This window comes from Canis aureus, chromosome 2, assembly GCF_053574225.1.
Source record: "Canis aureus isolate CA01 chromosome 2, VMU_Caureus_v.1.0, whole genome shotgun sequence".
In the NCBI taxonomy this organism is placed as follows: domain Eukaryota; kingdom Metazoa; phylum Chordata; class Mammalia; order Carnivora; family Canidae; genus Canis; species Canis aureus.
In genome coordinates, this window is record NC_135612.1 from 75,477,112 (window position 1) to 75,579,495 (window position 102,384).

The following is a 102,384-nucleotide window of genomic DNA, read 5'->3' on the forward strand; positions in this document are numbered from 1 at the left end:
TCTGAATGTATACAGACCAATGATCAAAGCTAAGATGGGAACACAGGTACGATATGACTAAGCATGCACAGCTTTGTTCGGATCCCACCAGTCATTCCAGTAACGTCCGAGGATCACCCATTGCAGTTAGTTGTCTGGTCGCTGATCGGTGATGGGCATCTCATCTTTTTCTTGGGATCCGTGATCCCGTGATTTCCACCGTGCCCTTCTGAAATTTTGTAGAATTCCCTTCCACGTCGGTCTGCCCGCTAGTTCTCGTGATGAGACTGAGGACTAGTGTCATGGAAAGGACCCACGGGGGCGATGCGCCCTCCCCATTGCGTCACAGCAGGGGAACGTGACGATGTCCGTGCATATTACTAGTGATGTCAACCTTGATCGTCTGGTGGAGGCCGTGGCCACCAGCCTTCACTTTGGTCTTTCCTTTTGCAGTTAACATTTGAGAGGAGATCCTTTGAGATTGGGCAAATATCCTATTTCCTCTTAAGCTTTCTACCTATTGATTTTACCATCCATATCAGTTTCTGGGGCCTCGTGTAGCAAATCCCCACCAACGGAGTGGCCTAAAACCATCGAAATTTATTTCACCGTTTAGGAGGCCAGCAGGCTGCAACTGAGGTGTCTGCAGGCTGGTTCTGAAGTCCCTGAGGGAGAATCTGTTCTGTGCCTCTCTCCCAGCTGCTGCTGGTTGCTGGCCATCCTGGCTCCCTTGCTTTGTGGCCGCTTCACTCCCATCTGTGCCTTTCCTGCGCGTGTGCCTTGGTCTGCTCTTCCCATGAGGACACCAGTCATTGAATTCAGGGCCCACCACATTCCAGCCGGCTTCATTTTAACTGGGTTGCATTCGCACAGACCCTAATTTCAAATAAGATCCTATTTGCAGAAACCAGGAGTCAGGGCTTCAGTACCTCTTTTTAGGGAACACGATTCAACCCGTGGCACCATCCACTGGTGGATCTTACCTGCAACAGTTATGACTGGGGTGTGGCTCTTTCAGGTTGGTACCTGTGTCTTTTTGATGGGGCTCCGTGTTCTCTTTCTCCCCCTTCCTTCTCTTTCTCCCTCCTCCTTCCTTTCTCCATCCCTTCCTTTCTCTTTTACCCCTTGGCTCATTCTCACTTCGTGGAACCACAAGATGTTCCAGGCTCACCTTGTCACCTTGTATCTTCCTTGCCTTAGCCCTGGCACTGACCACTAACCAAGGAGCCCTGGTTCCTTTTTACTGTAGAATTGGGTTCATGATGGTAGGTGTGCTCATGGAAGCAGGACCTCACTGCTTCTAGGTTTCTACGTGTATACACACACACACACACACACACACACACACACACACACACACACTACCAGCCCATGTATACACACACATAGGTTCCTTTATCTTTAGAACAAGCATGACCTGGGATTGGTTCTCTGACTGGAGTCCAGCTCTACAGAGCTCATGCCAAACGTCCTGCTTCCCTCGTTTATAACTTTTGTCTCCCACAAGGAGAAAACTTGGTTCCTACTGCCTAAAATATTTTTACGTTCAATTTACGTTTCAATTTACGTTTTAGTTCAATTCTAACATACATATAAAGTCGTTTGAATATATAGCCCTGGGAGAAGCCAGTTTACCATCTAGAGCACAGCGTGTGTATACAGTTGGTTTAGTTTTCTTTAGCCTTACGGTAGGCAGTCTGTGCGCTGGTGACTTAGATCAGCTCCTTGGTTCCCCACCCCTCAGTGTGGTTATGTGATTCAGTTTTAACACAGAGTCATTTGTCATCATCTATACGCCATCCTTCCTTTATGTTCTGGTTAGAATTTAAAAAATTAAAGATTTTATTTATATGAGAGAGAGGGAGAGTGAGAGATCATGAGCAGGGGGAAGGGCAAGGGGGAAGCACACTCCCTGGTGAGCAGAGAGCCCAATGCAGGACTCCATCCCAGGACCCTAGGGTCATGCACCAGAGCCCAAGGCAGATGCCTAACCGACTGAGCCACCCAGGTGCCTGAATTTTTAAAAATTTATATGCAGCAAAGTTCACTCTGGTGCCTCACTGGATTTTGATTTTTCTTCTTTTAAAGATTTTATTTATTTATTCAGAGAGACATACAGAGAGAGGCAGAGCCATAGACAGAGGGAGAAGCAGGCTCCCCTCAGAGAGCCCGATATGGGACTCGATCCCTGAACTCCAGGATCAGGCCCTGAGCTGAAAGCAGAGCTCAACCTCTGAGCCATATAGGCATCCCCTGGATTTTGATTTTGAATTTGTGTGGGATTTTGTGGTTGTTGCCTTGAAAATAAGATGGTTGATAGTGGCTTATGTTAAGGAAATGGAAAAGCTGACTTGATGATTTCGGTTCATGAAAACCAAGAAATCCAGAATGTATGCGGTAGGGAGAATGTTAGACATTCCCCCCAAATTCCTCATTTTATTTATTTTTATTTTATTTTTAAAAACATTTTATTTATTTATTCATATACACACACAGAGAGAGGCAGAGACACAGGCAGAGGGAGAAGCAGGCTCCATGCAGGGAGCCCGATGTGGGACTCGATCCCGGGTCCCCAGGATCACACCCCAGGCTGCAGGCGGCGCCAAACCGCTGCGCCACCGGGGCTGCCCAAATTCCTCATTTTATAGTCAGAAGGTGTCACTTGGGGTTGCGGGGTTTGTTCTTAGTTGGTCAGCTTTTGTTTTTTTAAAAAAATTATTTGAGAGAAGGAGGTGGGGGGAGAGAGAGAGGGAGTGAGTGTGCTTGGTGAGGGAGAGGCAGCAAAGAGGGAAAGGGAATCTGAAGTAGAAGCCGTGCTGAGCGTGGAGCCAGATGCAGGGCTTGAAACTATGACCCTGAGATCATGGCCAGAGCCAAAATTAAGAGTCCAATGCTTAACCGACTGAGCCACCCAGGCCCCCCTCCCTATTGGTCAGCCTTTTGATCCTCTGGCACCAGTGTGATGCAGAATGGGTGAGGCGGAGGCGCTCGGCTTTCATGTCTAGCTCTAGCTCAGCTCTTAGGGGAGCAATGGGCAGCTGGGAGCGTAGGGCCCGTGGCCATTCTGTTCCACGTGGAGACAGACGCCAACCTTGCAACGCCAACTTGAACAATGAGTTCAGCTCTCTCCCCGGACCAACAGGTCCCGAGTGACTTTGCCAACTGTCCGAGGCCTTGCTTGCTCCTGCACTTCCTTCTCAAATCATTTTTGATATCTTAGGCATCTTCCATCCTAATCTGTGTAAAAGGAAGGTGAGGAACCCTTCCTTTTCTCCCGCTGAGGACAGCAGAATGTTAAAGGCTACAAAGTAGGGGTCCCATGAGTCCGTCCTGGTCACTGAGGGCTTGGCTGTGGTCAAGGGGGACTGTTCTGCACCTGACGTCCTTGCCAGTTTCTGGATCCTCTGACCCTTTTGTCTGTGGAATAGGTTGTTTCTACCTAGGGCTTCCCGTGCACATTCCTCAACTTCCCAGGCCCGGTCTTTAGGTCTGGTCTTCGATCTTCCCTGGGGGCCCCTAACTGTCACTCCAGAGACCTGAAAGGACACCTGAGACTTCTCTGCCTCTTGCGTTCTGCGGCAGCTGGGCCACCGGGATCAGCAGAGGTTGCACCTGCTGCTTTTCTGTGGTCACAGAGCTGGCACTCGCCCCCTCTGCTGGTCAAACGGGGGACCTACGGGGAGCATGGCTTTTTTTGTTTTGTTTTTAAAGATATATTTTATTTATTTATTTATTTATTTATTTATTTATTTATTTATTTATTTATTATTTATTTACTTATTTACTTATTTACTTATTTATTTATTTATTTATTTATGATAGACACACACAGAGAGAGAGAGAGGGCAGAGACACAGGCAGAGGGAGAAGCAGGCTCCATGCAGGGATCCCGACGTGGGGCTCGATCCCGGGACTCCAGGATCACGCCCTGGGCTGAAGGCAGATGCCAAACCGCTGAGCCACCCAGGGATCCCCGGGAGCATGGCTTCTAAGGCCATTTGTTGGTCTGTCCTTTCAGGGCCTGGCGCACAGAAGGCATTCGTGGTTATTTGCTCAATGAATAAATAAACAAAGTCTACCTCTAAACATGTAAGGCCATCATTAAGTCTTTGATGGGAATAAAAATTCAAGTTTGGTTTTTTCCTAACTCCTTTTCTGGCTGCCCGATTCGTCTTCCTTTTCTTTCTCCTTGGAAACCGGTTTGGTCCCCGGGAGCTTGTGTTACTGCAAGGGTTAGCTTGAGTGCTGGTGGGAACGGCTGGGTCCCAGGGTGGAGGACACCCCACGCCCTGCGTCCTGCCATGGAAGTGGTGTGCCTGGAAGCAGGGTGGTCACGGAGGAGTAGCCGGGCTTCGCTGTTGAGTTCGAACCCTGGCCCCGCCACTGCCTGCTGTGCCATAGCGGGAAAGCCACCTGACCTTTCTGAGCCGCAGTGTCCTCGTCTATAAAATGACCTATCTCACAGGGCTGCTCCAGGGGCAGGGAAAGCACGCAAGGTCAGGGCGCCTGCTGTGGTCTGCGCGTCTAGTGAACCGAGGCACTGCCGTTGTTAGGGGCCATCCGTGGTGACCTGCCAAAGGGTCTGTGGGCATCTGTCCCACCACAGCTGATCGACGTGGCCCGTGAAGGGGCCGGGCACGCAGCTTTGTCCGAGAGTGGCGCTCAGCCAGGAGTGTCTTGCTCTGAGGGCGAACCACAGTCAGCGTCCAAAGCCTCCCAGAAGAGCCACAGGGTGGGGAAGGGTCTGGGTTTGCGGGGGAGGACGCACGGGGTAGGAGAAGGAGCTGAGGCAGCACGTGCAGGGGCCTCTCCTCTCCCTCCTGGGAGTGACGCCTCCTGCTTTGGAGAATTCCTCACCGCCTCCTTGGAGCCTTGGCATGTGGGCCCGGATCCCCTGACCTCAGCCGGACTTGACCCAAGTGGACCCAGGACACCTACCTGTGACCTGGCCAAATGGAGCCCCTTGGGATGTTTGCCAACTGGCCCTGGAGTACATGGCTCCTTTTCTTGGGGGCTAAGGCAGTGGGCCCAGGGGCCGGCGGAGGCCATGGTCCCTGCCGGGTGGAAACTGAGGAAAGGAAGAGACATTGGTGCCACATTCGCACGCACAGAGGGGAGAGGGGCCGTTCTGTTGCCTTCAAGCCCCAGGCTCTGTTGCCCCCCCAGGACCCGCTGGCCTTCTGAGCTCTGCGAACATTCCAAGGACGGTTCTCTTTTGTGTCTCACCTAGCTTGGGCTGAGTTTCTATCGCAACAGCAATGACAACAAAGCCCCATGACTAATGCACTTATTCACCGAAAACTGGCCATGGGAGGAGTTCTAGAGCCACGCGAGCAGTGAGGCCCTGGCGTCCAGCCCCGCAGCGTCCGAGCCAGGCGGCCTGGCCCACTGCGTGGTGGCCTCCGTCCTGAGAGATCTTGCGAACCTTTGTTGCTTTAGGGTAACCTCCCAGAAGAGCACATATTTGGGCTTTGGGTGCCTCTGGCCATCTGTGACCTTACATTCTTGGGACTTCAGTCTTCTCGCTTGAGAGTGAAGAGAATGTGTCGCTTAGGGTGGCGGTGAGGATTACCTGGAGGTGGGGGTGTCATGCACGCAGCCCGGGGCCGGTACAGCCAGCGGGGGGCTTCAGACGTGCCAAGTGCAGATCCTCTTCAGTGAAATAAGTGCTAGAAGGAGGAAAGTGGGCTTTTGAGAGTTGGTTCTTGATGTTTCTGCCATAATCGCTTTGCTTAGCATTTGAAGATGAACTTGGGGTGGAGGAGTGGGTGGGATTGGGGGGGAGGAGGAGGACCCAGGTAGAAGAGGGAGCTATAATAGCTACTAGTCCCAACAGTCCCTGGGCACCAGGTTGGATACTTAGGTTAAATACCAGTCTCTCTGCTGTTATTGGATGGCCGCAGATCTACAAGGGGCTTTTTCTTTCTGTGTTTATTCCAGCTGCCATTTAACCTTATCACCCTCATGGTAAGACATGAATGTAGTAGAGTCATCTCAGTGAGTTTCAAAATAATTTGATTTCAGGGTGCCTGGGTGTGGCTCAGTCCATTAAGCATCCGGCTCTTGGTTTGGGCTCAGGTTGGGTTCTCAGGGTGGTGGGATGGGCCCTACGTGGGGCACCACCCTCGGCAGGGAGTCTGCTTAGCTCCTCTCTCTCTCCCTCTGCCCCTCCCTCTGCTTGCATGAGTACCTACATACCCAACTCTCTCTAAAAAATTAATCTTAAAAAAAAAAAAAAACTTGAGGAATCTAGCTGAGAAATTATAGGTTAAAATGTCCTTAGAATCGAGGTGCCTGAGTGGCACAGTGGGTTAAAAGTCCTGATTTTAGGTCATGGGCACATGGGTCATGGAATCGAGTCCTGAGTGGGATTCTTTGCTCAGTACAGAGTCTGCTTGGGTTTCTCTCTCTCCCTCTCCTTCTGCTCCCCTCTGTTGTGCTCTCTTTCTCTCTCTCAAATAAATATATCTTTAAAAAAATGTTCTTGGAATCATAACATTATACCCAACCCACAAAATTTATGGGTTTCCTTATTATGGATACCTTAATGTTGACCAAATCAAACAAAAACCAACCCAAACAAATCCTCTGAAATAACAAGCCAACGCTGCTAAACCTCCCAAGTTTTCTGTCTTGCATTAAATGCATTTTATTTTATAAACACTTCCTTGGGGCAATGAAACATAAAAGAAATAGACCAATTTTAATGCCATAACTATTCGCATCAAACACGGTACGACTTAAATTTGTAACTGAGCATAAATTACTGTGTCCTAATAACGATGAAAATAATGAAAATAAAGAATAATCATAAGAGTAAAAAATAGACTGTTTGAAGCACCCCCAAGATGCATTTTTGAGATGATTGTTAATAAGGTAGGTAGAAAAGGATTTACTTAGTTGAGAAATTATTTAAAATTATTAGAAGTGGTTGGGGCAGCTCGCTGGCTCAGGTGGTAGAGCGTGCAACTCTTGATGTTGGCGTTGTAAGTTTGAGCTCCACTTCAGGTGTAAAGATTACCTAAAAAAAAAAAAAAAAAAAAAAAAAAAAAAAAGGAAGTGGTTCAGGAACTTTAGTGGTCATAGCAATCGAAGTGTTGAGTGTTACTCATAAAGAAAAGGTGGTCCAGTGTGAGATATTCTTTGGGTAGTAAAATCACGTTTAACATTTAGTATTCATCTAGTGCTGGTAGGTGCAAGGCACTTTTTCTCATGTAAGCCTCATCAGGGCCCAGAGGGAGGCATAGCCATGGCTTCCGCTGTCCTGGACCCAATCTGGGGAAAGGAATCTCTGCATATATTGTAATGGCTGTTCCTGTGGCAAGCATCATGTATGGTCATGGGGCCACCTCATTCTTTGTAGGATGAGAAATTTATAGTCCTGTGATCATTTAAAAACACAAGTATCATTGATAATAGTCTGAGAGACTTTATAGATAAAAGCCGAGACTAATTTTTCAATATTTTGTTAAAATCTTCGGAACCCGAAGATAACCTTTCTTTCTCAATTGACAATACATATAATTTTACTTTTCTGAAATTGAATTGTCTTTCTCGCCACCATCTTGTTTTAAAGTTTCCTCACCTTTCAGATCTCAGATTCACTTTATTGCTGTGATTGATGTGTTGCTTGAAATAATGGAGACCCAAGGCTTTCTTTTCTCAGAAATTTCACATTTTGATTCAGCCATTTTTCTGTTTGATGGGAACATGGCTGTTTCCATAGGGAGGCTGTATTATGTTGTCCTTACAAGGACCAGTTTGTTGTTCAATCTGTATGACCGTGGATGAATTATATAGCTTTTTTTAAATTGATTTTTAAAAGATTTTATTTATTTACTCATGAGAGACACGGAGAGAGGCAGAGACACAGACAGAGGGAGAAGCAGGCCCCATGCAGGGAGCCCGACGTGGGACTTGATCCCAGGACTCCAGGATCACGCCCTGGGCTGAAGGCAGACGCTCAACCGCTGAGCCACCCAGGCGTCCCGAATTATATAGCTTTTTGAGCCTCCATTTCCCCATCTCTGAAACAGGGATAATCCTATCTCCAACTCATGGGATCATGGTGGACTTAAATGAGATGATGCATATGCACAACTTAGGTTGTATGAATGCATAACAAATTGTCATTCTAAAAAATGTTAAGCTGTATTTGTACCTATAAAAAACCTAAACCCATAATTGGATGGCTCCCATAATTATTACTGGAGAAGATTTCTATATCAATAGTTGCATTATTTAGCAAATTATTTTTTTAAAGATTTTTATGCATTTATACATGAGAGACACAGAAAGAGAGAGGCAGACACAGGTGGAGGGAGAAGCAGGCTCCATGCAGGGAGCCTGATGTGGACTTGATCCCGGGTCTCCAGGATCACACCCTGGGCTGAAGGCGGTGCTAAATGGCTGAGCCACCTGGGCTGCCCCAATCTGGCAAATTATTTTGAAGTGGTGTCTTTGCTGATACATTTTTCTGGTTAGGAATTTTTTCTCTATAAAATTTTAAATGCCATAGCAGTTCTTGATTTATCTGCTGGCTAATGGCTGATATCATGAAAATCTGGGGGCCTATGATCTTATGGCTTCGTAAATGGGTAATTTGAAATTTCTGATTCCTTTCTAAACATCAATATTTAAAACAGGGAAAGCACATTTGTTAATGGGAAGACACTATTAACCCTCCTTGGCCTGTGAATTTTTTTTTTTTTATATGAGTACCAAGGTTTACATGCACCATTCTCCATAGCTTTTTACCTATTTTGGAGAATGGAAAAGGATGAGTAGGATCTGGAAATGAAATTATTTTTGTGATTTTTTTTTAAAGTTGGTAACTACTATCAAGAGAAAATGTTATGGTTTTGCTTTCAAAATAGCAAGATCCCAACCAAATAAATATTCTGATTGGTCTGTCCCCCAACTGTCTTGCTTATACTGGTTCAGAACGTGCAGTTTTGATAAGGGAGATGAGTAAAATTCTTTGTCTACCTTCTGATCTCTAGGTCATATTTTACTCTAGCTTTATATTAGCTACTCCAAAATGCTTAAAAGCAGAAAATACACGTGTTTCCTAAAAATCAGGCTCAAAGGGTGAGGCTGAATGGTAGCAGATGAGTGGTATGGGAGTGTGTTTTCACATTTGCTTGTGTACGGCTAAGTGTGTGCTCACATGTATGTGTATGCCATATGTGTTGTCAAAAACATTACCTCAGGGGCACCTGGGTGGCTCAGTAGGTTAAGGTCTGCCTTTGGCTCAGGTCATGATCCAGGGTCCTGGGACTGAGTCCCACACTGGGCTCTCTGCTCAGGGTAGAGTCTGCTTGTCCCTCTGCCCCTCCTCCCTGCTCGTGTTCTCTCTCACGCCCTTTCTTTCACTCAAATAAATAAAATCTTAAAAAAATTAAAAAAATTTAACTTCAGTTTTGTCTATTTACAAACTGCTTTTATAGATAGTTCATCTGAGCTTCTTCTAAATCAGTGGTTTCCAAAGTTAGGTTTCACATAACAAGGGGCATGGGAAGAAAATATTAAAACTTTGATATGTAATTGTTAACCCATCTTACTATTGCTTTGTCAGGTATATGACACATAGTACAAGAGGACGGTACGTTGAATTCTAAGTGTACTTCTATTAGGGGTAAAAGCACAAACTTTTTTTATCGGTAACTGCTGCAAGATCAGGAAGCTGTGGCAATTCCTAGTATATAGTTTTAGGGTATCTCCACGTGTGGCTGGAGAATTACCCACATCAACTATGCAGATGCCAGGTCCCCACTCAAGACCTGCGGAATCTGAATCTCTAGGAGGTGAGGCCCATAAATCTGCTGTTTGGAAACAAGCACACTGAGATTTGAGAACATCTGCTTTCAACCTGGGAGGTAGGAATGATCCCCATTTTATGGGGCGGGGGGCAGCGAGGGTCAGCAAAGTTAAGAAGTTTAAACTCAAGGGTCACCTGGGTGGCTCAGTGGTTGAGCGTCTGCCTTCAGCTCAGGCTGTGGTCCCAGGTCCTGGGATCGAGTCCCGCATCAGGCTCCCTGCATGGAGCCTCCTTCTCCCTCTGCTTGTGTCTCTGCCTGTCTCTCTCTCTCTGTCTCTCATGGATAAATAAATAGAATATTTAAAAAAGAAATTTAAAATCAAGGTCACACAGTGAGCTAGAGGCACAGACTGATTCAAGCCCCACTTACTAGGATTGCAGAGGGCTTGGCACGTGCCACGTGGTCACCACCTCAGAGACCTGGAGGTCATGACACATGGCTGCAGGCAGTCACTGAAGAGCCAACCCTGAGGGACAAATGAGTCTTGTTATACAAACATGCAGCCTTTTTCCTTTCTCCCTTGGGATTTTAAAGATTGAGTTCAAAATGAGTGAAAAATGTGGTCAGCCACGTTTCCCATTGCGGGCAGGGGTTTCAAACCCCTGAAGTTTATGTCTTATTTGGGGATTAAGGTCCTCAGAGTAACGTAGCCTCAGTCTAGAGACCAAACCTTCACCACATGCTACTTCACCAGCTTGCCACAGGCCACTATAAAGCCCCGCTGTTCAGAGCAGGGCAGTCTGAGAGGGAAAAGCATGAATAATAAATGCAATTTCTTTCCTCTCAAATTCACATAGACTTGTGCTTCTGTGGCCCTGCATTCATACTACCATGTTCTCCCAATAAGCACCCCAAATCTCAGCGGCAGGAGGTCTCCTAAACTATCTGGAGGGGAGCTGTGACTCATCTGCTCATTGAGTTCTCATCTTCCGTCATATGCTGTCCTTGATCTAGGCAAAGGCACTGGTCTGTTACAGTTGGTTTTGTTGCTAGTAGTCAACTCCAGCCGACTGATTTCATGTGGCAGGTAAGAATCATCTGTAACCAGCATATTTTTTTTTATTTATTTATTTATTTATTTATTTATTTATTTATTTATTTATTTATTTATTCATGAGAGACAGAGAGGCAGAGGGAGAAGCAGACTTCCCATAGGGGTCCTGATGTGGGACTCGATCCCAGGACCCCAGGATCATGCCCTCTGCCCAAGGCAGACACTCAACTAGAGCCACCCAGGCATCCCTCTAACCTGCATATTTAATAGGTGTCTCTGAAGTGTTGTTTCATCAAGTGGCCGGTGGTCACTTGAAGGTTAGGCTGCTCACAGATGTCTCCTATAACCTCTTGCGTTGGAGGAACTTACCAATTTAGTAAAGAAATGTCCAACTTATTTTCCCATACGTTAACAGTGAAAGCATCTACCATGAGAAACAAATGTCAGCTTGTCTCTGTTTAATTATCGCCAGTTCCAAAATAGAGGGTTTCCAAAATAGCCGAGGTTTACTCTGAAGTTAAAAATAAACAAGCAGAAGGCAAGAATTTCCACGTTTTCATCCTAAGGTCCCCATCCCAGACTGGAGGCCTCATTCCTGTGCCCCGTGGGACACAAAATAAAGGAAGTCAGGTCTTTGGTCACGTTCTCGGATTCTGAGCCTTCTTCACTGTTTGGAGGGTCCTCCTGCTTGGAGACACTGATGGAAGACTTAGGAAGAGAGTCTGATGCTTTGGGTCACAGGGAGAAGGAGAAAGGGAGAAAGAGTGACTGGCCAGCAGTTACTAAGCATGGACAAATGGGTGTGTGCTAAGTGGCCTCAAACTCTCTTCGTGCCTTTAAAATTCTGCTTTGACAGCTCTAACAATTGGCTATTACTTGCCTTGGAAACCAGGGAAAAACTATTTTCTTTCCTATTTATATGGTAGTTCATATGGTAGTTATATGTATTTATATGGTAGTTCAACTTCCCCCAGCAAAAAAAAAAAATGTATATACACACGTTGCACACACACAATATATAGAAATAATCTTAAATTAAAATCAAGATTTAAAGTGGTAAATAGCCACAATACAATTTGCTTCGATCATGAAAGATCAGGATGTCCCCTCCTGATCACAGCGGGTGCCTTACATCCAGACTGCATCCGTGCTTTCAAGTCGTCCAGAATATTAGAAAAGTTGACTATTGCCAATCATCACTTTCCTGATATCGGGTGGCAGCAGGCTGCAGAAAGTCACTACACAGAGTAGGATGCTTAGCCAGTTGCTAGACAACCTGGTGGACAGGGCTAAAATCTGGAATTTCTTTTCAACCTGAAGATTCTGATTATCCTCTGACATCCTTTGGTAGAACCTGGATATGGGGGTAGACAAAAGGAGCCACGATAGCTTAAAAAAATAAAAATAAAAAAACATTAAACAAAAAAGACTTGAAAATCTTGGTCATCAGTTAACCTTTCTGAAGCAGTTTTTTGCAGAAAAAGAATCTTTAAAATTCAGGGGAATTGTTAATCATGGTGAAGTATCTGCAATAGTCTCAAAATGTGAAGTTACGTACATATGCCAGGCGCAGAAGTGTGTTTCCACGCAAGACAAAGAGACCTGTCTGCACGAATTCCTCACCTTACCCCTTTCCTGTCTGAATTTTCTTCTCTCATCCTTCTGTTGTAGAGACAGCAGCAGGAAGTCAGGACTGGACCAAAGGCTGAATTCCCATCTGTGTTTTATCAAATGTAAATACAACCTTTCAACCTCTTGCAAACTGGCTGTATCCTGGGCTTTTGGGTTCTGAGGGCCTGGGGTGGGAGAGACTGCAAGCTGACCACCTCAACACTCAATGTCTATTCTCCTTCTCAGTAAGCAAATACTGAATTTATTTTGAAAATTTAGACCAAAAAAAAAAAAAATCCTGACAGACAGAAAGATAAGTCTCCTTAGCCTTTCTTGCATCTCAGGGTGACCAAGTGACTAGATGCTGACCCAGGAGGTATAAGTGGAAGGATCAAATTATACTTTCAGGAGGTCCTTAATGGGGAGGGAATGAGATTCCTTTATTCATTTTCCTGCGTGGAAAGCAAATGTAATGATTGGATGGAACACTATCGCCCTGGACTGCTAACTCTGGATTTTCTTCTACATAAGAGGTAAATAGATCTCTATTTTTATAAGCCATTTATCACATGCAGCTGAACCTAATCCCCAGCAGCTACACTTTGGGAAACTGTAGAAGGAATCGCTCTCAAATATGAAGCATGCGGTGTGCTAAGTACGGTAGCAAATACACCCACAATGCAATGAACGATGACAACAGTTTACATGTTAAGGGCTCTGCGTGACCTTAGAAGTAGAGATGGCGTGTCACCAGACACACTCAGGGTCATGTATGTCTCTTAAGCATTTGTGAGGGCGCCTTCCTCAAAGATGCCGGAAAGCTCAGAAATCACATTTCATTTCAATGATCACCAAAGTGCAGTGATGCCATTATTGACACTTGACAGTATGAGAGTTTTCCGTTGTGAGGACATGCAACCATTTTTAAAGGATTTGTTTTCAACTGGTAAGACTTATCATTTTATTGAGCGCCTACGGGGTGCGAGGCACCGTGATAAATACTTGCGTGACCTCATTTCATCTGTCCCAATACATACTATTATTGTCCCTTCACGGAGGGGCAAATAGAAGGGATGCAGTACTTGCCCGAGGTCATGTGGCAGAGCTGGAAATCGAACCAGGGTCAGGCAGATTTCAGAGCCTGTGTTATGAAATGTCATCCTATGGCATCTTCCACGTTCATATTTCTCTAGATAGACTTGACCGTCCTCTAAAATTTCCACGGAGTCTTGTGGGAACGGCAGTTCTTGTTTTTTTTAGAAATTAGAAGGCTGGAATCCAGGGAGGGCTGTTGTTCATCCTTAGGTAAGATGGGCCCACGTGGTCATGGTGTCCCGAGTTTGAAGGGCAGGGACAGACAGCCAAGGCCCTTCTCAGCAAACCTCCCCTGTACCTTAGTAGCACAGCTCTTGAAATGGAGAAAGAAACCTCAGGGCTTACCTGACGCTCCGTCTGGGAAACGAGAACCACCTTTGAGTCAGCACAGACAGACACATGTGTTGTTATATTTTAATCAGAATCAGACATTAAGTGGCATAAAACATCCATCTCTTCGCTCTTCCCAACCTCATGAGCTTAAGACTCAAATACAATGCAATTCTCCGTTTTAAGAATCATTCTGACCGGCTCCCCAGTCCCAAAGGAGGTTACAAAGTGACGGCGTAGAAAAAGTTAAGGTCGAGGTGTCTTAGTGTCGCGGCTGACGACTGACCGTTTGTCAACCGCGGGCTCCTGTCCCATCCTGAGAGCTGCTGAGCTTAGCTCGACGCCGACCAAGTGGTTGGTCAGTGGTCAGTTCCCTGGGCGACCGTCCCTGCAGGTGAGCCAAGCTCTGGGACACACACTAGGCACTTTCAGTGGGGGGTGGTTACCTTTCCCGGGTTGGGTACACAACCGTCGGGCCCTGCAAAGCGAGACAAAGGATGCGCACCCAGGGCGCTCCGTGGCTCCGCACCCCTGGGGTTAGGCGCTGGGGTTTCGGGGCATCTGAGCCTCTGGGACAGGTGTGCGGGGAGCCGCCGGCTGGGCGGCCGCTGCCTGCGCCCTGGGCCCGTGTCCCGGGCGCGCGAGGGGCACCCCGGGGTGCGCGGCCGTCGGGGGGCGCGGGGGCCCTAGTCGGCCTCGTCCACGTCCTCTCCCGCCGTGGCCGCCTCGAGGGCCGCCAGCGCCTCGGCCACCGCCGCGTCCTCGGGCGCGTCCTCCCCGCCGCCTCCGGACCCCGCGGCCGGGGCCCCCGGAGCCGCCCCCGGAGCCGCCCCCGGAGCGGCGCCCGCATCCCGCAGGTAGAGCCTGAGGACGTCCGTGGCCACGGGCTCGTCCGCCGCGTCCCAGCCGGTCTCGGGGGCCGAGGGCGTGCGGAGGCCGCGCCCCCCGGCCGGTGGGTGCCCCCGCCCCGCGCCCCCGGGGCGCACCGCGCAGCCCTGCGGGGCCGGGTAGTCCGGGGGCGGCAGCCGCGGCGCGGGCTCGGGCTCCTCCGCCGCAGGCCCCTCGGCCCTGGGGTCCGCGTCGCCCGCGACCTGGGGCTCCGGCGAGGCCCGCGACGCGCTGCGCTGTTTCCGGGGCCCGCGCTGCGGGGCGGGGGCCGGGGCCGGGGCCGAGGCGGGGCCGACGCCGTTGAGGGCGCTGCCCGCCCCCGGGGCCTCGGCCCGCAGCGCCTCCTTGTGCACCGGCGCGTCGCCGCCCTGCTTGCCTTGCGCCTTGGCCTTGCCGGGGGCCCCGTCGTCCGCCTTGCAGCTGTTCACCTCGTTGACGTAGCCGGGGGAGGCCACTTGCACCGGATCAAAGAGATAGCTGGGGGTGACAGGAGGGAGGGCCAGGTTAACCTCTCCCTGACTCCATGCACTGAAGCCCTTGCCAACGACTGGCTGCCATCGCCAAGCCTTCCCACTCCGGCCCTGCTCCCTTCTACGGCTCCCGTCCATTTCTGCGATCATTCGTGGAGCCTCTGTGCGTGGCTAAACCAACTGTAGTTGGTGTAAACGGGTTTTGAACCAAATGTGCGACAACAAGGGCCAAAGTGGCCAAGCGCTGATAGCCTCTCCCCTTAATGGAGCATTATGCAGTCGTTGGAACGACAAATACCAAGTCTGGACTAACAGGAACGATACTTATTATTATTATTATTATTATTATTATTATTATCATCATCTTTAGGAACCATACTTATAATTCATGTTTATTCTAATGTTTTTTGAATAATGCCTACCATCACATTGCATTTACAACGGCATAAAACTTACACACACGCACACATGAATGAATGGATGTAGGTATATAGCTATAAATGTAGAACTAGAAATATTAAAAAGTGTTATTTGTGAAGGAAGCAGATTAGTTAATTTCCCCCCTCCCCCTTTATTCTGCATAAAATTCTATTGAGGTGATCCAAATTATTCTGAAATAGAATCTGGACAAAATTAAAAACACATATGTGACTGGGGTGAATTCTTTTCAGGGACGCCGTGTCAGGCACCATCTCTGAAACCCAAGCTTCTCTTTGCACTGGAGCTCCCTGGGGAATTGTAAATTCAACCTAAACCAAATTCAGGCTCCGAGTGTGATGTTGTTTCCAGCACGCTCTGAGCGGTGGGCAAAACCGGGTTTAAAAATCCAGGCCACATGTCCTCTTACATGATATCAAAGCAGTTCCTAACTCATAATTTCTTGGCAAGGCTGGTCATGCCCCAAGCTGGATAAATGCACTAAATCCACGCAGGGTCTTTACAAGGGCCTCCACGGTAACCACAGATCCCTCCGCTCAGAGGTCATGGTTGCAACTTTACCTTTGTATCATTTTACAGCATCTGCACCCCATCTGGATTATTTTTTGTTACCGTCTGGAAAAGAAAGTTAAAAAGGAGAGAACATAGTGAATAGGAATTACGTTTGCTTTTTCCTTTCTAGATATTCCAAGTGCGTTGAGTCACAGTGTTTGGCAAAAGGATACCACGTGCGTCAGGGAGGCCACGGTTCCTGGGGACATCTTCATTGACCCAGCATCGCCCATTCAGAGTTCTCAAGCATCTACTGACACTGGCCTCTGTGCCAGGCCCTTCCGCCCATCCTGGGGGTTCCACGTGGCACCTCCACTTGGCAAAGGAGGAAATGCAGGCTGAAGAATGCCAGGGAGAGAAAGGCGAGATCGAGAAACATCCAGGCCACTTTCTATCTCACTGCCTTGTGCGGGGGGCCTGGGGAACCGACTCGGGCGCCGCCACTGTGCCGCAGCGGGGAGGTGACGGGGAAGAGCGGATTCCTTACCCTCACCAGTCCTTAGCTCCTCAAGCATTTAGGGACCTCTGGGTAAGGTGGCTGCCCTGCGTGTTCCACTACAGACACCCAGGAGGTTACAGCTGCGGTCATCATCCAAGCTTACTGGGACTAAGCTGCACCTGCTCTGCCTCTCCCGCGACTGGGCCAGCCCTGGCCTCAGTCCAAGGGCTCCACTCTCTCTCGCAGCCCGAGGAGGTGCCCCGGGGGGCCTCCTGGCAGCAGGTGGGCTCGGCTCTGGGCCACTTTTATCTCCCACCTGTGCCTTTCCAGGCTTTGAGTTTCCAGATGCTTGCCCCCTGACTAAAATCTTCCCTCCGTGTAGAACCCACCGAGTTGTTCTGATCTCCCCATGAAGATCCTAAAAATGGGCGTAGAAGAGTCTCTAAATCAGTTCCCTTGTCTGGTTTCTACAACTTTTAAAAAAGCCGAGCCAATAACAGAATCTACAGCCCCGGTCTCTGGAAGATGGGAACCCGAGGAAGAGGCAGAGGGCATTTGTCGTTGGCTGTGTGGCTGCCCCCGCGGCCCCTCGTCTGTCTTCTTCCACCTGAATTCCCAGGGCACTGCTTCACGGCCACTTCATGAGGCTTTACCCACATGGAAAATGACCAGCGCTCTCTTCTTTCTTTTAAAGTTTACTTATTTTTTTCTTTAGTCATCCCTACATCCAATGTGGGGCTTGAACTCACAACCACAAGATCAAGAGTTGAGCGCTCTTCTGAGTGAGTCAGCCAGGCACCCCAATGATGGGCAGGTTATGGGACCTAGGTAATCCACAAAGAACCTGGAAAACAGCCCCCAAAAGATATCCCCATCCTAATCTCTGGAACTTGTCACTGTTCCTTCTTATGACAATCAATCAATCAATCAATCAATCAATGTCTTTGTAGGTGTGATCATAGGTTGGAGATGGGGAGATTTTACTTGGATTATATGGTTTGGGGCCCAGCTGTACGACTCTGGGCCTCAGCTATTTTTCCACCTGTAAACGGGGATAGTGCTATGTCTATCAGATGCCATCATCCGGGATTATGCGAGTTAACATCCACAAGAAGCATATACTTTAGGGCTCAGACCTGTTTGGACACAGCATGTTAAAAAAACAAAAAAAGAGGATGGAGGCCTTGCACCTAAGAAAGATACAAGTTAGTTGCCACAACACACACATGAACAAAAGCCTTCACAATACCAAGTAATCGTTGTTTTCTGGCATAAGGGCCAAATGGTGTATTTCTATCAACTGTGGCACCAAGTGAAAGATATAAGCCCCAAGTGCCACAGAAGTTCCTCAGAGGGAGAGATCATTGGGAACTTAGCCAGTGGTTTGTGTGTCCAACCATTTCCTTCTTCAAAGCACTCTCAATTAAATGACCCCGTTTCCAGAGCCCGGGATTTTGTTCCCAGCCTCTGCTCCCATTTATGCCTATTTTCTGCTAATAATTCACAAATCAGCTGGACAAACAGGATAGATAAATACTGCATGCTCCTCCTCACCCCCATCAGCCCCTGTCTTCCCCTCCCCTCCTCCCCTCCTCCTGCTCTAAAACCATGCCCCTTGGCCTGCTTGCGGTACTTTTATTTATCTTGGACTCTATTTAAAAACACAGTCGGGAGGATTGGTGGCAAAGGCAAAAAAAAAAAAAAAAAAAAAAAAAGTCAAAGAAAAGGAAAAACCTGGCTTTGAGGTTTTTGAGAGAGGGCAGATTGTGGGTCGTCACCACATAATTGAAGCCACCCTGAAATATGACCCATTGTAAAATATCTGGTGGGTCAGTCTTAGGATGGGGAGTCCAAGAGGTGTGGGAGGGGAAGGTTTGCAGGAAGGAAGAGAGAGGAAAGAAGGGGGGAGGTGAGGAAGGGGCCTGCAGCCCCACTTTGGGTTCCCAGGTCCCAGAGGTGGACCATTGTCGACCGACAGTGGGGAACCCTGGCTGGGCTGCAGGCCCCCACCCTCTCCTGCCCTGGCCAGGGGCCCCCAAATGCAGTGACTGCTGAGATTTCACAGGCCAGCTGGAGAGCCACCACTTCCCCGTTTCCTACAGAATTTACAAGTCACCTGTGGCTTTCAGCTCCCCACCTCCTCCCCCAGGAAAAGCAGAGGATCCATAGTTTTCTTCAAAGCCATGAGATGTGAAGGATGTTTCAGGCTCCTGTTTCTGGCTTGGCTCCCCCCCCCACCCCTTCCCCCCCACCACGTTGCCTGGGTTTCCTCCAGGTGGGGTCCCCTACCTGAGGGCCATGCTCCGGGCCTCTCCTCCTGGGCAGAGGCCCTGCCTTCTCGCAAAGCCCTGGGTTTTCCCTCCCCGGCGGTGGCATTCCTTCCCTCACTGAGGCAACTCCTGGGTCCCGGGCTGTGTGACCATGACAAAAAGGGTGGGGACTAATGTATTTACACTAGAGGCCTGCTGCCCGCATCCACAGTTTCCTTCCTTATATGAAGAGCCCTCATGGCACATCCAATCTCTCTCCACATGTCACTGCCACGTCCACGTCTTGCTCTGAGCCGCCGAGCTCTCCCATTTCCAGGAGGGGAAGGGACTCTTCTGTGGCTGGTGTGACACAGGGGAATGGGGGGCCGGTGGGGGAAGGCGGAAGGCTTGCTCGTTTGAAATTGAGACTTGGCTTCAACATGGGCTGTCCACCTGCTATCTCTCTGTGCCCCCGACCGCCCCCCCAACTTTGACAAGGGCTAGCTTGAAGGCCAGCTCTCAGTTGTCAGGTGCCTTTTATTACGTAGCAGAATCAAAATCTGCTTTCTCTTTGGAGTCTGAAAAAGCAACAGAGAAGCAAAGGGCAAATCCTTTGCAACCACCGGCTGGTTTACACAGGGGAAAAGCAAACACCATTAGGATGGTAGGTCCATCCACCCCCGGCGCCCGCCCACTTCTGCGTTGGGGGGTGGCCCTGCCCTGAGATCAGTGTTGAAGTTAAACAGTCCTGTGTTTGAGGATGGACACGCTGACGCTCTGTCAGTTACTAGTCTAGTCTTCTTGCTAGAAAGTCCTGTTCCACAAGGGGGGGTCGTGGTGGCAGTGAGGGGAGGCCAGAAGATCACAGGAGTTTTCAAACCAGGCAGAGACACTGAATATTCATCAGGAAGTCCAGAGGTAATAGAAAAAATCTCCATCCGGTTGCCAAGGGCTGCCTTTGAATAGTGACAGTCTGAGAGAGTGACAGGGGCAGGTCAAAGGACACAGGAACCAGATGGCAAAGGTTCTACTGGCCAAGTTTGGAACAACTGGAGCATCAAAATAAATACGACTGGCATAAAGGATTGTAACCTGCTGCATAAAACGAGGACCTATGAATCTATGCTGATCGAAATTTAAATGTCTACCTTATAAGCAGAAAGCCAGTTAACACACACACACACACACACACACACAAGGGATAATGGGACTAGAAAAATCACCATCATAACAGTAACTGATTCCAGCAAAAGGCATCAGTGGATGCTGAGACTAATGGGCAAGAGTCTGGGAAGAACAGGATGGTTAGTCTGCAAGCATCTCCCCGCCACATGAGTAAGGGTAAAACTGGATCTGGGCAGTGGAGAAATAGGCACACAGCACCTGCATCCGATAACACTGCCTGCAATCATCGAGACTAACCAGCTTCAGGTGCCCCGGATGGGTTATGCTGAGAATTCAGCATCACGTTTCTGGTCTTCCTGGCAAAAGAACGTAAGCTGGGTGGGAGTGTGAAGTGACATCTGTCACCCCACATGGAGGGATGTTCTGCAAAACAGCTGGCCTGTACTCTTGAAAAAAAGTGCTAGTCGGAAAAATAAAGACAGACTGAGGAGCTGTTCCAGAATTGAAGAAGACAGGATGTACGATGGCCAGATGACACGCATAAGTTTTTGGCTAAAAGGTCATCATCGATACAACTGCTGGTCTGAGTAAGGCCTATTGATTAGGTAACATTATCAAGTCAGTGTTAATTTCCTGATTTTGATCAATGCACTGGGGTATGTAAGAGAACAGCCTTGTTTTTAGGAAATACCCAGGGACGTATTAAGGAGGAAGGGGCATGGTATCTGTGATTCATGAAAATGATTCAGCAAAAAAAAAATTGCATGAGTGAGCATATCAAGAAAGAGAAGGATAAAGCAAATGTGGTAAACGGTAACTTCTGGGAGCTGTGCGTGGAGCATATATGAAGATTCTTCGTACCTTTCTGAGAACTACTTTTCATTAACCTGATGTAATGTCAAATGAAAAATTAAAAGAAAAAAAACAGGAAATTAAAAAAAAAAGCGCCAATCTAACATCAGTTCTTGTTCTCTTTATCCCTAGAGTAGGACCTAACACCTATGGGAAGTCACGGATATTAAGATATCCTCCCCCCCCCCCCAAAAAAAGATATTCCTATAAAGAAGCACAGGGAAAAAGGCTTTGGAAAAGAGCTCACCAAAAGCCCACCATTTTTTTTTTTTCTGGATTTAGTTATTCTGAGTACGTCCTGAAGACCTTTCCTCAAGAGCCAGTCCTAGGCACTGGGACTCTGAAGGCAAAGAAGGTATGGTTCCTGTCCTCAGCTGCCTCCTCTCCTAGGGGGACTTCCAGGCTAGTGCTTCGGTATCCTCAGCTGTCTGCCTCCCCTTCCACTCCCAAGCTCCTCGCAGGCAGCGCCCAACACCGGGCAGCGTCCGGCAGGGCCCTTTGTGCTTGGTATTCAAACAAAGGAATGACTGGTGAGTGATGGCTGTGAGTGAATAAAGGATGCGCAGGAGATTTTCTAAGTTATCCCAACAGAGGGCCTGCCTCTTCACGTGATCACACTACCCAGTGGTCCAAGTCAAGGAGCCAAGAGCAGCTGCTGGGAGAGATGGGTGGGACTCCGTTCTTCCCTCCCGGCTTGGGAAACAGCAAAACCTCCCTTGGGCAGTTCCCAGGGTCAAGGGTGTTCTGCTTCCAGGGTTCTAGTCCATGAGCTGTCTGTAGAGGCAGCTGCTGGGAAGTGGTCTGAGTTTATCGAAGCTGGAATGTTTGAGAGACAGACAGAGAGAGAGAGAGACCAAATGAAACCCTTAAAATTTCAGCTCCGTTTTTGAAAAAACCAACTTGCCAGTGTTTGCAAAGCAGCGGGGATTCCACGTTTCACCTGGGCAGCAGGTGAAGTTGATGAATATTTAGTGAATCATGTCTGGGTACTGAGCTCCTGGGCTCGGGAGGAATGAATGAACGTAATTGCCAGGTGCTGAAGAAATTGCCAGGCGCTTTATAGGATAAGTAAGGGATGGCCTGCCCAACTTCAGTGGCTGTGCTGAATTCACAACGGGAAAGGGACAAGATAAATGCCTAGACTACTCAATCCATTTCCTCCTTTTGGACAGCCCTTGAAAACTCCTGGTGTGTTTCCTTTTCTCCTGAAGAGGCTGAGCTTGGGTGATTTTGGACAACCTGCAAGACTATGAGGGTCTTTATTATTGGCGCCATCACCTAGTATTTTATGCATTCTCAACAGCTGGTGGGTGGGGTGCCTGGGTGGCTCAGTCAGTTTAAGCATCTGGCTCTTGGTTTCGGCTCAGGTCATGATCTCAGGGTCATGAGAGCAAGCCCCACATCAGGCTCTGCTCTCAGCTGGAGTCTGCTTGAGATTCTTTTTCTCTCTTCTCCACCACCCAACCCCGCTTGCTCCCTCTTAAATAAATAAATAAATAAATAAATAAATAAATAAATAAATAAATAAATAAAATATAATCTTTGATAGTTGATGTGCTATGATATATGTGTCACCCAGAGCTGGGTCTGATGGGATATTTATGTGCAGAGATGTGTTTGTAGGTTTTTTCCTTCAGAAAGGGGTTCTCGGTCAGATATGTTTGGGAACAGCAGAGATTAAAGACGAACACATTTGTGGTTACGAAAAAGAACTATTTCATCTTGTTTATCTCAGTGTTTCCCAAAGTTATTTGACCACAGAGCTTTTTTTTTTCCCCTATAAAAGACTTATTAACAACCAACAAAAACTTGTGTTTTGTGAAACATTTTGGGAAGAATGACTGTTGAAGTGACAATCCTAGCTATCAGGGTGTGTTCTGTGACACTGAAAGTGTTATATGGTGTCTGGGGGAACCCAGGCAGAGAGAGTCCCATGGTAGCAACAGCTCCATTGCCTGCCCCACAAATGTGGGAAACTCTGTGATCTCTTGATGCCTCAGTTTCTTTATCTGCAAAAGGAGTCTTTGATGTCAAAGCTCTCATCCAAATCTGATGACCTAAGAGGTGAATTGGTGACGAAAAGGGGACTTCCTTCATGACCCCCTTTTCAATTTGGTTTACACCTGGTTAACTCTTTGAATACTGAGGCAAGGCGGCCACCTATAGGACGCTGGCACAGGCCAGGTTTCTCTCAATGGTTTGTGAACTACTTGATGGCTACACCACTGAGGTGTATTTGGGTCTCAACTCCACACTTGCCCCAGCCCGAGATCCCTACTGAATGCACAAAGCTTCTCCTCGTCCTCTCATCAGGCCTTGGGTTCTCCAGCTCTTTCCCTCATGTGTGTGGCTCTTTCTTGGCGGTCTCCTCAGCCTCTCTCCAGAGAGTACTGGGGGAGAGAGAGTAACAGCAAAGCCCCTGGGAGGGGTGAGGACTCGGGTCCTGGGGACCCTGTGAGGCTGGAGGAGGTGCGCTGCTGGATTCCCTTGTCCACTGGAGTGGGTGATGGGGAGGCGTGGGCTACCGGCCAGGAGGTCAAGTTCTCAGGAGCCAAGGAATCGGTCTCTGGGGATGAAATGGCAGGGCTGAAATAGGTGCTTCTCGATGAAAGGCTGCCCTGGGCTCACTCAAATCATAATATTTAAAAGGGCTGCCTCCCTGGCCTCTCCCCAGGCTGTCCTTGCTGGTATGTTCACCCGAGGAGGGTGTCTACGCTGGTCCTGGGGTGCTTCCATTGCAGGAACCTGCAGAACAAGCCAGGTCCTGGTCCCAACACTTTACTGCGGCTGGGGTCACAGGATCCTTGGTGTCTGGGTTAAATGTGGAAAGACAAGACTTTTACAACAGTTAGAATGTCACTCCATTTTTCTCTTCTTGTGGACCATATGCTGGCATGTTGTAATCTTTCTGAAGGATCTTAAAAACTTTTCCATGGCCCCTTCTTCTATTCAAAAATCATTTTCTCTTTGCTGACGTGGTCTTCAGTCTGCTGTCCCTAAGCCAGATGTTTCGCGAATGGTCACAGTCATTACACAGTGTCTCCACTGATTCTTTGGCTCTTCAGTGAATCCCTGGTGTGCACCAGGCACTATACCAGGTTCTGGGGAAACAGAAGAATCCAGGTGCTCCCTGAGAGAACTTACAGTCTTGAATGTGTGTGGTGGTGGTGGTGGTGGTGGTGGTGGTGGTGTATATGTGTGGGGTGGGATGGGATTTATATAAACATTTGGGAAGATTCATCACACCACAATGGCATTTCAGCATAGTCAAGGGAGTAGTCTAGGGCCAGCATTGTGGGTTTCAATATTCCCTCCACCACCTTTTTTTTTTTTTTTTTTTTTCGTGATTGAACACAGTAAGTCCTTCATTTATGAAGAGGCTATGCAGGATTCAGGAGTGTGTCATTTCAGTTTCACGTACAATAGAAAAACTAAAAACTCAGCTTATAGGGAAAGAGATTTCCGGATCCTTTGGGACGAAGTGACATTTTGAAGCGAACTCACCCCAGTACCATACTAGATGAACACAGTGAAGTGTGAAAATGTGATAAATATTACTGTGATTAATAGCTCAGTTTATTAGCTGTTTTAATAAAGTACAGCTTTATAGTGAAAATAATGTACTAGAAGTAGCTTTGTGACCTCTACACAAATTTCTTAGCTTCTTCGAGCTTCAGCTGGCTAATCTGCAGAATGGGAAGGATAACTGTTCCAGCTTGTCAGGATCATTTTGAAAATTAAATGAGATAGAAGTTTGTAGGGTATTTACTATGGTGTCTGGCCTACTGCCGGTACTTATTAATACTTAATAAGCAGTTAACATTTGAGTGTTTCCTATGCATCGAGGACTGGTTTGGGAACTTTCACGTACTCATTCATTTTGACTTTACAACAATCCTGTAAAGTGAGTACCACTATTTTGTAGACAAGTAAATGGATGTAAGTTAGAAAGGGGCACAGTGGAGCTATTATTAATGCTGTTCTAATTTTCATTATTATTAACATTTCCTGGCGTCTGTCTTGGTAGGTTCTGTTGATTTCTGAGTCCACTGAATTACACAACAAACAGCAGTAGTTTTTGCAAAAGGGAGCCGGATCCTCTGAATTTGGGCTTTGATGGAGTTTTACAGGCGTGCTTGCTCTATGACCACCAGATGGCAGTACACGGCGGTTAGTTAATTGAACACTAACCAGAATATTTTGTGTTAGAAAAAGGCATATAGAAGTTCCAAGTCTGTTAGTAGCTTGGGGCCAGCCCTCTAGATAGCTCACCAGTACCCCCATCCTCCTGTTCCCTTGGTGGGAACTGTTTTAGGGAAAAAGTTTGAGTAGCTCTGCCTTTATTCTCTGGAATGTAAATTCCTAAGAGTAGGCTTCTGGTTGGGGCAGGTGCAATGTAATGAATTACTGAATAAAGGCTGGGGTGTGTGGGTGGATCCTAGGGGACACAGGAGCAGGGGGCACGGGGTCCACCTGGGTCTGGGTGGGGCCTGATAGCTTGAGTTTCTAACAAGCCCCAGCTAGTGCTGATGGAGCTTCCTGGGGACCACACTTTGACAACTGCTGCTTTACTGCTGTGAGGGTAGCAAGGCAGTCCAGGCATCTGAATTTTGGTTGGAAACTATTATCTGTCATCACTGATCCAATCCCGTCCCTAATTGGAGCAGTTTTCCAATCTTTAGAAAGATAGAGTCTAAGTTAGAAACTTAGAAGTTTCTAAAAACTGTTTTTCAGAATTTGCATTTCTTTTTTTATTTTTTTAAAAAGATTTTATTTATTCATGAGAGACACAGAGAGAGAGAGGCAGAGACTCTCAGAGGCAGAGGGAGAAGTAGGCTCCATGCAGGGAGCCCAATGTGGGACTCGATCCTGGGACCCTGGGATCATGCCCTGAGCCAAAGGCAGATGCTCAATCACTGAGCCACCCAGGCATCCCCAGAATTTGCTTTTAAACACTTTGTAAATTATATTTGTTGTTTTTATAATCCTTCTCTAGGAGGGTTGTAACAGTTGGAAAAGTTAAAATAACCTAATGTCTAGAAATATGGGATCAATTTGAAGAACTTAATATTTACTAACTGGGAAATAACTGGAACAAATCCATGACCCCGGGCTGATCCGCTGCCTGTCCGCTCTGAGATCTGCGCCTGCCTCCTCTTGCTGGCTCAGTTTCCCAGGGCAACGCAAGGCTGAGGAGCCCCTGCCCTCTGGATGTGGGTGAGCCCCCCCAATGGGAGGTGCTGGTGGAAGACCAGGGAAAAGATGGAAGAAGCCAGGGTATTTTCCCCTTTCTCTCTCTCTTTCTCTCTACTTGGGCAGTATCTGATCCATCCTGGCCGACCTCCTTCACAGCCCTTGAGGCAAACAGCTCTGAGCTCCATGGTTCCAGCTACTGCCCCAGCATCCGGTTCTGCATCTCTCCCTAAGGTGGAAATGTCTTCCTGCCTTGACCATATCAGTGTTGCCTCACCAGCTGGTTTCCTAGCTCTGCCAATATCTGCATAAGCCACTGACTCTAATCTCCCACTGTCTGAAAGGAGGGCTTCCTGTCTTTGACCAGATCTAGCCTAATAGCAACAGTATCCTGGTCAAAGGCTTTCTAGCTAACCTACTAAAGAATATATGGCAACAGTATTGGACTCTGCAAAAACTGGTATTCTCGGGCACCTGGGTGGCTCAGTGGTTGAGCATCTACCTTTGGCTCAGGTCGTGATCCCAGGGTCCTGAGATCCAGTCCCATATCAGGCTCCCTGTGGGGAGCCTGCTTCTCCCTCTGCCTCTCTCTCTCTCTCTCTCTCTGTGTGTCTCTCACGAATCAATAAATAAAATCTTAAAAAAAAAACCCCTGATATTCTCTAATGCACATGTTGTTGCTTGTTGCATGTCTGACACAGGGTGGGCACTGGGGACGTCAATGGTGGTTGGGGAAGGGACTTAAGCTCCTCCATCATCTCCATCAAGTTCTCTTTCCTTTCTCACCACAAATCAGTCTGTCTCCTGTACAATGTAATGTCCTTACAAGTCTCCTATCTTCCCCTCAAAGCTCTTAAACGCTGCCTATATCTATTTACAGGTATTCTTTTTATTTTATTTTATTTACAGGTATTCTAAAACTGCCACTGCAGATGCTATAGGGCCATAAAAACCTTCATACTATATTTAGTAATCTCATGAAAATACTCAACATCATTGATGAGTGTGGGTGACGGCGGTTAATAAATAAGCTTATAGATGCTCCTTATGGCTGGGAAAATAAGGAAGTTGTTCCCTATTATTAGTATAGGCATGGGGCATATTGATCCTTTTCCCCATTGTTACTATGGTGTCAGGAGGCTCGTTTTTAATATGCCCCTAAAAGCTTCAGTGAGGCTCCACATCAACAGCTTAATACAAATATCTAAAACTCCTAGCGTTGGTAATCCAGATATCCCCATGTGCTTATCAACATGCTTTTGAAATATATGTTGAAGAAGTCATGCAGATTTTCCCAGACAGCTCTGAGGAGAAAGTGACTGAGACCATATATACATCTCAACTGATCTTCATCAGTCACGTGGAATTAGATGTTTCCCCCCAATTCTGCTACTTGAGTAGAATCTTGTTTGCTGATGAGCCAAGAGAAGGTGCCATTGAAAACCAAACCAAGCATGCTGTTCATGGATAATCGCCATGGCACCAAGACTCAGACCCAACTGAAGATGCGGGGGGGTGGGGAGTGGTAAACCATGATCTTCTGAATGGCTTTCACTTTCCAAGAATTTGAACAAGTGCATTCTGGAGCATCCTCACACAATAGAGATATAGTTCATTTGAGAATATTTTAAAGACCTGAAGATGGTATGTTTTTATTTAACACGTGCAGTTCTCCTTTTCGTGTGTGATTAGTGGGCCCCCTTCTTCATACTCTTGACCAACTTGGTAACAGTATCATCTGACAAAACCCAACTCAGTTTGTTGGCTGATAGAGTGACTTTGGTTCAAGCCATATAGGAAGCTTGGCATCACCCACCCGTTAGCAGGTATCTGCTTAGAAACATAAGAAACATCCTTGGCATTAGCACATGACCACTTTCATTTTTCTGGCCACGTTACCAGAAGGATGGGTCAAAGAACATGTACAAAATCACATAGGGGGTCTAGGAGAAGAGGAGGAGGAACTTGAAAATCCAGTGCATCGAAGACGGTCCAGTGTTGTAATTATGGGAATGGGCTCTGGAGTCAAACTCTGGATTGGCCTCTTCAAAGCCGGTGATCTCCAGTGAGCCAGTGAGCCATTTACCTTCTGTTTTGCCAATCACCAGATGGGGAGCATAGTAACACGCAATCCTGCGGGGTTCCCAGTGAGATCACATGATTTAAACATGTGATAGGCCTGGCAGAGTGAATCTGGCAAGTAGGAGGGTCTTAAAAGTTGACTGCTCTCAAGTTCATGGTCATTGTCCCTGAGAATATTCTTGAACCATGGGTGCTATTTGTTTTTAGACACTGAATAGAAATAATTGATGTTCTGACCGAATCCTCCCTGGAACCGCATAGGAATCAGGGTGCATCTCCAACACACAGTACGCCTCCTGTTTGGTAAATAGCTTTCTTTATCTGGGAGTGGAGAGAAGTCTGGAAGAAACCTGAAGTATTTAGAAAAAGCTAAGTTCTGGAATGATGAGGAAGCCCCAAAGGAGGTGATGTGGATTGAAGTTTATACCACAGGGCCTTAAAAGGCTACAAATAATGATAGCTTTAAAAGTAAGAAGAGCTCAGAGCTAGAGGCTTGGAGTCAACGAGTTCTGGGTAAGTCCCAGTATCCTAGAGTGCCCAAACCATAGAGAATCTTCGAGAACATTCCACTCCATAACTTCATTTTATAAACGTGCTCAGGACTCGAGGCTGGAAGCATGAACTGCTCAGGGAACAACAACAACAAAAAAAACCCAGATGGTCTCACACTTCAGATGACCACTACATATGCAGAATCGGATCCCCAGTGTTTCTCTGAAGTATAGGAAAAACAGTTTGTGCACTTGAAAAGACTGAACATGATTCTAAGGCTTTAGTTACTCCTCATCACACAACTGGGGGCAACACACTCTGCTAGTTATCAGGACACAAAGAGACAGAAGAAAGGGCTCGCCACCCACTCATGCAACATACATTCTCTGAGCACATGTTACGTGCCAAGGACTGAATTCGATTCTAGGGATCCAGCAAGAGTTTACAGTCTAGCAAGGGAAAAATGTATAAACAACTACGAGCTGATGACTAGTCTAGTGTTAACATGATTGCAATGCGTCACCTACACTGGAGGCGGGTTGGGGGATGGGGCAACTGGGTGATGGGCATTATGGAGGGCAAGTGATGTAATGAACACTGGGTGTTATATAAGGCTGATGAATCAATGACCTCTACCTCTGAAACTAATAATATACTATATGCTAATTAATTGAATTTAAATTTAAAAAAGAAAAAAAAAAGATGCGTCACCCAGTGTTACATAAGGAGCTCCTGAGTAATCTTGGGAAGATTAAGAAGGCTTGTGGGCAAAGGTGAGCAGATAATAGTGCTGGTGGAGTTCTGAACCACATTCCAGGGGGAATGCAACATGAAGGCAGAAATGCTACCTCTTACACGGTCTCTCTTAGCGCCACCCTTCTTTTCTCCATGTCCACTGCCACTGCCCCGTCCCACGACATCATCCTCCCGTCACCTGCATCCACCTGATACCTTTGCCACACGGAAGTCATGTGATCTTTTCAGGACACAAATCTGAATCATAGCACTCTCCCTGCCTATAAAACTTTTCAAAGGTGCCCAATGCCCTCAGGATATTTAATAACATATAATAATGATGATGATGATGATGATGATGATAAAAGTATCAAACTCACACAAAGCTTCCTAGGTACCTGGTGTTAATCTACTTGCTTTATGAGTCTAATTGATCCCTGTTATTTGTGGATTCCATCTTTGTTTTAATTCATCTAACTTGCTAAAATGTATTTGCAATCCCCAAATAAATACTCACTGTGCTTCTGCAGCCACAGTGGCAGTGGGCCGAGTGGCAAAAAATTTGAGTCATCTGATGTGTGTGTTTCTAGCTAAGCTCACACAAGGCAACGTTCCGCCATCTTGTTTCAGTTCCTCATACTGTAAATCTTTCAGTGTGAAGACTTGGTTGGGTCATGCTCATCTCACATGTCCTACAATTGTATCCTGAAACAACACAAGTAAAAAGGAAACAACGAAATTCTACTCAAACCTGAACGAAGCCTGAAAGACAGACTTTGGGGATTGCTTGGTTTACTGGTTTTAATGTTTCTGGTAATAAAAACTGTAGTGAAAGACCAAGTAATAGAAGATGAAATGGAAAATGGGAAGAATAGACTTTTTCCCCAAGACATAAAGAAGAGAAGAAAATTGCTTACCTGTTGTGGAGATTGTCCATTAGGTCTCTCTCGAAGTTTAACTTCTCTTCCTGCAACAACAAAAAAGTTGCAAGATGAATCTGCAAGTTGCCTCCTGTTCACAGCCAAGTTGCCTCTTGAAACTGACAGCAGACAGCATGTCCCGAGGGGGTGCTAAGCACTGATGTAGGGGAATGGAGTTCCAGGCCCAGGAAGACCAGTGCCTTAAAACTTGCCAGGCCCAAGTCTGCAGCCTAGGTGCTGACAATCAGCAATAAACTAACAATCCACCCAAACTTCAGTGTTTTCCTCTGTAAAGTAAGGTTGTAGTGAGATTTAAATGGCACAACATGCAAGCAGTCTATCATGTGCTGTGCATGCTGGACTCATTCAATTACCAAAAGCCACTGTTGTTATTTACTACTGTTGATAAACATCACACGACAACACAACTCTTCTCTGATGGGTGACGTTTCAACTAAATAGAAAAAAATTCAAGGAATTTGCTTCCTGGAGGCATATCAGTCAGAGTTTCAATGAATACATGTACAATATTTTAATAAAATACATAATTTAGAAAATAGCTTTGCTCTGTGAAAATAATGATGCATGAGATTTGAGGAAGTAAAGCTAACGTTCAGATTTTTACCAACTACTCTGTGATTATTAGAATCTGAAATCTGAGAAAAACAGTGGCAGATAGAAACATAATGATGGTCAGATGTGGTGGGAGGGCCTTTCGGGTAGAGGAAACATGACAAAGAAGAGACAGGAAGGGATGGAGTATTATTTAGTGAACAAATAACTAAATTCCTACTGTGTGCCAGGCACCAGGAAACTGCAGTGAATGGGAGACCATGCTGTGTGCCTTATGAAATAACAGTCCTATGTGCAAAAGAGGGAATATTCCAGATTGCTTGGTGTTTAAAGAACTTGGAACTTGCCATGTGGTTGGTAGACTTGCCATGTGCCAAGTACCTTGTAGGAAACCCACTGGATGTGGCAATTTGGAGTTACAGATAAGAACCTATTTAAGAGTAGGGAATGAGGGAGCACGTACGTGGCTCAGTCGGTTAAGCATCTGCCTTCAGCTCAGGTCATGATTCCAGGGTCCTGGGATCAAGCCCCACATCAGGCTCCCTGCTCAGCCAGAGTCTGTTTCTTCCTCTCCCTTTGCCCCTCCCCTACTCGCACACATGCACACGTGCACATGTGCGTGCACACTTTCTCAAACAAATAAAGAAAAATCTAAAAAAAAAAAGTGAGGAATCCAACTTGAAGAGGGAGCATTTAAACTGAGTAAACTGAGATGCACAAAATGAGGTGGAGCCAGCCATGCACTCAGTAAGCCATCCCTTTAACAAGCCATCCCTTTGTTAAGAAGCCTCAAGTGATGGGCCATCTGGGGGGCTCAGTGGCATGATCCCACATCTGGGGATCGAGTCCTGCATCAGGCTCCCTGCAAGGAGCCTGCTTCTCCCTCTGCCTATGTCTCTGCCTCTCTCTGTGTCTCTCATGAATAAATAAATAAAACCTTAAAAGAAAAAAGAAAAGAAGCTGTAAGTGGTTCTGCATTGCCTACCAAGTCTTTAACATTCTCAGCTCAGCATCCAGGGCCTTCCACAATATGACACCAGTGGCTCTGTCAGATTATCTCTGGAACTTCTCTAGCTAATCCTATTTCCAGTCCATCTGGATTTTTTGCTCTTTTCTAAACACGCTTATATTTTCCTATTTCTGTGCCTTCGTACATATTATTTTTCCCAGTCAGTATGCCTCCGTGCCCATTGATATTTTGCAAAATTATTTTTTTTAAAAAAGATTTCATTCATTTATTCATGAGAGACACAGAGAGAGAGAGAGAGAGAAAGGCAAAGACACAGGCAGAAGAAGAAGCAGGCTCTATGCAGGGAGCCCGATGTGGGACTCGATCCCAGGACCCCAGGATCATACCCTGGGCTGAAGGCAGGCGCTAAACCACTGAGCCACCCGGGGATCCCCTATTTTGCAAAATTCTGATCCTTCAAGCCTATTGCCCATATCACCTCCCCCATAAAGTTTTTTTTTTTTTTTTTTAAATCCATTAAACGTAATCACTCCATTCTTTTCTATAGAATCCTTAACTTCTTGTATGGTTCTGATGACTTTTTGCCTTGCATTATAGTGATTCACTTATATAATGTTCCCTCTGTTAGACAGTAAACTTTTAATAGGGAGGGGTCATGGCTTCATCATTTTATCCACATGTGGTGTCCTCTGACACAGTGACATGCATATAGATGGTACATGGCATATCTTTTAGAAATGTGTTATAAATATCATTGAAAATGTTAAGGTGCTTAATACCAATGTATTATAAAATAATAGTGTACATATTTAGCCAAATCTAAGATGCATAAGTATTCAATTGCCTTTTAATACTTTTTTAAAAAGATTGATTTATTTATTTGAGAGAGAGCAAGCAGGGGGCAGGAAAGGAGAGAGAATCCTGAGGCAGACTCCCTACTGAGCAAGGAACCCAATGTGGGGCTCCATCCCAGGACCATGACACCATGACTTGAGCCAAAATCAAGAGTTAGCTGCTTTACTGACTGAGCCACCCAGGAGCCCTTGCCTTTTAACACTTCTAAAACTGAAACACGTCTTACAATCACTGGAACATCATAGTTAAGTTGGTGACATTATTTTCTAGTTTTGTGATGTATATAAGTACATGTTATAACCTCTGACATCTAATATTCAATGAAATACGGTATTTTAATTCTATACTATTGTTTGTCATCTCAGGAGCATGTTATGCATACACTTTACTAAATATATCCTATGTTAAATGAGTGTCTGTCTTGGACCCAATTATATGAATGTTATATGAGTGTAAGACATGGCCCATTTACCAAGAATTTCTAAGATGAAAACTAACACTATCCAGAGATGCAGTAAGGATTTTACCACCTGTAAGCACTATATAAAGACTATGTATCAAAACAAAAATAATAACCACAAATAAGACACTTCAAAGAAATTCTATTTTTCCCCCAGGAAAGAGTTTTTGAAATAAATTCTTTCAAAAGAAAGTTTTTGTGCATCTGCTTTGCTGGCGCCTTAGGTACATGACTAATTTATTTGTTGGGCAAGATAGCATTGGCATTACATTGGGTTGTACATGGTGAGGACCCAGTGATTAGTAAAGCCAATCAGTTCTAGCCAATCATGGAAGTTTAGGAGAAGTAGCAGTCCCAGTGTAGATGAGATGCCAGGAAGGCTTTATGGAAAAATAGGGACATGAGAGGTGTTAGACATTAGCAGAGACAGTTTCAGTAAAAGGAAAAGGCTACAGAAGAATATGACTTGTACAAAAGACAATGGAGAGGCCCATGCTGTGGAATGGCATGTGCGATGGAAATGGCATGTGCGATGATGTTACTGGGGCTCTTGAAAGTAGGCACAGAGGACCACATGTGACGTGATGGGTGATGGGAGTAGGTTCTCAAGCAGCAAATGGCAGGATGGTAGCAATATATCAGAAAGCCCCACCTGCTAGCAGCAAACAGGGGAAATAACAAGAGTCGTGTACAGAGAGACTTGCTAAGAGTTGATCCTTAGAATTAAGTGATGAGATGAAGAAGCCTGGTGTGTGGTGGTATCAAAGAGAAATCCAAAGGAAAGAGCAAATTTGGAAAACATTTTTTTTCAAGCTTTCCTTGGTTTTTGAGTTAAGCATTGATTTCTACCATCCCTGGTTTCTCTTAGCACTTTGGCTTATACACTTATTATATATAGTGCCTTGGGAAAGTTGTGTTGCCCCACTACCTGTTTTCTTATGCGTAAAATAACAATTATGGTAGTACATTTTTCAGACAGTAGTTGGGGTTAAGTGAACACAGTAGAATATTGAGCACAGTGGTTTGTGCAAACTATAATCTTAACGTTAGCTCTGATTTGTCATTCATTGTCACTGTCACTATCACCCTCATTACCACCACTACTACCACCACCATCGTCATCATCTACCAGTCACTTTCTGTTTTTCTACCCAACACTCACTGGAAGTTCTTTGAGTCTAATGATCACATCTCATCTTTGCTTCTTCAAAAAAGAATACAAAGTAGGACTTTCACAAATATGTACTGGGTTTTGTGAAAAGTAAACAGCCAGATCTCCATGAAATAAGAAAGTAGTGTGACAAAAGAAGGAATTCTTGAAATTATCCCTATACTTGGAGGCTGACAAGTGGGGAAAATGGTGGTTTCACAAATAGGGCAAGTGGAAGGAGAACCACGTGCAGTATTTGAGAGAGCCTGAGTTCGGCATTTACCGTCCTGTGTTGAAGTGACGGGTGGGGAGATGGTAAGAGAAAGGTGCAGACTGAACAAATGCAGCCAGCCACCTTCCATTACAAAATAAGAAGAGGCATCCATATGCTTACAGAGAGAGCAAGAGTCAATAAAAACAGAAGGCCCATGGATGTGAAGTCAGCAAGTCAGCAGTGTAGAAAGCCAAGAACCAGCCCAATTTAGCAGAATCCTTAATGGCTTTAGGACACTAGGGACAAAGAGGGGAGGGCTAGAATCAGGATGATTTGGAAGGTGTTTAAGAAGCAGGTTCCTAAATCTCTTTCTGCACACTCAGCTTTTGGGGTAGTTTCCACTCTCTATCTCATCTGAAGAAGGTAAGTTAAGTTTCTGGAAAGGGTAAAAGCAGGGTTTCTGTACTAGGAACATAGTAGAGAACATATAGCAGAGGGTGGGGGATCTGAATGCAAAACAGGATTAAGTGAATGTGTGCACATGGAGTGCTGAGAGCCTCAGCCTGCTTCTCTCCTTGGCTCTGGGAATGCTGGCACTCACCCTTTAGTTGTCCTCCAGACATCTGAGGCAAGTCTCTAACAGGAAAGAGAGTTTGAAAGCAACCAACCAACCAATGAACCAACAAAAAAGTACTTAACACAAAAAGTAGAGTGAAGAAAACTAAGTTGGAAATTAAAACAAGACAACGGGAGCCCCTGGGTGGCTCAGTCAGTTTAATTATCCAACTCTTGATTTCCGCTCAAGTCACGATTTCAGGGTGGTGAGATCAAGCCCCTCATCAGGCTCTGCACTCACTGGCAAATCTGCTCCAGATTCTCTCTCTCCCTCTGCCCCTCTTCTCTGTTCTCTCTCTTTCTCTCTCTCTCTCACTCTCTCTCAAATAAATAAATAAATCCTAAAAAAATAAAAGCCAAGACAACAAAAATGAATATTTCATTGGAAAGTCTGGAAGAAAAAGATGAGGAAATCTTATATAAAATAGCAAAAGAGACAAGACATAGAAAACCAAACAGGAAAAAAAAAAAAAAAACAAAGAAAATCAAATAGACAAGATTAAAAAAAAATTAGAGGACCAGTCCAAGAGGTCCAACGTCTAAATAACAGGAGTTCCAAAAAGAAAGAACAAATAAAAGAGGGGAGGAATTCATCAACAAAGTGATTTGAGAAAACTTTACATAACTGAAAGACATGAGTTTCTAGATGAAAGCACTCAGCAAGTGTCCAACAAATAAAAACAGACTCAACACCAAGACATACCATTGTGATATTTCAGAACTGGGATCCTACATAGACATCTAGAAAGAGAAAACCAGATAATATCCAAAGAGGGATCAGAATGGTTTTGGATTCCTTAAGCACACACTCATCATCATCATCATCATCATCATCATCATTCTAAATCAGGACAAACGACCCATTAAGTGAGAGAGTAGGATAGAGACACTTTCAGATATGAAAGTTCTCAAAAAATTTACTATGCACATTTCTTCCCCTCCTGGGAAGGAAGCTATTGGAAAATGTCACAAACAAATGAAGGACTAAACCAAGAGGGGAAGGCAAGGATATAGGAAACAGGATATTAAACACAGCAGAGAGACAAAAGTGTCCCCAGGATGATAGTGGCTGAGATCCCAGAATGCCAGCAGTGGCCACAGCTCGTTCAGGCTGGACAAGGCAAGAAGGCCCGAGGCAGTTTTCTTTTAAGAGATGAAATCGATAGAATCATTTAAGGATCCTAAGGAGAAAGATACATACAATCAGAAAAGAATTTGGGGTTGAATCAGTGTAAGTATGCAGAATATTGAACAAAAAATGAAACAATGAGCCATTTGGGACCCCAGAGAAAAAGCCGTGTGGGAAGGGAATTATAATTCTCCACCTGGATTGGCTGTGAACAGCATTTACAGAGTTATAATAGACACTAGATATTCACCAAACTAAAACTGGAGATGCTCAGTGGGGATTGGGAACATTTCTTATGTGTGGTGGAACAGGGGTGTGAGCTGAATGAATTTCCATAGTGGAAGATGATGTCTACAACTGAAAAAAACATCAAGAAACGGTAATAGAAATATTTAGAGAAAGAGAGGCAAATAACCCAAATAATTAGCCTAAAAATGTGATTTTCCCAAAAAAAGGGGGTGTTTTCCTTGGAGGAAAGAAAAATGAAAAATGTGCAAACAAGGGAGCAGTCTGGGCTTCATCTGAAGATGTGAGAATCAATCTAGTCATAAGGGCAAAATCTCGAGAAAGGGTAAGCCAGACGATAGCAAGCACTGACAATGACGTTTTTGAAAAAGTCAAGTTATGGGGCCACTTAGGTGGCTCAGTGGTTGAGCATCTGACTTTGGCTCAGGGCGTGATCCCGGGGTCCTGGGATCGAATCCCTGTCGGGCTCCCTGCATGAAGCCTGCTTCTCCCTCTGCCTGGGTCTCTGCCTCTCTCTCTGTGTCTCTCATGAATAAATAAATAAAATCTTAAAAAAAAAAAAAAGAAAATGCCAAGTCACATCCATTTACTTAACCTACATTAATTATTCAGCATCTAGTACTGCGGGGCTGGCCATGTGCTAGTAGATGATCACAGCCGACTGCATAGAGCATAAAACTTATGACCTAGCGAGGTGGACAAATCATAAATAATTATGATCCAGTGATATAATAGGGCTTATTAAGCAAAGTCTTATGAAACTGTGGGGACCAGCAATCAACCTTTCAGAATATTCTAGAGCTGTGTGTCCAATATGGTAACTACTGGCCACATGTGGCTAATTAAGTTACTTAAAATTAACTACATCAAAAGTTCAACCTCAGTTACACCAGCCAGCCATGTTTCAAGTGCTCAAAAGCCACATGTGGCTAGTGGTTACCATACTGGGCAATGTAGACATAAAACGTGTTCCTCACGCCAGAAAGTCCTATTGGATGGTGCTGGTCTAGAGGTTCTTAAATGGTGCTTTTTACAGTGTTTTCAAGTACATTAAAGCCCTGAAGGGATCACATTCCAGGGGTCTATTAGTAAATAGAGCTTTGCAGAGCTTGATAATTAACCAGCTAAGTTATCTGAACATAGAAAGGAATTTTTACTCTGGTAGAAGTTTAGTTTTCCACTGGAGCCACTCAGGGAGCCAGGAAAGGGTATTTCTTACATCTCCTGATACTGTTTGACCACGCACAGGGGTTGGGAGCAAATGCTGCTGCTGACCAGACTCTGTTGAGTCTCTGGGAGAACGATTTTGCCTAGTGGAAGGAGGGAAAAGTTCTGGAGAATGCAGAGACTCCTGAGTTTGAATTTTGACACCACTACTTGGTAGCTCCGTGGCCCTGAGCAAATCTCTCAACCTCTCTGGGCCTTTGTTTTTACAGATGTGAGGAGCACAGAAAAGCACGGATCAGGATAGGCAGGTGGCTGAAGCACACAAATGGCAGCTGCCATCCTCCTCCCTGCTCTTAATCTCCAGCAGGCCAGAAGCAGGCTGGGGAAGGGGGGGGGGGTCCACGCTGGGAGGGCTGGCTCTCCTCATTTCATCACATCACTACCCTGTTTTCTGGCTTTGGTTAAAGGATCTGTCATTGGCCAGGAATGGGAGTACCTCTAACAGGAAGAGGAATTTCTGTTCCAAGCAGGGCAAGAGAAGAAGGAGGGGAGGGCGCTGGCATTTCCCGGAAGCCCAGGACAGGCCAGACCCAGTGACAGGTACTGTATGTCCTCCTGTAAATCCTCCCAGGGCCTGGAAGAGGGACGATGTGAGGAAGGTGGCTGGAGGGGGAGATCTGTGGGTGCTGGAAGGACAGCATGGTGGGCCATAACCCCACCAGGGATGGGCCATGCAGTTCCATGCATGTCCTGCGAAGGGCCCAACTCGATGGCAGCAGCGTGTTGGACTCACTGGTGGGCCCAGAGCAGAGGGAGTGAGGAGAGGCAGCCGAGGTGAGCTGGGCCAGCCCCGTCTCTCATCCGCAGACGGGTTGTTTTGCTCAGAGTTTATCCTACGTGGTGGACAGTCCATCTCTGTTATCTTCTTTAACTTCCAGGAGAAGAAAAACAAAGCTTCCTTCCAAGTGGAGTGAAATTCTAAATATGATAAGCCCGAGTTGGCACCAGGGCGGGTTGCAAGAATGAACTTTTCCTTGTAATTTGTAAGTGCATTCAGGCTTGTTGGTGGTGGTGGTGGGGGGGTTCTTTTAAGGGTTTCCCCCACCCCCACCCCCAGGCAGGGCCAATATCTGAACAGAAAGAAAAGATCTCCAGCTGGGCTCCTTTCTTCGAACAAGCTTTGCAAGCTTTGCAACATCTTCCTTGGATACGATTCAGCTGGGGGCCTTCCCTGTACTCCAGAGGAATTCGGGCGTCCTCACACAGGGGCCCCTTTGTTGTCTGAGGTTATGAGAAGTGAACCAGGGCTTTGCACGAGGAAATATCTTTTCATTGTGTGAAGCGGTGATCAAAGAGGAATGTCATTTAAACCAAAAAAAAAAAAAAAAAAAAAAAGCCAACAACCCCCCCCAAAAAAAACCCCCAACACAAAACTACCCTTCCAAAAAACCAACAAAACAAAACAAAACAAAACAAAAATCCCACACCAAAACCATGATTTATATCTAGAATCTCTACAGAAAAAAGAGGGCTGAGTTACTTCACTTAAGCACAATCATTTGCAGTATATAGTGTAAAATGAACTCATCTATTGGTGGATTTTAAAGTTTGGTCCTTGGTACAAATTCTAAGTACTCCTTTTAAGTATAGAAACTTCTTTTTTTTTTTTCTTTTGCATCTGTTCTGCTCACAAGTATCTCCAATCTTTTCCAAATGGTTAAAGAAGTTTTCCATTAAAAAAATGACATGTGGGATCTCTGGGTGGCGCAGCGGTTTGGCGCCTGCCTTTGGCCCAGGGCGCGATCCTGGAGACCCGGGATCGAGTCCCACGTCGGGCTCCCGGTGCATGGAGCCTGCTTCTCCCTCTGCCTGTGTCTCTGCGCCTCTCTCTCTCTCTGTGACTATCATAAATAAATAAAAAAATAAAAAAAAATGACATGTGCTTTTGTATGTATACGTCTTCATACAATGTACATATATATAAACAGATACAATGATACACGTGCCTATAAGCACACAAAGTTTGGGAGGAGAGTGCAAAAAACGTCAGCCGTAATCATAGCAACCTAACCCTGTGCTACGTGCTCATCTTCTCTCCCAGGATTTGTTTTCGGTTACGTCCATCGAGCTGCTGATTTTACACAATACGTAAATAACTTCACGCCCTGCTATTTTTGCACTGAAGATTTTGTTTCTGGCCTTTCCCATGACAGTACATAAGGTCCATAATGATCTTTTGAAATGGTGCAAATCATTCCAAGAGTGACCCTCAGCCAGTTGATTAACCATTCTCCTCCAACACTTAGCATTTCTGGAACCTTCCATCTTTGGTAAAGTCACTCTACTTATAGTTTCCAAGTTTCAAGTCTACAGCGCTATCAACATCACAAAATCATAATCTGGGAGATGATTTGGATTTTTCTTGCCTTTCCTTCTACAAATTTTCTTCTGATACGATGTAAAGATGGTCCCCTAGGACCCAGCAGTGAGAGGCCAGCCAGGAAGCTGTGTCTCCATCATGGACCAGGAAATGCTGGCCCCAAGAAGCATCACTACTATTCAGATTCAGAAGTCCAGGAAAGGAGCAAGGAGAATCAGCTCAGCAACGACCTGTGCCAGGTACAAATCCTCCTTTGCCCGACAGTTCAAGACACTGCACACATCAGACCCCAGGGATCAGACCCGGAGACTAACTCCAACAGTTAATCTGTTCTCTGTCTGCACACAAGCTCTTCCCGGAGGAGGCAGGAAGGTTTGGCTCTCTTAGCCCCAGAATGGCTCACAGTCATCCTGTAAGTCTGTAGGTAGGCACCCCGATGCCCTTTGGAGATTGTTTTCTATTTATAAAGTCCTATTCCGTCTCAATTTTCTCACATTTGTGGTAATAAGAGATTTGTCTCAGATGTGCAAACTGCCTGGCCCATGTTCACTTACCAGGGGCAGGTGAGGGAAGTAGGAGAGGATGGAGGGAGGCAGATCCCCGGGGGCCAAGTCACCGAGGCTGCAGTGTTGTGGTCAGCTTATGTGTGAAATGTGTGAATGGGAGCTCAGGGCAGTGGTCACCACAAGACTCTTCCTTGGGCCCTGGCACGCAGTGTTGGAAATCAACTGATTTTTCCAAACCCAGACTTGGGGCTCTGGATGGCTCTGGTGCATGAAAGTGTGTGTGTGCGCGTGTGCACACGGTGGTACTGATGCTGACACGTGAGCGTCCTTTATGTGCTTGATACTATATACTCACTACCTCATTTTCTCCCTGGCAACTCTGTGAAATAGGTATTACTAGCTCCATTGTGGGACGAGCAAACTTAACTCCCCAAGTTTCACAGCTAGCAAATGATGAGGCAAGGATCTCAGAGTTTAAGCTTTTTTCATTGACACCATGGAGTCTTTAACATGATGGGATGTATGCAGCCAAGCCCACTACAGTGGGCGTGGGCAGGGAAGATGGGAATATGGGATACAGGAGGCCCATTTACTTGGGCCTCCCATTCATGCGGGGCCTCAAATGTAGACTCTTGACAAGTATCTCCCAAGTACACGCCCAGAACTACACTGACAGGATTGATAGAAGACAATATTCATCACATAGCTTTGAACTTCAGCCTTATTTTTCCATAATAGATCACTTCTAGTGCCCTATGAACCAGTAGTTTATCTTAAGAATAGGAAAACTTTATCACCTTTAAGCATGTGTGCAATACGGCACATTTCTATATGTAAACATTTAAAATATTAATTTTTACAATCCTTTTTTGTCATTATTTTAGTACTTTAATACCTGAGAGCTTCCAAAACAACAAAAAAGTATTTGAGGCCTCTTTCAATGTCTGAGAGACCTAGATCAGATGCCATAGTTCAAGAAAAACCCGGGTGTATGCTCACCATTAAGTATAATGCAAAAGTAGATATTAGGGACAGATTTCTGAGCAATTACTTTAAGAGAAATTCTAGGGGGTGGGGGGCACCTCTCACCTCTGGTATAGACTGCAGTATTCGTGATTCCTTAAGTATTTGAATATTAAAAACCTTAAGAGCTGATATCTTATAAATTATGTACTTTAAATGGGCACGGGTAGGCAGCCAATCACCAGTAGCCATTATTATGATGCTACCGGGCCTCCAGCTTCTGGGCCTTTTCTTTCTCATCTAGGTCAGCAAGAGTCCTGCTGCCCAGAGTCTGACTCTCTGCCCCAAAGCTGGCCTGTCACACCATGAGTCACTGAGACTACATGCATTCATAGGAGGAACTTGAACGTGTTAAATCCCTTAAATTTCTTCCATTCTAAAGTGACATTTGTAAAGCATTTTGAAACTCTGGTTAAGCCTATTAGTTTTAGCAGACAGAGAGAAAGAAAGTGTGCAAATAAATGGCTATCAAAAAAAAAAATAAATGGCTGTTAAGTGGCTGTGAATAAAGATTAAAGTCAAAATCACAGCATTTGCGGGGTGAGAAGTCCCCAAGAACATACTAATCTAACCCACATATGTTACAGATTGGGAGCTGTAGCCCTGAGAAACTAAGTGGACACCAGTGTTAGTTTTGCTAAACCAAGCTGCTGCCCTTATAGAGAGATCTGGAGCAGGGACAGGCCACTTTTTGCTGGTCAATAAAATTCTACTGGAATGCAGCTATGCCTATTCATTTACGAGTTGTCTGTGACTGCCTCTGTGCTACCCAGCAGACAGCTGGTATTTGCAACAGACGTTGTTTTTACCTGCAAAGCCTAACATATTTACTATCTGGCCCTCCACAGAAAAAGCACTGACTGCAGCTCTCCTGGATAAACAAAGTCCGTGAGGCAGAACCAAAGGATGCCAGCAACCATGTGAGTGAACTTGGAAGTGGATCTTTGGAGGCCTGCCAACAGGCACCTAAGTGAAACGGATTCTCCAGCTCCACTCCGGCCCGGAGATAGATGACCGCAGTCCTGGCCGACAGCTTGCCTACAACCTCATGACAGACCTTGAGCCAGAAGTGCCCCATTAAGTGGTGCCTAGGTCCTGACCCACAGACACTGTGAGGTAACAAATATTTCTTGTTTGAAGGTGCTAATTTTGGGATCATTTGTTATGCAGCAGTAGATAACTAATACACCTGCATCTTTTTTTAGTTGGGCTCCTCCTTTCAAGGTGAGTGAAATTCTCTCTCCAAGGTCAAAGTCTCATTGTGATCTGCTGCGTGGGGACTTTTGGATCCTCTGTCCCCAACTCCAAATGGAACCATGTCAATGCACTGTGCCAACTGCTCACGCCAAGTCTATCCCGTAGCCGTGTGGTCAGTTATGCAGATGTCTGTCTGCCTGGCTGGTGCTGTGTCTTATTCAGTTTTGTAATCACAGGAACTGATTTAGTGCTTAGGAATTACAACAGAATGATAATAATCCATATTTTCTGAGCGCTTACTATGAGTCAAGCACTTTATGTACATTATCTCATTCTACCCTTATAACAACCCTCAGGAGGTAGTACTATTTTAAAGCCCATTTAATAAGGGAAAAAGCACAAGTTAAAGAGGTTAAGGAACTTGCCTGTTCTGACTGGCAAGTGATAGCCAGGATTTGAGCTCTAACAGACCCTGAAGCTGTGACACTCCTGCCTGCGACCCAGAGTTCCAGGATATGTGGCTCCAGTCTTGGCCCTGCCATGTCTAACCATGGTCCCAGCAGAGTCACTCATGGAGAGGAAACCAATTTCCTCATCCATAAAGTGGTGATGACAATGATGATGATGATGACGATGATGCTCTTTTCCTATCTCTCAGGGCTATTGTGAGGAAAAGCACATGCCCCAAAATAGTGATTTTTCAGTTTACAGTAAATGTGGAATCAAAACAAAGTGATTTACTGATCTTTGGACCAAACATCCCTTAGCTGTGGCAGACCTAAAAGATCAGGAAGGCAAGCAGAGGTGCGCAGAGGTGCACAGAGGTAAGAGAGTATTTAAGGGCAGAGCCCGAGGGAAGGGATAAAGGACACTGAAATCCATTTCCTGTCCCTTGTCCCTTTCCTGTTCTTCCCTGTTTTGCTCTTGGCATCACTGTGGCTCTGCACCTTATCTGCAGAAATCCTTGTAAATGATGGTGGTAGAGGTATCAGGTCAATGAGAAGAAAGCCTCAATTATTTAAAAAACATGTCATACTTTCACACTGTGGGAATTTTTACTAAGACTGCATATGAGCTTTCTCTTTCCTGGAAAGCCCTCTTTATATTGCCAGACTCTAACTTCTCACTCCATCTCAGCCTCTTCCAGCAAGGAAAGCGTCCTGGATCCCTCCAGGCTGGATTAGATAGATGCTCTGGTTTTTAACTCCCACTGTAGGCTCTGCACCTCTCATAGAAGACTCTGAATTTTTCACAGTTGAATCGTTGGTGTGTGGAAGAGTGCCTGACACACAACAGGCATTCCATCAATTTTAAGTGAATAAAGGAACGGATTTTCACTGGCTTCTCAGCTGTTCCATGTAAGAATGCAAATTCCATAAGGTAGGAGGTACACAATATTTGTTAAGTGACTGACCCTAAAAACCTGGACTCACACTATTAGATTTAGGACAGTATGGTCAGATGAAAGAAAGTAGAGCTCAAAGAAGGGCTTCAAGGTTAAGAAGACACCTGACTCTGGTCAAGGTGCCAACTGTGGCCACACAATAAAGGATACGGGGAATCTTTCTGGACATAGGCTCTTGTGACTTAAATTCTTCATGATGTATCACCAGTGGGATTCATTCATCCTCTAGGACAAGTATTACCTATCTATTTTGAGCAGACTTCAGCCAATGACCTTGGATTTAAATTGTATATTTTGGGCAGCCCAGGTGGTTCAGCAGTCTAACACCACCTTCAGCCCAGGGCCTGATCCTGGAGACCCAGGATCGAGTCCCACGTCAGGCTCCCTGCATGGAGCTGCTTCTCCCTCTGCCTGTGTCTCTGCCTCTCTCTCTCTCTGTCTCTCATGAATAAATAAATAATTAAAAAGTTGTATGTTTCTCGGAACAGTGATTTTCAAAAGTTAAAAAAATAAAAATTGTTACTTCTGCATGGACTGCTTATTTTATCTTGCTTCCTTCAACGTCACCAAAACACACACACACACACACACACACACACACACATTGCTTCCCCCAACCAACAGTCCCAAGAGAGAACTTTGTCAGAGTTTCTTTTCAGCGTCATTTCTGATGCATTAGGTAAAACAGACATCCCAAGAAAAGAAAGAACCTGATGTATTGTTAATGAAACCAGAAGAAAAAAATCCTGCCTAATAATCACCAGGAAAATGTGCACTGTAAGTACTTCCCACCATTACTTGGCAATCTACCTGCTTTTCTAAGGGAACCAAGGACTCTGCAGACAGGCTCTGTCTCCATTAAGATGACTGTCTGAACCTAAGTCAAATTTATATTGACCAGTTATTTTAATCCCTTCTACTTCAGCATTCCCAATCCTATATAAGAAAATTTCCACAAAATACTGGATGAGTCCCTAGTTTTGTTTTTTTTTTTCCTTCCTTCCCTTCTTCCTAGCTACCTGCCTTCCTTCATTTATTTTCATTAACAAACATTAGATGTTCGTAATAGTAAGGTGAAGAGGATAGTAGTTCTCAAAATTTTGTGTATTACAGTTTGCTCAAAGAAAATTAAGTTTGGTCAAAGAAAATTTGCTTATTTATAAGCTAAAATCAACAGGACAGCCTCACCAGCTATCGTGTGTAATGTAATACAGACACAGTCTATGGAAATGGTCCCAAACCAATCAAAGTAGATTTAGGTAACCGAGAATATAAAAATATGTGTGACAATCCACAGATTTCTAGAGTATTTCTAGAGAGTGGTACAGGGCAGAAGTAAAGCAAAACCAGACACTGATAAGCTCTTAGCCTACTTTTATTCACTCAACTATGTAAATGTGAGACCGGCTTAAATTCTCATTTTTTTCCATCCTTAATGTTTCCTTAGCTTGATACACTAACCTGCAATGGATATTAGCTTACTGTCTTGGGGGGTAAAAATCCTGCTGCTTAAGCCAGAGAGAGCTGGAAATGGATCCTATAATCTTCATTAGCAAAAGAAAAAAAAAAAGAAAAAGAGAAAAAGGTACATGTACAGCAACAAAATGCATGACATTTCAGGAGACACTTATCCACAACCTGCTTTTGCATAAAGAATTCCTGACAATATTCCCTTTTGCTGGTAGATTAATGCAGAAAATTCAATACCAGGGGGAGGGGGCATGCTTGGTAGCTTCTCTTTTATAACAGCAGTATAAAAGCTGTGTAACTATTTCAGTTACATCCAAAATGGTGGCAGTGTTCTGGGGGAAGGCATCAATTTTGCTCTGCAGTGCTGGCAGGTGCAAAGTTTGCAGACCAGTCATGCCCCCCAGGCACTGGTATGCTGGCCAGTATTTAACAACTGGTTCTATAGAAAAACATGTTTATCATAAAAAAAATGTGTGGAACACAATTGGTAAATAATAGTAAAACAATACCTTCTATTATAAATTCCCTGTAGGCAATTGGTTTTCACAGAATGCATTAGCTGAGTTTTGCCAGACTCTTCTATCAGTGGTTAACCTATGGTTACAACTGACACCTACAGTTCTAACATGAATGAATTTAAGCTGACAAAGTTAGACAAAAGTGAAACAATGATCCCATGTGTTGGAGCATCACTCGTTTGTGAATGACACAAGCAAATTCTTTTCTGAGTCGGATAGCAGTGTTTGAATACCGGAAGAGAAATTTCTTCAGGGTTCTTTTGTGTTGTTCCCATGTACCAGCTACAGACTCAGCAGAGTTCCACGTTTCATTTAACATTTTCTTTATCATGTTCCTAAGTGTGGTCAAGCAACAAAACATTTCATTGAGCCCTGACTTACAGTTTTTGCTAATTTGCACGGTGTAGATGCTCCCGTGGCTGATTTCGGGACACAATGTTAAGTCAGTGAACGGGAAGCTGGAAGGAGATACACAGCTGTACACCATTTTACAGTATTTCTACCACACAGACACAATAGATGGCCCAGTAAATATCCTCAACAGCACAGAAAACAGTAAAATAATTTGGAAGTGATGAGTTTTGAGTACTAGTTAATTTGTTGTCAATACAAGTTAATTATACTCTAATACAATTTTTAAAATTAATTAATTAGAGAGCAGAGAGTGGGAGAGAACACGAGTGGGGGTGGGGCAGGGGGAGAGGGAGAGGGAGAAGCAGATTTCCTGCTGAGCAGGGAGCCTGATGTGGGGGTGGGGCGTGGGGGGAGGGCTCAGTCCCAGGACCCTGGGATCATGACCTGAGCCGGCAGAGGCCCAACCGACTGAGCCGCCCAGGTGCCCCTACTTTAATACACTTTTTATTATTTTATTTTATTTTATTTTATTTTATTTTATTTTATTTTATTTATTTTATTATTTCATTTTATTAATACACTTTAATATTTAAAATCCTCTCACAAAATTTCTGAGATTCTAAAATTCTGCAGCCAGAATGGCTAGCTATGGCTAGCTCTGGCATAAGGCTTCAGGGTTCTGAGCCTGAAGGGCAAATGCATTTCTCAGACCATTTTCCCTCAGCCACACACCAATAACCTCCAATTAATAGTCACCCTAAGACCTGACTTCCCTTGCTGTGAGTTAATCAGTCTCAAGAGGTGGATGGCTGGCCCCAAGTTCCCAGGAGAATATTAACACTTAGTGAGGGAGAAAATGGCTCCAGGAAGGTGATGTGTCTTTGAGACCAGACTCAGTTTCCCCACCTGTGGGATGGGGACAGTGTTGTGCCTAGGTTTGTAGGGATTAGACATATTGTACGCAAAGCTCCTGGATAATGCCTCAATGCCAGCAGATGGGGAATGACATGCTGATCATTAAACTGAGGGCACAATCACCGTAAAACAGTCCTTTTCTGGACACACCTGGGTCTGTCAGGCCAGCTGCTTCCTTTCCCAAGGAGGAGCAATTTTCAAACGTGATTCAGCGAAAAGGGAGTTGGAGACCAAGCTAGTCATGGTCAGATTTCTTGAGTCCGTGGGAGATTGTTACCTGGCTCCCTAGGATCATGACTTCCATTTCTTTTCCAGAAATACAAAAAAAGGGAAGGCAAATTTGTAACCAGAGAGTTTCAGCAAGGACCCCAAAGGGTAACTTCTGACAGTGAGTATTTTATGTCAGAATCACGGGCTAGGAGTTCGGAAGCCTCATTTGCCTCCTGTGAAGTCAATAGAGACAGCATTGGTTTGGGAGCATCCTGTTTAACCACAAGATCTTTTGAAGAGTTTTTGATATTCTGAAAAATGTGCTGCCCTACAACACTCCAGGTGCCCTGGAACATTTATCATTACTTTTGAGATTTCAGGCCTCTTTAGGTTCTTTCTTTACCTCTTTTCGGTTTTTTCCCCCTTAAAGTAGACATTTAAAAGGCAAAGTGAAACAACACAAATATCAAATGGCTCACATTATTTTTTAAATATATGGATTTGGGGTAATAATACCTATCTTACAGGTTGGTTGTATTCAGTGAACTAAAGGATTTAGTGCATGGAATGTATGTGTAGTGCACTTGGGTGGTAGAGGGGGGTGGGATACACCTAATGGTCACATGGAGCACACTGCATTCTTTCCCCTTTTCAAAATCAATTTAAGGTTAACTGGGGCAGAGAGGGGGGCAGTGTTGGGGGGGGCAGGGCACAGACGAAACCCCTTCTTCCTGTCTTCTACATGGTTGAGTAAGCAGGTTGAATTGGTTCCATTTTTCCCCCTCTCTAGAAGATGGTATTTTATTCCAAGAACAAAAAGAACAGCCCCACTTGTGATAGTTATTAACCAGATCAAATTTCAAGGAAGTCAGAGATTCTAAAAATCTCACTTGTCCTGTTATTTATGTACATTTACAAACCCTATTCTTTATTCTGGATTTCAGGGACATGTAGGATTCATTGACGAGCCACAAGCAATTTCGGCAAATACTAAGTGCTTCGAGCACAGAAGGTATAATAGAGTGACCAGGAGTCAGTGTCGCCTTCAGATAAAAGATTTACAGTATCAATAATATATGATCATATTGTTGGGGAGGACATACACAGGAAGGAATACATAGGAATCTCAAAGCTAGAAATACTAAAAGAGAAACTAAATAGATGACTCCAAAGTACCTAGGATCTGTAACAAGTATATTTATGTGGCACGTTATTGAAGACAATGTGATTACGTGTTTCTGGGGAAATCACAGAATCTAGTCTGGAAAACACTTTAAGGTATAAGGACTTCAGATAACATATTGGTAAGTCTAGCAGTACCTAAACTCAGATTCTCTGTGAGCTGCTAAATTATCCCATTTCGTAAAAACTCAAGCTAGGTCCCTGGGTAGAAAATATTCTAAATGGAAAAAAAAGTTTTTCCAAATATGATAAACCAAATATGTCAGATTTAAAATCTTAAACCGTGAGCACTGAACCAGATTACCCACACTGAATGTTTGAAATTAATGAGTGTAAGTGTGTGTGTGTGTGTGTGTGTGTGTGTGTATTTACATGTGCAAACTTTAAGCTGGAGCAAAGCAGGAAGTTTTTCTCTCCTGGTGGAGTTGTTCACATAATATACACTAGGGCTCAAACTGTTCATGAGATCGGTCCCTTTTAACTATGGTATATTTTTGAATTTGAGTACCTACTGCTGTCTGGTTTTATGTGAATTTGGAGGGAATACAGAGTACATTTATGGGATCAGTGTTTCTAATTCAAACTTTTCCTTCCCCAAACTAAGGGCAGCTCTCCTTCCTAGGAGAATGCTTTAGTAAATCAATATGGGCTTCTTTCTCTCTCTGAGCAATTGCAAAAAGCTGTGTTTCTTTGTTTTTTTTTTTTTTCTTCTGAAGCATTTTCTTACCTCACCAGGCATTTGACCTCATCAGACCTATATTGGGGCTGTTCTGCTGATTCTTTTCCTTCCTTTGTGCCAGAGGTGCCCCAAAAGCTTACATCCCAAGGCTACAATCCTAGCACGTCCTAGGGACTTTACACAGTTGTGCAATGGTTAAAACCCAAGCAGAAAATCCAGCCCTGAGCCCTCTTGGCTGGGGTGTGGCTTCAGGTTGGCGGTGGGGCTGATGGCTATTGCTTAACCAAACCAAACACTCAGCCCTAACTGTTGCCAGGTGCGGTGATTACATATTAAATAGAAGGCCCTCTATGCCTTCCCTTGCTGAGGACACGAGTGAAAACATGAAATCCCTTTAGTCAAAGCTCTTGGAGTCAAATACTATAGTGCTTATCAACTATTAGCATTCAGGCAGTACCTGGAATAAAAACAAACCAGAGTACTAACTTCCATCTCCTCGGAGTTGATGATCGACATGATTAAATCTGGTGGAAGAGGATAAACTCAATTAAAAAAATTCTGAAGTGAAGCCAAATATTACCATTTATATTTACATATGATGATTCATATGCTATGCTTATCGCCTGATGAAGCTTAATATGTCTTGGAACCAAAGCTGCGAAATGACATAAAAAGAAAACCATACAAAATGTGTATAACATTTCCATTATTCATTGCAATCTTAAATTGCACCGAATCCTTTCAAGTGAGCCAGGCAGCATTTTAATGTCATTTTAGTCCGCTGAGGCACTTTAGAATTTCCAAGCAAATACAGAATTCTCAGGCCCAAATATTTTATATCGCCATAGATTTTAATAATTAAAGTATTTATCCTATACCTGCATGTACCTATATGAATCTCACACCATCATAGCCATTGTAGGAAAATAAAAAAGTATATGTATTGTACCACCCACTCCTCAGAATTTTATAATGTGATTGAGAAGTCAAATCCAACACATGAAGCAATGTGACGGTAACTACATCAAATACGGTCCCGGACACCAATGTGTTAATAGGTGTTAGTCCTCAACTCAGCTCTGCCTGCATCCAATCTCTGGCTAAGAATTTGCAGGTCTCTTTTGCTCTGAGGTCTATAGTTTACTTGATTATAAACAGTATCAAATAAATGTTTAGTTTATTAAACCCTAGGGGTAGTAAAAATTTTATACTCCAAGGGTGATCAACTAGTATCTAATTAGGAAGGCCAAACCAAATGCAATGCCAGCTATCTGCTGATTAAGATACGAATTAGTGAATAAGCGGGTTTTCCATTCGTGATTTCATCAGGAAAGTAAATGTTAGAAATAGACACTACCTGTGGGGTTTGAGGTTGCAGGTGTATGAACAGGGAGTGTGAATCTAGGGAAGTTTGCAGTCGACACCCAACCCTGGGCACGTTGCCTGAAGCCGGATTCATGGTCCTGTGACTCGCCATTGGGTTACCTGATTTCTGGTGCCTGGTGCTGACTCCAACAGTAACGGGATACTATGTCTGGAATATTGTCAGGTCTGACTCAAGAATTTTTCTCTCCAGGGCGGTGATAGGAGAACCTAAAAAGTCAGAGGACTGGCCTTTCAAGTTTACAAAATGGATTGATGTATTGTTTTGTGTCTGCTTGCTAGTATTGCTAGTAAATGGGTTTAAAAATACACACGTGTGGGGAATCTGGTCTGAGACTTGCTTTCATTAAATCTTGGCAGGGAGGCTGTTGGAGAGTGGCTGATTCTCACCCACCTTAAGCCTTCCTGTGGCTGCTGTTAACTATATTTGATCTAACTTAGTTTGATTTTTAGATGCTGGGAAGACCTATTTTTTTTTAAAAAAAGATTTTATTTATTTATTCATGGGAGATACACAGAGAGAGGCAGAGACACAGGCAGAGGGAGAAGCAGGCTCCGTGCAGGGAGCCGGATCTGGGACTCGATTCTGGGTCTCCAGGATCACGCCCTGGGCTGAAGGTGGCGCTAAACTGCTGGGCCACCTCGGCTGCCCGGGGAAGACCTATTTTAAAGTTCAGTGCAACTCTGGTCTCTACTAACCGGTCATGTGGCTGACCAGACATCCGCTAGGTTCGATCTTACTCCCATTAAATAAGAATAAGAACGCTTACCTCCCAGGGTTACTATCAAAATTAAAAACAACTGTGTACATACCCCAGTTAGCTACTCACCGTTAGTTCCTCCCTCTCTATTACTGTCCCGTTGCTATTCTTTTCCTGTCCTAGAGGAAGCATATGAATGTTTGCAGAATTGAAATGAATAACCTCTTCTACTGTCTAATTTTAGTGTCTTTGGACTGAAAGAATTTTGGAATTGTTAACTGGGCACCTACAACTCCTCCATCTTAAGTCTGGATGCCTTGAATCATCAGAGAGGCTGGTGTCCTCTGGCCTCTACCATCTCGACTGTTTTCTAGTTCCAAGCATCCCTCTTTACCCTTCTGGAATCAAATTCTGTTCCTTCACATTTCTTGGACTCTCCAAGACTGACTACTGCTTTGGCCTCTCTCAACATCACCTCAGCTGCCTTGGATACACTTAGGAAGAGGGTACCTAGTTAATCTTCATTTCATAAAAGAACCGTGTCTTCACTAAGCAGAAGGTGAGAAAATACAGCAGGATGGTTAGTAAGGTGGGGGCCAGCCTCCCTACTGGCCTCGCCATGGTCCTTGCCTCCCAGTTCGCATCCCTCCCTCTTCCCCCACTGAACCAGGGCTGGCCTGTGTGGTCAAAGGAATATGGCAGGAATGGCGGCGGGTAAGTCAAGGCTAGGTTAGGAAGGGCATGATGGCTTCTGGAATCCTCTCTAGTGCTGCTCACTCTGAAGGGAGAGCCGGCTACTTTGCTGTGAGGACAGGAGCAGCAGGGGTGTCCCCTCGGGAGGTGGATGCTCCAGTTCCAGCCAAACCTCAGTGACTAAGCCATGGCTGACAAGTGGCTGCAACCTTATGGGATATCCTGAACCAGAAAGGCCTACCCAGGGCCACGCTCCAATTCCTGACCCACAGAGACTGTCAGAGATGATGTTTGCAGTTGTTTCAAAGCATTACTTTGGGGAACCTTTACTATGCAGCAAATAACTAAACCATTAAGAATGTACTTCCTATTCTCAAATGGCCTCATGATGGTGATAATCCAATGCAGGTGAAGTATTTTAAAGAAGAAACCTACCTTGTACTTGACTAGTTACCCTTTTTGCCACTTACTCTTTTTGAAATATAGATGCTAATTTATTTTCTAAAAATTTATTTTATTTTTTTTGTAAATGCTATTTTAGCTGTGAGAGAAGTTCTATGGGCTAAATATTTGTGTCCCAAGGTCACAGGTTGAAGTCCTAATAATCCCTGCTGCTGCTGAGGTATCTGGAGGTGGGGGGCCTTTAAATGTTTAGATAAAGTCCTGAGAGTGAAGCCATAGGACAGGATTAGTGCCCTTATTAAAGGAAGAGACCAAGATCGTTCTCTTGCTCTCTCTTGCACATGAACCAAAGAAAGGCCCTGCAAGTGCAGATCCCAGAAGAGGACCCTCACTAGAAACATGACCAAGTTGAGATCCTGATCTTGAACTTCCAGCTTCTAGAATGATGAAAAACAAATATCTGTTAAGCCATCTAGTCTATGGTAATTTGTTATAGAAGCCCCAACTAAGGCAGGGATGCTATGTCTATGTGCATATAACACACAAGTATGTAATTTCTTTTTGCTTGTGCAGGAGAACGTAGCATATAATTCTCCTTTTGGTCTTTGCATGGAATGTCTGTGCCCCTCCCACACCCCGGCCACATGGAATGTCTGTGCCCCTCCCACACCCCGGCCACAAATTCATATACTGAAACCTAAACCCCAATGTGATAGTATTTGGAGGTGGGGCCTCTGGGAGGTGATCAGGTTATAAAGATAGAGCCCTTACGAGTAGGATTAGTGCTTTTATAAAATAGGTCCTAGAACGCTCTCTCACCCCTTCGGCCACATGAGGACACAGGGAAAAGATGGCCATCTGTGAGCCAGGAAATAGACCCGCACCAGACACCAATCTCCTGGTGCCTTGATCTTAGACTTCTCAGCCTCTTGAACTTTGAAAAATGAATGTGTGCTGTTTATGAGCCATCCAGTCTGTGGTATTCTCTTACAGCAGCCCAAAAAGACTAAGACCAGTCTGATGTGAAGACTGGTAAACTCCAATAACTCTGCAAAGAATGGACTGTTCTTTGTGCCTGTTAGGCACACAAGGGTAAAGGTGTGTCAGTGAAGTCAGTGACAGTGATTGTTTTATTACACTAATATATTGTCATTGCAAACAAATTAGAAAATACGGATGAAGCAAAAGTGTAATAAATACCATTCAAAGATAGTAACCACTAACTGTGGTTATCTCTAGCCTTCTTATCTACTTAAAATTACATCATGGATATTTTTTCATATCAGAACATATATACAAGCACTTTATAATTTTTAATAGCTAGATTATGATTCTTAGAATTGGAAGCAATTTTTTACATTAGCCTATTAAAAGTCTATGCCAATTTATCATTTTGTAGACAAGTAAGTACCCATTTCCCACAAAGAACACCGGATATCAGACTTCCTTAAAATCTGTTATGAATTTCTAGAAAGCCAAAATTTAATGATCTGTTAGATATGTCAACCAATATTTGCTTTGAATGTGGAGAAAAGATTTTAAATATATGACACTTTGTGAATTGTTCATTCCACTACAGTGTGTCATGAGAGTATTCATGTGTGAGTGGCCAGTAAGACTTAGGATTGAGCCATTTGAGCTCCTGGTATGATTTAGGCCAGTGGGTGTCTAAATGGGGTACTCGTACCTCTGGAAGTTACTAAGATGAAACACTGGAGATTGGGGGAAAAACATTACAACTCCTATTTATACCTGTTTATCTCATCTTTTAAAAATGTCTACTTAGTGTATAACATTACAAAATATTAGTATAGTTTATGGGTATTATACAAACACACATGTGCCAATTTTTTTTTTTTTTACTGATAAGCTGCATGATCCAAACACTTTGGAAACCGTTGATTTGGATCACTGCTTCCCAAACTTGAATGTGTTCAAGAATCTCTCGGGCATTTTGTTAATGTAAAAATTCTGATTCCACAGGTTTAGAGTTGGCTCCAAATTCTCTTTTCAACAAGCTCTCAAGTGATACTAATGCTGCTAGTCCACAGACCCACTCAGAGGAGCAAGGATTTAGATCACTCTACCTCTGGCTTCCACAGTACCATGTACTCACTTAATCAGAGATCTTGTCACAAGGACTTTCTTTGAATGAACAAGTAAAGAAGGAATACAAATGACAGGACTGGATTCCAGCCACTGGTTTATGTGTTCTCAGTCCTCAACATCTGCTATGGACTGAATGTTTGTGCCCCTTCTAAATTCATGTGTTGGAGCCCTAAACCCCCAGTTTGGCTCTATTTGGAGAAGGGACATCTAAGGAAGTAATAAAGGTTAAATGAGGTCATAAGGGTAGAGTGCTGGTCTGACAGGATTAGTGCCCTTATACAAAGAGACATCAGAGATGTCTTGCTCTCTCCATCTCTCTGTACACAAGGATTAGGGCCACATGAGGACAGAACAATAAGATAGCCATTTGCAAGCCGGGAAGAAGGCTTTCTCCAGAAACTGAACCTCACTAAGACCCATTTCCTTGGACTTTCTAGGTTCCAAAACTGTGGGAACACAAATTTCTATTTTGTAAGCCACCCAGTCTCTGATATTTTGTTACGCACCCCAAGCTGACTAATACAACTTCTGGGAACTCTTTCAGCAACTGAGAGCAGATAGGTAGAGCAAGCTTTGGAATTAGACATTTCAAATCAGGTGCTGGCTTTTGGTGAACATAAGGAGCTTACTTAACCTCTCAGAGTCTTTGTGATCTTAGTTGTAAAACATAATGAGATTCATTTCAAAGAATTGTATGAGAAATCATGATTTTCTGGGGAGGGAGGTTACTGCCCCATAGGGGACACTTAGGAATATGGGAAGGATATTTGGAAATGTGTGAGGGGATTAGTGTTTTAGTGTCTCAACGCCAGGACACTAACAACATTTAATGCTTATGTGTAACAAAATTGTAATGCTTGGGCTTGTCCAATACAACAGAGAATTCCCTTGTTCAAAATGTTGGTTGTATACCACTGAGGAAACAAAAAATTATAAAGTGATTGGCAGATGTCCATATTCACTTTCTTGACACTATCTGTAGTCTGTAGTTAAAGGAATAGTTTCTGTCATCTGTAAAAATTCCCAAGCTGTTTTATAAATAAAATACAGTCTTACATTTAAATCATTCATGTCATGACAAATCTCTCTCGGTAGAGTGGTTAGGGGAAAGAGAGAGGCTTATGAGCTCTACAGAATCTGCTACAGTGCCACGGACCAAGTAGATACGCATGAAAGTATTTGTTGATAAAGCCTAGGATGACTATTAAGCTAAAATATTAATAAGTGAGAGAGAAGAAAAATTTATGATCACAGGTAAAGTAGGGTTTTTTTCCTGATAAACAATTAAAAAACTTTTTAATTTGGAATCCTGTAATTCATCACTAATTAGAATGGATAATTATATGTTCTTGGATCTCTGGTTACTATGTTGGTAAGTTCCTTCCTTCCTTCTCTTTTTTTTTTTTTTCCTTTCCTTTCCTTTCCTTTCCTTTCCTTTCCTTTCCTTTCCTTTCCTTTCCTTTCCTTTCCTTTCCTTTCCTTTCCTTTCCTTTCCTTTCTCTTTTTTTCTTTTCTTTTCTTTTCTTTTCTTTTCTTTTCTTTTTTCTTTTCTCTCTTTACTTTCTTTTCTTTTAAAGATTTATTTATTTATTTGAGAGAAAGAGAAAGAGATATAGAGAGAAAGAATCCTGAGCAGACTCCCCACTGAGTGTGGAGCCTCACACATGACGTGGAGCTCAATCTCATGACCCCAGGATCATGTGCTGAGCTGAAATCAAGAGTCAGATGCTCAAGTCACTGAGTGACCCATGCGCCCCTACCATATTTAAATATGTATTGGTAGAGCATCAGGCACAGACAGTGGGTTAAACATACTCATCCGTTTTGGCTTACTCTTGAATCTTATTAAAACTAAAATAATTCTATATATATGTATATATACATATAAATACATATATATATATTTTTAGAGACTTAATTTATTCACGAGAGACACAGAAAGAGAGGCAGAGACACAGGCAGGGAGAAGCTCCCTGAGGGAGCCCGATTCGGAACTTGAACCCAGGACCCCAGGATCACCACCTGAGCCAAAGGCAGACGCTCAACTGCTGAGCCACCCAGGTGTCCCCATATATATCTTTTTAATAATACAACCAGGAAAGGTGGTAATAACAGCATTCTGAAAGCTAGCAAACAGGTGGATAGTAACCACTCACTAAGTGGACCTGAGAAAGCTGGACCAGAAACTGGAGGTGGGCTAGATGTGCACCACCAATTTATACTGTAGGGTCATCAGAAAGCTCAGCGATTGGTGATGACAGGTGCCTCAGGGAGTGGGGTAAGTTGAGGTCAGAATGGTAGTGGTGGTTGAACTATGTTTAAGAAGCAGTTGACATTCCCTTCCTTCCCCAACTCTCACCTGGTGACAACCCCTACTTCATCTCAGCAGAAGCCTGGAAGTTTATCCTGTACTGGGGATACAGAAGGTCTCTGAATTGGGGGATGTACCGGGCAATTTTCAAGGTGGGATACTACATAAAGACAGGATTCCTCTAGTCTACTTTTCACCTTCATCTCCCGAACAAACATTGGCAGACAGATTCTTACCCTCCAGGCAAGAGCTTGGAGTTTTCTTAGAGGATGTGATTAATCCATGAGGGAATCTCTAAAGATACTGACACTACAAGTTCCCCAATAACTGGCTCAGAGAGATTATTACAGGTCACCATCAATGAGTGCTCCCTCCCTAGCTCTGTCCCCTTCATGTTCAGAACTTCAGTTTTAGGTTTCCTGCTCTTACATATGAGCAGAGCACCAAAGATTATCAAATACTTGGGGAAAACCAGAAACATTCTAGAGGGATCGGGAACTATGAAGGAAAAAGAAAATATCATTATCAATTATTATTAAAAACCTTATGGAGGGGCACTTGGATGGCTCAGTCGGTTGAGTGTCTGACTCTTGATTTCAGCTCAGATGTTGATCTCAGGGTCCTGGGACTGAGCCCTGTGTCAGGCTTCATGCTCAGCAGGGAGTCTGCTTGAGAATTTTCTCTCGACCTCTTTACCCCTTCCCTAGCTCTACTCTCAAATGAATAAATAAATCTTGGGGGGGGGGGAAACCCTCATGGATATAAGAGAATATACTGTATCATGAAGCAAGAAAATGATGCTATAAAAAAGGACACTCAGAAAACAAAACAAAAAACCTCTTAGAAATTAAAAGCATAAGCACATAAATAAACAACTCAGCTGAATTAGCATGACATCTGATATAAACTGATAGAATCATGGAACATGAATATTTAGACAATTAGTAAATATTTTAGTATTGGATGAATGGTTAAGTACATAAAAAACACTCTCAAGAGTAACAAACATACAAAAATAAATAAGTGAAAGGAAAATTATTAACTCTATGGATAAGTTGTGCAAGAAAAAAAATACAGTTTAGCATAGACCCCATTTCTGAACAGCATATATACAGTTGAGCCTTGAACAATACCGTGATTAGGGGCATTGGTCCCTCTGTGTGGTTGAAAATCCATGTATAACTTTTGACTCTCTCAAAACCTAACTACTAATAGCCTACTGTTGACTTGAAGCCTTACTGATAACTTAAACAGTTGATTAACACATTATATATGTTACATGTATACTATATTCTTACAATAAAGTAGGCTAGAAAAATGTATATTAAGGAAACTGATGGGAAGAGAAAATACCTTTACAGTAGTGTTCTGTATTAATCAGAGAAACCTGCATACAAGTAGACATGCATAGTTCAAACTCATGTTGTTCAAAGGTCAACTGCATAGTCAATATAAACCTTGGATATTTTTTCTTTTCTTTCTTTCTCTCTCTCTCTCTTTCCCTCCCCCCCCCTTCCTTCCTGTTTTTAAAGTAGGCTCCACGCCCAGCATGGATCCCAGAGCCCAATGCAGGGCTTGAACTGATGACCCTGAGATCAAGATCTTAGTTGAAGTCAAGAGTTGGACGCTCAACTGACTGAGCCATCCAGGTGCCACAAAACAATGAATATTTTTCTAATCAAAACCAAGATATAATTATATTGTGAGGATAGAAATTGATTGTGCATGGTGTGGATAAGAAGAATAAAGAACTAAGTCTTCATCTTCCATAGAGGAAAGTCAATGTACAATGCCCCAAACTAAAGAAATCAGGAGGTGGTAATTCTTGCTTGCCATTAAAGTATGTGGAGAAAACACCAGGCAAAGAGTTGAAAGTGGTTTCTTTGGGTAAGAGGAACTGAAGAACAGGAGAACTGGTACCTGTTCTTTTTCTTGAGAAACTTTGCAAAAGCAGCAGGTCCTGGGAATGCCTGGGTGGCTCAGCGACTGAGCGTCTGCTTTTGGCTCAGGGCATGATCCCGAAGTCCTGGGATCAAGACCCACATCAGGCTCCCTGCATGGAGACTGCTTCTCCCTCTGCCTATGTCTCTGCCTCTCTCTGTGTGTCTCTCATGAATAAATAAATAAATAAATAAATAAATAAATAAATAAATAAATAAAATCTTTTAAAAAATCTAGCAGGTCCTTTAACTGTACCCTACTATATAGCTTTGGCAAAAAATTAGAAAATAATTCAAAGTGCAATAATAGAGAGCTAACATGTGACTACTTTCTCAAAATAATATCTATGTTATTTTGGTAAATAATACTGTGGGTGTTCATTTTTCTTTTTTATATGTTGAAAGGCTTGCACTAAATAATTTGTAAGATCTCTTGACCTCTGCATGTGCATTTAAAAAAATTTCTCTGAGCATGTTCCTATACTTGTGAACACAAACACAGAGATCTGATGACCAAGAGTGGAATTCCTCTGATTATTTTGATTATTAAAAATCATTATGCATTATCTATGTATCTACAAAGGCATGATCTGACTGTACCAAATGGAGAATAAAGGGCACAACCACCTACACATTTGTAGAGAAACACCTGAGGCTGCATTTCTGTCTTCTTCTGCCCATGTGAGAAGAGACACAGGTAGAGACTAAAGTTCCCTGCTCTTTAGACTCTGGCCTGTGACGCATGGCAGTGCTGACCTAGAAGTTAATATTTATCCATCTTTGTGGGTTAAACTCAGCTTGAGAACTTGGTGGGGGGAAAAGGGAGGAAAGGCCTACAAATTTGGGTAAAGATTTGTGCTAACATCAAGGTTAATTTGGTAGCATAGCCAAGTCACTCACATCCTCTCTAGCACATGCCAAGGAAGACCATGGCTAGGACTATAAACAATACCAATATTAGCATCAGGAGGATGGGTAGAGAGCTCTGAATTAAAGAGAAATATGAAGACTGCCCAATTCAAACCTTCTATTACTTCCTAGATTTGGAGGGTTAATTGCTTAAGCTCTTTATGCCTTGGGTTCTTCATCCATAAACTGTGAATACCATTCCATTTGGTTGTTAGGATAATTTTATGTGTTAACACCTATTTATTTATTTTTTTAAATATTTTAGTTATTTATTCATGAGAGGCAGAGACATTGGCAGAGACATAGGGAGAAGCAGGTTCCTCACAGGGAGCCCAACTGATTCATGTTGAATCAAACATGGAAAAATACATTGGTGTGCTCTTCATAATGAAAAATTACATAACCATACCTTACAGTTACCCACAATTCTTTCATCCAAGGATGTAGCCTTATTTTTCTCATTCATTTTGTTTATACTAGAACTCATATAGGTTAAACCACTATATTAAATGGAACATTACTGTATCATATCACCGTGTGTATAATATACACTAAGAAAATTAATAAAGAAGATTTTCATCCTACTGAAGTGGTACTCTTAAATGGTGAGCTATTTTTGCCTGAAAGCTCCCAAAGATCTATGTCAAAAGTCAGACATAAAAATAATATGAAACAAACATTTCTTCCCTCCTCCCAAATAAGATCTTAAGGTGTATGAGAATTTAGTGTGTAAAAAATAAAGAATTTCAGATCCCTGGATTTTATTTATTTATTTACTTACTATGGTAAGAACACTTAATATGAGATCTGCCCTCTCAGCAAATTTATAAGAGAATAGCACAGTATTGTTAATTATAGCAGGTCTCTAAAACTTATACTTTATACCAATTGAACAACAGCTCGAGTTCTCCTTACCCCAGCCCTTTGCACCACCATTCTACTTTATGTTTCTATGAATTTGACTATTTCAGATATCTCATGTAAATGCACTCATGCCATATTTGTCCTACTGTGACAGGCTTATTTCACTTAGCATAATGTTCTACAGGTTCTTTCTTAATATGGCAGGATTTCCTTCTAAGGCAGAAGGAACATCTATGTTTTCTTTTTCCAGTCATTTATCAATGAACATTTAGGTTATTTCCACATCTTGGTTATTGTGAATACTGCTAGAAAGAACATGGGGGGTACAGATACCTCTTTGAGATTCCAATTTCACTTCTTTTGGATATATACATATAGTAGTTCTATTTTTAAGTTTTTGAGGAACCTCCATACTGTTTTCTATAGTGGTTACACCGTTTTACATTTCTGCCAAGTGTACAAGATTCCAATTTTTCTACATTCTCACCAACACTAGTTATATTTTGCTTTTTTTCAGAACAGCCAATCTAATAAGTGTGAAAGGACATCTTATTGTGGCTTTGATTTGCATTTCCCTGATGATTAGTGATGTTAAACATCTTTCCATATATCTGTTGGCCATTTGTATGTCTTTTCTGAAGAAATGTCCATTCAAGTCCTTTGCCATTTTAATTGTTATTTTGTGGGGTTTTTTTTTTTTTTTTGTGTGTGTGTGTGGGGGGGGGTTGCTATTAAGTTGTAGGAATTCCTTACATATTTTGGATATTAACTCCTAATCAGGTATATGGTTTGCAAATATTGTTTTCTATTCTGCAGGTTGACTTTCCACTCAGTTGATTGTTTCCTTTAGTGGGGAGAATCTTTTTTATTTGATGTAGTCCCATTTGTCTATTTTTGCTTCTGTTGCTTGTGCTTTTGGTGTAATATTCAAGAAATCATTGCTAAGACCAGTGTTTTCTTCTTGGACTTTTACAGTTTTGGGTATTATGTTTATATCTGTATTTCATTTTGAGTTGTCTTTTATGTATGGTGTAAGATGAAGGTCCAATTTCATTCTTTTCCATGTGAATATCCAGTCTTCCCAACACTATTGGCTGAAGAGATTATCCTATCACCACTGTGTATTCTTAGCAGCCTTGTCAAAGTTGACCATATGCTACAGACTGGATGTTTGTGTTCCCCCAAAGTTCACATGTTGAAACCTAATCCCCAATGTGACAATGGTATCTGGAGCGGGGGCCTTTGGGAGATCATTACATCATGAATGCAGGGCCCTAATGAATGGAATTAGTACCTTTATAAAATAGATTCCAGAAACCTCCCTTGCCCCTTAAACCATGTGAGGTTATATCCGGAAAATAATTATGAACCAGGAAGTATGCCTTCACCAGACAATGAATCTGCTGATGGCTTGATCTTGGATTCTCCAGCCTCCAGAAGCACAAGAAAGAAATTTCTGTTGTTTATAAACCACGTAGTCTATGGTATTGTTATAGTAGCCCTAATGGACTAAGACATTCTATATGCATGATTTATTCATAGGCTATTCTGTTCTATTAGTGTGTGTGTGTGTGTGTGTGTGTGTGTGTGTGTATAATATATATTTGTTTTTATGCCAGTACCACAGTGGCTTAATTATTGTAGTTCTGTTGATATATTTTGATAGGAAGTGTGATGCCTCTAGATTTGTTTTCCTTTTTTAAGATTGCTCTGGCTATTCTGGGACTTTTGTGGTTCCATATAAATTTTAGAATTGTTTTTCTTTTTTTCTTTTTGTAAAAAATGCTACTGGGATTTTGACAGGGACTGCATTGAATCTGTAGATTACTTTGGGAAGTATGAACATTTCAACAATAGCAATTATTCTGATCCATGAACATAAGATATCTTTCCATTTATTTGTGTCTTCTTTAATTTCTTTCATCAGTATTTTGTAGTTTTCAGTGTACAAGTCTTTCACCTCCTTGGTTAAGTTTATTCATCAGTATTTTATTATTTTTATGCTACTGGAAATGGGATTGTTTTCTTAACTTCCCTTTTAGATAGTTTGTTGTTAGCATATAGAAATACACTTTTATACATTGATTTTTGTATCCTACAACTTCATTGAATTCATTTATCACTTCTAATGGTGTTTTTTGTTGGTTGGGTGGAATCTTTTGGTTTTCCTACATGTAAAATCCTGTGAATTTTTATTATTGTTTCATAAATGGTGCTGGGACAATAGGTTATTAGGAAAAAATTAGATCCTGAATGATACTATATGGGAACAAAAAATTATCAGAGGAAAATACAAGTTAAAATTTACTTAATTTAGGAATAAAGAGGATATTTTCTGTTACTAAAGGTCTGGAAAAAACATGAAGTGAAAGATTAATGGATTACATAGGAAGTAAACATTATTCACCTTAAGAGACAACATTAACAAAAATGTAAGACCAAATGAAACAATATTTTGACACGGACAATAAAGGGTTACTATTCTTAACTTTAAAAGGATATTTAATCAGATATTTATTAAAGACACCAAGAAAAAAATAACAAAGACATGATCAATTAATAAAAGGCTAGAAAAACAGCCAATGATTATGAAAAATTAGTCAATTACATATATAAATAAATGGATAACAACACTTTGTCTAATAAATTGACTTTTTAAAAAAGATTTTATTTATTTATTTTTGAGACAGAGAGAGAGAGTGCAAGTGAGTACAAGCAGTGGGGAAAGGCAGAAGGAGAGGAAGAAGCAGACTCTCCAATGAGTAGGGAGCCTGACATGGATCCCAAGGCCCTGGGATCACAACCTGAGCTGAAGGCAGACACTTAACCGACTGAACCACCAAGTGCCCCTGACGTTTTTTCTTTTCTTTTCTTTTCTTTTCTTTTCTTTTCTTTTCTTTTCTTTTCTTTTCTTTTCTTTTCTTTTCTTTTCTTTTCTTTCTTTTCTTCTTTTCTTTTCTTTTCTTTCTTTCTTTTCTTTTCTTTCTTTTTTTCTTTTCTTTTTTCTTTTTTTTCTTTCTTTTTTTCTTTTTTCTTTCTTTTTTTAAATAATAGCCACTGTTAAAGAGCCATTAAAATACTTATAACTTCTGCTTCAAAATTCCAATTATTAGAGTCTAATAAAAATATAATCAGAGAATCAGAGAGGTGAACAAAGGCCTTTGAAAAAGAGTGTTCCCCTTAGTTTTTATTTTTAATACTATAGGACATTTTCAAGAACTCTGGTGCTCAAAAACAGAAGCTTCTTTATTTATTTTTTGTTTATTTTATTTAAATTCAATTTACCAAAATATAACACTCATGCTCATCACATCAAAAGTATTTTTAAATAAATATTAATATATTTATAAACTGGAAAAAGGAAAAGTAGTACTAGGTTTAAAAAAAGCAGGTATGTATATAAATTGCAATTTCAATTTCATTTTAACAATTAATAAATGTGAATATAAACACATATGTAAATAATCAAGGAGAATGTACACAAATGAAACAAAAGTCACCTGGTAAATAGGATGAACTTAAAATTTTTGTGCAAATTGATTCACATTTTTTTTTTTAAACCAAGAAATAGCCTTATTGGCAGTCTCTATATAAAGATAGCATGTATCATCTGATGCTGGGTGAGAATATTCTCTTAAAGCATATTTTTATTTTTTTTAATGATTGTATTTATTTATTCATAAGAGACACACAGCAAGAGGCAGAGACACAGGCAGAGGGAGAAGCAGGCTCCATGCAGGGAGCCCGATGTGGGACTTGATCCCGGGTCTCCAGGATCAGGCCCTGGGCTGAAGGCAGTGCTAAACTGCTGAGCCACCTGGGCTGCCCTTAAAGCACATTTTGGAAAGAATTAATAAGCATGATTTTTAAAATAGCTATCACATGGATTCAAGGAATATCTTAGAATACTGGGAGAGTTGTGTTAAGTTCTCCCTCCACATGTCTTTTTTCAATTTCTTCTTTATTACTTTCTTTTTGCTAGTATTTGAAAGAATTATTTGACATATACAAAATCATGATTTTATTTTTTGCTAGATATTATACTCTTGATCAAAAATTGAAAGAATACTTATTTTATGTTTTCTTTCTCCTTGAATGCATTTATTTCTTCTGATATTAACATGCAGTCCCTAATCTCTTTTCGTTGCATTTGTTTGCCTTACTTTTGCCTTTCTTTTTGTTATTTATTTTCTTTATCACATGCTGGGTGGATAGCAATTGACACTACTCCTTTCTGACTCAACCTAAAAGTCTCTGCCTTTTAATAGAGAAGTTTAAGACATTTACATTTATGCTATATGCTGAATCTCTCTTTTGTTATCTTATTCCACCATTTTCTTAATGCCTTCTTGTTGTTTTCTTTATTTTCAGACTTCAGACTGCTTTTCATTTTTGCTTTTTTTTTCCCTCCAGCATGTAAAAGATGTGTTTTAAAAATCCTCCTGAGGGTACCTGGGTAGCTCAGTTGGTCAAGCGCCTGCCTTTGGTTCAGGTCATGATCCTGGAGCCACGGGATGGAACCCTGCATCAGGCTCCCAGCTCAGGGGGGAGTCTGCTTTTGCCTGTCTTTCCCCATGCCCCACTGCCCCCCTCCCCCACCTTGTGTTCTCTCACCTGCTCACACTCTCACTCTCAAATAAATAAAATTTAAAAAAATCTTCCTGAGAGAAAATATTCTTTTATCCTCCTCTTTGCAAAGAGTTATTTATATACATCAGTGCCCAAATGAAGTTTCACTGCAAGCCTTCATGTGTAGCACTAATTGGTCACTTTTGAGGATAAAGGCAGCAATTATATTAATTATGAAAGAACAAGTGTCAATTGGAAGCATCTTAGGTCAACAAGGATTATTGTCACTCTATCTCTGGGTAATAGGAATAAATAGGTACAGGTTTGAGGTGAGTAGAAGATTTCACTTTGGTATGTTCCATATCTAAAGTGACTGATAAACATTTAAAGGTAGGTGTTCAGTTGGCAGTTGCATACATTGGCCAAAAGCTGAGGAAAGAGCTGTGGGCTTGATATAAACATTTCATAGTTATCAACAACATAGCTAGTAAGTAGGGCCATGAGGTTAATTAAGAAAATAGAGGCAGTAGTATATAAAGGAAAAACTGATTCCTGAGGAATACCAATTAATGTTAAAACAACAATAATAAACCTAAAAACTAAGCAAAAAACTAAAAGAATCACAAAGGAGATATACAAATTGCAGTCAGAAGAGCAGGAAAAGAAAAAGAGGGTTGACTCCATTCCTTGCCATGTCTTCTCACAAGACTTTCAGGATCTAATGATTTCTGGCCAAGGAACAAAAACAGGATTGTCCCATTCTGCAATGGATTCAGGAACCTGGTAAGAAAATCTAGTATGACTCCAAGAGGAGACACTGGAGAAGAACCCAACCAGGTTTATAAGAACTGCATAAGTATGCTGTATCAAGCTCACCACCATGTATCTTTCCATATCAAGCTGAAAACATCACCACTATCTGGGCGGTTGGATAAGCATTATGGAGAAAATGATTTTTTCTCTTTGTTTCTATACCTCTGTATTTAGTATGTTGGTTCAGTAATAAATATGTGAGATTTTTTTGAAAATAATTAAAGTATGCGCAGCAATGGAAGCAGGTAAGGTGTTTTAGGAAGTAAGGATTTGCCAGTGTTGTTAAATGACATTCAAGGGCCAAGTAAGGAAAGAACTGTACCGGTATATCTCAGAGATATTGCAGGTTTGGTTCTAGAACAATAGAGTGAATATTGCAATACAGCAAGTCAAATGAATTTTTAGTTTCCCAGTACCTATAAAAGTAATGTTTACCCTTTAGTGTAGCCTATTAAGTGTGCAATAGCATTATGTCTAAAAAACAATACCTACCTTAACTAAAGAATATCACTAAAAAAAGCTCACCATTGGGGCTTAGTCGGTTTAGCATTTGACTCCTGATTTTGGCTCAGGTCATGATTTTTATTTTTTAAAGATTTTATTTATTCATTCATGAGAGAGACACACACACACAGAGGCAGAGACATAGGCAGAGGGAGAAGCCGGCTTCCTATGGGGAGCCTGATGCAGGACTCTATCCCAGGACCCCAGGGCCCCAGGATAATGACCTGAGCCAAAGGCAGACACTCAACCACTGAACCACCAGGTGCCCCAGCTCAGGTCATGATCTTGCAGTTGTGGGATTGAACCCCACATCAGGTTCCATGCTGGGTTCGGAGCCTGCCTGAGATTCTTTCTCTCCCTCTCCTTCTGTCCCTCCCCCATGCTCACACTTACACATGAGTACACTCTCTCTCTTTCAAAAAAAAATAAAAAATAAAAATAAAAAAGCTAACCATTACCCAAGCTTTCAGCAAATCATAATCACTGGTCAATCACAGCTCACCATTAACAAACACAATAATAATCAAAAAGTTTGAAATATTGTGGGAATTGCCAAAATACAACACAGAGACACAAAGTGAGAAATGCTGTTGGAAAAAAAAAATGGTGCCTGTAGACTTGCTCGACACAGAGTTGTTAGAAACCTTTGGTTGATAAAAAAAACACAGTATCTGCAAAATGCAAATAAGTAAAGCAAGGTGTGCCTGTAAACGTCTGTTAGCTTTAGCACCAAGGATGTAACTGGTAACCTGGAAAAGGCTGTTTTTTGTGCAGGAGTGAATCTGGAAGCTAGGTGGTTGTCGGGTAACCAGTAGTAGAAGGGGAGGAAGAAGAAACCCTGAGCACAACAACCCTTAGAAGGAAGCAGGCCGTGAATGGAAAGTGAGAGACAGGGAGAAGGAAGTAGGATTGAGGGGAGGACCTCGTAGGTTGGGAAATCTTTCAAGTTATTTGGATGCATTGGTGGGAGACAGTTGGAAGAAAGGAGCTGAAGACCAGAGGAAAGGGCATAATTAATTGAGGTCCATCAGCAGGCAGGCAGGAGGGAAGAGCCAAGAATTAATGGGCCTTAGGTGGGAGACGGGGGAGGAACAAGGTGGATGTTCAGGGGCTCAGTGTCTTCATCTTCTGTGCCTGCCAGTTCTGCAGGGCCTGGACAGAAAGAGGGAAGGTCCCCCAGGCTCTCTGGCAGGAAGGTTCCCATGCAGACTTAGATTTAGACAAACCTCCACAAGATGAGAAAGTGGAAGGAAGTGAAGCAGAGGTTGCACATCCGCTACTTCTGCTTTTTCTGCAGGCGAGTCCTCAGGGGACACACTGCGTTTTCCCTTGGTGCCCTTCCAGCGGGCAGGTGCACTCTTGCTACCAAGAGCCAGAATGCCGGGCATTGTTTCCTGGCCGAGGTGGATCCACCAGGCGTGGTGTGACTCTGTGGCCACCACCTGTGGCAACTCACCGGCCAACAGCAGCTAAGGCGGGGTTCCTGGGGCCAGTGTGCACCATTCATTTCCAATCCCCCCCCTTTCTGATTGTGTAAAAAGAAGCAGTTTCCTGGAAGAGTGAGCCCTGTGGCGGTGTTTCTGGTGTTACTGAGCTTGCTGGTCCAGGCCTTCCAGGGATATTGTCGTAAGCATTCAGTTCCCTGTATTAGATCTCATTTTGCTTGAAAGAGCTAATGTAATTTCTGTTTTCTGCAAGTCAACTCTGGCAGCGGGGGACATCTATTCTTAGTGAAGAGGGAAGGGAAGATGGGTGTAGATATAGATAAATAGGTTTTTTTTTTTTCTGGTGATGGTAATCTCTTTGAATGTTGGAGTTTTTAAGCTGGGGTATGGGACACAGAGCCCCAAGGGGGTTCATGGATAGAATTCAGGGCATTTGTGAACTTACATGAGAAAAGGTCACATCTCTTCTTCACTAACTACTAAAACTTGGCTTTTTTTTTTTTTTCCAATTCTGAATGTAGGCATCAAACTACAGCATCAACAGCAGTTCCTGTGACTTTGTCTCTAATAGAAATCACAGATGTTTGCATATTATGCTAAGAATTGTTATAGGTTTCAAAACACTGTTTATCCTCATTACTGATTTTTTAAAAGATTTTATTTATTCACTTATTGGAGGGAGAGAGAGAGTGTGTGTGCACGAGAGAGCATGAGGGGGGTGAGGGGCAAGGGGAGAAGCAGACTCCCACTGAGCAGGGAAACCGATGCAGGGTTCAATCCCAGAACCCTGAGATCATGACCTGAGCCAAAGGCAGATGCTGAACTGACTGAGCCACCCAGGCGCCCCATCCTAATCACTATTGTAGTTATTAGACTTGCTGCTCGATCTTGTTCTTTAATGCATTTATAAAGAAGCACATATTACTATATCAGAAATTTTTAAACTCAACAACTATTTCTGTCAAAATCTTACGTATTTTGTTTTATGCATTTACAAATATTATTCTGAGAAGGGGTCCATAGGCTTCAACAGGCTGATAAAACAGTCCATAGCATAAAACATGTTAAGAAGTCTGTTCTAGGGATGCCTGGGTGGCTCAGCGGTTGAGCGTCTGTCTTTGGCTCAGGGGGTGATCCTGGAGCCCCAGAATTGAGTCCTGCATCGGGCTTCCTGCGTGGGGCCTGCTTCTCCCTCTGCCTGTGTCTTTGCCTCTCTCTCTCTCTCTCTCTCTCTCGGTGTCTCTCATGGGTAAATGAAATCTTAAAAAAAAAAAAAGGTCAGAATAGACTTTTTAATGTCTCCTATTTTCCCTGTAAAGCAGGGTTTCTAAACTTTGGCACTGCTGACATTTTAGGATGGATAGTTCCTCCTTGCAGGGAACAGTCTTTTGCATTGTAGGATACTCAGGAGCCTTGTCCTGCTGTGTGTTGGTAGCATCCATCCTGACCACATGACAATCAAAGATGTCATCGCTTTGGGGGCAAAAGTGACCCTGGCTAAAGAACTGCTAATGTGAAGTAGTGCTAAGAGTGAGGGACGGCAGGCGACTGGGTCTGAGATCTGATTGGAGAGAAGGTTTAAAATGGATGCAACAGAAGATGACAGAGACATCTGACAAAAGAAACACGTAGCCGAGCAATGCTGAGGGACCAGGAGAAAGAGGTTCTCAATTTGCTTTTTTCTGCTTAACGTACATGGTGAATAATATTCAAATGATGGAGAGTCCACCATCAACAGTATTTGCGCAGTAGAGGCTACTTAAAAATGTGAGTTGCTACAACCCAAAGAACCGTTTCTCCCACCAATGCCCCATATACCGACATGTCTTGACGCAATGGTTGGGATATACACCATCTTCAAGCAAAAGGATAATGAGAACACTTAGAGTCTAAAAATAATTATTACTCCTTGTTCTGCTATTGTACATGGACAAGAATACTCTGGGTTTTAATGTATTGGGAGTTGCTATTCTAGGGAAACCTGAGCCCAGTAGGCTGGATATATGAAGGATACGGAGCAATCTTATGACGCAGCAATTTGACTCCTAGATATTTACTGAAGAGAAATGAAAACATATGTATCCACATGAAGACTTGTCCAAGTGTGTTGGTAGCAGCTCCATTCATAATAGCCCCAGACTGGAAATGATTCCAGTGACTCTCAACAGTTTAATGCGCTGAAATACTATAAACGCAACACTATTGAGCAATAAACAAAAGAATACGCAGCGTCATGAATCAAACTCAGAAACATGCTGAGTAAAAGAAGCAGCCTTACTCAAAAGAGGGCTCGTGGGTTGCGTGATTCATTTATTTGAAGTTTTGAACAAATTAATCTCTGGTGACAAAAAAAAAATCAGTGTCTGACTCAATGTGGGTGGGGATGGGGACTGATTCAGGGGATAGGGAGACTTTCCTGGGGCAATAAGAACGTTTTCCACATATCCTGATGGGGACCTGGGGTACAGGGGTGCATGCAGCCGCCCAAACTCACCAAATTTCACACTTAGGCGTGTGTATTTCACTGTATATAAATGCTACTAGAGGAACAGGTTGGGAAGGGGAAGAAGAAAAGAGAGACCCATAAAAACTAAACTCATGATTAATGAAATACCTGCTGTGATGTTTGAAATGAACCGATGCCCTCAACACCCTGAAATAGCTTAGACAGCGCAGTTAGAAAAATGGGTCGATGGGGAGCAAGGTGGCTGAACAGGTGACAAAGAAAAGATGCAAAAATGTTAATTGCAGATTCTACATGGTGAGATGCTACGGTTCGTGGACAACTCTTCCAACTTTTCTATAGCTTGAAAAATATTCACATCGAAAAATGTGACTGTGGGTGGGTAATTTTTTTTTTTTTTTTTTGCCTTTTGAATGATTTCATTCAACTTTGGGCAAAGAAAGCCACTTCAAAACAAGCAAAGCATTTCATTTGGCTCTTGCCCTATTTTAAACAAATGGATGCTAACATGCCACATGCATCAGCCCCGTCCAGGGACAACCAGCATCAACCACTGAGACCATTTCTGGGTCACGGGAGCTGTCCCAGGCACTACGCTAAGTACTTGACACGTTGTCTTCACGTAGAGCAATTAGCGGCCTGCCTTCTTGCTTAACAAAAAGCTCTGGGCTGAGTCACGTCTTCAGAAGTTCCAGGCAGCCATGGACTAGAACAAGCAGATGTCCAAGAGGAAGATAACATCTGTGACGGCAGGTATTTTTAGGAGAATGTATTATTCAAATATGTTATAAAGCGATGGCACAGAGTGCGTGTGTGTGTGTGTGTGTGTGTGTGTGTGTGTGTTTGGGTGAAGTGAACTCAAGTGGGAGAAAGAAAATATATTTTAGGAAGAAGCTACACACTGCTAGTCCTCAAAAGGAACAGTAACTTGAATCCAATTTCTACAGAGAAATAAACCTTGTTCCTTTACTCTTTTTTCTTAAGCTCATTTCCGATGCCACAGGATACTGTCGCCTGGCAAAGTGGTGTGACAAAGGCTGCCTGCATCTGGCACCCTCAGCTCTTTTGTGGCTTTCCTTTCTCAATAAACCTTTGACAAAAGGTCGTGTGTTTGAAAGGCTGGGTTTTTCCTTGTTGGGTCTAAGTGTTTCTTGCTCAATAGAGTGATTCAGTGTCTCTGAGGGGCAATAAAGAAGTGGTTTCAGTGAAGCTTTCTGGAATCCATCTCCCTAGCAGGCTGCTGGGTGGCGTGCCTGGGATTGGTTTGGTTTTGTGTGAAACTGGTAAATAAACAATGTAATTACCAGGAGGCCCAGGACCACGACTCCTGACACCTGCAGAGCCACACATGTGAGGAGAGAGCAGGGGATATAGTATCTTCATCTCAAACCAGGAGTCTGGGGCTTTGAACTTGCACCAGAGACCAAGGAAATGCCAAGAAGCTAACATGGTGGGGCCGGATTTGAACTAATGAGATCTCAGGAGCACTGGCACCGCTGTGAGAGCCCTAGCAAGAGTCCATGAATTAAGTGAATATCTGCTAGCCAGCCTTGGACACAGACACATCAGCCTCTTTATCAGCTTCATTCTGAGCTATGGCTAGAGGCCATATTCCAACCCGATTCACGAAATGGTGCCCATCACTCCTGGCGAGGTAGAGGGGGAGCCCACCAGAATTGGACTAGAGGGACCCCCTGTTGAACAACTTCAGGGAGATCTGTTCTGCTCAGTTTTGTTTTGTTTCATGGACCCTCTAGTTGTTTCATGCTGTCTTTAGGGAGAGAGTGGTGGTTTTCTGCAAAGCCAGGCCAAACAATCTATTCCTGCGAAGTGCTCTATCCTTGACCGACGGGTCAACCAAGCATTTTCTGCCTGCCTTGTTGGGATAGTACAAGGGATGCCTTTCGGAAGACAACTCACTTAGTGATACCCACGTTCCAAAAAGCAGCAGACTTTGAGAACTTGAGAGGACTGAGAGGGAAAAGAAGTTTTGGATCACTCCCTAACACAAATTGTATATCATCAGCAAATAAGCAGGCGGTTTTCATTGGTTTGTGATTCATTTGGGACTGAATTCCAATAAGGATGATGTGATGACATTTTAAAAGCGTGGATGAAACTAGATACACAGGGAAACCAAAGGTGACTTCGGTGGACATTACAGAATATAAAATAGTATAGAAGATGAAAAAGTATTCACCTCCTGGCTGGATTTTTTGAGTTGCTCATTCAACACAACTGGGCCGTGTTGACCACCTGACTACTAGCATGATGGGAAATAGGTGACAGTCTTGCTTTTACAAGACTGTTCTGGTTATTTTTTTTTTTTTAAGATTTTATTTATTTATTTGAGAGAGAGAGAGATCACAAGCAGGGGAGAGGGAGAGGGTGAGGGAGAAGCAGACTCCTCGCTGAGCAAGGAGCTTGATGTGGAGCTCGATCCTGGGACCTTGAGATCATGACCTGAGCTGGAGACAGGTGTTTAAACTGAGCCACCCAGGTGCCCCCTTGTTTTTTATTTTCTAAAAGATAGAGTGTGGGACGTCTGAGTGGCTGAGCGGTTGGGTAGCTGCCTTTGGCTCAGGTTGAGATCTCGGGATCCGGGATCGAGTCCCACATCAGGCTCCTGCGAAGAGCCTGCTTCTCCCTCTGCCTGTGTCTCTGCCTTTCTCTCTCTCTCTCATGAATATAAATACATTTTAAAAATAAATAAATAAAAGATAGAAGGCTCTATTGGCATCATATCATCATATCATATGCTCGGTCATTCTCCCAGAAGAAACAGAAATGCTGAATGACTTGCTTTCTGTGTAGACAGAGAGCATCTCACAAACTGCTTGCCCCCATGCTGCACCCCCCATTGAGGAGGCCTGCCCTCATGGATGCCCCAATGGGCTGCAGGCACAGTGCCGCCGAGCAGATGGCTGTGCACCTGTGCTTGGGTGCTCTGGGTCCTCAAGGTGAAACGCTGGTCTCACCTGGTTAGAAGTAAAATCTAGAAACCTCCCCTAACATCTCTGTCTCTGGTATCTGGGTATGGGGTTGATAAGAGGAATACTGAATGTTGCATTTTTCTTACCTTTTTGTTGTTGTTGCTGTTTTTATAGGATTACTAGTAAGTAATTCTGAGAAATAAAGATCTCGTCACTGCGTGTACTGGGAGAGTGCTGATGATGGAAACATTTCAGGATGGCTCTTCATGACACAGGAACGCCAGACTTTGGGGTGTGGTGTAGGCTGTGGATGCTCAAAGGGGGTCCTGGCTCTAGAAGAGGACTTTATACCCTGGGGGGTGGGAGGCTGTTATGGGCTGAATTTTCTCCACTTCCCCACCAATTCCTATGCTAAAGCTATAACCCCCAGAATGTGACTGCACTCAAAAAGACCTTTAAAGAGGTAATTAGGGAAAAGGGGGACATATAGGGTGGGCCCTAGTCCAATCTGACTGGTGTCCTTATTAGAAGAGATGAGGACACACAGACAACATGCAGACCCAAGGAAGAGCGCGTGCAGTGGCACCAAGAGCACGCGCACCTGCAAAGCAAGGAGAGAGGCCTCAGGAGAAGCAAAGCTGCCAACACTTTCATCTCAGACATCCAGCCTCCAGAACTGTGAGAAAATAAACCTCTGTTGCTTCAGCTACCCAGTCTGTGGTGTTTTGTTACAGCAGCCCGAGCAGTCTAATACAGGGGTGTCAAAAAATGTGAAGAGTATCTGGAATTGTGCAAAGTCAAAGCCCACGTAAGCTGCTAACTCAGAGTTGTCCCAACTATGTTCCCAGGAAATTTAGTGTTAGCAGAAAAGGAGCAGGGGGGTTGTGGGCTCAAATGCACCTGAGCCACGCTGGCCTAGTTAGCCAGGTTTCTGCTGCAGGACTTCTCAGAGTCTTCAGTGTGCCGAGTCACACATTAGTATGATCCCCAAGATCTGCATGTCCTCCTTGACACCTGTCTTTCCCTCACATTTTATTTCCAGTCCATCACCAAGTCCTGATGACTGTATCTTTGAAATACTTCTTGGACTAGTTTACTTCTCTCCACTGAACTGCCACTGAGACCCAGACCACACTTCCCATGTCTCTTGCCTAGTCTGTCACCAAACCTGCCTGATGGGCCTGCCCACCCCAGAATGTACTCTCCAACCGGTTCTCCACAAATACCGCTGGAACAGCCTTTGCCAAGCACAGCTTGGATCATGTCAGCTCCCTGATTATTTTAAAGACATTTTAGTAGCACCCCATTGCTCCTAAGAAGACAAAATTCCTGCTCCTATCTTCAAGCTTATCTTGAACCATCTCCCTTTCCAGGTTTCATTTCAAAGGTCTTCTTTTAGACTCACTTTATTTTGCTCCTGCCCACTAAAGAGCCTTTGCTGTACCCTCTTCCTGGTTAACTCTATCTTCCTTGAGTAGCTTCTTTCACTTCCCTCCTTTATTGGGTCAAATCCCTATACTAATGATTCACGTTGCACTTATTCCTACTAAAAGTTTACATTTATTGATTATTTGGTTGATACCAGAATCTCCTTCTTCTAGCTACAGCTTCTGAGTTTGTAGAATATCTTTTGTGAAATAGCTAATTTATTGATTAAGGTTTGGGAAGGACACATCTGAAACTCAATGAGAAGAACTTTTATGAATGTGATCAGGGTTATAGACAAAGGTTTTGGGTCCTTAGAAACATGTAGTTGGGGCACTTGGGTGGCTCAGTCAGTTAAGTGTCTGTCTCATATGATTTTGGCTCAGGTCATGGTCTCTGGGTTGTGAGATCGAGCCCCACAATGGCTCTATGGGGGAACATAGTCCGCTTGTGATTCTCTCTCTTTCCTGCTGTTCCCCTATCCCCTACACACATGCTCTCACTCTCTAAATAAATAACATCCTAAAAAAAAAAAAAAAGAAGAAACATGCAGAGACTTGCTGAAATTTAGCATCCTTTGAAATAAACCACCCATTTGAGAAGTCAAATATTGAGAGGATATGAACATTCTGGAGTTACATATGGGTGTGTAACTTTTCTTTTTTTAGTAACAAAAGATTTGTATTGAGAACGTACACATATCATCTAATTAACCAAGCATTTGTACCCAGAACTCTTGCATTCAATAAGATGAAGAATTCAATAAAAAATGGGCAAGGTCTTGAATTGATTCTTCCCAACTGATGTAGAAGGGCCATGAACAGAACTAGCCATCTGAGTGACACTGGTGCCAAAGAGGGACTGAACACATGCCATAGCCTAAAACACCTTTGAAGGGAGATAAACAGTCCAACGGGAGGAGTATGTCATAACTACTGGCGGAAAGGAAAACAGGCCAAAAGATCCTTTGGTTTACTAGACCTTAACGACTGAATTTCTCATAACTTGCTTGCAGGTGTAGCCAACAGGGAAGTCTCACAATACCGGAAAATGCACGGAGGCTTACTGGGTGTGTCACTTTTTGTTTTTAAAAGTTTGATTCTGAAGCATTTTAAATCCGTAGAAACCTTGAAAGACCGGTACAATGAACAGCCACCTCACCTTTAAGCAACCTGCCTAATGTTTTGATTTTGCTCCAAAAGAGCTGCTCTTTCCTGCTTTACTGTGGACAGGGCAATTCTCATCATGCCTTCAGAAAGACAGGAAGGAGTGTGTAATTATAATTTTTTAAATGTTTTATTTACTAGAGAGAGAGAGAGAGAGAATGTGCACACAGAGGGAGAAGGAGAAGCAGACTCCCTGCTGAGCAGGGAGCCCAATGTGGGGCTCGATCCCAGGACCCAAAGATCATGACCCAAGCAGAAGGCAGATGCCCAACAGACTGAGCCACCCAGGCAGCCCTGGGCTGTGTACTTAGATCACTAGTACCCACACTGTGGGAAGACCACTCATGCCTCCGGGCAAATAATTCATCAAGAAATATTTAGGGTTTGACCTTACATAAAGTGCTGTGGGAGATAAAAAGACATTTATGGGGCATACTTTAAGAAAAAAATTTACCAACACATGAGAAAATAAAACACTTTCATGTGAAAGAGTAACCAGCAATAAAAATAATAGATAAGCCTTGACGGAGGGAGATGTAGAAAGTGTGGACAGAGTTAAGAGAAAACCGTTTCTAGGTAGGTTTTTTCATAGAAGTGGATTCCCTACAGAAAGTAGCACACCTTCCCATCGGTTCATTTCCTTGTACTAAAAAGACCAACTCGGGATAATAATTTTACAAGGCAAATTACAAACAAGTACCTCTAGTGTGAACAAACAGAAGTGTAAGAGGGCCGATTCCTTATCTGCACAATATTTACAATTATTTTAGCTCTTTGCTGGAAGGACAATTCAAAGCTAGGGAAAGTTATTTGTTCCCTTACAGGCTAACCTTAGTTTGGTGGACTTAAGCCAAATAATCCATTTTTTCCCCCTGACAAAGAATGGGCTACTATATTCACCTGACGTATGAGGTCAGGCTGCTCCAGGGAGGGCATGATTCTCAGTGTCTCCCAGGCCTGGAGATCTGGGCAGCATTTCCCTTAGAGCCCATTGTTCTAGAGGTCTGCATCTAGGGCTTAAAGAAATCAGAACTGGGAAAATACTGAAGAAGATCACAATCTGGTACAAATGTTAATCAAATAGGAAGAAAAATATTGTATAAAGGGTGGAGTAGGGGAGCTCTTTAATGGCTGTGCAAAGTAAGCAGGGGTATGTTTTTAAATTAATACACACGGTCACTGCGTTTGGGCACAGTGTGGCGTACACTAGAATGGAAATTCACCTTCAGGTTCAAGTGATCTTTTTCGAGAAGGTTCTTTCAAATGCAGTTCATGTATGTACATGGCATGAGAACTTGGATCTCTAAAACCTACACTCTAGATCAGATTTTCCAACTTGGAAGGAGTCAGGAGGGAATATTGCTCTCAGAATCACAAGGTTACTTTAATTTATGCTTTAAAGTATTTGAATTTATTTAAAGAATAAATTTAAAGGTTTTCTTTAGAAAAAGAAAGAATTCAAAGGTTTTCTTTAATTTATGCTTTTAACTCATTACTTTCTGAGTTTTTTTCCCCAAATTGCATACATTAATTTTACAATCAGGAAATAAACAACAAAAGTGTTTATTAAACAAAACCACCTGATGGCTCAGTCAGCTGAGTGTCTGACTCTTGGTTTCGGCTCAGGTCATGACCTCAGGGTTGTGGGATTGAGCTCCACCCATGTTGAGCTTGCGATTCTCTCCCACTCCCTCTAAATAAATCTTTTTTTTTTTAAGATTTTATTTATTTATTCATGAGCGACAGAGAGAGAGGCAGAGACATATTTACAGAGACATAGCCAGAGGAGAAGCAGGCTCCATGCAGGGAGCCCAATGTGGGACTTGAACCCAAGACCCAGGGATCACATCCTGAGCCAAAGGCAGATGCTCAACCACTGAGCCACCCAGGTGCTCCAAAATAATTCTTTAAAAACAAACAAATGAATGAAAGACAAAAGTACAGAGACCAGAGTTGAAGGTTCTCACTGTTAGACTGCTGTTGTAGGCAAGGAAGATTCTCAAAAGCTACTGGCAAGTCAAAGCCCATCAATTGGCCTATACAGCTCTGATGGGGTAATTAATAAAATGTCTACTGACCTCTACTCTAAAAACTTTTAAGCACCCAAGGATACTGAAATTACTTAGAAGTCTGTTACCTTACCTCATTTTAACAGTTTTATTGATATAATTCACACACCTTACCATTCACCTACTTAATGTGTACAATTCGATCCTATTTGGCATATTTACAGACTTGTGCAACCAACGCCACCATCAATTTCAGAACACTTTCATCAGCCCCAGTTCCCTTTAGTCATGAACTCCTTATACCCCATTTTCCAGAGCCCTAGGCAATCATCAATCCACTTTCTGTCTCTGTGTTTATTTTGGATCTTTCACAAAATAGAATTGTACAATAGGTAGCCTTTTCTGTCAGGCTTCTTTCACTTTACATGATACTTGCAAGGTTCATCCATCTGTAGCATTTATCAGTTCTTCATTCCTATAGTCTGCTATATGGCTGTATCCCATTTTCTTTGTCCATTCAACAGTCAATGGACATTTGGTGTTTCTACTTTTTGGCTATTATGAATAATGCTGCTATGAGCATTCAAGTTCAAGCTTCTGTGTGGATGTATGTTTTTATTTTTCTTGGGTATATGCTTAGGAATGGAATTTCTGGGTAATATAGTTAATTCTATATGTTTTCTACTTAAACATTTTTATTTACTTATGATTTAATTTATTTACTTGATACAGAGAGAGAAGAGTGTGCACAAGCAGGGGAACAGCAGGCAGAGGGAGAGGGAGAAGCAGACTCCCCTTTGTGCAGGGTGCCTGACTCCACGGGGCTTGATCCCAGGACTCTGGGATCATGACCTGAGCTGAAGGTAGGCACAACTGACTGAGCCATCCAGGAGCCCCTTTTTATTTTTTATGTAAAAACATATATATATATATATATATATATATATTTTTTTTTTTTTTTTTTTTTTAGGAGAAAGAACGTATATGCGCATGAGCTGGGGAGAGGGTCAGAGGGAGAGAGGGAGAGAGAGAGAGAGAGAGAACCTTAAGCAGGCTTCATGCCCAGCATGGAGCCCCATGTGGGGCTTGATCTCATGACCCTGAGATTATGACCTTGGTGAAACCAAGAGTCAGATGCTCAACTGACTGAGCCACCCAAGCACCCCTATGTTTAACTTTGTAAGGAATTGCCAGGCTGTTTTCCAAAGTGGATGCATCATTTCACATTCCCACCAACAGTATATGAAGGTTCCAATTTCTCAGATCCTTGCAAACACTTGTTATTGCCCGTCTTTCCTATGATAGCCATTCTCGTGAGTGGCTATTATAAAGTGGGACACTTCATAATTTTTTTTTACACTTCATAATTTTTAACATATGTCTTTAAGAACTGTTTTCTGATTACAGAAGTCATACAGATTGACAAGCACAATTTCTGCGTGCACATGCACTGATTTGATTCCAGCTTCTAGGCCACTGTACCATCTTCATTTTGGCACAGTTATGTTGTCCAATCTTACAAAAAGATGGAGGCTCAGGGATGCTAAACAGCTCTAAGGCTGGGACTTGACCCTAGGTGTGTCAATAAGCTTCTGGTTTTCACCACAGTGTTATTCTGGTATGATGGGTACTATGTGCACACATACACGTGTGAGGATCAAATGGGATAATGAAGTGAACTTTATGAATTTATAGCATCTAGTAATGAAGAGTAAGATGTTAAAGGGACATGACTTTTGGATTATATAAGCAGGCGACATGTTATCTTTTGAGAGATTAAGGAACAGAGCGGACATTAAGAGATTAAGATTAAGGAACAGACTTCTGTGGCCACAGAGAAATTTAAAGGAAGACCTGAGATTAAAGAGCCTCACACTAGTTTGGATAAACTGGAGTCTTTATCACCCCATTTGGAGAATGAGGACTTTAATCATCTTAGAGTTATGGTCATAAATAGCATCAAAACATGTGCTAAACGTGTTCACCTTTAGGTCTGTGCTTTAGAGAGAATGAGGCCAGTTTCTCCTGAATTATTGTATCATCTGAATGCAGCAGGATTACCTTATTTTGGTTTTGTGATTATTTTCTAACGCACATAAAACAGTTCCTTTCTTTTATTCTTTATAGTGGAGAAAAAATTATTTTGCTATAATTAAAATTGAGTTTTGGCCACAATCATGAGCAGTTCTAGAAATTAAAACTCCTCATGCTCTAGTTAAATATTATTAGAAAAAAAGTTCCTGCTTGCTACAGTCCCTTCTCTAGAAATCTGTTCTGTGGAACTACACACATAATGACAATATCTTTATCTAGACTCTTTCCAGTTTTCAAGTTTGCATATGTGACTCAAACAGAAGATTTCAAGGAAGCTGATCCTCTAAGTAACTACTTTGTGGACCTTGCTAAAGGTGCCGTATTTTTACACATCATTTCCTGAAGAGAACTAGACAAAAGATCCTCCAACTTCAAGAATCCTAACAAAAGGGGCAGGCTAGTTTGGGATGGGATAGACTTGATTCAGGAATGAGAGCTACAGACTAGAATGCTCATTTTTTTGAAAAATATGTGTATTATTGGGGCCCCAGGATGGCTCAGTCATCTGCCTTCGGCTCAGGTCATGATCTCGGGGTCCTGGATGGAGCCCTGCATCTGCTCCCTGCTCAGCCAGAAGTCTGCTCCTCCCTCTTGCACCCCACCCCCACCCCCAGTGCACATGCACTCTCTGTCAAATAAATAAAGTCTTAAAAAAATGTGTATTTTCAGCAAAGGATCCTCATTGTCTCAATCTTTACCTTGCACTTGGCAGCCTGTATTTTGAGGGTTTCTCCTTTCATGGGGTGCAGGGTGGGGCTCTGGGTGGGGTGGATGCAGATAAGATAACAGTTCCAGTTTTACCACTCTTATGAATTTTGTGCTAGGGTTGAAGTGCTCAGGAGGGAAAAAGGAGCCCTGTTTCTGTGGATTGTACAAAGAAGAGGGAAGGAGGAAATGGTAGGAGGATGATTTCTCTTAAAAGGTGCTCTTGTGGCTGCATTTCCTCTAAACCCAACATTTGGTGTCCACTTTGAGTGAAATGCATCTTTCTTGGTCAGGCATATATGGAAAGATCAAGAAGGATTTTTTTTCCTAAACCAGCAGAAGGTCTGGCAGGAAAGCAGGGAGAATTGACTCTGTTGATGTATCCTCAATAAGTGACAGTATTGATCTCTGAAATCATTAAGCTTTGGTATTTTGATCTGTCCAAAAAGGTGGAGGGAGTTCTTTTACATGAAAAAAAAAATCTGCTGGAAGATTATAAACTAATTCTGAATTTCTAAGTAGCATTTGACCTTCACAGGCACATCAGTAATGTCACTGCATAAAAAGCAGCCAGGGTCATCTAACCTAGTATGGAGGCATCTACACTGAGGAAAGAGTCTGCTGGTTATGAGGGTGGGCTCTGCAGTCACACAGAACTTGACCGAGTCCCAGCTCTGTCACCTTGAACAACTTGCTTAACTTCTCTGAGCCACCCCTTTAAGTTAGGTGATGTATATAAGTCACTTTGAGTACCTGACACATAGGAGGTGCTCAGTAAATGGTAGCTATTCCTGCTTGCCTGACGAAGAGATTTTTAACTACGGATATGGGGCGCCTTGCCCTTCCAACTCATCCTAAGACAGGTATCATGTCATTTGTATTTTATTTGGCCTTTGTTTTTGAGTGGCTACTGTTGTCTGGTAGTGTGCCCTGAGGAGTCAAAGAAGCCTGACCCAGAGTCCTTGAGCTTGATGGAAAGAAAATCTACGTGATATTATCAGTTGAGGGAAATGGGAAGGAGAGCCAATCAATGGGGTTGGCAATGGGACAGCAGTTTCAGATGGGTTGAGTTTAAAGGGGTTTGGGAATACGCAAGTGGCTCTGCCCTGCAGGCATCTGTTATCAAGGGATCTGGAGCTGTGTGAGGAGATGGGGCTGGAGGTAGGGCATTTGGTGTCATGTGCATCTGAGCCATGAGTGGTCTAGACACTGTGACACTGCCAGAGGTTGGTCAGGAGCTAGAAGACATAAAGAACTGTGGGGTAAGGGAGGAGCCTAGGGACACAACAGTGCTTGAGTGCTTGGAAATGGTAGGTGGCAACTGGAGTGTTACGGTATCTCCTAGGGCCCGAGATAACATGATGCGTGGATATCTAGGTTTTTGATTAATATTTATTTATTTATTTATTTTTATTTAAATTTATTTATTTATTTATTATTTATGATAGTCACACAGAGAGAGAGAGAGGCAGAGACACAGGCAGAGGGAGAAGCAGGCTCCATGCACCGGGAGCCCAACGTGGGATTCGATCCCGGGTCTCCAGGATCGCGCCCTGGGCCAAAGGCAGGCGTCAAACCACTGCGCCACCCAGGGATCCCTTGATTAATATTTATTAAAATAACATCCAGAAAAGTAGCTTTCTATTGAGATAACTGCAAAACTTATATTCTATTTACAATTCTCTAAACTCAATCTTTTTAAGAGTGTTTTTTCAACTTGGTTAATTAAAGGCAAGGCAGTTAAATGTTTTACTTAAAAATGTACTACACTTAATTTTTTTTAAAAGTGTCTCAGTGACCAACAGACAAACCCTTTTGCAGTACTTAAGTCATTTTATAAAACTAATAAACTCATAAATAAGGTAAATCTTCAGTTGTCATAAACATTTCAATCCAGTATAAAAAAGCAAAACTGGGGTGCTTGGGTGGTTCAGTAGGTTAAGTGTCTGACTCTTGATTTTGGCTCAGGTCATGATCTTGGGGTCATGAGATTGAGCCTCATGTTGGTCTTCCCTCCCAGCGGGGAGTCTGCTTGATATTCTCCCTCTGCCCCTCCCCCCTCAATAAAAATATATAAATTTTTAGAGAAGATTTACTTACTTGAGAGAGAGCACAAGGGAGAACACAAGCAGTGGGGAGGGGTAGAGGGAGCAGGGGGAAGCAGACCCCCCACCAAGCAGGGAGCCCAAAGTGGGGCTCAATCCCAGGACCCTGGGATCATGACCTGAGCTGAAAGCAGATGCTCAGCCAACCGAACCACCCAGGTGCCCCCCAAATAAATAAATCTTAAAGAAAAAAAAGGCAAGAAACTATCTGAAAGGTTTTAACTTAAAGATCCCAAGACAAAATAATTAGCTAATGATGTATTTATTTATTATTTTTAATGACATATTTTAAAGTGAAATCATAAGACTCAACATATTAACAAATTATCTTACGTACTGTGAACACTGTCCATATTCAAAATGTTGACTACAGACTTCCACAAACTTTTCGAAAAACATAAATACTTTGGGTTTCATTTAGTTCCTCATATCTCTGCTTAATTCTAGACCTTCCCAGGGTTAAACTGCTATCTCATAAGGACATCATCTGCTTCAACATGGAATCCATCCATACCTTACAAAGGGCTCCGTCTTCTCACCTCGGTCCCCAAGATTCAAATTACGAGTTAGCTAATTCTCAAGTCCTCTGGCTTTTCCACCTCTCACGCAATCTGCCATTGACCAGAATTGATGACTGGTCACCGTCTGATAGTACTCTGAATTTTCTGTACACCCTTCCTTGATGACAGAGTCATAACTCCTAAGTACGTACAGGACCTGTGATTGGCTTCTGCATCACCAAACCCCAGGGTCAGACTTGATAGGAGATGGCAGGCAAACAAGGGATGGGTCATGGAAGCAGATGAAAAACCAGGAGTGAGAAGTGTAACGGTAGAACAGAAGTCAAAGGAAAAGAGAATTTCAAAAAGGGAGGCAGCACCAATGTCAGTACTTTAAAATGCTACAACGGCAGTTTACAAGGTAAGGGGATGAAATGCGACTGCTAGTCTTTTTTTTTTTTTTTTTTTTAAGATTTTATTTACTTGAGACAGAGAGAACACATGAGCAGGAGTGGTGAGGGGCAGAGGGAGAGGGAGAAGCAGACTCCCTGCTGAGTGTGGAGCCGGACGTGGGGCTCAATCCCGGGATCCTGACCTGCACCGGAGTCAGATGCTTCATGGACTGAGCCACCCAGGTGCCCCACGATGGTTAGTCTCCATGGCCATACATTTAAATTTAAGATTTAAATGTTATCAGTGAAATTTTCATGTCACAATGAAGGTAGAAAACAAATAACCATAAATTACAAGTGAATTAAGTGAGAAAATGGGAACTGCATTTATTTATTTATTTATTTATTTATTTATTTATTTATTTATTTAGCGGGGGGACTGCATTTAAAGGCAGCAAGGAGTCAAGAATTCTTTAAGACTTTAAAATTTCACTTAATAACTTAACAAGGAAAGGGGGTGGGTAGCCAAAAAGGAAAGGAATGAGGTTCCGAGGAAGAGATGTCTGTTCTGTGCTAATTTTAATTAAAAAAAAAAAATAAAAAGGTTTGAGTGTGTTTACCGAGGGTTGACTTCCTTTTTTTTGGGGGGGGGGGTGTGGGGTGCGGAAGTAGGGAGTGCTAAAAGCTTAAAGATTTAGGACAGAGACAGCATTACTACTTGATGAAGCAATGTCCCAGAGGATGGAGGCTAAAAGTGAAGGAGTCCATGTGAAAAGGTTGACCTTGAACAGGAAAAGGAACACTTTATCCTCTGAGAATGGAGGGAATGAGGAAAGAATTGATAGCAAGGTAGATAGCTGGGAGGTCGGGGCGGGGCAGGCGCTGGCAGCTGGGCCAGCCAAGCTGCCTGAATCTGGGCCCCGTGGCCAGCCTGGCAGGGTGCACACAGCACACGGGTTCTGGGAACAGACTGATTCTGGGCTGGGATGGTGACAGCTCCAGAAATGGCCCAGTGGGGACCAGCAGAGCTTCTGGGTAAGGGAGCAGTTCATATTAATCACAGATCAGTGAAGAGATCCTAGATGTTTCTGCTCAGCGTTGGTGTCTGGGTTAAAGAAAATGAGACCAGAGGTTAAGACGTGCTCAAGAGCAGTCGTTAGCATCTCTTCAACTAGAGACTGGGTTTTTTCTTGGCTTCCAGAATTATGCTCCCCTCTTTTAAAACAAAAACAAAAACAAAAACATAATCCATTTTCTCCTCCACCTCTCTCCCTGGCTACCCTGTCCTCTTTCTTCCTGTTTCAATGTGCGTGTCATTTTCTCTGAAAAGCCTTCCCTGACCTCTCTCTCTCCCCTCCTGTCTGAATCAGATCCCACAAAGGCTGTTAGACACCCCTTTCATCCTTCTTTTGTTGCACCACAGGATGAAATGTTAGTTTTACTTATGTGACTATTTCAGATACTGTAAGCCATATGAGAATAGGGACTCTATTTGTTCACCTCTGTATCCTGGTCAGCACATAGCTCAATGCCTAGCATGCAGTTAGCGCTCAATAAATACAACGAATGAGGGGCACCTGGGTGGCTTAGTCAGTTAAACGTCCAACACTTGACCTCAGCTCAGGTCTTGATCTCAGGGTCATCAGTGCAAGCCCTGCACTGGGCTCCATGCTGGGCATGAAGCCTACTTAAAAAAAAAAAAAAAAAAAAGATGATGAATGAATTTATATTCCAAGTGTCTGGTGTGGGAGCATGGGATTCCACAACGGTATTTGCCTGTTAAAGTTAACTTAACATTTGTGAAAAATGCACACTGTGGGGTTCCCAGGCAGGCTCACTTACACTTTCTCTGTAGGTCTGGCATCTGGGAAATGCTCAATACATATTTGATGAGCGATTAAGAATTTTTGCACTAATGGAATTTTAATTCCTTTAAGAAAACAAACATAGCTGCCTCCAAGTCACTCAAAAAATTTTTTTGAAAGATATTACCTAAACATTAAAAGCAACTTCTTTAAGAATAAACAAATTAGGGCACCTGGGTAGCTCAGTGGTTGAGCATCTGTCTGTGGCTCAGGGAGTGATCTTGGGGTCCCGGGATTGAATCCTGCATTGGGCTCCCCTCATGGAACCTGCTTCTCCCTCTGCCTGGGTCTCTGCCTCTCTCTGTGTGTCTCTCATGAATAAATACATAAAAACTTAAAAAAAGTAAAAAAATAAACAAATTAAAAAATTCCCCAACAGCGTCATTCAGAAAAAACACTAGAGCTCACCAGTAGTTTCTTAATAACTAGAGTGAAAATACTGATAATATAACTAAGGCAGCTTCTGGGAGAATATATGATTAGAAAACCCAATGCTTAATTTCTGAAGTTTCACACTTTTGAAGCATCTCAGAAACATCTTCTTAGATCCCACCTTGATACTACATGAACTCACCGATTTTTAGCACAGAAATTCATGGACTTGCAAACATTTAAAAAGAGAAAGCATCACCAATGAATGCTTTGCCACTTTTCTCAGGAAAGGAAATTCGTGAACACATGCGCGAAGGTTAGTACCATACAGTAGGCAAATGTTTTTCCATGTCCCACCCAAAGCAAACAAATGAAAATGAAACTTCAGAGACAATTATAAAATAGCTCCAAATTTAAAGAAACAGTATCCTTTTCTAGATTCGCCACAGGAGGAAAAACAACTCATTTGGAAGAATTTAAGACTAAGTTTTACATAAACGTGTGTGTATGTGGGGGGGGGAGGTGGTGAGTGTACAGAGTCTAAAAAAAAAATCAAACAGATGGTAATCAAAAAATGGAAATGCTTAAGATATGGAAAATGCTGAGTTGAAATAAATTAATAAAACACTGGAAAACAGGCTCACCAAATTTTTTTAATGGGAGCAGAATAGTTTCCGAAAGACAGGGGCCCATTTAGGTGATGAACACCAGATGCTGGGTGTAGTTCATTATAGACAAAAGTATTCTGATTAGCTTCAGGGGAGAAGGAGAAAAGGATTAGGCTCCAAAGGTGGGAAAGCCAAACACAGCCCTCCGCAGCCTGCTGCAGGCGACTCCCCAACTGTCCCTAGATAACTCCTGGTCTAAGGACAAAGCAGTTCTCTATCCCCTCTCTGGTCACTGAATCCGGATCCAGAGTCATCTAGTTCACTGGGCCACCACCCTACACGGTGGACAATCGGAAATATTGCTCTGAACCCACAGTCAGGGCAGGGTCAGCTGTGCTTCCCGTAAGAGCCCCTGAGAGCCAGTCTATGAAAAGGGCCCTGAGAGCTGCAAAAAAAGGGCTCAGAAGACAGCTATGGGAAATCACTGACGTGATCGTCTCATTAAAGGAATCCTTGCACAGGGATGTCTTCTACTCTGGAAAGTCCAGCACATGGGTGTGTTGTTGCAGGGGAGACGGGGACTCGTTGGCCCTCCCTAAACCCAAAGTCTGTTTTCCCAGCATGACCAATGAGGCAGTGAGGCTGAGTGTCCCTAACATGTTCTTCCTGTGGTGTATGTGTGTGTGCATGTGTGAGGGAGGGGGGAGCAGAGGCAGGGGGATTGTGGGTGTCCTTCTCCTTCTCAGGTTTCAGTGTGGCCTCTTGGGTCTGAAGTCTAAAGTCTATCCGTTGCTTTAATGGGTGTTTTTCAGAGTGTTGAGCATGACGCTGGACCCTGGAGGAGTCTGAGCACATCATTTACTGACGCACAGAGATTTATTTACTTGCCCGCCCAGTAAAAGCCAAGTTATTCACAGATGCAGTGTGTGCTAGAGAAGACTTAGCTTGTAGGAGAAAGAATTCTAGACCCAGAGTTAGCATATCCCTGGATTCCAGTCTTGGTTCTGTTATTAATTTAGGGCCATGTGAGTTTGGCCCAGCCATTAACCTCTCTGGGCTGCAGCGGCCTCGGAGGTGAAGTGGAGAGAGTGAATCAAATCACCACCAAGACCCTTTCTGGATCTAACACTCTGCGATGAACGTGGCCTGCGTGTTCAGAAGAGGGAGTGATCAATCTGGGATCAAATGATCAAGGGTTTTCATAACTGAAGCAGTGGAGTTCGTTCATTTTCTACAAAGTCTGGTTTCTCTGTTGCAAAAACCCTGGAGCACAGAAATGTCCAATGTAGATTGCAAAAGTCCCCAGTAAGCTTTGCCCCATGCATAAATACTGTTAACTGTTTGGAATTTTTTCTTCCAGATATTTTAACTATAAGTGCTACCTAGAATCATTACTACTGGCTAAGTGCTAATTATAATAATTACTATCTGCGTTAAAATGGAACATCAAGTATATGTTTCTTCAACAAATTTTTACGAATTTAAAATTATGTCCTGGGTGTCTTTGCATCATGTCATCGTGTGCATCTCATTATTTTTTATTAGTGCAGGGTGTTGCATTGTGTCTCTAAGTTGTGCTTCATTGAGCCAATGCATATTGACGACGTATGAATTGTTTTTTCTTTTTTTATTATAAACACTGACTATAACCCTATAAAATTCCTTGTATACCCATGTTCTAAAATCCAATCTTGACACTGCCTGCCTTGCTTTCCATTTCTACCCATCACCAGGTCCTGGTGCTGTCATCTAGTATCTCCGGAAGCCGTGGCCTTCTCTCCATCTAAGTACCTCTGCTTGAATGAAGCGCAGGTCCAACAACATCTCCTGCAACCACAGCCCCTTCACGGGTCTTCTCTGTCCCCAACTCTGCAGCCAAAGAAGCAAATCTTATTACTTACAAGTTGAAAACCTTCAATAGCTTCTCACTGTTCTTAAGGCCACTGACTTAGAATGCTCTTATGGTCTATAATTTGCTCTAAGATATGTTGGCATAGACTCTGGGATGCATGAGTGTGTTTTACATCTGCACCCTAGAATGTACGTTGGTTGCCCCAGTCAGGAACATGCGTGTCAGAGGTCCTTCGTGAGAATGTTCTCACAAGGGCTGCAGTCCAGAGGTGGTTTCTGCAGGTAGGTTAGCTTCCTTATCTCCAATCAACACAAAGGACTTTATTAATTAGAATATGGATGTTAGAAGCTATTTTTCACTAGGGAAATCACTCTCGTAGGAGATTTACAGATGGGTTGCAAAGAGTGGAGGCATCCCCATTCATGCACCACCACGGTAGATGGTAGATCCAGGCAACTGCACCCTCCCAGGGGGTTCCCAGTACTTGTTTCTGAAAAATGACTGACTAGTGGGCCTGCTCAAAGGGATCTTGCTGCTTAAGTTAAACTCTGAGGTTAGCCAACCTTGCCTCTAGGAGAGTGTCCCCTTTGCCTCTACTGAACTTCCCGTGAGATAGAGAAATCAAAGGAATGGAAGCAGGGACTTCACCGCGCCTACACAACAGGCTGCCCGATTGTTCCAATTCCTGCTTACTGATCAGTGTTGGAAGGTGGGGCTGAAATGAGCCTGAGATTTGCTTTTGGACCACGTGGGAGGCTGTGAGGATGAAGACCTTTACCCCCCACTCAACTCTAGATAGTGGCGGTTCCAACACCCACCCCCAAACCCCTAAATAAATAGGAAGGATCACATCAGGAGAAGTCAGGTTATGTATGGCACGTGGCCTACCAGGCCCTGCACCAACCACGTCCTGCCTGCCTCTCCTGGGACCCCTTGAGCTCAGGACATCTCTAGGAACACGGCTTCCCTCTGGACCCGTGACCATGCTGGTCCCTCTGCTCCCCCCGTGGCTCCTCTGCCTGCTGAGGTCTCACCCTCGGGTCTCACCTGGATGTGCTTCCTCAGGGAAGCCCTTCCTGCCTCTCAGCCCAGGTCACAGCTCCCATCCCACCCCTGGCGGCACCCAGGACCTTTCTCCCTGCCGTCCACACAGGAACATAGCCTGATAGTTCTGTGCGGCTATCACATTGGTAGCCGTGAGATTGTGTCCGTGTCTGTTTTGTTCACCCTTGTATCCCCACCAGCTGGCACAGCCTCCGCACACATTTGCCTAATAGTAGGGCATTTCGATTTTTGTCCACACAGCAGTTGTAGAGTGCAAAAAAAAAAAAAAAAGCTTTTTATGGCACTAGGTTCACTAACTGGAGCAGGCCCTCTACAGTGAAAACACTTTACAATGAAGTTCTTAAAATAATCCAATCAAACTCACAAGGCAAAGGATGCACAATATATAAAATAGCAAAGGTGAGGCAATGGCCTTCTCTTTTAAATACTATAAATGCTAACTTTGTTATTTTGAAAATCCTTTATGGTGGGCAGCCTTGGTGGCTCAGCAGGTTTAGCGTCGCCTCCAGCCCAGGGCGTGATCCTGGAGACCCGGGATCGAGTCCCGCATCGGGCTCCCTGCATGGAGCCTGCTTCTCCTTCTGCCTGTGTGTCTGCCTCTCTCTCTGTGTGTCTCTAGGAATAAATAAATAAAATGTTTAAAAAAAGAAAAAAGAAAATCCTTTATGGATATGAAAAAGTTGTCATCTTCATGCCTCACTTTGCCCTCTTTTAGGTTCCTTTAGTCTTGGCACTGACAGGCTGAGCATTTCAGCATGTACCCAGGCTCTGCTTTCTCAAAGAAGTCCACCTTTGTCTCCTCAAATGAAGTCCTTGGCCCCCACCCGACTTCCCGCGAATACAAACATGGAACTGTGACTACATTTCCCCCCAACCCCCAAGGTCTCTATATGCTTGAGGTACAGAGAGCATTTAAAACAGACCCTGGACAGACATTTAGGCAGATGATTTTATACTAAGGAAGGTGAAATATCCAGTTAGAAGTTCAGGGCAAATCCTAGGTGGTTAAAGTCTGAAGTCTGCTCTCACTTGGTGTGGCTTTTATCAAAGGTAATGATGTTGTGACCCATGGGCCACCTGATGGCCTCCCCCAGGCCCATCCTTCCCATCCATTCCATACCCCATGGTGCTGCTCTGGCCCAAACTTCACATTTTATATTTGAGAAAAGTGGAGGCCACGGGCTGAGAATCAGAGTTATCAGACATTTACGAAGTGGGGACACATGCTTGGAGAAACACTCAGCTTCCCAGTTTTACAGATAAGGACGCTGAAAGCCGAAAGCCAGGGTGATTGAATGGAATTCCTGAGGTCCCACATCGAATGGCAGCATTGGCATTCAAGGCTGATGACAGTCCCGCCCTCGTTCTGGTCCCTTCTGGGCAGGGGGGTCGCATCTTTTACTCCTCCAAGACTCACTCAGAGAGAACAAGCTCACCAAATGGCTTAGGGATGGAAGAAAATAGAACCCCAGCTCCCAGTTTCTTTTCAGAGGATCCCACATAAACTCAGTAGATGGTAAACACTTGCAAACAGAAGTGAGTAAAGATATTTAATGGGACCAAACATGCATATGATGCTGTCATCTGTGTTTAAGGGGATGATTCTGATGATTTCTGACTTACAGGCAGGCGGGTACATTGCCTCACCGGCCACACCTGCCATTAGGGGCCCTGCAAAGGGCGCGGGTGGCAGATTCTTGACTTCTTGTTTGTTTGCTCGTTCTGCTTTTTGTTCGTCTAATTAACCCTTATGGAGCAACTGCCTGCCAAGGGTGCAATTTCAGTAATTTTACTTTCTCTAAAGATATCTCAGCTTTTTTTTTTGGATTACATAAAAGTCACACTCCTTTTGCTCCCGTTAGAACTTTGAATTTAGGCAGGGTATTAAAAGACAACCCTCTAGCTTTCTCCACACCAGCGGGCTGTGGCCTTGTTTCAGGTTCTCTTCCCCAGAGCCACAACTCAGCCCTATACTTCAGCACCACGGAAACACTAGCCTTTTAGCTCTGAAAAGAGAAAAGTGTCACATCAGTAATGGAGACTGAGCTTAAAGTGGGGGAGGATCAGGCCTCTGTCAGAGATCTCATGAGGCTGGACCTGTGCCTGGGTCGCTGTGTTGCGCCGAAGCTTTTACTATGTCCACTTCTAGAATGTTTGGCTTCCTTCACCAAAACCAGATCCTGGTGGGGATCATAAAACCTGTCCCGTCAAGTTCAAAAGAGAATGCAGATAAATTGCACTTTGTAAACTAAATCTTGACTCTCTAGCCAATTAACTCTCTTTTATGATTCTTTCTAGAAACGACTGCAGCAGTAAATGAGTCTTGTTATGTGCTAGATAGCCAGCAAATGGGGATTCAGACCCAGGTCATCTTGATTTTAAAATGTGAGCTCTCCCAACTTCCCCCGCCCCCAGGATGCCCAGCGGAGGCTGGGGAACACAAAAGGGAGAGGAATTGCTTTGAAGTCTTTTAGTCAAAGAGGGCAGGGCTGGTGGGGGTGGGATGGGGTGAAGCCCAGGGTTCCTGCCCTTGCTCTGCCTCCGACTTGCAGGGTAGCCCTAAACAGGGTGCTTTCTCTCCCCAGGCCTCGGTTTTCTTCTCCATAAAACCAGGTGTTTGGATCAGTGAAGCCCCTCTCCAGGTCAGGATTCTGTAACCTATAGACATTCTCAGAGCCTTAGAGCTTAAGAAAATAGGCTTAAAAATTTACTTGGAAAAAAATACAGATCTTTTTATCACTCAAAGAATCAGAGGAAAAGGTTGCAATATTACATCATCTATAATATGATAACATGTTATTATATTTAAATAATATAAATAAATATAATACGTCATTTGTTGCCACTGGAACCAACGTAGGGGTTCAACTCGATAAGGAAAGCAGATAAGGGAGGAAATGTTTTTATGAGGCATTTTTAAGTTTCCATGAAATAATTACTTCAAAATCGCCAACATAAACTTTCGAACATCTGAGTTAGGCACAGTGTCTATGAAAAAAAAAAAAAAAAGAATGCAAACCGCAAAGCAAAAATTGATCAGTTTGATAATTTCCTCCAAAGACCAGATAGAAAACCTGCAGAGCGCTTTCCTCCAAAGACCTTCCCTGCAGGTCCGTCAGAAGACTCGGCTTGAAGTCAGCAGACCTGAGTTCAAGTCCTGACTGAGTGACATTGCCACCTCTCACTGTCCTAAACTATGAAAGGGGCATGATAATCTTGTCTCTGAAGATGTCATGGGGTAGATCTAATAAACTGAACAACTATTTGAAGAACTGTTTCATTATAACTAATTGCCAAAAAAAAAAAATTCTTTCACTATATAGAGGGAATTGACAGGGGATACAGATTTGGAACTTCGTTTGAACTGCTTCTTAGCCAAAGTTGAAAAACTGCTACAGCTCAAAGGAGTGAAAACAAACAAACAGAAAACCAAAACAACCATTAACACCCAAAAGCATCTTCTTTTTCAGGAGTAAAGAAGGCAGAGGTGACACCCCAGCCTAAAGTGTGGGAAACACAGTTGAGAACTGGGCAGTTCAGAACCATCTTCACTTCCCCTTTTTTTTTTCTTTCCTCAGAATCCAAGTTGGCATCAAGTCTTGGGGGATGTGCTTTGCTTCTCAGACTTTACTGTACTTAGGAATCGTCTGGGGATCTTGTTAAAATGATTCAACAGATGTGAGGTAGCAGCAAACCTGTATTTCTAACCAGCCATTCCACTGGTCCATGGACACCCTCTGAGTAGCAAAGCTCTTGGCTTATTGGGAAAAAAAAAATGGTGGAGGGTTGTTTTTGGAGAGGGGCAGACATGGGTCTGAATGCCATCTTTATCAGCTCTTAAGTGTGTGACCTTGGGTGAACAACTACATCTGTAGAGTGGGACTAATACCTATTTTATATAATAGATAGGAGGACCCTTTGAGATATTAACAGATATGGTTCTTTTCTAATTTGTCTTTCCCTTGGCTCCCGTACACTCATTATCTTGTCCTCTATTACTCTTCTCTGATGATCCAGTTGGCTTATTTAATCTGAATCTTATTAAGTAGCTTCTGTGCACATGCACACACACCATACATTCTTTGAGGGCATTATCGTCTCTGATTTTATTTCGTTTAGCACGTAAATCAAGCAAAAGTATCCTTAAAGTTAAATTCTGTTTATACACATCCCTGAGTTGCACGATAATACCATCCTTCCCCATCCTTCCCTCAGCATCATGCAGAGAGGCAGAGCTGTGTCGTGCTTACAAACATGGGCTTTGGCTCAGGTCTGAGTAACAGAGCTGGTTCTCGACCGTGCCACCTGCATTTCCTGCCTAACTCAGACTGGCATGTCTGGGTTTCAGTTTCTTCACCTGTAAAATAGGATTTCTGCTTTAACCTCAAGGGTTGTTGGGAAAATGAAGTCAGTTAAGTTATGCAAAGTGCTTAGACGATGTGGTAGATTGCAAACATGACAATTCCCCACCCTTCCTGTCAAAAGGTGGGCTTTTGGAGGAGAAGCAAACTCTGTTTCCCTTTCAGCCTCAAGGAGCATTGCCTCCGGGCTCCCTCTTCCAACCATGCTGAGCCAACACATGAGCAAGCCCAGGTGGCCTGCCCGATGACGGGAGGCGTGTGGCCCTGCTGTTCCGGGCTGATTTGGCTGATGGTCAGCCAATACTTAAGGGCAGGGCTGCCTTGTGATCACAGGTACATAAGGGAGTCTGACAAGGTGAGCGGAGTCACCAGGCCCCAATTGCTGACCCACAGAGTCATAGACTAAATAAAGACTAGTCATTTTAAGCCACCACGCTTTGGGCTGGTTTGTTATATAGCAATAGATCATTGATACTCTATGCAAGTACCTTTCCCCCCAAATTTCATAACAGCCCCCTTTATGGAGGAATTACTTACATGGAGCGATAAACCTTTGCTATGTTGGCTTTGTTGTTTAGGAGCTGGGTGTGACTACATTTCACACTTATCGTAATGGCCTTATGCAGAATCTGGAGGTGTGCCTCCTTGCTGTGGACCAGGCACCCACACAGCCAAGCTCATTAGGAGTCCAAAGAGAAATAATTACATGTATGTGCTGGTGGCAGTCTAAGCATGTGGCTCTTAACAACTCTTTACGGGTGCATGAAGACCTCACTTCATCGTTAGGTTGCCATAGTCTAGAGGACTGAAGCTGTTGGCTGTCTGGTCAGAGGGATAATGCTTCCCAGCCACGACGTGCAGACCCACTCTTTATCACCCGTAAATGACCCAAAGGATATACTCAATTATCGAATGGAAGGAAAAAGACTTAGCACCCAAGTCAAAAGAAATGTCCAAACTCTAAAGTTTGACTCTGGGACTCAGAAGCAAGTGAATCACAAATAAATCCAAATATATGTTGTATGACAATGCTATGCATGTAATAGTGACGGAGGTGTCACAGGCACTCTGTGCCTCCTGCGCACTGCTGGCGTGCGCCGCGACAATGGCACTTCTGCACACACAGCAGAGGCTTCTCCGTGACACACGGCAGGCTGTGTTGTGGCTGATTTAAACAGGAGGCCGTTCTACTGTCCACTAGTATTACAGCTACACAGTTAAGAGTCAGGGTGTTTTTACTCCCGGAAGGAGTCAAGCTAAATCAGAGAACGTGTATTACGACACAAGGGTGACAGTTTATCCTAACTTGGCCTTCAGATGTACATATTTAGGTCTGCGTGAAGCAGCACTGGGTTGTTGGAAGTGTGAACTATACTTGGCTCATTCTTTATCAACACCTTTCTCCGTGAGAGAAACAAAGGATGTGCCGCCCGAGTGTGGCAACAGTAGGAGGTAACGTGCTGTGATGACACACTCATCACGGCTCACACTTACCTGCCTGCCGCAAGTGTATTTTGAAATGCCACAGAAATCAACTTCAGAGACTTCAGTCACCCAATATTTTCTGTGACATGATGTCCTAAATACCTTTGCCCCACTAAGTATCTTTAGAATCAATTTACTTCTCACTCTTCTCTCCTGTGGAGTTTTACAGCAGCTGTCTTGCTGGTATCTTTCCCACTTCAGTCTTCTCATTGCGGCCAGAGAGAACTTTCTAAGAAACAGATCTCTCCGCTTAAACCCCTCCAATGGTTCATCTGAAGACTGTAAGATCCCTGGAGGCAAGGACGGTGTCCCTGGCACCTCGCTGAGTGTGGCGTCTGAAATCTCCGACCTTACAAACGTGCTGTCTCCAAGGTCAGGGATCAGTTTCATTTCAGAGAGCCACGCGTGCACTGAACAGGATGGGGTTCACTGCACAGGGTACAATTCGAGACCTCTTCCCCTTTCTTTTACTATTTGCTGCAGTTCAGGGGCATCTTTCCTAAGATGTTTGAGGACACTGAACTAGTATTTTGAGTCAAGTATCTGCTTCAGGACACACATTCATCTGATGGCTACATTACACTTTAGGGTCATTAAAATTTTTTTTTAAAAGACTTTATTTATGAGGCACACAGAGAAAGGCAGAGACATAGAGGAGAAGCAGGCTCCCTGTGAAGAGTCCAATGTGGGACTCGATCCTGGGACTCCAGGATCACGTGCCGAGCCAAAGGTAGATGCTCAAACACTAAGCCACCGAGGCCTCCCAAGGGTCATTTTTAAAAAAGATTGTATTTATTTGAGAGAGAGAGAGAGTGAGCGAGTGAGCATGCACGCAAGTAGGGTGAGAGGGAGAAGCAGGCTCCCCGCTGTGCAGGGAGCCCAACTCCGGGCTTGATCCCAGGACCCCAAGATCATGACCTGAGCCAAAGGCAGATGCTAACTGTCCCAGCCCTCCCCCCCCCAGGCGCCCCAGGATAGAGTTATCTTGATGATATATGGTCCTTCTGAAGATTCCAAACTCTAATGGAACAGGAAGGTGAAAAAGCTGCGAGTAGATAACAGATTCCACTTTCATGTTATTCTCTTAAAACAGCTTTCAGGCGGTAACCACACTAGGAAAGGCTACAAATGGGTGACCCATCGGACCTGCAGATGGGTGAAGGCTCAGGTCTATCCTTCCCTAGGAGGAGGCTACCAACTCTTCTCATCATCTAGAAAGTCTACCTGCAACCAGATAATCTAATGAAAAATTAAAAAAAAAAAAAAAAAAAGGACAGGCAGGAGCTAGGTACTATTTAACCAAGACCTCAAAAGAGCCCAAGAGTCATCGGAAATATTGTGAAACTAAGGGAATTTGCGAGTCCAGGTAGAAGAAACCCAGCTACCGGGAGGCCGGTATTCAATTATCTGGAAACTGGAGTCCCTTCCAAGCAGCACAGTACAAGGGCTCTTGAGGCACCAAAGGCAGCGCAGCTCCAGGAGGCAGGCAGGCAGTACGTGCTTCGCCCTTGGCCTGAGACTCGAATCTGGCCCGCGCTTAGCGAGGCTCAGCCAGGCTCGGAGACACACGAGGCGGGAAGTCAGGGGAACCGTTCTGGTTTTAGGCTACTGAACAAATTTGGTGACATGCAACTTTTTGACTGGATTTGAATCCAGATGTGCAAAAGCTCTTAGAACATAGCTAAGACTGGTCACATTTGTCTTTAGATGTCACTGGATACTGAAATCTTTAGAGCCATTAAGGACCAGGCCCTGGAGCCAGGTGCCAGGAGACAGGCACTTATCACACACTTGCTGAACGGAGGGAGCAAAGAAGAGAAACCCAAACCCTGCCTTCCCGTATTCACGTCTTCTCCATTTCTGTTCTGTGCTCAAGGCAGCTGCCTCTAACTGATTCTTCACATGTTAGGGAAGTACAAAGAACCCCAGAGTCCTGCTTACCCTTGAGGGCTTCAAAGTACTGTTTCAAAGACCTGCCTCATGACCGCTGAGGTGTTCTATAGGTACCGGCGTTTCACATCCGAACCTTTAACTTCTGTCTCCTTAAAATATTAGTAACTGGAGGATTAGATGTGGGAATAAATAGAATTGATTGTGTTGAAAAGCAGCCACCACTCTCTATTTCCTTCTGGTTCAGCTCTCAGACGTTTCTCAGCTTTCCTACAGCACCGCTCCTCACGACAGCTTGGGGACAGCCACCCAGGACGTTCCTAAGCCATGGTGCGAATTGCCGCCAGGAATACAGTGAATGAAAAAATAAAACACACTATTCTTTGATGAATAGTGAGCCACCTCATGCAACGCTGGCTTCCTCTAAATTCACGAGGCAAAAAGTCTACACCACAACGGAAAAGAAAACGCACCAAGTTACTAAGGAGAGTTTTGGGTTTTGTCTTGAAGGTTAATTACAGTCCTGGAAGGGGGAGGGGAAGTCCCACTGATGTTGACATCTGGAAAAAGTCTTCAGTGGTGGTTTGTGAAAAATCTCACCTCATCAGGGCGGCCAAGGTCAAATGCGACCCAAGCAATCGACCTGGGGGATGCTGGCCTAATTAGTAAATATTCAGCAAACAGTTTGTGACCATTTAACAGTCTGCACCTGGCACGCTCTTTCCACACGTGCCGCTTCCCAGCGCCGCACCCGCCCCACCGCGACCCGGGGCGCAGCACCCCAACCCAGCCGGAGCCAACCCCGGCACCCAAGGACGTTTCAAAGCAACAGCGGCGGTCAACATTCCATTTCCGTTTTATTCGAAAACGCTCAGATGTTTACAGATGGGGGCGGGGGGGGAGGAGGCACTTAGAAATAAGGGTGGAGATCTCTCTCTCTCTCTCTCTCTCTCTCACTCTTTTTTTAGGGGGGAAATCTCTTGCAAGTTTGCCCAACGCACGTTCTCAGGGGCTGTTGAAAGTTCATTAATTAGGGATTTAAAACCCAAACTGTCTCCTACAGCGCGGGGATGCCAAGCTCTCCAAAGTGTCCGCGTCTGGACTTGGGGGGGGGGGGGGAGGGGTCGTACAGGTCCCGCCCGCCCCCGTCCCCGCCCCCGCCCCCGTCCCGTGCCTTTGTTGAATTCCGTAACTTTTCCCAAGTACTCACGCTGGGAACTGCCTCACCCCCCGCAACCTCTTATTTTTTCCAGCCATAAGGAAGTAAAGAACTAAAAACGACCCGCGAGAGAAGTCGGGGCACGGAAGCCCCAACGCGGAGCTGGGCGGGAGGCAAGCCCGCGGCCAGGATGGGGGGCGCGTCCCTACCTGGGGCCCGGCGGGGAGGGCGGGGGGCGCGTCCCTACTTGGACCAAGGCACGGGGTAGGGGCGGGGGGGGCGCGTCCCTACCTGGGGGCCGGCGCGGGGTGGGGGGGGGGCGCGTCCCTACCTGGGGGCGGAGGCCGGTTGTTGGCGGAGGGTGGGGGGGCGCGTCCCTGCCTGGGACCCACGCGCGGGGCGGGGGCAGGGGCGGGGGCGCGTCCCTACCTGGGGCCGGGCGGCGGCGGCGGCGGCGGCGGCGGCTGCGGCGGGGTCGCGGCGCCCATGGCTTCGCCGGCCTCGGGCGGCCGCGCCGGGAAACGCCAGCGGCTCAGCGCCGCCCGGAGCCCGCCGCGCTCGCAGCGGCCGCCCCGCCGCCGTCATTGGGCCTGCGCGTCACGTGGCGCGGCCCCGGGCGAGCCTCCCCGGCACGCGTAACCCTTTACCTGCGCGCCCCGAGCCGGGGCCCCCAGCCGGCCGGTCCCCCCGCCCCCCCCGCCCCCGCCGTCCCCCGGGCCCCGGGCGCGCTCGGCCTCGGGGCAGCCACGGCAGGTGGGCAGGTGGGCAGGTGGGCAGGTGGGCAGGTGGCCCGCCCGGGGACCGCCTCGGCGTCCGCGTGTGCGCCCCGCTGCAGGGACACGGGAGCCCCTGGGATCCGGGCGTCACGCGGGGCCCGATCCGTGAACGCGAGCCGAGCTGTGCCCCCCGCGGCCGCACGTCGCTGTCCTCGCCCCCCCCCCCCCCCGTTCCCGCCGCGCTGCCCACCCCGCATCTGCCCCCGGGAAGCCGCACGCACCGGCCTGCACCCTGGAGACCCGGGGGCGCCCCGCGGGGTCCCCCCCCCCCCCCCGGCCAGCGGCACCCGGAGCTCGCGCACCTCGGCGGGCGGAGAGCGGCGGCTTCACCCGAAGGACGACTTAGCCGTCGCGACCTCGTGCCACCGTGCGCCCCAGGAAAGTTGGCAGGGACGGGAAAATGTGTTGAGCAACTGCGCCCCCTAGCTCGCCTGCTGCCTCCCCCCAGGTGACCCAGGGGAGTCCCGGTGAAGCAGGCGCCGCCGGGCGGGACGGGACGGGACAGTCTTCCTTAGAGACCCGCGTGCTGTCCTTGATTTTTAATGTGTCCATTTTAGTGATTCCAGCGCCATTCACGCCTTTGTCCTGCTTTATGGGAGAAGACTCAATTTTTTTTTTTTTCGGAAGACTCATTTTTAAAGATTCTTGTCCTTCGTGTAGTAGCTGCATGCTTTAAACCATAGGCGTAGAGGGAACTTCTATTTTACATCATTGTCTGATAAAACCCTTTGTCACAATAAGGGATCCTCATGTCCAGCTTCTAGTGGCCGCCTCAGTAATGTCCACCGAATATTGGTACGTTTATCAGTTAAGTTACTCTGACCAAAAAAAGACCTTGGTATTTATCTTAGGTATTGAAGTGTAGTTCCCAGGCTAGCAGAATCAGCTCGATCTGGAGGGATACAGTAAAAAGGCAGATTTTAGGGGCTCCACCCTAGACATACGGATTCTGAAATAGTTGGGGTTCCGGAGGGTGAAGTAATCTGTGTTTGAACAGAGGATGCACGCTCCAGTCTGAGAACCACTGCTCTGCCTATGCTCAAGCAGCTGGCTGAGTTACCTTCATCTATCAAAGGCGGATTCTGCAAAGCCAGAGGTGGTGGTGTTCTTGGTCATCTTAAATTGGGTGCCATATAATTTGTCGCATTGATAACGCTGAAACGAAACCCTCCGATAGGTCCCTATACGTGTAATCTGTACTTTCTGCAGATCATGTGGAATGCCAGGCGGAGCTCTGAAGGGACCCTTATTAAAAATAGGGAAGAAAACCCTATGGTTTCTGGATGCATGTGGGAGTGAAACACCGTGATTCAGTTAGGTTTGAGGTGTGTTCCTGTTTTCATTGGCATAGAAATCGTTCCCAACCGAAGAGTCACGGAAAAGAGGAAAAGTAATTTGAGTGGATTTGTCAATGTAGTTCTAAATCTGCCAATAAGGTTCTTAAAAAAAAAAAAAAAGACCCACAGTTTAAAAAAGTTTATGGTATCGGCTTACATTATAACCAAAAAAAGAATCATCTTAGGCATTTTAGACTTTTGAGAAAGAGATGAAGGCGTAGGTTCTTTGCTTTGAGCTACAATTCCTCCCCTGGGTGGCTAGCACATTTCCAGTTGCCTGCACGGATGTCTTTACTTTTGAACTCTCTAGGTCCAAATTTATTTTAGTATTTCCTTCATTTTCATCTCCTAACCTATTCATTTTACATCTGCGATTCTCCCCTCCGCCAAGTTGCAGTTGGAGCTGGAATTATGTGGGTTCTCCCTTGCTCATCACACAGCTTTGTCAGTTCAGCCCTGAGATCATACCTCTTCTTAGCGTCCTCCGTGCTGCTGTCCTAAGATCAAGATCTTCTATCTATCTCAGATCGTTACCATAGTTTCGTTACTGGTCCCCAGCTTCTGGTCTTCTGACATGACCAGTTCTGGTCCCCATCTCCGATCCATCTGACGTGAGTTTGAGTTTTCCAAAATACCATTTCAACTAGGCCTTTCCCCTTCTCAAAAAACTTTCCCATGATTCCCTGTTACAGAGTGAAGTTTAATTGTATGTATATATGTACATGTAATACAATGTATTTAAATAACCTCTAAATAACCTTAAATAACCATGACCTTAAGACCAAGAGTCACATGCTCTACTGGCTGAGCCAGCCAGGAGCCCCCAGAATAAAGTTTAAAAAGCCAACATGGCATCGGAGGTCATCCACAGTATATGTTGACTCTCCCTGATTCCCTGTTTGTGCTCACACAAACATTTCGCTTCACCTGAAATGTCTTTTTGACCTTTTCGATAGCTAAGTTTCTGTCCTTCAAGTCTCCTCCGCTGTCACCTCCTCCTGGCCATTCTTTCTGAATCCCAGTTCGAGTTAATTGCTCCTCGGGAAAGTATTCTCAGCACCTGCGTTTCACTTTTATTAACAACTTTTTTTTTTTTTCTTTTCTCTAATTGAGTTGTGTCTCTTTTAGATTCAGGGGTTGTGCATGACTAACGTTTAGATCATCCTAGGGCATAAAGCCTGATGCCTTGGACAAAGCAAACCCATGGTATTTGTTGCGTCCTTGCCCCTAGGAAAGAAGATTACTTACGTTTGTTAAACAGCAAACTCCATGTATATGACATGCTTTTATGCAAACAATGACAATCCACTCCTCTGCGTGTTCTCCGAACTGAAAGAGAAGGTTTAACCTTCAACCTAAAGGACTTAGATTAGGATCCAAGAAGGAATTCCCAGCATGGAGAGTGGAATTAAGGACCATTTTCAAGGGGGGTAAATTCTCAGCAGAAATATGTCTCAGCCACACGAAGATGAAACCAGATAGATCATTTCTTCAATTTTTTTCTTACTGCCTTGATTTTAAGTTTCTCTGAGAATGATTGTTTGTGAAACTCGATACAGAGTTTCATCTGATTGTTTCCTAGTTATCATCACTTAAGCTCTTCATTGCTAACTTGTTTAAAATAATTTTTGCAAGTGTGTATGTGTGTGTGTGTGTGTGTGTGTGGGAGGTGTGTGTGTGGGGGGATTCTCAGTT

At 43.9% G+C, this 102,384-nt stretch overlaps 1 protein-coding gene across 10 annotated transcripts; it reads right to left on the minus strand.

Moving 5' to 3' along the window:
• Window positions 1-13,900: 13,900 nt before the first annotated feature.
• On the minus strand, window positions 13,901-99,740 carry PGCKA1 (PDCD10 and GCKIII kinases associated 1). Of its 10 annotated transcripts, XM_077879750.1 has the most exons (6): window positions 99,006-99,076; window positions 30,263-30,312; window positions 29,863-30,050; window positions 18,907-19,028; window positions 16,188-16,241; window positions 13,901-15,195 (listed from the first exon to the last, which is right to left on the minus strand). In XM_077879750.1, exons 5-6 carry the CDS (start codon window positions 16,217-16,219, stop codon window positions 14,517-14,519), a joined length of 711 nt encoding a protein of 236 aa, XP_077735876.1. In that variant the 5' UTR covers window positions 16,220-16,241; window positions 18,907-19,028; window positions 29,863-30,050; window positions 30,263-30,312; window positions 99,006-99,076; the 3' UTR covers window positions 13,901-14,516. The 10 variants fall into 10 exon arrangements, with proteins under 10 accessions (XP_077735876.1, XP_077735915.1, XP_077735840.1 ...); XM_077879789.1 differs by lacking the exon at window positions 29,863-30,050 and having other exon boundaries at window positions 99,006-99,075; XM_077879714.1 differs by lacking the exon at window positions 18,907-19,028 and having other exon boundaries at window positions 99,006-99,075.
• Window positions 99,741-102,384: the final 2,644 nt, after the last annotated feature.

Excerpts from the sequence above, each read along its gene's own strand:
- PGCKA1 (XM_077879778.1), bottom strand. The coding sequence starts at position 16,219 with ATGGGGTGCAGATGCTGTAAAATGATACAAAG. Across the intron at positions 15,196-16,187 it reads TGCTGTAAAATGATACAAAG|CTATCTCTTTGATCCGGTGC; the intron begins GTAAAGTTGCAA and ends TGTCACCCCCAG.